We start from the raw sequence: 144,179 nt of genomic DNA, 5'->3' as shown, positions 1-144,179 counted from the left end.
AACTTCGCTGATAGAAAATGCACCAAAACCTCATTTTCTGGTATTATTTGAAATATTTCAGCTCGTCTTCATCTGCGTTCGATTCTGCGTCTCGTTTTTTTTCTTCTTTCTGTTTATCTTTTCTCCCTCCGTCTCCTCTTTTCTGCCTCTTTAAACGCTCCGTTGTCCCTTTCTCCTCCTCCCTCGTTATGTTTATCAGCTTTCTTTTCTCCCTCGTCTTCCTCTTTCTTTCTCTCACTGTCTTCCTCTCTCTTTCTGTCTGCCAGGCCATGGCCTAGTTAAAACGTCTTCTGCTTTGTGCCTGTTCTCTTTCATCAGCTGGAAGTTTTTAGACTCTCCCTTCTTTCTCTTCCTCTTTATCTCTGTGCCTCTTCACCGCTCTCTCTCTTCTCTCTCTTTGCGTTTTACCTGCTTCTTTCTTTTGTCCTCCTTTTATTTTTACCCCTTTTCTCCCTCAGTTCCCATATTTATTCATACATGCCCCCTTCCTCTCTCTCTCTCTCGCTCTCCTTCTCTCTCCATCTTGTTTTACCTCGCTCTCTCAGTTCCATTGTGTGGATGATAGCTGTCAGGAGATCTCATCACTGAGTCTGTCTTATTACATGATTACAGGGTAATTATCCTGTGAAGTTGTCTTTGCCCGAATCTATGAAAGACGCTTAATGTCTTTTTAATGGGGTTTGGAGTTTGGAGACTTTTTTTTTTTTTTGCCTTTTGTAGTTACTGTGGACTCTTCAATTTATTGCATTTACATGTGATTGGCCTGGAACAGCGTGCCCTGATTAAGTGGCACTCTGAATCATTGTAATTTTCGGGCGTGGCGTCTTGTCAGTCAGACTTGCATTATTTTTAACTTCTGGCCACGCCGTTGTCGGCAAGCGCAGTCATCCACCTGCGTCTGATTAGACCTGATGCAGCTCCAGTGATGTCCTGTCCCCTAAAGGACGGACTTTACAGGACAGGGGAAAACGTCATGTCGCTTATCAAACTAAAACCTCCTGTCTGTAAAGTCCAGAGGAGATGATTGGATCATCGCAAACAATCACTTTATCAATATCTGTCGTATATCTGCTCTCTCACATGTGAGACGTATGTCTTAGATACAGTGTTTGTAAACTTCCATAATCAAAGTTTACATTTTCTAATAATACAAAAATACAAACTTTAGTAGCTGCCATTAGCTCAGTTAGCTCAGTTAGCTGTGGAGCTAGCTCTCCAAAAATGTCAAAATGTCAAAACCAGCCACACATGACAGTTTTAATAAATAAAGCTGAATAATTTCTTTAAGTTTTATAAATGGTTTGTTGACAAAGACATCTCAAACAATTTTAACTTTAAGCATTAAGAGTGACATAATTGACCAAATGACACTTAAAGACAACAGTCACAAATATTCATATAGACTCCATACAAAGTGTTACCAAATATTTAACTTACATTTGAACAACTGATATAAAACAGATGTGTTTTCTTGACACCAGCAGCAAATAATCACTGTATTAAGGAAGCTGGGATGAGCAGATATCCTGTTTGATATATGACTAACGTGATTTTATTAGGTTTTCTAAATCATATAAAGTATCCTCCCTCAGTGTATTTTCTTTGTCACTTCTCTTTAACAACATATCGTCGTCAAAAATGCAAATATCCGTTTTTCACCTTTTCTTTAGTTACAAATTCTGCTATTTGTATTTACCTCTAAAATCCACATTCAAGTCACGTTTTAATCTTCTAATATTTGATTTTAAACCTGATGTCAGCTGTGGCGTTCACGTTACGCTTGTGTTTTCAGGCCACTGTCGAGTAAATGTGATCAAACCGCACCCCAGTCGATGACGAGTGTTACACTTTAGGAGCTTTGTTGCTTTTTTAAGTCATAAATATTTAATTTTGTAGAGAGGAACTTCAGATTTGACATTTCCAGGGGCTTTAAGTTTATTGCTTCTTGTCTTCGAAAGGAACATTTGATCCAAAGCACATAATAGTACAACACAGTGCACAAGTGACCCCAGTAAGGATAAATCTCAGTTGATGTTGCTTTGTTTTATCCTTGATCTCACATCTCTCAAATGAATAGAATGTTTCAACCAAAACTGCAATTTATCTATTTTCTCCCCTTCTGTCGTCGCCCATCATGCGTTTTTCCCGTCCTTTGTCTTATTCTGGGTGAATGCAGCAGATCACATCACACACAAACAATATCAACATGACTTCTCTCTCTCTCTGTGTTTTTCTAACATGTATTTTTCTCTGCTTTTAGTCTTCTCTCAAGTGACTAGAGAACAGCTCACTGAACACAAACAATATTAACATGTAATTTTCTCTCTCTGTGTTTGTCTCTACGCAGCTTGAGCGCCGCAGCTGTATGTGATGCCCTCCCATGACGCCCAGGTCGGTAGCTGACACTGCCAGTGAGCGGGAGACGCCACTGCACAACCGGTCCTGGGCCAGCGCCGTCAGCCGGTTCTCGCCCTCCCTCTCGCACGCTGGAGACTCCACCTCCAACCACCTGCCAGTATCCACAACCATCAGCTCCCAGTAAGGTCCCCTCAAACACCGACACGCTGACGTCCTCGGCCAGCACCAGCAGCAGCAGCAGCAGCCAAAAACCACAGTTTCTTCAACGCAACACCAGCACCACCAATATCACCACCACCAGCAGCAGCCATCATGTCCAGTCGTAGAAAGTCCTCCACCCCCTGCATGGTCCGGGTCATTAACGACCTGCCAGAAGAGCAAGATGACCCTGAGGAAGTCATGGGCATGGAAATATCGACAGACAATGATGTGACTGAAAAAGAACAGTCAGAATCATCTGAATCTGCAGAAAAGAGTCAAAACCCCCAGCAGGAGAATCCAGACCAGCAGACGTTTCCAAAACCAGTGGAAAACCAGAATCCTGAGCCATCAGAACAAGAGGAGCAGTTGGGTAAAGACGACCAACTCCCTGTCATTGAGGGTGTCGAAGCTAGAGAGGAGAAAGACAGGGAAGAGGTTGAATCAGACCCAGCGTCCCAGAAAAAGCAGGCCAGAGGCTACGAGTGCAAATACTGCCCGTTTTCAACGCAGAACCTGAATGACTTTAAAGAGCACGTGGACTCCAGCCACCCTAACGTCATTCTCAATCCGTTGTACCTCTGTGCTGTCTGCAACTTCAACACCAACAAGTTTGACTCGCTCACAGAGCACAACGAGAGCCAGCACCCGGGCGAGACGAACTTCAAGTTCAAGAGGATAAAGATGAACAATCAGACTATCTTAGAGCAGACAATCGAAGGCAAGGACAATTCAGTTGAATGCGAAGTGACAAATGAGCAAGGTGAAAGCAACAGCAGTTCTGTGTTTCCACCTTGCATATCTACCACGGTGAAATCCCCAGAAAGTATCAAGTCGCTCTATCAAGGGAGCGAGCTGAAAAGCCAGCTGGACGGGCTGATCCAGAAGGATCAAATCACAGCGGTGAACATCAACGGAACGGTCATCATCCCTGAACCCACCATCCTCCAAGGGCTCTCCCATGTAACCCCGATGCTCCAGCGCCCACCCAACTTTAACTCTGTACCAAAAATAGCTGTTCCCTTGAACACCACCAAATACAATCCATCTTTAGATGACAACTTGACGTTGATCACCTCCTTTAACAAGTTCCCTTACCCGACACATGCAGAGCTGTCTTGGCTGACAGCCGCCTCCAAGCACCCGGAGGAACAGATCAAAGTCTGGTTCACCACCCAGCGGCTGAAACAAGGCATAACCTGGTCCCCGGAGGAGGTGGAAGAGGCCAGGAAAAAGATGTTCAATGGCTCCATCCCTCCTGCTCATCATACCTTCACCGTCCTGCCTACAAGCCCTGTATCTCAGCCATCTGCCAAATCCTCCCAGCAGCCTCTTGTCCACACTACAGTCAGGCATTCAAGCCATTTACGGACAACCCCGTCCAATGGGTTAAGTGTTGTCACCACCACAAACGCTCCTGCTGGAGTTGCCATTGGCTCCAGCCTTAAACGAACACACCTGACGACAGTGTTCGGACCGGAGTCGAAGAGGCCAATCATGGCAGTTGCCCCCCATTCTGGCGACCCTAATGACAAGGTCCTCATGGCTCCTCCTCCACCCCCTCCTCCTCAAAAAGACCGTCTCCCAATGGCTCCGCCTCCAGTTCCCATGGAGATGAAGAGACCTGTAGCACTTCCTCTGGTCACCACAGAGATGAAGAGGTCATCCGCTACTGTGCCTTTAATGCCACCACCATCATCATCATCATCATCACCGTCTTCGTTGTCCAAAGGGAAGATTCTCTCGGCGTTTGGAAACACCAAAACGAAGCCGTTGGTGTCGCTGCCCTCCATCGTCTTTCCAGAGTCTTTAACGAGGCCATTGATTGTTCCGCCGCCTATCTTCGCCCCGTCATTTAAAAACCCATTACTTATTCCGTTAAATTCGCCCGTCACTTCCAAAGAAAAGCACCCAAATACTCACGCTATGCCAGCTGCTGATCTGAAGCTGCCAAACTCCCCTCCACTTATCACCCCACAGATACGGAGGCCAACCATCATCCAGTCCATTCGCGCTCCGGCCAAAGCCCCATCCCAGATTCCAGGATTCCTGTTGGATGGCAAGAAGCCAAAAGAGCAGCAAGGAGTGGAGCTGAAAGCCAGCTACCCGAGAGGAGACAAGGTACTCACTCCTCTGGCCGAGGCCAACGGGACATCTCGCACAGACAGGAAGTGGCCCCACAATCAAACTTCTATTGCTCACAACAATGGAGTCATGCATCTGGATGGCGGCGAGCTGGCAGCAGCGCAGAAACTTGACTTTCATCAAAAGTCCTCAGTGCTGACACAATTCCCCTTGCTGGAGAGGATGAAAGGAAAGACAGCTGAACAGCTGAAGATCTTGGAGGAGAACTTCTTGAGGAACAGCTTCCCCACACAAAGCGATGTGGACAATCTGGCGGTCACCACCCACCTGTCTCACCAGGAAATTGACAGCTGGTTTGTGGAGCGCCGTGCACTACGTGACAACCTGGAACAAGCCCTTCTCAACTCCATGGGCACTAAGAGGATGGGCGCCGGTGGCATCAACGCCATCACTAAGAAAGGACTACATCAGCAGCAACACCAAACTCTACAGCTGAATGGGATTCACAAGCCAAGCACCGGCATGGGCCACCTTAAGAGCCCTCTTCCACCCTCGCACACAGTGCCCATCATTGCTCCCAGCTCCATCGCCACCTCCATCCCCAACCCGAATTCTTGCTCAGTGCCTCCAGACAGCCGATCCCAGGCGCTCCTCAAGGACGATTTTGCTCAAACGCGGTGGCCTTCCCCTGAGGAGTTCAGCCAATCGGAGGGTCGGACAGGACTGGCTCGCGCCGAACTCGCCCGCTGGTTCACTGACAGCCGGCTGCAGAGCAGCGGCATGGAGCTGGCAGAACTTTTTCACAACAATGGAGTGAATGGAAGCCAGGGGCCGCCTGTGTGCTCCCCTGAAAACGCTCCCCCCAGCATCATCCGGCACTGTCAGGAAGGAGCCCTAACAAACAACAACAGCAGTAAGGTGCTGGAGGTTGAGTTGGGCTGGCTGATGGAGCAGCGCGCTAACAGCCTCAGCAGTCAACATGATGAGCTCCAAGACCGGTTTGCTGGCAGGTACTAAACCAATCAATCAATCTTTATTTGTGTAGGGTAAATTTCATGTACTGTGTTCGTTGGACTGATTTTACTGTTCAGAGTGGCCTCTCAGTGGCATTTTAAATTTGATTATCTTCTATTGTTACTCACATTTGATCCATTAAGAGGACAGAGTGGTTTGGTACAATTTGGAGATTTTTTTGTCATGGCATCCCGGAGCCACTTAACCCCCAATATAAGATGCTACACATACACAGATGCTTGTTGGTTTTCACAATATCAGATTTATTATTGTAGTATTGGACTGGATTGGCTTAGATTTGATTAAGTCAAATAAGATAGGCCTCTTCCAAATATATAATACAATAAAAAGCCAACTGGTGCTCTGCAGATGTACAGATAAATATTTAACTTAAAACAGACATTGAAACAATTAAATACCCAATGTATTTCTTTAAGAAGCCTTAAAACTAAACAAGAAAAGGTCGCAGACATTTTAATGGGACATGTCAGCCTGCTGTTGATGTGGGGATCTTCTCTTCAATATTTTCTGCCCTTCAGTGTTCACTGAGCTGCACGGCGGCAGTTTCAGCATCATTTTCTACCCAGCGACACCGTCTGTGGTGACCTGTTCGTCCAAAATAAATATCTGCTTCCCCTCCGGAGGCTGGTGCTGCTGTTTTGTAGATGCCACATTAACATTGTTTTCAGAACATTAACCTACAAATCTACGGGACTTTATTTAGTCTGCCTTCCTCTCCAGGAGCTTGGGACATGTTTGGCTAAATAACGGAGCCATTAGGTTGGAAACCAATATCTCCACAATAATTTGGCAAGAGTTTTATTCTTCCCGTGAGTCAGCTCCTGGTTTAGGAGCACCACAGAATAAACCTGCACCTCCGGCACAGTGAAATCCTTCTGGCTCGTGCTGGTTTCATAAGCTCTGTACAAAACAAAGTGCAGTCAGGGATGCAAATGTGTTGTAAGTCATTCATTTTGACTGCTTATTTCCTGTAAATGCGGTGAAAATATCCTAGAGCTGACTGTCAGGAGGGTTCACTTTATAACTTTGATACAATACCTTGAAAAATACCAATATTTGAGACCATTTTCGATACCATGGGGGAAATTGAATTCAAAATCATCCTTTTTTCTTTTTTTTTGAAACATTATTTCTCTGTCTTTAGATCAGGTCTTTAAAGATAATAATAATGTGTCAACTCCCTTTTTGGAGAGAAATAAGAGTGAGAACTTGCAGCTGGTACTGGTGTCGATACTGCAGAAAATGAGCATTGAAAAAGTTTCAAATCTTCGGTACCGACATGCATCAGTATATCAATATTTTTGACCGTTAAAGGAGACCTACTGTTCTTTTCATTTTTTCACTTTCAGTGTTTTATATTATATTTATTTATGTTCTTGTGCATGTAAAAGGTCTTGGAAGTTAAAAAGCCCAAAGTCTGCACCAACAGAATCTCCTCTCTCCCACAAAAAAACACTGCTCCTGAACTCCTCATCAGTAGTCCCGCCTTTAATTCTGTGACTTTGTGACATCACAACACGTCACCATGTCACACATTTGCATAATTTATGCTTAGCAGCTGGTTTGCCATGTAAGAATTGATTCAGCACAACTGCTCTGTTGTTGTCAGCGCTGCTGGCTCAGGTATGTGTGAGCTGACCAATCAGGGCAGGCTGGGGGTTCATGAGGCGGGGCCTTAAAGAGACAGGAGCTAACCGAGGGTGCTGCAGCACAGAAAACTGATGTTATTTGAGCACTAAAGCATATAAACCTATTTTAAATACTGCATATGACATATATATTATAATAATATAATATATGTTAATTGTAAACCTGTAAATGAGCATGATATTTGTTTTTTAAGTAAAAATGTGTTATTTTTTGCCTAAACTGAAGCCCAAACATGAAGTTTGTCCCAGTTTTGATCTCTCAAGTTTGCATAACATGAAGAGAATAATTATTAGTGGATTATTAGTTTCTTCTCATTATAATTAACAAATTCTCCCACTTATGACCCACTTTTGATAAATCCGATTGTTAGCAATCACATCAGCGTGAAAAACAAAAATCTTTAAAAAGTCCTGTTTTTTTTATCTGCAGAATTAAATCAGCTCCACGTTTGTTAACTCGACTCATTACTGGCAGCTGAAACACGTCAAACGTATGAAACAAACAAAATGTTCCATATCGTCTGTGTCTGCAGAAACAGCGTGTGTTTTCATTTGTCATCGTGTGTTACAGAAGAAAACATTTCAAAAATTAACAAAAATGAGGAGATCTCATTAATAAACTGTTTAAATAAACATTAAAAGGATTATAAAAATGGATAATTAAGAAATCTTTAATCTTCAAGAAATAGTTTCCGTTCTAAACTCTGACATGAATTAAAATGAAATACTTTAAGGGCTGTAAGAAGACTAAAATTTCAAAAACAAACTTCTCAAAACAAACTTTTCAGCATAAATATTCTCTGTGAACATCCAACACAAACATTAAAGCTGCTCTGCCGAGTTTTCATCTCAGAACAGTTTTATTTAAAATCATGTTTTTCACTGAGATATATGGTCTGCATCATTGAGGTCAAACAAACACACTGAACGCATCACCTTCTTTATTAAATATGTATGTTTCTGCCTTTGTGCTAATAAAGCAGGAGATACAAACAAATATATATTCAAAAACAAATGTTTAAGCTTTCCGTCTGTCTCCACAGACTGAGGCAGCAGAACGTGGTCGAGTTGAAGAACGGGGGACAGAACGGGGGAGTCCTGGGAGGAGCGCGGGACGTGTTCGGGAGCTGGCTGCAGGACGGACACTCGAGGAGAGGACGGGAGCTGCTCCTGGACCGAGAGAGGAAGATGGCGGAGGACACGTCTGGGAGGCTGACTGGATAAACGGTGAGAGATGATTGGTTGATGTGTTCACTGTCAGGCTGCGGGTTGGACAGCTGATCTCTGAGGCTTTGAGGTCGGTGTTTCTGGATGTTTTGTGATAAAACTGTTGATCAGTTGTTTGTGAGTCATTGTTGAATTGTTTGAAGGCTCTGTATTCACTGAGCACAAACGCTCTCTGAAAAGCGACATTCATGTCAAAAATAACATATTTTTCTTACACGTTAAAAGAAAAAATGTCTTTTAGCTGAATTACATTCACTGTCAATACAAGTTTTAATTATTTCTCAGTTATTAAATGATTAATTGCGTATTCTATAAAATGTCAGAAATGACAAATGGCTTCTTTTCAGGCAATTAAGTGAAGCATGAATTAGGTTTTCAGGGAGCCTCTCTGATTTAAGTCATGTGTCTGTAGTGAAGAAGCAACAGTGAGTATTAAAGGTTTTTCTGTTTCCATTGTGTTTATCTGTGAAGTCTAACAAACATGTTGAATTAGTGTTTTTTCCTCATGAAACTTTTGCAAAGTTGATGTTTCTTGAAAGTTTTAAACGTTGATTGTCAGCCACTCACCAGACTCACGCTGTTTCAACATCTGTAAGCATGAAACCACCAGTTGGTTTAGTTTAGATGTCTGGACATGTTCCTGCTGTAATTGTGGTGACAGAACCAGGTGTTTTAACATGATCCCAAAAGGTTGCTAAAGGTTTGAGAGACCACTGTTTGAGACGGCTTTTCAACATTTGTAAGCGTGAAACCGCTGGATACTGTTGATGAGATGTGGGGACAGTTTCTATCTGTGTTTGTGGTGACAGAACCAGGTATTTTAGGCCAAAACATGTTTTTTTCAAGTGCATTTTCAAACATAAAAATCTCTTTTCTGGAGATTTACAAACACAAAATATTCATGGTCTAAAACTTCAGGATGCCAGGAGCAAAAACGTGGCTTGTTGTCAGGTGTCCTGTTGAAAGTTTGACAGACATCTTACAAGCGTTGCTCTATAACACAACTCTTTGTCAAAATCTTCACGGGACAAAATGATAAAAATAAATATACAAAATAAAACTGAGATTCCTAGAAAAAGATGTGATATTGATGCTGCTGCATTTTTATCCTATAAAACTCTCACCGTGCTGCTGTTTATGTTCTTTATATTTGACAGAAAAACAGTCCTGAAGTATAAAATCCAGCTCTGTGAAAGCTGCAGCCTGTTCTGTCCGACTGAATCTGTGGCTGCAGGTTTGTAGAACCAGTGAAGTGATTTAACTCAGCGAGGCCCCGATGGTCCCCAGCGTCTCCCCCTCCACCCCCCGGCCCGTTAGTGTTGAAGCCAACACCTCGATCCCGGGCAACAAACAAAACTCCTCCAGCCAGTCACCGTCTGTGTGTGTAGCTGTGTGAGTTTTGGCTTCAGCTGCTCAGCAACAAACACTAACTTCAGGAAAATTTAGGGATAAAAAAAACATTATTGGAAGCCTAAAATAGCAGCAGCCCCCCTGGTGTGGTAAAGTTTGATAGATAAAAGGCTCCGCCTGGGGCAAAGTGTGACGACAGAGTCGGCTGCTTCTTCCCTCTACTGTCTGTTCTGACAGAAGATTGAAAGTTTTAATGTTTCTATGAGACGTTTGCTTTTCAAAATAGAATCTGTTCAAATGATTTCCTCAAGACAAACAGCCGTAAACAAGCCGGGGACTCAACTTCTGACATCGTCAACGTTTGAGAGATTGTCACTGGTTTTGGATGTCTTCAGAATCAACGCCTGACAGCTAAAATCAATAATCAATATGCAGCATTCAGAAAAACCAACAATAACTGTAGATTTTGTAAATAAAACTCGACCTGTTAGTGATGTCTGATGATGTTTTTGTTTGTTTTTCCTGCTAAAATCTGACATTTGGACACTTTCAGTTCAGTTCAGCTCAAAAATGCTTCATTTGTCTGTTTTTTCAAAAATAAACACATAAAATCAGCTCTTTCACATAAAATCACACCATTGTGAGACTATAAATTATCTTCACATAAAACTTAAATAGAAATAAATCATTTACAAAAGTGAATGATTATGTTAAAGACAGAAGTCGGTCAGGAAATGGCCAAAACATAACAAAACCAAAGATACATAAATATCTGATGTTCTAACAGACAAAAGATCTCTCACTCATATAAGAGTAGTACTGCAGAATTACAGTCCAGTTATTTACTGTTTTACTTCATTAGATAAAAGACAGATTTTATGAATCGGTCAGAAGATGACTCAAAAAACAAGTTTCCCTCTACAATGAAATTCTTACAATTAAAAAAATATATATATATAAGAAATGTTAACATAAAATATGACATAATGTAACATATAAATAATATAATATCATAAAATATCATATAATATGATATAATATAATATAACACAACATAACATAACAATATAATATGACATAATATAAACTAGTATAATTTAACATAATATAATATAATATAATTGTACAATATTGTGAGTTTGTGGACAAACAATAGAAGAAGAACACAACAGACTGAGTGTTGGAGGTTTTCTTCTTCAGTCTGCTGCAGCTGCTCTCATAAACTCCTCCACTCTGCACCTCTCTGCTCCAACCCACACAACAACACAACAACACATCAACACAACAACACATCAACACAACAACACAACAACACAACAACACATCAACACAACAGCACATCAACACAACAGCACATCAACACATCAACACAACAACACATCAACACAACAACACAACAACACAACAACACAACAACACATCAACACAACAACACAACAACACATCAACACATCAACACAACAACACATCAACACATCAACACATCAACACAACAACACATCAACACAACAACACATCAACACAACAACATATCAATACATCAACACAACAACACATCAACACAACAACACTGTGCTGCACTTACACACACTCACTTCTTTGCAGTAATGAGCGGACGTATCCTTTAATGTCAAACACGTTGACGCGTGAATCAAACTGTCCCCTCTTTTTTCAGCAGCCTGTGAAAACCTCCATGTTACAGTGGATCTAGCAGGCAGAGGAAGTGGATGTGACTCAGTCTGTGAGCAGGAGGATAAATTAACATGAGCTGCTATCTAAACTCTGGCAGTTTGTGACTGTGGCCACACACTCGTCTGCTCTGCCAGACGCTCAGTTCAGGTGCCAGTTATCATCGCGGGCTGAGCTCTGCTCTCCAAATCAGTTTGGCTCCCAGATTACTGAGTGTGGCAGGTGAATGCTGGAATCCACCAAACACTGTTGATGGAAAAACTGCTCCAGTTAGGAGTCGCACTCCAACTCTCTGAAAATTCAATATGTGGTGGGAACTCAAACTGGGAAACGTGGCTGAAAGAAGAGAGACTCTTCCTCATCAGAGGAAATCACAGGGTTTCTGCCACTAGGGGGCTCTCAGTCAAAAAACTAAAGACATGGGAGTCGTTGTCTTCTTTGTTAGACAACTTTCACTGCTGATGGAAATCTATCTGAGGAGACTCAGACTCCTGTTCATGTTATGTTTAGTCATGTTCGCCAGCGTCCTTCCTCACTTTTCCCTTCTGGAAGTTACAGCGACAGGCGACAATATAACGCAACATTAACTTGAAAAATGTGACAGATCTCAGTGGGTTTGAGAATTGTTGGAAACATGTCAACCTGTCCTCATACTAACACGACTGAATAGATCAGTTGCCAGCGACTCCACATACCTCCCTGTTCCCAAAACGACATGACCGTTGCAGCTACCAGGCGTAACAGTGGTACCCAACTCCTGCCATGCTGTCACAGTTTGGTTAGGTTTAGGAAAACAACGCAGTTTGGCTCACGTAAAGATGTCCACAAGTTAAAATAACTCATCGTTGTCTTTCATCGGGACATGAACAGCAGTCTCTGGTTAGAAAGTCCTGTGTTTGTCGTCCATCCCGACAAGCAGTTACTACAGGACAGCTGGGAGGAGATTGGATGGTGGCGAAGGAAAAGTGGAGGTCCGTGCGAGGCCATTTTGACTCTGAGCGGCGCCCTCTAGTGGTTCATGACAATGTGAAGAACGCATGGAAGTATGTGGGCAGTGACGGTTATATCACTTGAGACAGACGTATCTGTTTTCTTATGTAAAGGAAGCATAAATGAGCCTTTAAACTCTTTATTATCTTCACCTGACTTCCTCCTTTGCTGCCACAATAATTACTTCAGCCACTAGAGGTCACCGCCGAACAAGAAACATAAATATTGGCTGTAAGAAGCAGCGTGCAGGATGAAGGCAGGCTGAACATTTTGGATAATGTAAATACAGAACTCGACTAAATGTACAACAAAGTTTTTAGACATTTTAATGCAGAAATGTTGCATATTGTACCTTTAATGCGCAACATTAGATTTACACTGAGTGATACAAACATGCTTACATTAAACATTATGGACCAACTTTTACATTAATTTAGACAGAGAACGTGACTTATACACGACAGACTGTATTTTGCAGATTGAAGTTATAATATTGTTTTTTATGTTTTTACCGTTTCTTTAATTCAACTATTTTGAAACACTTCTCTTATCGCTCTTATTTGTCTCTTCTGATGCCTTCAGTCTGCTGCCACTCAGCTCTGCTGGACCAGACGCTCAAGTTGTGTTTGTTTTAAGCTCCTCCAGTGCCACCCGGGCGGGGTTTGTCACACCGACTGCCAGTTACTGAGTGACAATCGGTAAAAATCACCTAATGTCACGTTGTGAAGCCCCGCCCCTCTGGTACACCGAGGAGAATAAATCAAACGTCAGGTTTTGAATCAGACTTTGTTTTGTTCAGACGTGGTTGAATGTTTTTGTGTGTGTGTGTGTCTGTGCGGTACTGACCTCGTCTTTTTCCACCACCACAAAGATTAAATTAGCGTAAAAAGTAAAAAGTCCTCTGCATGTTTCTGTCTTTATTTCAGAAAAAAAACTAAATTAGTTTTTTGCTTGTGCACTTTGGATACGACGTTCAAGGCGCACCTGCCTGCAACACAAAAAGAAAAGAAAAGAATATTTGGCTCTTTATTGTATTTAAATACTCTCCTGCTGTCACATCTGCACCCTGACCCTCCAACACAGTTTTCTCCGGCTTCATTTTTTGTTGTCTTGTTTAAAAAAAACTTCATCCGAATTGCCAATTAACAAAACCAACCTGTTTGCTCTCAGTGTGCGAGTGCTGGCTGCACAGAAATGAAGATTAAAAAACGTGAACTGTTAGTTAACACAATGCATCAGAGTAATTTACATGCACTGTGTGTCCAGCTTTAAGTGTAATGTCTGGGTGGGTGGGTCAGGTCAGAGGTCAGAGGTCACAGCAGCAGAGATGATCCTACTAAAGACGGATAAAGAGCGATGCTATCGGATTATATTAAGGAGTCGTAACGATTGATGTAGCAAAAACAAATTCCTGCAGTGCAAATTGATGTGGCACGATGTCTCCAGCCTGTCTCTGTGTGTGTTAATGGTTTTTCTGTGTGTGTGTGCGTGTGTGTGTGTGTGTGTGTGTGTGTGTGTGTGTGTGTGTGCGCCATCCATTGTCCTGTCTCACTAATCACAGCAGCTCGGGGCTTCATTTAATCAGCCGAGCGCGGCGCAGCGTCCCATAATAACTTATCAACAGTCGTAGCTTATAGATGAAGGCTTAATTGCCAAAATGCTGCAGTGCTTTTCCCTCGCTGTCATCATTATAATGTAAAACACAGAGGCAGCACACACTGAAAGTTACCTGCTTCCAGGTCACTATGATCTCGGAATAAAATCACAATAATCTGTTTTAAATTTTGTATCATTAGTGTTAATAAAGAGGACGTTTTCTTTCCTAGTAAAAAATATTAGATTTGCAGCTTCGTCATCCGAGGCTGCAGTCCTCATGTTACTTCAAACATCTGTATTTTTGTGTAATGACTGTAAAGTGCATTCAAACAGCAGAAAGGTCAAAATCTTTCACCAGAGAGAGATGAGAGAGCTCAGACCTCCTCCGAGGCTGCACAAGCCTCCGCATTTGGATTTAATACACTTTTCAAAAAAGAAGATTCAACTTTACTGTCTTGCGATTCATTTTATCTCGTAACAACACTGAGCTTAATAATAACAGCTCATATACATGTGATGTGAGGGTGATATGATGCATACAAATCCTAACGTGTCCGTGGTTTGCAGAAATGTAAAAGCGCTTTATTTTGGTGACTGGGCGAGAAGCCAGAGACCACTGTTCAAGACTGCGTTTCAACAGTTTTGAGCATGAACCGGGATGTTTTTGAGATGGCAGACGCAGAGTGTGTGTTGATGATACTGACCGTAGGATTTTATTCGCAACTTTATCCGCGCTGGATCAGGAATTTTAACGAGTAATGACTCGCCATTAACCAGCAACCAAAGATGGGCACAATTAGATACTAACATACAAATAATTTTTAATGTAGAAAATCCAAAAAGACAATCGTTACAAACTGATATTTAGTGATTTATTAGCCTGTGTTGGATTTTGTCGGGCCTGATGTTGAACAGTGACAGTCAGAGTTCAGTCAGTGGTTAAAACAGTTTTCTCACATATTGTTTTTAATATATTATTAAAGGTTAACCGGTAACTGATCGTTAAGGAAACTGAGCATTAATTAAAGAAATTGCTTATTTAACCAGATTTGTTTTCGGCTTACTAGCAAGTTTATTAGATTATTTTAAATTAGATCTGTATCGTGTCGCCTGTTATGTATTTTTGTATTCGTGTGCTTTCAGACCTGCTGTTCCTGCTCTTCAGGAAGTTAAACTTTGGACCAACAGAAGTCTGAAACATCAAACATTCAACATCATTTGTTGTTGACGTTTCCTCCGCTTCTGGAAAAGTTTGAAAATCCGAGAAAATGCGGTCGCATGCTGTGATTGTAGACCTCCATCATCCTGTACTGTATATCTGCTGTTTGTGTGTGTGTGTGTGTGTGTGTGTGTGTGTGTGTGTGTGTGTGTGTGTGTGTGTGTGTGTGTGTGTGTGTGTGTGCGAGGGTAATGAAACGCACCCTCTGTCGGCCATATTGGACCGTCAGCTGTTGTGTAACAGTATCTGATTGTACAGCTGATTGAACAGCTGTTCACAGCTGAACAGAAGTGCTTCATTTTCCTCTTTAACTCGGAGCCGATGATGATTTCATCACTGCTGAGTTTCTAAATATTAACAGAGAGTTCAGAGGAAACAGGGAGCGGAGAAACCTTTTACTTCTTAAACCGATGTGCAGATAAACTCCGGAGATCATCGGTTGGATATGGTGACATCACAAAGATCTGAACAGGAAGTGACACGGGTCAGAAATTCTCCCACAGAGGAACAAAAGCAGAATTTGATAGAAAAGATCTTCCTTATTGGATTTATTCCAACCCTTCATCTTAAGGTTTCACTTTAAGGTAATAAAACTTTGAAACATCTGCAGGAAGTGTTGAACTTTACCCACAGCAGCCTGACAGTGACTGAAACTAAAAATAAGTGGTGAGTAAAAACAAGACTTCTCACTAAAATCTGATCAAATATACTCGTCGATACACTCGACAAAAATGTAAATTCAGCTCTTCTGTTTTCGCTCCAGATTTCACAAGTTGAAGTAAAAACATCTGAGAGTGGCTCCGGGCACACGAAGCGTTTATTCCCTCCTAAATGTTGAGCAGAAATTCACTTAAAGTCCACGTCAGTGAGCTCCTCTCCAAAATGTTCCATCCTGATGAGCCTTTTAATGAGACGGACCAAAAGCACATCTGTGGAATAATCAGGATGTTTATTCCCATCGTGCCACACCTGTCAGGTGGAGGGAACCACTTGGCAAACAAGATTTTACCACATTTCTGCTCAAAGAGCCAGAGAAGTCTTTTTGTGTGCAGAGAAAAAGTTTCACTTCCACTCAAACACAACCAATCGTCTGCCAGCGTCTGTATCTGATGACCCAATAATCAGCTTTCTGTCTCCAGAGCCACCTGCTGCACCTTTATGACGGACAGGAACACACTCTTCCTGTGTGTGTTCAGCAGCGGTGGATGAAAAACTCATTTTACACTCAACAAACAAAAATCTAAACGCTTTTATTTTGAAGTTGAAGTAAAATATTTAAGATTTAAGGCTTTTATTGTGAAAGAACACCTGTGCACTAATCAATGTTTAACCAGCATCTTGATAGTCACACCTGGAGAGTTCACTCACACAGATTTTAACACATTTCTTCTCAAAAGTTGTGAGAAGAAAGTCTTAAATAGTTTTACTGACGACAACGGAAAGCGTTTATATTGTATTTAAGTTGAAGTAAAATATTTAAGATTTAAGCCTTTTATTGTGAAAGAACACCTGTGCACTAATCGTGTTTTATCAGTGTCTTGATGTGCCGCACCTGTCAGGTGGAGGGACTGTTTTCACGTCACACAGATTTTTAACAGAATCTTTGCTCAAAGAAAGACGTAAAAAGTTAAAAAGTTTAAAACCTTTTAACTTCAACTTGTGAAAAATATGAGCACAAACAAAAGTGTTGTTTTTATGTTTTCGTCGAGTGTTTAAAGACGCGTCTCTCAACAGTTTGTGAAACTAAAAGTCAGAGACGCCACAACAAGACGGGAACTCTGTGTGTGTTTGTGTGTTTGTGTGTGTTTGTGTTACTGTCCATTGTCCTGTTTGTGTAATCACGGCGGCTGCCTCGTTTTAATCACTCCCACACAAAACACAACTTTAACACCGCTTCCCTCTCACATGGATCAGGAGAGAGAGAGAGAGAGCGAGCCGGCCGGCCGGTCGGGTCCGCCGCCGTTATTTCACAATGTGTCCCAGTTCCCAGCAGCACCAGGCGACCAGGCACACCGGCTCCTGGCACAACAATTGCTTTTTAATCCCTCCTTTTCTGTTTTTTTCATTTGTGTTTCCTCCTTTTTTGTTTTTTTTTCTGGGGCTGATCTGAGTTCTTGTGAAACTGACATTTCTTCCTCTCTCTCTCTTTTCTGTCTCTTTCAGGTGCGAATAGGATTTTGCCGCCATCGCCGCCGCTGCTGCTGGAAACGAGGAGGAGGAGAGAAAACGAGGTGGACGGAGAATGGAGCAACAAAAGAAGAGTTTTTTAAACGATCAGATATTGTATTTTTTTTTTTTTTTTTTTTTGCTTTTATTTTTTAACGATTTTTTAACTCTTGATTGTCGCATCACAGCTCACGCGCAACATCGTCCTCCGTCATGTCCGAGCTGTGACCCGACTCCTCCGCAGATGCGACGCTCTCAACAACAGCAACAAAAAAAAAAAAAAAGAAGATGAGCTCAGATTTTATTTTGGCGAGGCGCACACAGGCTTCCAAATTAAAATCAGAGGAGTGCGAGGAGAGATTCAGGGTCACGATCTGTGAAGATAATTGAAATCTCAAATTGCTGCTTTTCTTTTCGTTCCTCACAGTAATGTGAGTTTTAATAGTGTTACAATAAAAGACAGAGCAGATCTTCACTCCAGAGACGAGCCTCAGTGCACAAACACCATCAGAGACACAGATTAGAGGTGAGGAGCTGCTGTGAGCGGTCATGGTGGGCGATCGAGGGTTCGACAGAGGTCTCGAGCTTCCTCTTAAGGTGGAATCAGTAGGACACAGTCAAACTGATACGGATCAATAAAGTGCGACCGACTGCCGGCCAATCACAGCGACTGTTTTTAAATAATTCCACAGTTTTGGTCGAACAAACGTGACCGGTGTGCTTCGTGTTCACGCAGCAGTCACGCCAGAAAATAAGGGAGCGCTTCCCCTTTAAGAGCCGTCCCTTTAAGACTGTTTTTTGATTGGTTAACAAACTCACAAACTTTAAACAAACGTCGTGCTGATCGGCGAAGCAGCAGCTGAGATATCGTCGTGTTTTCTTCTTCCTTTTCGCGACCTGGCGAACGCCTTACCCACAATGCAACGTGACTGCCGACCAGATGTTTACATTAACAGTAACCGACGGAAACCTGATTTGTCTGGAAATTTAGCGTTTTAAAGACGAGGTCTGATTTGTAGGTTGCAGGCTAGATAACTTCCCTTTAACCTCAAACATTCCCTTTAAGTGGGAGTTTGTCTGATGATCACAAAGATCTCGTCACTGTGAGTGTCGTACGTCCTCCATCTTGGACAGCTAGGTACGGCAACACCACCTGGACAAACCACATACAGAAAAGCAAGTTCATTTCTAAGATAACAACGAACAGGAAACATTTTTACGCCTCTAAAATAACTTTAAAAATTCAGTTTAATTAGGATAAAAAAGGTTTTGTTTGTTTCATGCTTGTTTGAGCTGTAACATTTATCAACATGTCAGTATGATTATTATATATTTCTACGAAGAACGTAACGTAATACCTGAAAGATGATCAGTTAAGATCGAAGCACAAAAGTATAATAATCCAAATATTTCGACAGCTTTTACTGCAGTTCTGTCTGTAGTTTGTCCAAGGGGTGTTGCCGTACCTCGCTGTCCAAGATGCCTCACATCGTGTGTCTGTATGACTCATAACAGTGATGGATGGAAGGACGACTTTCTTGAAATCTGGTTAAAATGTGACTTCAGAGTCCAGAGCTTCCCTTTAAAACGAGGTTAGTTTGTCTGTTACAATCTGAGTAACTTCCCTTTAAGAGGAGGATTTTTATTGACAAAGAAAGGTCACAAACATCCCCTTTAAGAGGGAGTTTGATTGATGATGAAACATTGTCTCCCTCAGGAGGAAGCTTGTTTTTGTCTGGTCGACATCCTGAACCTCCATGATCTCAGTGAACTTCCCCTTTAAGAAGTAAAACAGAGCTGAAAACATCAGATGTGTGTGGAGACGAAAAACCTTCCTCACATTAATATATGAAACTCACAGACGTGTTTCCATCACGAGTTCCTCAGTTTGAGCTTTGACTCTTTTAATGACGTCGTCATCGTGTGTCTTCTCTTAACCAGCAAATATTCACATAAAAGTCGTCCGTGGAAAAATGATTTTTACACTAAAAAAGAGGTTTGATTCATATGTTTAAATCGAGATAACTTCCCTTTAAGAGGAAGTTTGATTAGCGTTAACTTTCCCCTCAGGAGGAAGCTTGTTGTGGCTCGGTCGACATCCTGAACCTCGACGATCCGTGTCTCTGAACTTTCCCTTTAAGAAGTAAAACAGAGCTGAAAACATGAGCTGCTCACAGAAACGTCACATTTCCATCATGATTTCCACAGTTTGATCTTTTAATGGCGTCAGCACGGCGTGTCCTCTCCTAACCAACGAACATTCACATAAAAGTCGTAGAAATTTGACTTCGGAGTCCAGAGCTTCCCTTCACAGACGATAGATAACTCCCCTTTAAGAGGACGTTTGATTAATGACCGGGAACATTTTCCCCTCAGAAGAAAGTTTGTCAACATGAATATCATGTTTTCCACATTTAGAAACCTTCCCTTTAAAAGATCCGACATTCCCTTTAAGAGGGAGTTTGACTGATGATCAAAAAACATCCCCCCCCCCTCGCCCCGGAGGAGGAAGCTTGTTTTGGTTCGGTCGACATCCTGATCCGATCCTCGACGATCTGTGTCTCCAAACACTCTGAACTTTCCCTTTAAGAAGGAACCAGTTTCATAATGAGCACTTTACTGTAAAAAAAAAATAAAATAAAATAAAAAAACCCTGAACTTCTCCTTTAAGTCACTCTGAAGGAAGCAGCCTCCGTCTCGTGAGAGGGGGGATTAGCAGGTTGTGAACTCGGACGGACGGATGTTTTGTGGCCGAGGTGATGTTGTGCGTGACCTGCGTTGCCGTGGAGACGGCGAACCGGAGCACTGAATGTGTGCCTGAAGCAGCAGCAGCAGCAGCAGCAGCAGCAGCCGTCTGACTGTACACAGCGACCGACCTGACGACAGATCGACCGACAGACAGGGTGGATTTAAAACAAACAAACAAACAAACAAACAACAAAAAAAACAACAAAAAAAAACAACCACAAACAAAAACGCCGAGTGCCAAAGCTGGGATCTGCTGCATTCTCACTACACTTTTAAAAAAAAAAGGGTTCTTCTTCTTCTCGTTGTAAATAGGATATATATGTTTGTTTGTTTTGTTTTTGGTTTTTTCTCCTGTATTGCTACGGATTTGTAAAATTTTGCGGAAAAAATTTTGTTACATTTTGTAAAATGGGAGCAACTCGTCCCCCCGAAACCTCCTCTGAATTATTGTTTTTGTTTTTAAAGCCCCCCTCTCTCTCTCTCTCGCTCGCTCACTCACTCGGCTCTTTAACATCTTTTTCTTTTTTCTTTCTTTTTTTTTTGTTGATGGACACTTAAAAAAAAAAAAAACGGTGCCAGCAATGAGTGTGTCTGTACGAGTGTGTCTGTACGAGTGTGTGTTTATGAGTGTGTGTTTATGAGTGTATGTGTGTGTGTGTGAGTGTGTGTGCAACGTTTTTTTTTTCTTTCTCCGTCTCTCTTTCTGTTTTTGTACTGAACCAGAGTGGAACCACTACAAAAAAAAAAAAAAGAAAAAAAAAAAAAAAAGACGGACCAGTTGGCAATACTTCAGTCACTTCTTCTTCATCTCACCGGCACTGGACTTCCGCCCGCCACTTCCCTGCTGAGAGGAGAGGTGGGAGGAGGAGGAGGAGGAGGAGGAGGAGGAGGAAGAGGGGGGACTTCGCTTCACATCAAATCAGATTCAAAAAAACAAAACACAAAAAAAGCACCTTTGGACCTTTTTTCTTTTTTTTCTTTTTTTTTTTTTTTTACTGTGCTGAAGTGAAGTCAAGTGCTATTATTATATTATTATTATATTATTATTATTATTGTAGCCACTCTGTCTGGAACCCTTTTTTGAAGAAAAAGCAAAGGACAAAAAAAAAAAAAAAAAAACTCACCGGAGGAAAAAAAAACAAAGAAAGAAACTTAAGCCAATCTGCACTTCTTGTTCCGACGAACATGCTTGTAACGACCAAGTGACTGTCGTGGATCTTTGTTTTAAAAACCGATTAAGGAACAAACAAACAAACAACAACAACGTGAAAAAAAAACGACAAAAAAAAAACAACAAACAGTTGAGAAACTGTCAAAATGGTGGCAAAGCGCAGAAGGATTCAACGGTAACGATCTCACAACACACTCGACAGTGAAAACCACAATCCAGAATCATGCTGCCTGAATCATACTTTAATCTCTCTCTCTCTTTTTCTCTCTGTTTCTCTCCCTCGCTCTGTCCTTTCTCACTTTCTTTGTCTCTCTCTCTTTCCTCCCTTTCTTGTTTCTCTTCATCGTCGATTGTTTTTCTCTCTCTTTCTCTGTCTCTCTCTCTCTCTCTCTCTGTTTGTCGTCCTGCACACCATCATACACACCTGTAATAAACAAAAACAAACAAAAAAAAAAAAGATAAATAGCCTTTTATTCAATACATAACTACATGTTGGCTTGGTAGGCTTAGTTGAAACTAGTTCCATTCCGACAAAAAAGAATAATAGTAAAAACAAAAATATGAGCTTCTTTATGTATTGCTTCTGCCGCTGTAGTGTCCTGGTCAGATTTAAAGATGATAAGACTACATATATCTGAAATACTGTATTTACAAATGCATACCAGGGCTGGCCTCAACAACAACACAGCAGAGGGGGGAGGGGAGGGTTTAAACTCCGTCCACTGGGCGACTTTCGAGTCGATCGAGACGCTTGTTTCTGCTTAAAGTCTTCATAGTTTTTTAAACTCGTAGCGTTCTGCATCACTACAGCTCTCCGCCGCCGCCGCTGCTCGTCCTTCTGCAAACAGAAAGCAGCGCCGCAAAAAGAGAAGCTCCTGGTGGACGCTCAGCCTTAGAAAGCTTCCAAGAGACTTTTATTTTTGCAAGTGTATAGTTTTAATTGAATATTTTTCTGATGAATGATTGAATGTATTTGCTTTGAGGAGTTAAGTAAATGTTGTGGGGTTTACTGTCTGAATGTTTGAAGAGGGAAGAGTCGAGCACACTAGCACCAGAAGAGCCGTTTAAAACACATCTGTGAGAGGGTTTTAATACGCTCTAAAACTTTTATCAGTCGTTGGCTGGTGAAAAGAGGAGGAATAAAGTTTGAAACAGCTGCTCGTGGTGGCAGAAATAAAAGTTTTTACTTTTTTCCTGGAAGGGGCTGATTTGAGAGGACAATCTGTGTGAAAAAAGGTGCCAGACGGCAAAAAGAAGAAGAAGAAGAAGAGGTTTGATTTCTGAGATCCAAAAACTGTGACGCAGAATCTGACAAAATGGCCGCTGGCATCAAAGTAGAATTTAGTTTTTAAATATTTGTCACATGTTGTGAACAGTCTGGGAACCAGGAACATTTCAGAAGAAGCTCATCACACCAGATTTACAAAGAATCCAACAGCAAACTGTTTTGGTCTTTCTGGTTCTCCGTTCCCTCAAAGGTTAGCATCGTATAGACGGAGGGAGATATCTGCTGATAGCACACACGCGTCCTGCAGACGTCGGCCTGACAAATAGAAGTTACGTTGGAAAAACATTGTATGGGGAGTGTTTGCTCCGACGACCAAATGCCGACATCTCGCCAACGCAAACGCTCCCCATGCTGCGTCTGTCCAGCGTAACTCGCGCCGATTTCTGCAAGACGTATGTTTCCTGTTGGGGTCGTAGCTCAAAGGTCCAATTTGTAAGAAAGTAGATTTTTGAGTCTCATTCCCAACTCGTTAAATGCTGACACTTGGCCACCAACCCAAAATACAAATTGGACCTTAAAGAGTTGTGTTTACACCCTCACTGTTTACTGCTGGAGCGCTAACTGCTCCTCAAAGGGCGGACTGATTTGTTTACAGCTGAGAAACCAAGCTAACTAGCTTGGGAAGCTAGCTGGCGAGCAAGTAAGCTCAGCCAGGCATGCTCCAGGTTAGCTAGAGTGTTACCTGAGGTGATTTAAAATGATTACATTTCTAAGTTTCAGTGCCCTCAGGTGATTTTAGATGATAAAAGTTTATTGTTAATCTGTATAATTTCCTGCCTTCATCATATAACTTTGTCACTGCTTTGCTCCGACACTTTCTGCTCTCAGTTTTTGGACGATCAAACCTTCCAGATTGATTCACACTACATCAAAACGCCTTGGTTAGGGCGACTAGTGTGCACGAGTCCTTCCTTTGTTTCATTTAAAGTTGCTCTGTTTGCTCACTTTGAAATGTATCTGCTGCGCCTGGTTTCCACAAAAAGATTTCAGCGATCACCTGACGGGATCAGTTTTCACTGCAGGATGACAGCAACCATTTTAACTCTGAGGTGATCGACCATTTCCAACTCCAACAATGATCGACAACATGTTTAATTTCAGAGAAAATCTTCCTCTGTCGTCAAGTAAACTTCAGGGGTCTTTATCCGTCCTCCATATTCAGCTGTCTTCAGTTTTTTAAATCACACTTGGACACTTTGATTTTAATGTCAAACGTGTCACAGAACAAAAATGTAGAAACACCTGCAGTCAAAGGTGAAAGCTCTGATTGTTTTTTTTATTTTAACACCTTCAGGTTTGTCACTTTAGAAGGTTTTTTTAAAGCTCCAGTCAATCACGACTTGTCATGAAACACATTTCCTTTATCAGAAACGAGTCCCAGATATTTAGAGATCACGTCATGCTGGATTCAAACATAAATCTTTCTGCAATGCAAATCCACAATGCTGGAGGTTCAACACAAGCTGCATTTTTAAATCAATGTGTAGAACTGATGCACAATCTTTTTGCAAAATTACAATCATGGAGAAACATCCCAACGAATAAGAACCAAACAGTGTTAGTGTCATAGTTCAGGTGCTTTTTATCATCCTTTTCAAAGCGTCTCAAACATCAACAGCAGGTAAAGACGCATTTACTCTGCATTTCTGTTAAATAATGTTTGTGTTGGGTTAACGAACTAAAGTTAATATGTTGTCCCGACACAAGGAACAAGATGACACCAGCGAGTATGCAACAAACTGTAATTTGCAAATTTTCCTGAACCCAACGAAAAAACAGGCTCAATAGGTATCACGCAGCCAGGAGAATGGAAATGTCTCCTTAAAAATATCCAATGGTGTGACTCGAGCTGAACGTCATCCATTAGTCAGCCTTGTTGGCTGTAATAAAGCCACCACTGTCACCCCCACCACCTGCTGCTACAGGTGGCTAATAAGCATGTAATGTGATATGTCGAATTTTGGTACAAATGTTTGCAGAAACGTTATAACTGCTAAAATTATATTCTGGCGACTCGGCCGCTTAGTTCTGGTGGTTTTATCAGACAGCTGTGTGTCTTTAAAAGGTCTCAAATCAGCATTAGGATAGAAACACAAGATAGAAATAAGTCAGGAGGCCTGTATTTGATCATGTTTTAATGAAAAGGCTGAACCCGATGAAAAGCAGGCTCGATAGGTATCACACAGAGATGGAAAACTTTGAAGTCAACACAGAGATAGCCAAGTGAAAAAGTAATATGTAATATAGTAACAGACGAATAAGAATCAAACAGTTTTAGTGTCTTCGTTCGGGTGGTTTTGGAAAGTTTTGAGATATTTGAGTATTTGACTGTCCACCACTGCCGTCCAACCGAAGACGCGTCTCTTCTTCTGCATGTTTGTGTGAATAATGTGTATTGAGTTCAGGAACTAAGATGAATATTTTGTCTGGACACAAGAAACAAGACGACACGACGTCTATTATGCAACAACCAAGCTGTTACAAGCTACACCTTTCCTGCACCTAAAGAAAAACAGGCTCAGTTGGTATCACACAATAGATAGAAAACCTTGAAGTCAACAGAGTACAAACATCTACCCATGTAATAAAACCTTTAATTAAATAATTACAGCCAGTGAGTACAGCTTGTACTAGTGGCTGGTACAAGCTGCAAATATCCTAAACCCAATGAAAAACAGGCTCATTTGGTATCACACAACAATAGAAAACCTTTAAAATTAAAAATAAAACCACTGTGTTCAATATTACAGCCAGTGAAACGCATAAAAATAAGCTGTTTTCAAAGTCACAGTCACAGTTTCTGATTTGTTTTTGTGAAAACCAGGCGCACTAAACGTCTTTTTGAGGGGAGTTGAGGCCAGCCCTGCTTCATAACTGAGGTTCTGCTTCTTCTACTACTGCTACTATCAAACAACCAGCCCTGGGCGCAGAAACCGTCCTGAACACTTTCACATCGTCTCCTGCAGAGCTCGAGGTGCGCTTGATTTTTAAATTCACATACCAGCATTTCTGACAGTCAGAACCCAAAGCGGAGCACCGGCGTGTTTTAGTTCCCGACGTGACAAAGACACTTGTGATGATCGGCCCGCGGCTCAAAGCGAGGCTGCGTCTCCTCAGTTTGAGCTCCAGGTTAAAAATTGTCTTTGTAGTTTTTTGACTTCCAATGAGAAAAATAGCCATCGATGTTTGTTTTTACGCTGATTTGAAAAGTGTTCGAGGTCTGTTTCTGTTGCCCAGGTCAGCAAAACAACCTGTTGATGTCTGCTGTATTTCAATAAAACACAGCCTTTTTTCAAAGGGTACACCTCTTCACTGTGTGTTTCTGTGTGTGTGTGTGTGTGTGTTATGTAGTCCAGAGCACTTGTGTTTTTATCACATTACCTAACAGCACCGTTTACTGTTTTAAACCAACATCAGATTCACATTACACATTGTTAGCTCGTAGTTTCAGACTGTGCGTTGATTTTATGATTTGAGAGGCTGCTTTCAGTTATTATAATCCTAAATTTTGCAAAAAATCTACTTTCTTGTGTTTTCCTGTCGAGTTTCCTCTCATGTTGGCCTCATCCTGTCGATAAAAACCTTAGTTTCTGTTTGAAACCAGTTCAACTTCAGTCTTACGTTCACAAAATCTGAGCTAGTAATGTTGATTATCAGTAAACTGTTTAACTGCTGTAGGAAGGCAGGAGGCGAGATGCAGACAGAAAACACGACTTCAGACTTTCAAATTGCATTCAGTGCATACCGTCGTGTCCAAATACTACACATCCAGAAATGTCGGGTAATAAATCGTATACGACTGATCGAACACAGGACTTTCCTGCAGACGCTCTAAACAGTAACGAGTTCAATTTTTTTTTGCTTTCTTAAGATCACAAGTTCGTCATGTCAGTATCACGGAGCAACTCGTTATTTTCCTGAGATAACGAGATAAATGAATCCGTAATCACAAGAAACGAAGCGTACCCACTGGTTTTAAGCTGAAGCCACTATGACATTATTGATGGCAAAGAATTAATATAAAGTTGACTGTGAAGCTCCACAGAGCAGTGTTTATGTACTGCTCCTCCCTCATAAATCTTATGAAGTTGCTTTCTCGTGATTAATTATCTCGTTATCTAAAACAGCATTTGTCGTCTCGTGATAATGACATAAACAACTTGTGATCTCGAACAAACAAAGAAAATTGAACTCGTCATCGCTGGAAGACGATGAGACGATGTGTTCGTCCCATGACCGTCCGGGGCTTCTGTATCCTACTGTGTGAAACTGAAACAACTTGTTTCAGGTTACGTAACGTCATCTGATCCCAAACCAAACTCTACAAAGGTCGCCTGAATATGGATCCGCTCTCCACAGGCGTATCACCTGCATGCTAAATTGGACTTTGGCGTTTGCACTGCCTCACCTGAAAGTGTAATGTCATAAAGAGACCCGCCTGAAACATCCAGGTACATTGTTGTTTCCAACCTTAAGTCGCTGCTTATCACCTCGTCTGGACGGAGATCGTTTTTGATTTAAAACCCTGGATTTTTTTCAAAATTCCCCATGTACTAGGCCTAGGCCGAATGTAAGATGCTAATATTTCCCCAAACACTGAACCTCTCCTGTATTTACGTCGTCACCAGCCCTTCTGTAATGACCGTGGACGATGACGTGTCCACACAAACTGGATGAGTTTATTACTTTACGTTATTCGTGCAAACAAAACACAAATAAACATAGAAGTGAATGTATTCCTCTCCGGGTTGGACTGAAGTTTAGAGGCGGTTGATGTGAGTTCCTGCTGCGCTCACTCATTTTTTTTCTCTCCAGAAACTCCAAACACTTTTGACCTCCAGCTTCGTCCATCCGCTATTCAGACTGATCTGTGAGGTGAGTGCAGCTGTTTTCACTGTTAAACCCACTTCAGTCACGAGGAGAGGGAGATGATGGAGATGAGAGGAATCAAAAAACGGCATCACGGTAAAAGCTCGAACGCGGCCTTGGAGCCGTCGAGGCCTGATGCAACTGTAAAAGAAGACGAGCGAGGCGTTTCCTGCATCGCTCGCTCGGCTGTTTAGCATCTCCCCGTTCATTGTGGATGTTCTCCACGTCGCTGAGCCCATCCCAGGCAAGCTGTAATATCTGGTCGGTATTCTCAAAGGATATCACGGTGCTGGTGTTAATTTAAGATAAGCTCTGCCTTTGGAATCACAATGAGAATGAAGGGGGCTGTAAAAAAAAAATTAAAAATGAATAAGAATAAAGGTGAGGAATCACATTTCGGGCTGATAGCAGCACAGAGCGGATTGAAAGCTGTCGTGCCCTCAGAGTGCTCGCTGTGTTTAAGTGTGTAGCTCTTCTAGTGATGTGTGCAGTGTGTGTGTGTGCAGTGTGTGTGTGTGCGTCTAAATATTCATAGCGTGTGTCGAGTGTTTTGGGTTGGAGCTCGTGTCTCAGCAGATAAATCGACCTGTGAAAGATGAACATTTCTACAGAAAACACTTTTTTGTGTATGATGCTGCGTTTGAGCCCCGTGGGAAATCAGGTAAATATGAATTCTGTACTTGAAACAGTGTTTTTGTCAGCTTCCCAGCAGAGAATACTGCTTAAAAAATTCAAGCCTTGATAAAATTTGTATTGGCTCATGTAAAGAAACTACTATTATATGTTTTATGCATCAGATAACATCAGAAAATGAGCATTTTTCTCATCATTTTATGCTCATGAAGCTTTAAAATACCTTTAATATCGTGCTTTTTATCCGATAATGGAACATTTACATTATCGGTTATCGGCAGAAAATGACGTAAGCTGATAAAACCGATAATAAAAAGTCAAATTGCTTTAGTTGACTTAACAAGTGCAACCTTTACACACAGTATGTGGCGGTATGCACCTTTACAGTTGGTCTACCAGCAACTATTAAACACAGAGAAGAAGAACAACAACAATGCTGTTGTCGCATTCATGACGTAGAGCTGCTGAACGCAATCTAGACAATAACCGCACGTCGTCGCTGGAAAAGCAGAATTGTAAGGACGTCACTTTGGGCTCATGGTACTCGTCTTCACTGAGCGGCAGGGATGTGGTCAGTAAAGTTAGTTTGGAGTGAAGCTGCTGTCCTCGTGATAAATCCTCAGATCCTGTCCAAACTATTTATTTCAGAAGATAAAAGTGAACTTCTGTTCCCTGCTGCAGAGTTTCCTCTGTCCTGTCAGGTTTATAACTACAGCTTTTAGTTTTGCTGCTTTACTGTTCCAGGGTATTTGTTACAGTGACGTTACTGCACATGGAAATGTTTAAAATAAGTATAAGCAGCCTCTCAAAATCATAAAATCAGAGCGTGTGCGTGTTGTGAAGCCGCCTGCGTCCTTTAAATAGCAGGAAACAGGCTGCTGCGTTAAATCCCTGTCGACCTGTGGTGAGTTAAAATGCTGACTTCTGTTTGCCTACATACTGATTTTTAGTTTTTCGTTTTAGATCAGTCGATTAGTCGCTCAACTATTTTGATGATCGATGAATCAAACATTGTCTGTTCTCCAGCTTCTTAAATGTGAGGATTTGTTGCTTTTTTGTCATTTCTGACAGTAAATGAGTCTTTGGGTTACTTTTCACGTTTTTTTTCACAATTTATAAATTAAATAACTGAACGATCATGAAAACAATCGGCAGTATTAGTTTTATAATCTGCTCAGAATATTTTTTTCATCTAATATTTATTTTATTTGCATTTGGCACTAAAACATTTTAACATCTTTTTACAAAGAACAGAATATTTTTTGCAGTTTTATGCAAAAAAAAAAAAAGGAATAATCCAGGTACTTGTGATTTTGTTCTCTCTCTACTTGTTGTTGGTCGGTATATCGAGCCGTGTCCCCGGTGTCGTGCATCACGCCGCATCATGAGCTGCATCTTTACACCTGTAACCTGCAGGCATGGTGGGCTGCCGGGGTTAAACCCCCCGTCTGTCAGGGGAATCTGGATGTGGGACTGTGAGCGAGGCCTCCCCCTCCTCCAGCTTCCCCTCTGAGGCTTTCCAGCAGCAGACTGCGTTTGTACTCTGCAGCTCCCAGGTGTGAGCGAGTGTAACTGTGTGAATGCGAATCAGATTGTTGTTGAGAAACACAGCACACACTCAGATAAGCTCCCCGGCATGAATAAAAACTGAAGAGAGGGAGCGAAAAAAAAAAAAACTACATCCAGAGTCCCGTGAGAAATATTCGCCTAGATTCCCTCAGACTCCGGGGACTCAAACGCAGCTTCTGTATCTGTTAAAATGTTCAACACACACCCAGCTGTGTGAGGATGTACAGTCAGGATCCTGTCGGTCGTATTACTAAACAGACCGACAGGCCGGGCTGCATCTGCTGCTGCTGCCGCTGCTGCTGCTGCTGCTGTATGGAGTAAACACCATTACATAACACGTCTGTGTCTTAATTGGCCGGTGAGACGCAGCCGCCATTTTCTTCGCATGTCAGCAGCAGACGGGACGGTGGCGGGAGACGGCCAGAGATTCTCAGAAAGGCTTATGCAATTCGTCATTGTGTAATTGTCTCTTCACGCCGCTGTTCGGCCTGTAATTGGATGTTGGTTTTTCTTCAGAGTTGTTGCATCACCTCGGCTTGTGTAACCAGCAGTGTGACTCCTCTGTACGTTATCCGCCTATAATCCAAAAAACCTTGATGCATATTCATTCACAAAAGCTTTCGGGAGTTATTTTACCGCCTCGATTTTGCAGGAAAAATCACTCTGCTGCATGTGAAACTAAACAAGCAGAGAGATTTCTGCAGGCAGGAGAACTCTCACCTCGATCTGAAGGGCAGAAATGAACCAACATATGAAACATGGCAGCTTGATTTGTTGTCGAAAAGCCTTCAAAGACGTTAAAAGAGTTGTTTGTACTGCTGACAGATGTGCTTCTAAACACGGAGCGAGCAGAGCCGGCGTGTGTGCATGTGAAGCAGGAAGAAGAAAACAGTAAAAGGTGGTTGTTCGTCTTTATCCTGGTATTAACAGGGACACGGCTCCCTCCTCACAGTTCGCTCTGTGCAGAATAATAATCGGATACTTTATTGATCCGTGTGGAGAAATGCTCTTTTTGGACATCTTCCACATGCGGGTCAGAGGTCGGGCTCAGCCGCCCCGGAGCTGCTGACGATTCAGTGTCTCGTGTCATTTTTTTTTTTGTCTTTTTTTCTCCACTCGCCGGGTTTTTCACACAATCGCTGCATCTCAATTCATGAGCGGATCCTTTCGACGGATGCGGCCCAGAAAGACGTGACCTTTCCAGACGACCCCGAGGTCTCAGATGAACAGATGAAGCTAAAGCTGCTCGTGAGTCCGACAGGTTTTTTGTCAGCAAATATCTTCAGGTTTTGTCATGAAGGAGAAGCTCTCAAACACCAACGTTAAATGTGAAAGTTGAACCGTCACAGGCTCAGTGTATTCTACAGGATTTCTGTACATGGACACAAACTGTTTCTTCTTTCCTGTCAGCACCGTGTGTCTCCGACTGAATGAACCTCGCTGGAGCTGCAGGGAGTAGGTCGGGGTGGACGGTGGGCGAACAGAGTCAAGTACGAGTCCAGGACCGTCACACCAGAACCCAGGGTCTGTTCCTGGTTTGTTCTCCATAGTTTCTGATTCGCCTGCAGCTTTTTGTATTTTACCGTGTCTGCCTTTTTGTTAGCTGCATTTTGGTTCATCATTAAATCATTAAATCATTGAAGCTCGCTCTCCGTGTCATCTTCCTGCCTCTGTTGTGACTGCATCGCGGTCCTCACCTTTATTTGCCAAACATCAAAATCAGTCATTTTAAAAGCGTGTTCAGACACAAAACAATGAGAATTTTTTGCCCTGAATTTGCAGACTCACCGTCCAGATAACAGTCGAGACACCATAAAATAAATATCATACCGACTCACAATAAAAGATCATAGTTAAAAAATAATATGAAAGAGACAGCTGTGCCGACGTCTCCACAACTGGGACTGAACTTCATGTCTGATAAAACCGGGATGAGTTCATTTTCAGAGACATTCAGGCGGCAGATACATTCATACGAGAGGTTTCCTCAGACGGCTCGTAGAGGACTGAGCGGTGCACAGCGCGATCAGCATGTTTGCTTGTGGATACGTCCTGCAGCGTTGCCTCTAAATGTCATCATCATCATCTGTTCTGTAATGAAATGTCCAAGATATTTAACCTTATTAGCGACCTCAAGATCAGGGAATTCTTGACATTTTGTCCTGTTTTGGTTCTACACACGTCATTTGGACCATTTGAGTTGATCCAATAATCAAGTTTCCTCCAACTGTTGCAAGAAATTTAACCAAATTTACAGAAAATCAGCAAAAGACAAATGCAAGTCGATGCTTGTTTCTGTCTGCTGCTGTTACATGAATGTGAGTTCAAACAGCTGGTGGAGCAGAAATTCTCCCATCGGTGTCAGTCAGTACTTTATGTTAAGAAATATAAACACAGCACTTCCCATTTTTCACAAGTTGGAGTTAAAGACTTAAGCCCGTATTTGTTTGTGTTACTGAGCACTTCCCCTCCTGCAAAGGTGATCGCTCCACCTGACAGGTGTGACAAATCAAGACGCTGATTAAATGATGATTAGTGCACAGATGATCTCGGATGTGCAGGTTTTTCTGATTCTTTGTGTGCATAAAAAGTCTGACAAACTTTACTTTGGGAGCAAAAGCAGAAGTGTAAAAACTCCTCCAGCGCTGCTGAACACACGGTAAGACAGCAACGTGTTTCCAACGTTTCCACATCTTGTGTTGAAGGAAAACGATCAGACTTTTTCTGAGCGTGTCATAAATCTGCAGCAGGCGATTCTGGAGAAAGAAAGCTGAATGTTTCTGGGAAGTTTTAGTGAATAGAGTAAAAAAAAACTGAGCTGTTCCACATCCAAACTCACCTCTCAGTTTAAATATCACAGCGAGCCCTCTGCAGGCTGAGAGACAATAATAACTGTAATGATAACTCATCTGAGGTTTAAAGGCATCGTGGGACTTTTTGCTCTGTGGGTTTCCAGTTTTCAGCCTCGTTCAGCCGTTTGAAGACTCGCTGAGAGCTGAAACCTTTGTGCTGCTCAGCCGCCAGTTAAAAGACTCGACACAAGGCCGGTGTGCTCTCTGCCTTTGAGCCGCTGACTGCTCAATCACAATCTGCACAAACTGATGAAACGCAGGTCGCAGAATAACACGGTTACAGTTTGATGTGAACAGAAACAAAAAAGAAAGAAAGGAGAAGTTAAGGGATGAAGGAAGATGGAAAACGGAAATAACTTTATTTCGGCTCACACCCAGCTGTTCCAGCTGTTTGTGCCGCTGCTGTTGGTGATCAGTTATTTATTAAACGGAGCAGTAAAGTTCCTCATTGTGGACGAACGTTATGAGAAATTTAATCAAAAGTCGAAGCGATGAGTGAATCATGCTTTAATGGGCGGCTGCTCGTCAACAGAGGGCCTCTTTACTCCGATCAGACCAGATATTGAGCTTCACCAGGAAACCTACGATGAGCCATCCTGCAGCCGCTCGGCTCACATTCACTCAGCTCCACACTGGGAACCTCCCATTATAACCACAGCTCCACACTGGGAGCTTCCCATTATAACCACAGCGTCTAACTGGTCAGCACTGAGCTGATCCACTGAAGCGGCCGTTAAGACTTCATTAACCCCTGAAGTGAAATCCCTGCACCGCATCTGACCCGTCATAAATATTTGAGGATAAAAACTGAAGCAGCTCATCGTTTCCGCTGAAAAATGTGCTGATTTTTTTTAAAAAGGTTGGATTGATAAAAACTGACCCAAACTATCTGAAATCTGGGTGGAAATCAATCGTTTCCGCTGCCAAAAGTTTAGTCTTGTAGTTTTGCCCAGAGAAAACACAAATAAGCTGCTGGTGGCGTCAAAGTTCAGCCAGAAATTGAAGAATCCAGTCATTATCTCCTCACCCCCGCGGTGATGAAAAGTTGGTTGAAGTTTCATAGTGGACAAAACATTACTGGAGCTTCACAGCAAAAAAAGAAATTGAAAATGTCTCCATACAGCTCATGTGGTGTGAATTCAAGTCTCCAGAAGCCGTGAGATCCCAAATTGGTTTAAAAAGACGTTATTGACATCGTTTATTGAGCTGAAATCTTCTCGAAAAAAGGGTTGTTTCAAAATGGAGGCGCGAAAGACTGACCGACACAGAGCCTCTGGAGTGGCTGAGAAACAATAAATCCATAAATTAAACTGAATTTTTATATTGAAAAAAGACAAAATGAACAGAATCTTAAAATGTTTATCACCAGTCATGGACTCAGGTACGTTTCTCTGCTCATTGAAGAGATTTTGTCAGATCACTGAACTCCAGAAGCTTCATAACTGACCAGAAAACAACAGTAAACCCAGCTGACTTTGACTTCACGTGTCTGGATGTCCGACTCTGCACTCATTAACGTCGCTGCTGCTGCTGATTCTCATCCTTGAACCAACAGCGTCTGAGCAGCTCGTCCCGGTCGGAGCTCAGCGGAGAACAGAACATAAAATCATCTGAGATCTAACTTTAGCCCCAAAGAAATGAAGGAGGAATAAAGCAGTGAAACAACAGTATTATCAGAATAAATCAGTTCTGCAGTAATTACACAGGAGCCTTCTTCTGCAGAACTAATAAAATCACATTTTCATGATGGTTCCCCGGAGAAAGATGAGAGGAGAGGAGGCTCTCACCGACCTGAAGATCTTTGACTGAGCTCAAGCGGGAGAAATGTTTACAAAAAGTGTAAATACTCAGATTTGATTATTTGTTTGGTTGTGATCAGTTTGAGCAGATCTCTTTATTTAGCTTGTAATTGCAATATCCCCAGACTCCCTTTAAAAATAATGCAATTTAGTGAGTTGTTGAGTTAAGAGGAACTTCAAAAACTCTGAGAAAATGCTGCAGCTTACTCGTGCATCTCTCTCTGCTTCATGTCAATTCGGCATTAACTCTAATACATAAAGTTTTTTCTTTCCTTGTAAAAAAAATGTCAGTTTTTCTGCCTACTTCTGTGTCTAAAGTGTCTTGCCTGCAAACATTTAGCAATTCATGAAAGAAGACAACATTTTATTGACAGTAAACATGTCAGATTTTACAAATACAATAAACAGTAGCCAGTAAAGGCTACGTCTTTGTTGCCTGTGGAGAAAGTCACCAGACTCCTTTAAAAATGTTTGCAATTTAGTGAGTTGTTGAGAGAGGAGAAACTTTATAAACTTTGTGAAACGCCGTCTCTGATAAATTCTTCATTATTTGGGCCTTCTTGTAAATTCGGCAAATGTTCAACATTGATTTCTTTCTTTCTTTCTGTAAAAAAACATTGTTTGTTTGTCCCAGTGATGTTTGTGTTTATTGGCATATAAAGCGGGGAAATGAGATCAAATCACAAGTGGTCACTCGATATTCAGTTTGCTGTATTTTAATGAGTGTTTAGACAAGTAGGAAACATCTTCTTTTACAAATACAGTACACAGTAACCAATATAGGCTACTTTTTGGAGAAAGTCCCCAGACTCCCTTAAAAAATCACTCATTTTAGTGAGTTGTTGAGTTAGGAGAAACTTTATAAACTTTGTGAAACGCTGTCTCTGACACGTTCTTCATTATTTGGGCCTTCTTGTAAATTCGGCAAATGTTCAACATTGATTTTCTTTTTCTTTGTATAAAAAAACATCGTGTCTGTTCGTCCCAGTGATGGACGTGGTTATTTGCATATAGAGTGAGTGACAAGTGGCAGGTATTAACAGCCAGGAGTCCATGTAAACACACCCAGATTTATAACTCTACTCTGCAGGATGTCTTCTCTCATTTACATCTTTAATATATTATTTTTCTAACCTTTATTCACCTCAGGTACGTTAGTGAAGAGCTCTGCCGTCTTCTTCAGGAACACTCTGCTCACTCTCAAACATTTCCACACTTTCACACCTGGAAGCCGCCCAGTACAACCAGTCTGATCTGCTGGTCTCTGAGCGGCTCCATGCTGTTATAAGTTTATTAATCATTTAAAATATGAGATAACGAGCTAACGGCGGCACACGCTTTTGGACCGTCTCTCCTGGAAGACGTTCATGGTGTTGCACTCGGCTGTTCACACGAGAAGTGGCAGAAGTAGTTGTGTGAAGACTGAAAAAAAAACGAGATTCTGGAGAGAAGGGGAATCAAACACCTCCACCTTTCTCAGCTCCACACATCTGGCCGATGGCGGTGTGAAGTGGGTGTGAAGGTTGGAGTGTCGCTTTCAGAAAGTTTAGAGAAAATGTCGGATACGGGCGACGTTGGAGAGGTGTGAGGAGAGGAGGGTTTCAGGTGCTGTTCTATCATCTGACAGGCACTTCAGCTGAAACATACCGATGCCACACCGACGGACTGTGGGTCCAGAGAAGTGGCGTTTTCTCATCATCTCTCAGGCGGATATGTAAATCACTCTCTCTTTGCCCTTCCCTTCAAAATCCCTCCTCTTCACGCCAACACTGTGACAGAAAGTTGAGCTGGAAACCAGCGACACTGAAAAAAAAACTGACAGCGTAAAACAAAAACCTGTCAGTCAAAGAAGACACATGAAGAAAATGAATCTGGAGATTGTTTCTGAGAAACACTTCAAACTACAAAACATATTCAAATAAAATGAGTTTTATTTTGCAGAGGATTTTTTTTTGTTGTTGTTGCCAAATATTTGTTTCAGTGCAAATACAACTTTTATCAAAATGACAGTTTACTTTTTAGCTCAGGTTTTGTTTTTAAAAAAAGCCAAAAATGTAAGAAATTCATGATTTTACTCGAGGTAAAACGTCCGAGAGAGGTCGACCTCTGGCTAAACTCAGGTTCTGGTTCTGGTTCTGCTTCTCTCTCTCCTCTCTGTAACGTTATGCTCATGGAGTGAAGTCCATTTCTCCTCCAGCTCCAGTCAACATTACAGAACAGAAACACCCGACAGTGGAGGTCACCTCCGGATCACTGCTGCAGTCAGGGTGATAAACAGGAGTGAAGATAAATCCACTTTTTAATCCCAGAAGTTAAAGAGTGATCTCCGAGCTCTCCTCCTGTCGGTGAACGGCTCCGGATCAGAACAGATCTGATGAGACTCCTGGTGTTTATTCCTCGCTGCATCTGCCGTGCGTGATGTGCTCTGATAGGTTGAAATCAGTCTTGTGATGTTGGGAAGGCGGCGTGCGATGACGCCAAATAAAAATAATCCATAATTCACCTCAAATGCATCAAACTAAAGTAACGAGCCTGTTTTGAAAATGTGAGGAGGAGAAAGTTCAGATGTTTGTGTTCAGATGTAGAGAGGGAAAGTCACAGAGATACTCAGGTACAGTACAGATACCTGAAACATGTACTGAAGTACAGTAACGACTGTTTAAGACACCAACACGTCACCATTTTCCCAGAATTCCTTACTCAGACTTGCACTAACTGATTCTCAGGTGTTACAGCAGCTTACAGACTGAGTGAAACAAGATAAAAGCAAAGCGAAGCTCGAATACACAATAGAATAAAACACATCTGTTAATAAAAAATAAAGACTTTGTATTCTTTTCACTTTTTTTATATACAAATATGACCAAGGTGGAAGGTTTGCGCAGGATAATTGCAGGTGGAATTGTAATACACACATAATGAAGCAGTAATATACTGAATAAATGATATAACTCCACAGAGAAAAGCAGATTTCACAGGATTGCTTGGGATAGTTTCACAGTACAAAGTGTGAGAGATGAACTGCACATATGTACTTTATGAAATGAATAAATGCACCCGTGCACATTTTTATAATAAAAACATCGATTGTTGCCACTTTAAAGGTGAAAACTGGGCCTTGACACAATAGCTGGTGCAGAGGCAGACGAGCAGAAATGTTTAAAAATCAAAAAACTATTTCAAGGAATTCAATGAAAGCTTCAAATTAAGGATTCCACAGTTCAAGAGCGACTGAGATTTGATTTTCATCTTTGTGCACCTGATGCAGGTGGAGCGCATCCGTCCCCTCACACTGCGGCTCAACCTCCACCCGCAGGTGTCCTCGCTGGTGCTCGCTCGGATTCATCTCGACCCGCGAGGTGTCAGTCACCGGCTGCTGATGAGCGAGCGTTTGTCAAAGGAGTGTTTTCACCTCAAAATCCCTGAGTTACCCCACAGCTGCACCTCCACCTCCACCTCCACCCGAGTGTTACTGCATCTGCTCAACCAAGGAAACACACAAACACAAACACAAACACACACACACACAACAGGGCCTTCTGTTAAATGGAGCAATTCACAGGAAAATCTGTGGTTCGGTGAGGGGAAACACACACACACACACTGTGCATGAACATGGAGCTAAAAGGCAGAACGATAAACACACTCTTGTACACTAGAAGCACTTAGGTGAACACACACACACACATTCACAGCTTTCTGGGGGCACGGCAGCTTTCATTCCTGACTGCGGCTCCATATATCGCACGGAAATGTAATTTCACACTGAACTTTTCAACCCGTTCTTTCAGGAGAAGCCGAAAGACGGAAGGGAGAGTACGAGAAAGGAGGAGAGAAGAAGGAAAAAAAACTCTGAACACATCAGTATTTTTGGCAGCTGGTGAGTGAGGCGATGCTCCGACGTGGAAAACCCTCCTCCTCCCCCCTTCGCCTCCCCCGACAACAGCCTGAGATGTTTTTAGACTCCACGCAGGATATCAAGGTGCCAAATTGTGAGTTTTTAGGAGACAAAGTCAATACGGCTTTTAACTAAAAACCTGTTTTTTCACGGCTGCTTTGGGAGGTTGTGTTTTTTTTTTTTTCAAGTAACACAAGAACAATTGAGGGGTTTTGTATCGAGATGCTGCTGTTGATTCATACAATCCACTGCTGAGTTATATTCATCACACACATTTTACTCCCTAAAATGTTAATGTGATGATAAGAAAACAGCTAATGAACTGATAACCTCTCATTTTTCAACATGTCCTAAAAATTAAGAAATTAAGATATAACTTTTATATGGCTGCTCACAATATTTGAGATTTCTTTGTGCATCATTGTCGAGATATTTTCCCCCAAATTAACCCCGAGCTTATTCGGCATCTTCAATCAAATATTCAGATCTCCACAAGTTCAGTCCTCTTCACTAATCATTTTCGTTGACCTATCTCAAGAGCGTACCATGCGGATGTGATTGGATTGTGACCAGATGATGAACACATTTTTCTTTCGAACTACATTATTTTTTATGTTTTTCTCTAATAAATGCTGTTTATTGTTAAGTCTTAAAAAGTTTTCTCCTTTGCTCGGGGCAGGAGCTCACCCTTTAAAAGGTAGGGGAGGTGATTTTAGAGAAAGATAGTTGATGGGTCTCTTTCCCAGGTCGTCAAACACCAACGCTTTGGGTTAGGATTTCAGACCGAAGACCCTAACCCAAAGCATCGGTATTCGATAAGACTAGACAATCAGCTGTCTTTCTCCAGAAGCGCCCGTACCTTTACCCGGAAAAGGTGCAATTTACCGTTTTCTTGGTTTCTTTTCTGCCAGAAAACGGTGGAGCGACAGGAAAATGGAGCACAAGATGGACAGTCGTGGTGAAGAGGGAGGCGAGCTGGAAGGGGAAGCTTTTGATTTTCCAGTCGATCCCGGACATCCAGAGGACGAGTGCTCCGAGTGGAGCCGGCCGAGGTGGGTCGGGCATCTGATCGGGATGTGTCTTTGGAGACTTTCTGGGCACGACCAACCATTCCTACAGACTCACTGTAGGAACGCCTCAGGATCCCAGGAGGAGCTAGAAAGTGATGGAATCTGGAATACCCTGCTTAACCTTCTGACACTGCAACCTGATCCCAATTAAGCAGAAGAAGATGGATGGATGGATGGATGGACGGATGGATGGATGGATGGATGGACCTCTAAATATAATTCCAATTATACTTGAGGTCCCACAGATGTTTTCTGATGATCCTTCACAAGTTCAACAAGACGTTCCAGAGGTTGTTGAGAAGGTTTGATGGACTGTTGCTCAGATTTTAGAGATTTTGAAGAGGCTTTAAAGGCGTTCTGATGAGTTTCCAAAAGTTCTTACGAAGGTCTGAAGGTTTCTTGAGGGTCTTTAGGATGCCATAAAGATTCTTTGGGAGGTTCAATAGGTCCTTTGGTATGTCCATGAAATTCATGAGATTCTGATACAGTTCCAAAGGTTCTTGATAAGGTTTCAGAAATGTTGAACAAGTGAAACATGTTCTTGAAGAGATCTACGTGGTTATCTGGGATTGGTTTTGTTGAGAGGGTTTGAAAGTGTTCTGATGAGTCTCCAAAAGTTCTTACAACGGTCTGAAGGGTTCTTGAAGCTCTTTAGGATCCCATAAAGATTCTTTGGGAGGTTCCAAATGTCTACAGGGATGTTCCGGAGGTTCTGGCGAGTTTTCAGAAGTACTTAAGGATGTTTCAGGAGTCTTAACAGAGGTTTAAGAACTCCTTGAGGTGTAGATCCGGTGGTTGCGGTGGTGGATTTGGGGATCTTTTGAAAATTGTATAGGATTTATTTGGAAGTTTCAGGGGTCCTTGATGAAATCTGAGAGGTTCCAAAGGTTCCAAAAGGGATCCATGAGGCTCTTGAGAGGGCTTGAAGGGTTCTTAAGGAGACTTTAGGTCCTCATGGATCAGTTCCATAGGCTTTTAAAGACGTTTAGAGGATTCAAATGAATTCTTGGCAAGATTCAATAGGTCCTTTGGTATGTCCTTGAATTTCCTGATGTTCAGAGGTTCTGATCAGGTTCCAAAGGTTCTTGATGAGGTTTTCAAAACATCTGAGAGGGTGATGGACTTGTTGAAGAGATTTCAGGGGCCCTTGAAGAGGCGGATGTGGTTATTGGGGTTGATTTTGTTGAGGGGGTTTGAAGACGTTCTGATGAGTTTCCAAAAGTTCTTACGAAGATCTAAAGGGTTCTTGAGGTTGTTTGGGATGCCATAAAGATTCTTGAGGAGGTCTTTAAGGAGGCTTAAGAACTCCTCGACTAGACCATACCTCAAGAATTTGAGACGTTTGAGAGGTGCTTCGCTGATTTCTAAGGTTCTTGATAAGGCTCTTGAGGAGGCACTTGAGGGGTTGAAGGGTTCTTGTGGAATCAGTTCCAGAAACTTTTGAATACATTAAATGGATTCGGATGACATGTTTTGGGTTCAAGAGAGAGTGAGCAGGTTCAAGCTGCCTACACTTACTGAAACTCACCAGCCTCCTGAAACATCCTTCAGTCCTTCTGAAAGAAACGTCTCAAACGTTTTTCTACGGCACCGAGACCCGCTTTATGATCCAAAACAGACGAGATTATCACTTTCATTAGTGTTACAGTTTATTTTCATGTCTTCACTTGGTTGTTGTGCTTTGTCAGTCTAAACAACCTCTAAACTGTGGGATTCATGTTTCTACAGGAGGAGAGGAAGCTGCCAAAACTTTCTTTACGCTCATTATTTTGAAACAAACTTCCTCGAGTTCACGGCTTCATCTGATTTTCTTAACTATACAAATGAGAAGTTATGTACGAACCAGAGTGGATGTTTTGATTTTCTTTCTTTAACATGCGGTGAAATATGATTTATCCATAAATAAATGAGAGAAAAAGTGGAAAACCAGACAATTCAGGACATTTTCCTGTTTTTTCTTTTAATTAACTGAATCATTTTCAGCCTTACAATTTTTTATTGTCTCCTAACGTTGCACACCATCTGGCTCCAGACAAACTTTTCTGGTTTCCAGTTGACAGTGTGGGAGAATGTGAAGTTTTTTTCTTCACTAAATGAGATAAATTTATGTTTTTGATGGCACGTTTGGGAGGTTTTCTTTCTGCTGCAGGAGAGTTTTGTTCTTCCTCCGCCGAGGGAGAAAAAAGAAGAAACAACAGCTGGAAGAGGGCAGAGAGGATGCACACACACACACACACACACGCGCACACACACACACACACGTTCACATTAACGATCTTTCTTCATACTCACAGTTTTTTCTCTTTTCACACACAAACACACACACACTCTGCACTCAGTCACACTTTGCATCTCCTTCACACACAAATTCACACATTTCTCATTGTCACATTCTTCTTATTGCCTACACACACACACACACACACACACACACACACACACACACACACACACACACACACACACACACACACACATCAACACTTCCATTTTTCTCAATCTTACAACATGAACACACTCTTACTTACACGACTTGTCTCTCTTTGCTTCACACACACACACACACTCTCTCTCACACACACACACACACACACACTCGTTCGCAGCCTCTTGGCAGATGCCGGGACGTCCCGGGGGGTGGGGGGGGAGGGAGGTGCGGTTGCGTTGGCGACACGAATGTCTTCCTCTTTCCTGCTTACCCCCGGGCGATCGAGCCGCCGACCCGAATCACTAAAATCTGATACTGGACATCCATGTGGACTGTGTGAGGAGGCTCAGTATCTCTCTCTCACACACACACACACACACACACACACACACACACACACACACACACACACACACACTGCACACTGTCTCTGAATGTTATTTCTTGTCAGCCACAAAGAGAATCAGCTTCATTTTATTTTGAAGATGATCCAGTTTTCAGATTCGTCCAGGGATTCTGAATCCTACACAACGTTTGTAACATTTTGGGCCCCGTTCACACCCGCTAATAACATCTACATGTGGATACACTGACGTCTGATCGCATGCTTTTATTGTTGTGTTGATGTTTTTTTGTCCCAGCAGTGAAAATGTAATGACGTTGTGTCAACATCGGTCACCCACCCACTGAGAAAACACATCAGAAAGACGTCCACTGGAGACAGAATGAAAGGTATTTACCGTTCACAGGTGACGTCCTAAAAGGTTTCAACATTAAAGTTTTTACAATGTCATTTTAGACTTCAGTCACAAACGTCTGAAGAACTTCTTGTGGTTCAAAATTCAAGTTTTTATGAAATTTTACAGCTACAGGGAGGATTTGATCCGCTGGTCTCAACCGCTGTGGTCTGAATGAGGCACGTACTTTACCAGGAGAGCTACTTATCAACACACCATGTTTGGCCATCCGACCTAAAACAAAGTGCGACAGATGGAGTTACCTGTGTGCTTTCTACTGTGAGTTATTGTTGTTTTATTGTTTATTTAATTTGTACTTTTTGTGGTTGTTTTGTTACTCTGGACTCTGAGAAGACGCGCAGAAGGATCTGATACAGACTAAAGAATAAAGTTATCTTACTTGGATTTATTCAAATACCTTAATAATACGTACATTTTGCTATTTCTTTAAACTGTATTGATGTGAAGTATCTGTTCTGCAGCTTTTTGGTTTCATCACATGATCTTTGCCCACATTTGCGTTCCCTGAGCACTTTAAGGAGCATTTCCTCCGTTAGAGGTTCGTTAGAGCTCAACGAGATCTACTTTAAAATGTCTATTTTAGTTAATCTGCTCAGGAGGAGATAATAAAACAATAAGTCACTGTGGGAAATCTGATAAAGGAAACAAAAAAGATGAAGCTGTGCAGAGAGAGAAATCAATCAGGTGACTTTATCTTCTCTTCTTCTGTTTTTTTAAAGCAGCAGCGGCGGAGAGAAGACGACAGTCCTCAGACGTACAGTGTGTCATTAAACACACGCAGGTTTTTTTAAACTCCTAATGTAATCCTGTCAGAACAGAGGCGAGCCGGGCCGCTGCGTCTCAGAATAACTTTAATCGTACAAACAACAGACTAAGTGACACGAGTACGTTCACACCGGAGTCAGACGCTCAGTCGTCCCCAGGAGGCTCCTCAGCTCCTCCAGCACGGTTTTATGAAGTACCTTTGACTCGCTATTTTATTGTTCCTCGTCTAAACTTAATTAAATCAAACCAGGACTAAATTAAAAGTGAAGCGTGGAGATGAGACGACAGGACCTGGAAGTGTTGAAGCGTGTGAAGTTTGATGAAACTTTCTGTCAGTTCGCTTCAGTTTCAGTCCCGCTGAGGACGCAGACGTCTGCAGCTCTCACATCAAACCTCGGCTGTTTGTTTGTTTTTACACTTAGCAAGCCGGACAAAATCCTCAATTCACTTTTAGTGCAACAAAACCACAAAGTTACCTCGTTGTCCTGTCGAGAGTTTAGAGGAGCTGAAACTTCTTTATTTCATCTTTTTTCCTTTGAGGTTTATTTTTGCAGCTCAACTTTAACATCTGGCTTCTCGTTTATCTGTTTAATTATTTTGAGGTCTTCATTTTTAAATAATAATCAGAGGGTCATTTCTAGCAGCTCTGTGACGCTTTACACAAAGACGCTCTGACCTCAGTGCTAACATGCTAATGTTAAACGCACTACGAGGAACTTTTACAGTAATGATCACCTGCAGGAAGTCTGGAAATTTCCACACTGTTATGATTCAGTTTATTACCTTGGAAATCATAACACTTTGAAGTTAACTTGTGACAGGTTCGTACAGGCATCCACACGTTACATCTGATCAGACATTATGTCCCTTTTTATTAGAGGCCACACCTCCGCTAACGCTCGGGGGAAATTTGTTTTGGATGGAGCGGCTGCTAAAACCTAAAACTACAAAATAATAAAATCAAGATCTTTTATAAAACTTTGTTCTCATAAGAAATGAAAGCGATAAAGATCTGTACATTTGTGCCTCCAGGACGGGAATATGTGGACTTCATTACCCAGAAATCCTGTCAGATGACATCTCTGAACCACACCAGCTGGCTCCAGACGACAACATGAGGATCTGGTTGTGAGGGGAAAGTTTGGCTGGTAGAGAGATTAAACACACACACCCAGAGGTAACGCCCAACAAAGAAAGTCTGGTGCAGCTTCGGGACCTTCAGGTGCTGACAGGTGACCTAATTAATAATTTAACGACTCTCTGGTGGTAAAATGTGCTCAGAGTAAACAACAGGTAGAACCGGATCTTTGGCAGAACATTCGCGTTTGTTCACCAAACAAAACAGACTGTTGCCAACGCCGCTGCCACGTGACCGCTCTCTCCTCTGACTCCTGTTATTAATAACTATAAATCAGATGATGGAGCAGATCTGGTCCTGGATTCATGTGAAGTAGTTTCTTATCTGTAAATGACAGGAGTTTGGTTGAGTTTACTGCACAGAGGAAAACTCAGCTAACGTCCAGTCAGTCACGGAAAACAACGAGTAGAATATAAACTCATGTGGCCTGTTCGTCTACCTAACATCTGGACGTCCTTGTGGTATTTCATATCCTCCTTCTGTCTCATTCTCTGCTCATTTTTCTTCTTATTTTCACTGAAACCGCAGAGTTGAAGCCAAAGAAACAATTTTGTTCTGTTTTGGTGAATGCCAGACGCATTAGATCCGTCCAGGGTCCAATAAAAGACTCAAATCAACCAAAAGAACACGTAAATGGATTGAATTTCTTTTGAAAAATGACCTCAGAGAGTCCAGACGTGCTTCAAAACATTTAAAAATACTTTGCTTTGGTTAATAATTTAGGTCTGATGAAGTTTGTTTACCTCAGTACAGAAGTTCAGAACATTTTCATGTCTCTCCAGCTGAAAGATGGAAAAATAAAATCTGAATTTATAAATTCTCTAAAAAAGTTTAGTTTTGAAAAGTTGAACTCAAGTTGTCTCTGAACAGTTCGTCCTCAGCGTCTGTGACCTGCAGGCTTCAAGTCTCCTGTTTCTGGACTCTGATTGGCTCCAAACTACTTGTGATGTCACAAACTGCTGCTCACATGTAACTCAAGTTATCAAATTAATGTAATGGAGTAAAAAAAAGTACAATATTTGCCTACAAAATGTTGAGGAAGGGAAGGAAAAAAAAAAAGCTCAAGTAAAGTACAAGTAACTCAAAATTGTACTTAGTTACACTCCATCACTCCTTTTACTTGTTTCCATTTTCTGCTACTTTATACTTTATACTCTACTGTATTAATTAAACACCTTTAGTTACTAGTTACTCTGCAGAGTCTGATTTATAACATCTGCAACATTAAAGTGATGCAAGCAATTCTGCACTGAAGTAACACTTTAAACGCAGGACTTTTATTTGTAACATAGTATTAAAACGATGTGGTGCTAAAAGATCCAGGTATGTCCTCGACCATATGGAGCGGTGTAGCAATGACGTATTTTTGAAGCTAACCCAGAAGTTAGCTTCGTCCTGGTTCCCTCCACAACAAAGCCTGCAGGAGTTTTGAATCTGATTTTCGAATTATCGCAGAAAATGGCGTAAAAATTTAGATTCTCCCAGGTTTTGTTCATCAAGATAATCTTTACATTTAATGATGTATTTTATGTCGTAGAACAAAACGTGTAAATACGTTTAAGGAAGTGAAAAACATTGACTCTGAAACGAGGGAACCGGAAGTGCAGCACTCGACTGTCCCTCTATGAGAGATCGATGTGTTGTTTGAATCTGATGTCTTCAAATCAACTTTCCAAGAGGCCAGCGGCTCAGAAAACACTGACACAGTTGTTGTAATCAGAGGAATCAAGAAACAAAAGGGAGAAAGAGAAAAGAGACGGAGGATGTGGTGGTTTTAGTTTCCCTCAAGAAAGAGAGAAAATCAGATGGAGCAGGATTTATTCCACGAGGACGATTCACAGGTTTTGTTTTTTATCCCTCAAGTAGAAGATGTAGCGGAGTCGTGTCTGAGCGGAGTGACAACTGGGTCAGCGTGGATCGTCTGGTCGGCCTCCGTATCTTCGCTCTGCATCTGAAATCACACTCGACCTCCATCGACCTTCATCGACCCAGATACGACGCCACAGGAGGAGCAGAAATGTCAGAGGCAGCGCGAGGACGCCTTGTCCTCATTTGACGAGCGGGATCGACAAACGAGCCGTTGTCCCGCTGCTTTCATGACTCCAGTGTTTACAGGCCTGCAGGCAGGTTGTCAGACACAAACCAGCTCTGAGACGTATTAACATCCACAGCCGGAGCTTATCAGATGCTGAGTGTGAAGCCACGCGCGCCCTGCGCTGATAAAAACACCACTTCTTTACTTGTCATTGTTACATGAATTTACCGGGAGAGAAAAGGCTCTGACAGCTCGTTGTGTCGCAGGGTAATTGTTTGTTGTGGCAGGATTATGACTGAACTGTTTCTCATGATTATCAGATCATGAGAAAGTTATTTTTGGACGTCAGGAGAAAAGCCTGTTGTTCAGAGGTCACTGAGTTTCTTGTGATCACAAGTAAACAAATTTAAAGAGTAAAAAATGAAACAGTTGTGAGCTGAGTGTCGGCTGGCTGCAGATCAGCTCCTGAGACACACTTCAGGGATGTTTTTACAGTTTTTATTCCTGTTTCTTATTTTTAAATAGGTAGTTCACTGATTTAGCAAGCGCAGATTAAAGAAGAAAAACTAAAGTTTATTCACTCATCCTCTCGATTTTGAAGAAGGAGAGGAGAAGAGAAGAAGAAGAAGGAGAAGAAAGGGAGAAGGAGGAGGAGAAGAAGAAGAAGAAGAAGAAAAGGAGGAAGAGAAGAAGAAGAAGGAGAAGAAAGGGAGAAGAAGAAGAAGAAACCAAAGAAGAAGAAGAAGAGGGAGAGGGAGAAGGAGGAGAAAAAGAAGAAACAAAAGAAGAAGAAGAGAAGAAGAAGAAGGAGAAGAAAGGGAGAAGGAGGAAAAGAAGAAGAAGAAGAAAGGGAGAAGGAGGAGGAGAAGAAGAAGAAGAAGAAGAAGAAGAAGAAAAGGAGGAAGAGAAGAAGAAGAAGGAGAAGAAAGGGAGAAGAAGAAGAAGAAGAAACCAAAGAAGAAGAAGAAGAAGAAGAGGGAGAAGGAGGAGAAAAAGAAGAAACAAAAGAAGAAGGAGAAGAGAAGAAGAAGAACAAAATGAGGAAGAGAAGGAGAAGGAGAGGAGAGGAAAAGAAACCAAAGAAGGAGAGGAAGAAGAAGAGGAAGAAGAAGAAGTAACCGAAGAAGAAGGAGAGGAGAGGAAGAGAAGAAGAAGAAGAAACCAAAGAAGGAGGAGAGGAGAGGAGAGGAGGAGAAGAAGAAGAAGAAACCAAAGAAGGAGAAGAAGAAGAAGAAGAAGAAGAAGTAACCGAAGAAGAAGGAGAGGAGAGGAGGAGAAGAAGAAGAAGAAGAAGAAGAAGAAACCAAAGAAGGAGAAGAAGAAGAAGAAGAAGAAGAAGTAACCGAAGAAGAAGGAGAGGAGAGGAAGAGAAGAAGAAGAAGAAACCAAAGAAGGAGAAGAAGAAGAAGAAGAAGAAGAAGTAACCGAAGAAGAAGGAGAGGAGAGGAGGAGAAGAAGAAGAAGAAGAAACCAAAGAAGGAGAAGAAGAAGTGTCCACTGTCAGTGTCTTCCAGGATAGATTCCCATTCCCAAATTCTCTGGTGAGATGTCCGAGGTGACTGGTTTTGATTCTTCTTCTGCGTCCTCATTTATTTGCTCCAAACCAGTCGATGGAAGTGATCTTTAAATTCGCCTGACAATAAGATGCAAACACGACTGTAGTGGCTTTAAAACGTTGTTCAGATAACTGACTGCACATGAGGATTTGTTAATATCTGCTCTGAGCTGCTCTGACTTAAATCTATGTCGAACTGATTCACTGCACCGTCACAGTCCAGCAGTAAAATTCTGTAAGGACATAACTTTCAGCATCAACAGCGCTGAGTTGTAATTGTCACCTTGTGTAAACGGAGCAACATCCACAAACCTTCACCTGAGTGTATTCAGCTGAACAAAGTGTCTGACTGAGGACGTCGTCTCCTTTGTTGCAGCAGCGTTTTGTCTCATTTGAATGTTTCAGATAAAACTCCTGCTTGATTCAGCTTAAACGCTCTGCCAGGAGGCAGAACTCATTTCCCTTTTTTAATTGCATCACAAATTGTTTCAGGAATTCATTTTTCGGTGAAGTGGGTGTATTTTAAAATCGAGTGTGAGCCGCTGATCACAAGACGTCTACACTTCATTTAAAAGAAGCTGAAAACAGTAAATGAACTCCTCAGTGAGTTTAAAGAGGAAACACGCCGGCAGTCTGCATTTATATTTGTGTGCAGCGCCGCGGAACAAACAAATGTGTGTTTTTGATGTTTGTATGTACAGTGAGACGGGAACAAAGATGCTCTTCAGACCCGAGAGGCCTCTGGGAAGAGTCGTGACGACAGCACGGAGGTCACGCTAAGCACACATAAAACCCCCCAACACAATTACAGATTGTATGTATGAACGCCGTACAGTAGGACACGACTGTAGATCTTTGTTAGCTGACATAATCTCCAGAACCACAGACCGTGACCCAACATGTCCTCTGGGTCAGTGAAGCAGGGACTGACCGCAGCTCTGAACACTGAACGTCTTGAGGTTCAGCGCACGTTGAGTCATCTGCCCGCGCTGAAGACAAAGAGCCAGAAAAGGAAAGAAGTCACAGAAATCATCCGACGCTGTCTGCTGCATTTCTTTTTAAATGTACAGCCCGTCGGTCCCAGCAAAATGCCTGCATCCCACTAACCTTATACCTGAGGCCTGTACACAATCTGATTGGTCCATTGTTCTGTCAATCAACACATCAACAACCCCGGCGAACAAAACGAACGCTCACACTCAGCTGCAGCTCCTCCTCGTGTGTCGTTGTAGTGATCCAAACACTCGAGCGGCAGAGTAAAGCCTGATTTACAGTCGAGCATTCAACACTTTTAATGTTTGTGTCGTGAGTCAATGATCTCCAGAGTCTAAATAAGAAGTCGATTAATTAATTGATGGTGTCACTTCAACCCAATCTCCAGAACAAATGTTACGTTTCTGTAAAACCACAGATAAGTTCAAATGTTCTATTTCTCTCTCGTCACAACGCTGTGCTTATGCTCTGGTTAGGTTTAGGAAAACATCGACATCTTGTTAAAACCATCCAACGGTTTCACGCTTACAAATGTCTGAATGCCGTCTAGAACAGTGGTCTCTCGCTTGGCAGCCACCACCTCAGACCAGTGATTTAAACATGATATGTGACCTCCTCCTCCTCCTCCTCCTCCTTCTCCTTCTCCTTCTCCTCCTCCTCCTCCTCCTCCTCCTCCTCCTCCTCCTCCTCCTCCTCCTCCTTCTTCTTCTTCTTCTTCTTCTTCTTCTTCTTCTTCTTCTTCTTCTTCTTCTTCTTCTTCTTCTTCTTCTTCTTCTTCTTCTTCTTCTTCTTCTCCTCCTCCTCCTCCTCCTCCTCCTCCTCCTCCTCCTCCTCCTCCTTCTTCTTCTTCTTCTTCTTCTTCTTCTTCTTCTTCTTCTTCTTCTTCTTCTTCTTCTTCTTCTTCTTCTTCTGCAGCTGCATCCATTTCCTCTTTTCTGCAGCAGCCACCCTTTATATACCCAGTCCCACTGACCAATTACAGAGGACTGAACCATGAGCAGGGGAGTTCACACACAGACACACACACACACACAGACACACACACACTGTTTGACCAAATTACTATTTACACATTGCACATTTTACTTAATTCAATCAATCATTATTAGAAAGAAATAACATCTAATATCTGGTACATAAATGTTGATCTAGAAATCAGATGTGACAGAAACGTTCCCCCCTCTGCTGCTCACACATGGTACAAACAGGAAGTACAAAGTGCTCTGACTTCCAGAGCAGAAGCTTTTGTTTGTTTGAAGAGGACACAGGTGAGTGCATCAAGTTATACAGCGTTAGTATGTTTGTGTGTTTGAGGAGTTGTTTCATACTTCGTGTAGGTGTGCAGGGAAACATATTTGATGGTTGAGTCACCTCCTCCAGGTGAACAGTTCCTGACGCCTTGGGTTTGGTCCAAATCAAAGTGTCAGTGTGTAACGAGCTGGTGTGTGACTCAACCATCGAATATTTTTATCCTGAAGTGTTTTTAAAGTTACGTAGTGCTGATTTATGGACGGCAGCAGTCGATTGTTGAGACTGATGATTTGTTGAGACTGAAACACCGAAAGAAACACAGTGGTGATGGCTCAGAGAAAATTGTGACTGGGAGGCAAACAGAAGGCAAATTTGTCTGAGCGTTGTCGACAGATCGATTCTGAAGAGGTTTTTATTTGGCACCGTGATGATGTGACACCACTTCCTGCCTTCAGACCTGACAGACAGCTGACATAATTCACACAACCACCACAGGGTTATACCAGGTCAAGGTGAAGACACGCCCGTGCAGCTGGAATAAATGTTGGCGATATACATTTCTTGCGAACTACAGAACGTTTCTATAGGTTCGTTTTTTTGTTTCTCGGTCTGCTCAGGTTTAGGAAAACATTGTGACATCTTGTTTAAGAATATCCTGTTTGTTGCCACTAAAAGCTGGAAAATGTCCCGATGTCTCATCAAGTATATCCGATTTGTTGTCACTAATAGGCTGTAAATTTCCCCAACGTCTCATTAGAAGTACCTGGTTTATGGGTGTAAATGTCCCAACGTGCCATCAATGATATCCAGTTGTGTCGTAGCTCACCTGGCTGGAAAATGTCTCTTCATGTCATCAAAGATGTGTGGTGTTGTTGCAACTAACATGACTGAACACATTTAGGGACGTCTCATCTAAAATATCCAGTTTTGCTGCTACTCACGGTTGGAAAATGTCTGATCATCTCATCAAAAATATCCTGTTTGTTGACACTAACATGGGTCTCAATTAAAGTATGTGGTTTTGTTGCTACTAACAGCTGGAAATTTTCTGGACATCTCAACAAAGATACGCAGTTTATTGCGAATAACCCGACCGGGAAAACATCCCAAGGTCTCGTCTAAAATATGATATGCTTGTTGCACCTAACACGGTTGGAAAACGTCCTGACTTCTTGTTGAAATACACGCTTTTGTTGCTAGTTAATTGGCTGTTAATGTCCCGACATCTCATCAAAAATATCTGGTTTTGAACAGAAACGTGATTATAAGACATGTTTCTGTAATTGGTTTAGTTTAGTGACGTCTGCGACGCAGCAGAGTTCGATGATAGTTTCACTTTGCCTCGGCGTCGGAGGTGTGAGCGCTCTGTGCTTCTCAGTAGCGTCGCTGCAGTTTGACAGTTTGCTCTGAGCTGTGAGTTGTTACGGTCGAGCTTTCAGCTGTAATCACACTGCAGACACTGATCCAATACATGTATTTCTTCCTTCTCTTTGACCTCTTGTTGGTTTAATATCGATGGACACATTTCTCCTTTTCCGACGCTGCCTTCAGGTCATGTTTGGAAATGTCAGCAACCGTGAGAGAGCCGAGCTAAAGGTGTAAACAGGAGGTGGAACATCGATTTCTTATTCACCTTTTTAACTCTCACTTCTAAAATAGAAATTGTGAGTGAACTTCAGTCACACACTCTCAGTCAAACACAAGTGTGATGCAGTAACTCGGACCAGTAATGTTATATTTTCTCCTAATGACAACATGGCTTCACACACAGCAGGCAGCTCCACTCGTTCAAAGCTTCGAAGAACGACTCGCTGGTGAAATTAGACGTCCTGAGGGAGAAAAGCATCAGCCGTGTGTTTGTTGATGAAGTAGTTTTGGTGACACATTAGTCCTGTTCTTGTATTTTTGGACGCTGGCCTAAATTTCCTCTGTTGTGTTGCTGCTTTCCAGGTGTGTTACTTCACTTTCCATTATTATTAGAATCAGAGAGGCGATGTTTGCTGACGAAAATCAATTTCAAAATGTTCTCACCTCTCGACTTTGTTCTTGGAGATTTATATTTTATATAAAAATGTATCCCTTTAATCTTAAACTGAACATGTGAATTTGAATTTATTTTAAAATGTTTCCAATCACAAGTGGAGGAGGAAGTATTCAGATCCTTCTACTTCAGTAAAATCAGTCACATAATACTGTGAAAGATACTTTATTTAAGGAGCGATTCATAATATATGGCCAGAATTTTTGTTTAAAACATTCACAAAATGAATTTAAGATTATCAACATAGTGTGAAGAAACAACAGTGTTATATATCCAGTGACGGAATGTAACTAAATACATTTACTCAAGTAGAATTTCGAGGTTCTGAGGTACTTTACTTGAGTATTTCCATTTTCTGCTACTTTGTACTTCCACTACGATACAGTTTGGAGGCAATTATTGTACTTTTTACTCCCCTACATTTATTTGATAAATTTAGTTACTAGTTACTTTGCAGATTACATGCTGCAACAGAGCCACAGTAGCTTATTTTTATAATTATTTTATCAGCAATCAGATTACAAAAAAAAACAGATTCTGATAATAATAAAAATAAAAATATATATATAAAATACAAGATCTCATTGATATTATATTGTATAATCACTAAGGGGGATAATCAGACTACCCATATGAGATGTCTCCTGAAGTTAGCATGCTAACCAGCTAGCCCCTCCAAATAAATCCCCAGTTCACAGAGTAACATGTGAAAATATTCTGGCTCTACACGCCGTTTTCACCTGCTGTTGATGTCCGACTCTCCTCTGCAGCTACATGCTCTCCTGTCCCTGATCAGAGCCGCTGTAAATCGCCTCCATCCTGTATCCCCTGTATTCAAACCGTCCGTCTCGTTCCAGTTGGCTGTCCAGCTGTCTTCACTCTCAGGCTGCTAAACCCCGGTTGAGCCGAGTTGTGATCCGAGGTCCTGGTCCAGACAAACTCTACGGCCTCTGGCTCCACTGTTAACTGCTAACGGTAGTTAGCTGCAAAGAGGGGTACGTCGTAAAGAGCAGCAGTTGTTGGTTATTCTGGCAATATTATGGACCTACCTTCTAATTCTGGCCATATTTTACAAATTGCGTCTCATCGGTGCCTGATTTATTAAACACAGTTTTACAGATCCTCGTGTTTTTGTCAGTTTCTGGTGTTGGAGCAGGAATCAGACCTGCAGCTCCACGTCTCCAGACATTCAGTATGTGACTTCCCGTCACAAAACAAGATGTTCTGTTTAAGCTTTTCAGTTTTTATTCCGGCTGTTTGTTGTGAAACTTCCTCAGAGTTTTGAGGCTGTAAATGGGACTCAAACCCGCAGCCTTCATGTCATCAGCTGATTCTTCACACTCCTGCAGCTGCTTCACCGGCAGCTTTTTCTCTCTTTACACTGCTGCAGGCTTTCAAACAGCCTTTTAGAAGTAGAGACGTGACTTGATCCCATCACCTCTAAACCTATCTGCTTTGCTGATTGAGCCATTGAGTCTTCACACGCAAGATCTTTTTCAAGTTTTTCTCTTCAGATGCCGTCTCTTGATTGTCAAAAGCAGAAGTCGAATCCAAACCCAAGCGCAGCTCGGAGCAGCTGTGTACTGCAGCGAGTTAATGCTCGGCACAACACTCAACACTCTTTAAGCTTTTCAATGTCTCCACTACATGTAAGCTTTGAAAACACATTTTGCAAATTAGGAATTGGAAAGGAAACTTGAACCTGTGACCCCGAGCTCAGCCACTGAGATATTTTTCCTCTTTTGGATGCCAGACATTTACCGTCAGCACATAAAGGACCTGATTCAAGCTCTTCACAGATTAGTGAACAGATTTTTCTTTTACGCTGGTGAATTGGAGGATGCTTCAGCTCGTCTCAGATGATTTTCAACAGTGGTACATTTACTCAAGTACTGTACTTAAGTACAATTATGAGCAACTTGTGCTTTACTAGAGTATTTCCATTTTAGGCAGCTTTATACTTCTACTCATCTACGTCTCAGAGGGAAATATTGCACTTTTTTTTAATCTTACTATAAAGCAAGGAATCTCTGTCTGACTGTATGTTGTTCACATATCTTGAGAAACCTTCATTCGATCTACTTCACAGGTTTGGGAAGGAAGTGCCATGTTGAATTTGGTGCAATTTGGACTTGTGACATGTTCAACAATGACTCACGTGATCTCATGGGGAAGCAGGCGCAACCAAAATGGAGATTAGCGTGGTGCAACAGGCTGTAGTGATGTTTTTATTACACAAAGAAAGAAAGAACTTAATGTCGAATGTTTGCCGAATAAAGAAGACGCACCAATAACTCCTAACTCAACAACTCACTAAATTGAGCGTTTTTATAAGGGAATCTGGTGACTTTCTCCACGGGGACAAAGAAGTAGCCTCTATTTCGTTACTGTTTAGTGTATTTGTAAAATTTGACATGTTTAGCGTCAATAAAATGTTTCTTCTTTCATAAATTGAGTGTAAATGGTGAAATCAGTGTAAAACAGTGTGTTCAAACAGCTGCTAAATGTCGGTAGGTAAGACGCACTTTAGACACAGAAGCAGATGCTGCGACAAACTAAAAACACACTTTTTACAAAATAAAAAACAACTTCAAGTTTTGCCTTTAATGCCGCATTTACAAGAAGGCTCCAATGATTTAGAATTCACCATAACCCTTTTGCAAAGTTTGTTAAATTTTGGCTCACTCAAAAACTCACAAAAATTGGGCGAGTTGTTAAGGAAGTCTGGTGATGTTGTGGTTACTAGTTTAACAGTGAAATCAGTTAAAACAGACGGTGTGTTCAACAAACATCTGCTGCGTAGCGAGTCAAAACATGTACTTTTACATAATTATGATTTTAAATGCAGGACTTCTACGTGTAGCGTATTTTACATTGTGGTTTTAGTACAAGTAGTTTTTGTCTTCAGTTGTGAAACGAAGCCTTCTCACCTGCAGCAGCTCAGAAACACAACGTCTGGGGTTTTTTGACAAGGTGGTGATAACACAGCAGCAAACATGCAAAGGCAAACATAATTTAGGAAATTAAAGATGAAATCTCAAATGCAAAGGCAAAAAGTAAAACGTAGTTTATATCTTATAAATTAGGGAATACATTAAAATATAGAGTATGTGCCAAGCACCATCCGATAAGGAAGTAAAGTTCAAATCAGATATATTAAACAGGTTCTGCAGTTTGACAATGTCTGACTTCCTTCGGTGTTGTTTTGTCGACAGTCTGTAAGTTAAGATTATTCCCCACATCTGAATACAAAACGGCAAAATCACAGTGACTTGAAATATGCAGCTTTGTGTATCAGGACTGAATGATTTATGAGATTGGCCAAGGTCATTTTTTTAATATACTTTTCTAAACAATTCAGATGTAAAACCTAGTTTTTATAAAGCCTTTTGTCTTTGTTCAGTTCTTGTATGTACAGAATCAACCCAACTAAACTGAAGTGAAGTCAAAGAGTCAATCAGATGAAAGGCTGAATTACTTTAAACATGAAGATTTCTGCACACAATGAATGAAAAGCCCTTGAAATATCTTTGGTTGTAAATTAAACAACAGTTTATATAAGTGCAGCAGAAATGGAAAAACTTTAAGTTAGTAAATGGAGAGGGATAAATACATTTTTGATCCTTGAACTGTGTCGTGAATCACACGTTTGTCAGTTTAAAAGATAACTTTCAATAAAGTCTCGGTTTGTTGTAATTAAAGAAAAATCTCATGTAGTTTTGTGTTAAAGCGCTCAGTGAACTACATCGTCTCACAACACCAACATGGAGCCGACTGGGCTCAGAAAAGGTCGTAAAAAAGATGAAAATCACAATAATTCTGCTCATATTGACGACTGCAGTTCTGTGAAAGGAGAGCTGGTTCTGGTTCTGGTTCTGGTTCAGTTCTGTGAGCTGCTGATATACAGGAGCAGCTCTACGATGTTTCAGTCAGGAGACGACGTCACTAACGACGCTGTTGGCTGTGTCGTCTTCATAATGACGTCACAGTCTGATGTTTCATTAGTTTGATGACAAACATCATCTGTGTGATTCATGACGCAATCAAACAGGATCAATCAACACCAGGTAACCGGAAGGGGCGGGACTTGGACTCTCTTTCTACCTGTCTGGACCATAAGCGGAAATAGGGGGGGGGGGGCAGAAGAAAAATAGAGCTCTGTCCCCCTTAATAACCTCTATCAGTGAAAATATATAATTCCAAATTGTATAATAATATGCATTGAAATCGTTTGTGCTAATAAAATACGCAAAACAATGTGTTTTTAAATGTTTAAAGTTTGGCCACCCCCTTCATTTGCCTCACAGTGGTTTGGTCCGCAGCGCCTCAGACGTTAGCGGTCAGGCCTGGAGCGGCGGGAGTGCAGCAGCTAGCTTACCGGTAAGTAGCCACTTTTCAAAAGGCAACTTAAAACAAAAAATGCCGTTTCTCTCTTGTCGGAGAAAGGTAACGTTTAAGCACAAAAGCCACCCGGGTAATTGTAGTAAGACGCAGCGTTTTGTCTCAAAATGGCTGCCTGGTTTGGTCGCCACAGACGCCGCTCTGCCCCGCGGGCTCGTTAGAAGCGCCCGGATGTGAGGCCACAAACACGGCTGCATTTGGCCCGACTTCCCGTCATTAAAATCCGGTTTTTGTCGCCACACACACGGCTAGAAAGTGTCCTCAAAAACACCCAGTGGCATCAGGTTTACAAATGTTACCATCCCCTCCACCCCACTGGTATTTAAAGTCAGCTAATAAACATAATGTGATCGTGATGTGACGCGTTAGCTAACTGCTAACATGTTAGCCTGGTGACTGAGCTGAAAGAGGAGTCTGACATTTTTATTTACTTCTCCCTTAAAGTAATAATCTGGAAGATTTTCATGTAAATGTACAGTATGTCTGTTAAGTCACTATCTATCTCTGAATGAGTAACACGATGATGATGTGGGCGACCACAGTTTGCTTGAATGAAGGTTTTGATTTCTGACTTTTTATGGCCAGAAAAGTGCAGCTTCCTTCTGCACAACAGTTTAACCTGCACAGCTTTTGTTTTTCTGATGAGTCTCCTGGAAAACTTAAACCAAATGTACACACCATCCATCTTCAGCAGCAGAGCGTCTGTTCCTCAGCAGCCACATTGATTCAGTGATGTTGAAGTGACATTTCTGAGCATGAATCCAGCAGCTCGTTTAGATGGTAACAGATGCTTTTTGTCTGCGCTTTAATGTAACAATCATTTGTTGTTTCTAACTCTGTCATCACTCATTTTAAATGTCAGTACAGTCGATCTCACAGCTGCTGTCATTAACCTGTATTTATCTTCATTCTGTCTGACGACGTCGAGATCGTCAAGTGATGATTGTATCTGCCGCAGCAGCAGCTTGGTGATGACTGCAGGTCAACAGGAGCTGTGATCAAATAGCATTGTTCTGTCATCTGACTGAAAAATGTTAAAGAAATATGGAAATGAGAACAACTATATGTTGAATTCAGCTGCATCAAAACAGTATTTATAATCGCAGAGAGCAGGAGCAGACTGAACAGAGATTTCCCTCCGTCTGTCGACATGAAGTAGTTTTCTGTGTTAAATGCATAATGTCAAATATTTTTTAAAAGGTAAGGTAGGTGTTCACGTCTGGACGGAAAGAAACCAAGATGTTTTGAAAAGATGATGCAGATTAACACGTTCACTTTCTGAAATGAAAAATCAGCAGATAAAAAAGAACGCAAATCAAATAAAGCAACAAAAATATTATAAAACAAGCAATAGTTTGAGTAAAATGGTGAAAACACAAAACTTATCGAGAACTCAGAAATGCCTTCCTATAAACAAAGGTTTTAAGAGAAGATTAAAAGTTGCCTGCCAGATCTCTCACTGCAAAGGCCCGGGCACCTTTACTTACAAGTCGGGTTTTTGTTACAGCCAACAGAGCTGCATTCACCGATCGAAGAGAGCGTCCAGGCCTGTAGGGGTTCAGTAAATCTTTAATCTGACTTGGGGCACGACCATTTAAAGCTTTAAAAGTGATGAGTAAAACTGTAGAATCAACACAAAATAAAACGGGAAGCCAGTGAAGTTGGCGAGGAGTAATGTGCTCAAATGTTTTGGTGCCTTGTGAAAGAATTGCAAGCGTCCGTGCTTTTCAATCTCCATCAGATAAAAATCACCGAAATAATGCAGGAGAAATCAACACAGCAGATTTTAGATGTCCGGTCACGTCTGTTCATGAAAACGGCATCAATGCCAGCTGATTGAGTTCTGAAGGGAAAGTGAGCACTCGAAAATAAGAGGTTAAAATCGTGTGTGCAGACACTGAGTGCTGTGTTTGTCCTGCACCTGTACCCACCTGTAATGGTAGGTAAGGAGTGTTTTCTAGTCAAGGTCAGTGTTTCGTACAAAAAATAAAAACAATCACGTTTTTAAAACGAGTATCTGCAGAGTTCTTTGTCAGGGTTTGTCCATCTTTTCTCGAGTATCTGCAGCCTTTTCACGTAGTTGTTAAACTCCACCAGCAGCTCACCTGATTCAGATGTAATACAGTATTGATCAGGTATTGTCTGAACATGCCAACACGGATCAAAAGCTGTGATGAAAACTCTGGCTCACTCTGCTACGTATCGATCGCCGAGGCGGCTGTTAGTGAAGATGTTTTTATGATTCATCAGTTTGAGCTGGTTTCAGTCTGAATCCTTCGCAGATTGTGTGTGTTTCCAGTGGTTTTGATGAGCTGTCACCTCCTTCAAATAGATAAAGGCTGTGAGTGAGAATATATGTTGCTTTGAAATCGCATTCAAAGGTTCATAAAGAAAATCAGAAAGTGTAGATTTAACGCACAAAACTGACAGTTTGACCCCAATTTAATCAGTTTACTATCGCAGGAGCTCAGAGTAAAGAGTGTTTAATCAATTTCCTCTAACGTGTGTGTGTGTTTTCTATTAGCTGTAGTGGTGTACTTACCACATTAAATAACCCACCACAGTAATAACGTTTTGTCCCCAGTCAGGGATCAAACTGGCGAGGAGCACTGCTGATGGTGCAACCAGCCGTTCATCCCGCTGAGTGTTGAAAAGCTGCTGCTCTTCTTCTTCTGTGGTAAGACAGTAATAAAGTAGAGTGTCTGACATGGGTGTGGTTTTGATTCCTTGATGTGTCCCAAGTATCTGTTTTTCTCTCTGAAGCTTTCTCCGTTTATTGTTTTAAACACCCGTATCACCACGCAGGGCGCAGAGAGACGAGCATCCAAACCACAGTTTCATTTTCTCTTCTTCTCTGCTGCTTTCATCAGCTTCTTCTTCTTCTTCTTCTTCTTCTTCACTACATCACAAACAAACAAACGTTCTTCTGCAGAATTTATTTTAAAAGTGCTTTAATCTAGATTTAGAGATACATTTGCAACAAAACATATTCTGCAATGATTTTAAATTCATTTATTATAAAAACGCTTTGTACAAAACTCCACTGAGTTATGGTCGTTTAAAAGGAGCAGTTTTTAAGATCCGGGTAGAATTTTAGTTTAAAACATAAAAAGAAAATGAACAAAAATTAAGAACAGAAACGACCGTGCTGACGTTTCGACTGTGTTGAACAGAAACGTTAAATAGCAGCGTTTTATTACGGTGACTGGGCTCTTCATTCTCGACTTGAAAAAAACTCAGCATCCATTTACCAGCTTTTTTTTCAAGAGTGTTCAGTCACATTTCGATGTTTTCACCCACAGATGGACTTATTGTGGAGAATGAGACGATGTCAGCTTCTCTGTGACAGCTGAGCAAAGTTGAGCCGTCGAAGAGGTGAAGAAGCTACACGAGGGCATCGAGGTAAGAGGAAGTAAATGAGTTCCCAGTTTTGAAAAAGAGGAAAAACTTTGCTTTGTGCTCAGCATGTACAGGTCATCAGAGGTGATGAACAAATATAAACCAGAAATGTTTGTTGTGATGAGCTCACGCTTCAAAAATCATAAAAAAAATATGATCTTAAATAAGGATCTTTTGTCAACACTGATGAGAGCAATATACAGTGTATTCATGATGTAGTTCATAAACATGATGAGACAATAACAACATTTGGATGAAATAAGAGAAAGATAAGATAAAATACATTTATATAACAGACAACATCGTTCAAGCAACTAAATACAGGCAGTCACATGATCACAACACAGAAAATGAATGTGAAAACTGTGCGACAGTGCTAAAAGGAGAACATCTAGAGAATTACCACCTGAATCAGCAGCTTTCTGGAGCTTTATAGTGAGTTTCAGCTCTTTTGTTTATCCACCCGGACACAACTTCACTGTTCTGGTTCCCTTTCTCTGCTCTCGTGCTTAGCTTAAAATACCTGTTGTAGTCGCCACAATCAGGGATGGAAATGGTCCAACTTCCTGTGAAAAATAGCATTTTTTTTTTCTTCCACAAAACCTGCTGGAAATGTCTCCAAGTCTCCTAAAAATATCCATTGATGTGACTCGAACTGCGGTCGGCAGTTTGGCGGCCTTGTCGGCTGTAATGTTGTTTTTGTGGTGACGGAGCAAATATTGGGGCGTAGTGTTTCTTTTTCAGACTTTGTATACCCCTTAAGGGGAGAAACTGTAGGACTGTTTCAAATGAAAAAATAGATTGTCAATGTGAAATAATGCCCAAACAAATAGAAGAATAAACAATTTTCACGTCCCATCAACATTATCATTGGGTATTGGGATTTATGACTTCAGTATTTCTAAAGTCTTGTTGCTTCAGCCCTGCTAATTAATTCAGCTACTGTTTGCTAAATTATTCCAGTCTGAGGCGGCCAAATAAAGCCAATCCCAAACAATCGTAATGAGTGATTAAAACACGAGCGTATTCTTGTCACGCCAAGATGAAAACCTGCTTTTCTAACCTCCATCAAATCGACGACAAGAGGTGAAAAACAAGCCGGGATGAATGATCCTGACCTCGAAACCTGCTCTGTCAAAGTCATTTAAAACTACATCGCACAGCTTTTATCGCAGGTATCCAGGAATAGACGGACTCGTGTTTGTCACTGCTGTTCTTGAGACAAATGTGAATTGATTTGAAAGTACAGTAACATGAACTGAGAAACACGGTGTGACCTCTTGCTGCAGCTCCCTCAGCTCCTCCCCAGGTGAGATATCCTGAGCGCTTCGAGGACACGCTGTAATTTCCTTTGACAACATCTTAAATGGCTGCTGCTGATTTTTTTTTTTTTTTTTTCCGGCTGGTGTGGAGCGTAGAGGGGGGTGGTAGTGAAGGAGGAGGAGGAGGAGGAGGAGGAGGGGTTGATGTAACCGGGCTGAAATCACAGTCTTAACATCCCAATCTGTCAGAGTATCTGAAGATGAGACATCTGACAGGCTGCGGCGCTGCAGAAGGTGTCAGAAACACCAAAAAAGAAAACAGACACTCTCTCATACGCACACATACACACATATTTACTCTGCCGTGTGCTGAACTTGCTGATTTTCGAGGTTTTACAGGATTATCTGTCCCATACTGCAGCAGTCACTTCTCTCTATATTTGGGGATTTAGTTAAATGTCTTCTGCTCTGATCAAATACTCTTTGAAAATACACTTCTCTCTCTATGGTTCGTTTTATGTTGCCTTAAAAGACGACTTCAGTCTGTCTGTGTGTGAGATCAATGGCACAACTTATGTCCTGTAAAATCATCATAATACACTTTGTGTCAGATTCTTTGCTTTTTGGGGGGTTTTTTTGGGCTGAAAGTGAATTAAATCACACCGACATGCCAGAAAAATAGAAAAACCTGAAACAATGTCACAGAATGAAACAGCTTAACCTGAAATATTCAGTTATTGTTGAGACGACCAATTAATCGTGCTGCTGCTAATGATTATTTTCATTATCTATTCATTTTTCTCATTATATTCTCGATTAATTGTGTTTAATCTCTACCATGTGATAAAATAGTGAAAAATGCCTCTCACAGGTCCCTGAAGCCCAAAAGATTTATTGCACCCAAAAACGAAGATAAAGTCATCATCTCCTCCCTCCATGTTGATATAAAGTCAGGTGAAGTCTCGTAGTCCACAAACATTTCTGGAGCTTCACAGTAAAACAGAGTTGCAGCATTCTGCTGAACACCTGAAGCAGCTGGAGACTTGATTTAAAACGGAGAAACAACCAAAGAAAAACATAAAATGTCTCTATACAGCTCGTCTGCTGTAATCCAAGTCTCCAGAAGCCCCGAGATCACAAACTGATAAGACATTATTTACACCCTTTTTTTTCCACTGCTGCAGTCAGGTTGATAAACAGGAGTGAAGATAAATCTACTTTTTAATCCCAAAAGTTTCTGTTATTTAATCCCATCAGTAAACGGCTCCGGATCGGAGCAGAATCTGATGTGACTCCGGGTGTTTGTTCCTCCAGGAAGTCTGGATCTGTCCTCAGCTCCGCGAGCCCTCCCCACACAACACTCAGCAGAAATGACATATTGTGTGTAGCAGCTTATCCGCTGTTCAATGATTAGTGCAGCTTTAAACTCACTATCTCTGCTTTAAAGAGGCATTATGTAGTTTTGGAGAAGAAACTCAAACTCTGAATTTTAAGTGAATAAACAAGCTGTTCTCAGAGGAAAATAAGGTCCAAGAACACTGTTTAAAGCTAGAAAGATGGCAGGGTCCGCCACACATAAACAAAGTAAAACAGTATAAACTGTGTTGTCCTTTAAGGTCAGTTTGTTTATTCAGTTTATTCAGTCATGACAACAAAGAGAGTTTGTTTAGTTTCTTTAGGCAGAAAAAAATCTGCCATTGAGGATCTTTCTCTGCTCATTAACATTTCTTCTACAAAACTACAGAGTGCTCCTTTAAGCAGCCAGCGTCGGTACCGTCGACGATTATAAATCAAAAATCCCCAGCCTGGTATTGGTTTCTGGGGGTCTGAAAATTGCAGCGGTGAAGGCAAAGAAGCGACGTGAAGCAGCTCAGAGGTCGGCAACGCCTCTTTGTTTTTATGAAAGTCAGTTAGAGAGAGAGAACTATATAATCAAAAGGATCAGACATCTTAAGGACGACTTGACTTAATTACCTGAAAATACTAAATCTCAGTAGGAATACTTTCCACTCACCTTGAGTCAAGTTTTAGTCAATGAAAAGTCATGTGACGACCTCACAGCTTGGATTACCAACCTGACAAAAAAATGGTCCTACAGAGGCCAAAAAATCCTGAACCTCCCAAACTAAAAACACTAAAAATTAACACTTTGTTCTCGACTCTTCTTTTCTTCCCTCCAGGTGCAAAATGTTTTCTCTCTCTGACATTGACATGCTATACGTTGATAATTTTCGATCTTTGCACCGAAGCTCATTTAATCCAAAATAAGATCCAACTAGTTTGAAAGAGACACTTCAGCTCCGAACAAGGTGTCGAAAACAACACGAACAAAAGGTGCAGGTGCATCCACACAGCCTTCAAAACCAAAAGATAACGTCTGCGCTTCAACACAACAGTCCTGCAATAAAAAGTAAACGTACAGCTTCAAGGTCGAGTTCAGTTGTCTGTATTTGTTTTATCTAATACGGTTTGTGTCAATGGGTTTTTTTTTTTTCTGTCGTGATTAAAAAAAAAAAATAAGGACATTTTTTATTTTTTTCATTGTATTGTGAAGTTTTAAATGGAGAAAACCCCACAAATAGTTTTCCTGATAAAAAGTACAGCCTTGACATGAAAGAACTGAATCAACCAAAACTGAAACAATCATTCATTTCTTGAACAATCACAAGAAAAATAACCCGTAACTTGTTAGATCATTAATCATGTAAATAAGTTTTAAAGGAAAAACACTGAATAAACGTATTCTCAGATTACAGCTTTTAAATTAAGAATATTTTCTGCTTTCTGTGTCTTATGTGATAATAAACTTAATATTTTGGGCTTTTAAAGAAAAACTATTATGAATACGTTTCTACATAATGCAGTTTATCCTGCTGATTGAGGATCCAGTCAGGATCCTCAATCAGCCAAACAAAAGAAACAGAATCAGCAACTATTAATCATTTAAATCATTTCAATTATCATTTATTTGTGGGCCTTTTGTGATTATACCCCTTAATTTCTTGGGCTTCAGGGATCAGTGAGAGACATTATCCACTATCTTCTCACATTTAAGAGACCAAACAATCAATTAATTAATTAATTGTGAATTTGTGTCATAATGTCAAACAAGCAGTGATGGAACAAACCTCAGAACAAGTTACTGAAGTACCGTTCTGAAGAACAATTTTCAGGTTCTTTACTTATTTAGTATTTACTTTTTCTGTTACATTATTCTTCCTCTCCACTACATTTATTTGATACATTTAGTTAATTTGCAGATTCAGATTATTCAGAGTTTATATGTTATTAATTGTGACGTGTTCCCAATCAGATGTTGTTGTGGGCGGGACTTCGTGTGAGATGAAGTAGCATAATTTAAAAAACGTTTATTTAATATGACAGAAAAATATATATCGATAATCTGGGTCGTCTACCCCTGTTGACGACCCAAAGATGTTGAGTTTACTGTCACAGAGGAAAGAAACCAAAAATATTCACATTTAAGAAGCTGCATTTAGATAATTTTGACTTTTTTTAAATAAAAAAAATTACTCAAATTGGTTAATTGATTATCAAAATAATTGGCGATTACTGTAATAATTGACTGTAGTTCTATCTCTGCCGCAGTCACATCAGATAGATTTTCATGAGCAATGATGTTTACCTGTGTGAAGGTGTGTCTTAAACCAATGACGCGCTTGTCTCGATCCTCGCAGTACTATTGAAGACTCACTGCTTACAAAGTGGCTCCGCTAATTCAGTTACAAACATTCATTTACTATAACTTCTTCACGTTATTAAAATAAACAGCAGATGTGTGAAAGAACAGACAGGACGAGAGAAACTAAAGAGATTCAGTTAGAAGCTACAAAAGCACTGAGAGCTGAACACACTGACTTTTAAAAACCTCCTTCTCTCATGTTTCCTGCACAGACATGAGTTCAGTATCGATTTTAGGGGGAAACAGGTGATTGTTATGGGTTGGCTGCAGCCCTGAGACGTCACTTGGCGACGGCTTGACCCTACTCCAGGGCAGGTCCTTTGTGGGCGCAGCTCAGCGCAGTAAGACTGGTGAATGAAAAGCACATCAACACGGCTCGGTTAGACTCGGCGCAGCCAAAAATGCAGGTAGAAAATCGGCATATGTCTTTTTGTTTTCATTGTTTTGATTGAGAGACCCCTAGTGGTAGAAACGACATACTGTGTGTTTAAGCTGAGAATCAAATGGCAGAAACATATACATAATTTCATCATCAAACAGCATCACTGTGACAGAAGCATAATTAGATTTCAGGGCCTTGAAGCTCAGATGTGTCGTGCTGCTTGTTGCTCACTTTGATCTCTAAACACTTAAAAAAAGGTCCAAGAGTGTCGACACATCAATGTATGTGGAGTCTTTTATACACGACTGTAAAATCTGACGTATTGCCCCTTTAAGCAGCAGACGTGTGTGTTTGTCTTGTCGCGTTGAACCGCACCCATCTGCTGCGCCGCCGAGGTTAAAAACAAAAGGCAGATGAACATTATATAACATGACTGCGCCGTCGCACAGATCTGCCTCTCCCGACGCACAATCACTCTTCAAACTCGCACACATTACACAGGGGAGTTTGCATCCCGACCCGGCGACGCGCGGGGAATGTAAAGGAAAACACGTTAGTCTAGTTAGATGTGACAGACTCAAACGGCTGCGGGCGTCTTTGATGAGGGGGGAGTCAGGCGGTTAGTGTACGCCGCTTCACGGTGTTAATATAGGTTAATACGACGGCGGCACATAAAGGTATACAGCCGAGAATAAACATGACAGCAAGAAAGGAGGGAAACGCTGACGCACTTGTCCAAACGTGGCCCGACAAGAGGAGCGGAGCTGACAGGAGCACCATCACACACTTACACACACACAGACATATATATATAAATATATACGCACGCACACACACACACACACACACACACACACACTGAGAGCAGCGCTGAGAGAGTCTGTGTTGGTGTAACTGTCTGTTCCTGCGACAACGCTTTCATTTCAGCTCTGACCCAAATAGACCCACAAGGCTGGCACTCAGTGTGTGTGTGTGTGTGTGTGTGTGTGTGTGTGTGTGTGTGAGAGAGAGAGAGAGAGAGAGGGAGAGAGAGAGAGAGAGTGTGTGTGTGTGTGTGTGTGTGTGTGTGTGTGTGTAAGTGTGTATAAGTGTGTATCACAGCTTGAGGAAAAGTATTATTTTGGAGTTTTGAGGTTAGGAACAAGATTTGTTTTAGATCAAGGTGAGGCGTTACAGAACAAAACACACAATGTAAATGCAGGGTCACAATGTGTGTGTATATATGTGTGTGTGTGTGTGTGTGTGTGTTTGTGTGCAACACTTAAAGGCGCACTGCACCCCAATTTCCCCCGCCGTGTATCTTTTTTTTGTGAACGTCGAACAATTCTACTATCATAATTGTTTCAAAAGTTTCGACCTCATTGGATTTCGGTTCACTGTTGATTTGAAAGGTTTCTGTATTCAGGTGAGAAAGGCCACACTGTACACACACATATACACACACACACACACACACACACACACACACACACACACACACACACACACACACTATACACTCCCAGCCACACACAGCAGATGGTAAGTGCAATTCTGCGCCGAGTCCCGCTCCTGAAAAATAGCACAGAGGTTTGAATACAGTCTTTGTGCGCCCAAGACCTCAATAGCCTCGATACAATTGTGTAACGGACCTCCTTTCACAGAGATGGAGAGGCCGAATGAGAGAAGGAGGGAGGAGGAGGAGAGGGAGAGAGAGATGTGGCACACGGGAGAGAGCTGAAGAATAAGGGAGAGAGATCGAGTCGGGAGGGACAAAGTAGAAAGAAAATGAGAAAAGAGAAGAAAAGGAGGAAAGAGAGGAGGGTTGAGAGGGAGACAAAGACGAGAGACAGAAGAGAGGAGGATTTAGAGGAAACGAGTGCCATTCAGGACAAATGGAAGAAGAAAACGAGCTACGGCCAGAAGTATGTGGACACCCAGATATTAAACACGTGTGTGATTGTGACATTACCCCTCTGGTTTCAGTCTGTCTGACAACTTGGACAAAATAAAAACTCTTAACACCATCATCAACAACGCTGCTAGAATATGATGATGATTGATTTTGAGTGCCCAAAACCTCATTGGTTTACATGACACCAAAAATACAAAATTACAGATTATTTTCTAGCTCAGTCTTAAACGAAATGCTTGACAGAGAAAATCCGCAACAAAAAAGGTTCCCTTCCCGAAGCACAGCTCAAGTTTTTCATAATCATCCAACCAAAAGAGATCAGCATTAATGGAGGACATTTGAGTAAAAGGAAGGTCCCGTACATCGTCACGGACAGGACACGAACAAGAGATGAACCTCATTCTCAATTTCATTTTTAGGAGGGAAAACTGTCCTCTGAAGTGGCACTAAACCTGCCAGTCTCCAAAGCTAGAATAAAATGTTGGCAGTAAACGTTTGTCAAACCACTGATACATTCACATTTCTACGTGTCAAACATGCCATATTGACATTTCTACAATATGTGTAAAATCACATAAACATTACGTGTTTATGACCTCGCTTTCATATCTGGAAGTGGAGGGAATGGTGGTGGAGGTTATCTAGAAGAGCAATGTTCATGAATGTGTATCAACATTTGTAAGCGTGAAACCAGTTTTCACAACATGAAGACATGTAGACATGTTTGAACTTATCCCTGGTTTGCAGAAATGTACATAGCCAAGATTTATTCTGGTGATTGGGTTTGGCTTTTGTCTTCAGTGAGTAGACACCAGCTTCGATGGCAGTGATGGAAACATCAACAAGCTCATTTTCGCCCATTTTCTGGTTCGATGCTATGGATGATGGCGTTTAAATACTTTTCCATCTGTTCGGTTGCTGTAGAGTTTGAAAGAGAGACTGAAGTAAAAGACATTTTAAAAATTAACCACCGAAGCCTTGTCGCTGGGCTCTGGCTGCTTCCTACTGTTCCCTGTTTGCTGGCGTTTTCCTGATTTCGAACATGACACACCAGAAGAAAAACAGAAAGGCAAACTCGTCCTCTGGCCCAATGGGAAAGGAGTCAGTCGCCTGTTTTTTAGCAGGTTTACTGCCATTTAAAAAACGTGCATATATCTGCTCATTTTGGGCTGACTTTGCTGTCATTTATCATGTTGTAACAGGAAGTTGGAAGAACGTTGTTTGAAACAGCTGTTCTCGACCTTTATGGCTTACAAACCCCTTTAAAAATAAAGTCATGTCGACTTTTGACTCCTCCTCTACGGCCTTACTGTGAACATAATTGAAGTTCTGAGCACTTACACCAAAGAAGGATTTTTATTCTTGGATGGTTTCATGAAGGTGACGATGAGGTCGTGAAATTACAGTTTTGTCGCTTTTATCTTTTATGAATTGAAGGGGAAGCACAGCTTGAAAAACAGCCCGAGACCAATATAAATGTGTCCACATACTTTTGGCCATGTTGTGCAAGAGGAGGCAAAGAAAACAGAGTGGGATCACGAGCTGTAAAAAAAGCAGATTTATTGTCTCATCTGAAAAGGTGTTGCTTTGTAGCATGTGTAACATTTGAACATTCGAATCATTAACACGTTCGACTGCAAACAGTCACACTCAGGTTTTTCCCTGAATAATACAGCGATGGAAAACACCCCGAGTGCGTGAAAGTGAGTAAAAGTTAAGCAGTTTAGATAAAAAAGTGACTTCCAGCTTTCATTTGAGGGTTTCCTATATTCGCTTTTGTTTTTAGATTCATCCAAAAACTGATTCAGAAAAGTGCAAATCTTTTAGCTTCAGCTCTCCGTTCGCAGCACACGCAGCAGAATCTGAAGTTTTAATGTCGAGCTCTTTCATGAAGTTTTGATCATTGTAACCTGCTCGATCGCTTTATGGCGTTTTATGGAAGACGAGTCTGTTCTGCGCGAGCACAGAGAGCTAAAGATTTCAGATATTTCTGTGGTGGAAGCAGAGAACATCTGACAACTGTCGGATCGAAGCGAGCAAACGCCTCCAATTTACTCAATTACCTCATTGATGTATTGATTTTTTAAACAAACATGTGAGCAGTTTTCAGGGGAACTGGAAGCAGAGGAAAACTAATTTTGTCACCTTCTGTCTTGGTTAAAGTCTGTGCCAGAAAAACAGCGATCAGCGAGCTGAACTGAAATGAAAGGTTTGAGAATGAGGGCAGACTGAGAGAGAGAGAGAGATCAGGTTATAAGGAGGGCGTGAAAGAGACGAAGAGGATGGAGGGAGAACAAAACAGAGCGCGGGGAGAGACGATGAAGCGAGACGGGAAACAAAAAGAATACTAATAGATGAGAGATTTGACTGAACACACACTTTCTCAGTGTGTTTGAGGTCTTCACATGTCGTCCTATATTGAGGTCGTATATGTGTGTATACAGAGTGTGTGACAGGTTATCATCATCATCATCATCATCATCATCATCATCATCATCATCATCATCATCAGCGTCCTCAGCTGCAGGAGTTAGACAGTGACAGTGATCCAGTGGAGGGAGAACAAAGACGACAGCTTCTCCACTTTTATGAATTTAGATGTCAGACAGGAAGCAGGAAGTGGAGATCAAGATAAAGTCGACAGGGGACGCTTTGTCAAGGCTTCTTCCACGTAAAGGGATCGTCCGATTACTGTTATCAGTGCCAGCATGTTTTTTCTGACATAACAGAACAATAAAACTGCTGAGTTGATGCTGAAAAAACACTGAAAACCTGAATATTTTTTTCCCGCAGTGAAAAATCTGAATTGATATCGATTAAGAATTGAACAGATTAGAAGAAAAAATAACAATAAATTCCCTTTTCCTGATCACATCTCCTCCAACAGCCTCTGAACAGACACAAACATTTACTTTATCTTTGTCAACAGTTAATCTATCAGTTTTTGAGGATATTTTGTACAGTTCTGATCTGATTGGTTACACGTCTTAAGTTGTCACTGAATACAACAGTGAATAATCTGAATCTGCAAAGTAACTAAAGTTATCAAATAAATGTAGCGGAGTAGAAGTAAAGTAATAACTTGTACTGTGAGTAAATTACTAAGTTAACTTCCGTCACTGTTTATTTTAATATTTTGCTGCAAAGAATTAATTTTTTCTGCAAATGTATATCAGTTAAAATGTCGGTTATCAGTCTACTTGATTACTAATAATCAGTTTTATTATTTTACTTTGGTTAAACTAGGGGAACTTTGGGGGCGGGGCTTTGCAGCGCTGAACATTTCTGATTGGTCGAGAAAAAACAGTTTGTTCTTGTTCGTGTCTTCAGAGTTAGTCGATTGCGATGATATAATTAGCTGTGCTTTTTAAGATAATTGATGCATGTAATCTGATACATTTCCCCCTAGTGATGTCACCTAGTGGCTGCATTGCATTGTGGGTAATGTAGATGCTGAAAACGGAGTAGATCGCGTGGAATAAATGATTGATTTTTAACAATTGTTTTTAAACTGTTCATAATGAGTCCAGGAGTGCGATGCTGGACCAGTGGACTGCTTTTCAAAACCTAGTGCCTACATTACCCACAATGCAACTGAGTGACATCACGGGATCAGTTTATCAGATTACGTGCAGCTTCCTCTGAAGCCACAAGAAGATTTTACACTACTTTTTTTCACACATGCAGTGAAACTCCCCAAGACCTGTAAACACACTTTAATAATAAAACTTGCAGAGCAGTAATTTGTTCACACGGTCTACAAGTCGGTGATGAACGTGTCAGCTGCAGGTCTGACTGGTTCCCAGTCGGTCACTGAGATAAAAGCATTTCTATTTAAAGCTGCGGTGTAGCAGCAGCATATGTGGGGTCACCTGAGGACAGCCAGCCGGCCCCTCGCTCGTGTTCACAGTCGGGTTTTTTTTTCCCTCTGTGGAGGATGAGAGTATGTTTGTGCGCTCATGTGTGGCTCACTGCCTGCATTCATGCATACGTGTTTGCGTGGGTGGAGAATGTGTGTTTACTGATGTAGTGACCTGAAAGACTGAGGTGGTGAGCGGATGGTTTCTAGAGCCTGTGAATAAACAGGACTGACGGTATATAAAAGTCTCTCCTGAACAGGTGACTCACGGCTCGAGCGTTTTATTTATTTATTTTATCTGTTGCATTTTTTTTAGGAGGGTCTTATAGCCTCGGCTGGGAGCACACGTGCCGGCCCGGAGTTTGTTTGCCAGCTCAAACGTGAGAGCGTTGGACTGCATGAGACGGTGTGTACATTCAGCTGACTGCCTGGTATCCTGGGAAGACCCGTCACACGGGCCAGGTTTCCACTACATCACACACACACACACACACACACACACACACACACACACACACACACACACACACACACACACACACTTTCACCTGATCAGCTCTGCAGTCTGTCAGGGGTTACACGCAGACTCTCCCTCCTCGTCATATATGAGGAGTCCTCAGTTTGACCTGCAGCTGCTCTCGGTGGTTCTGTTCACACTGCAGGTAGAAGTTTTCACAAATCTTCTAACTTCCTGTCCGGCGGCTCTGAGGGTTTTGTTCAGACTGAAGAAGCTGCATAAAGATGTCTTGTTTCTGTTGTTCTAAACTTGAGGATACATTTTCAATTTGGGCACAAATGATCAGCGGTGGAGGAAGCATGATCAGCATTCAGATCATTTACTTGAGTTAAAGTCAGGTGAAGTTTCGTAGTCCACAAACATTTCTGGAGGAGCATTCTTCTGAACAACTGAAGTAGCTGGGGACTTGTTTTAAAACGGAAAAAACAACCAAAAAAATACAAGACCTGACCTATTACACCTCGTCTGGTGAAATCCAAGTCTCCAGAAGCCCCGACATCCTTAACGACTTTATTTAAAACCCTTTTAAAGCTGTAATCTCAAGACTTTTGGAGGCCCGTCATTTGTTTTTCATTCAAAAACTTTAATTTGTAAAACAACTAAAGCGGTCAGATTAATGTAGTGTTCCCTCTGAGATGTCGTGGAGTACAAGAAAGCAGAAAGTGGCACAAAAAGAAAAAGTTTTTGAAAATTGTACTTAACAGTGTTGGGAGTTACGTGTTACAGTAATCTATTACTTTAAGCAGTAAAAGAGTTATATAACAGATTTTCGATAATAATATTAAAGTTACTAAATCCAGTAACACGTTACCACCTGAAATTAGGACCCGTCAGGTCGTCGGCAACCTGTTTAAGCTGCTTCAGAGTGGAGTGATATAAATGTTTTAGCTTCTGTCAGTATGAACTGAACTCGGTCAGATCAGTTAGATTCTCCACAATTCAGTCGTTCAGTTCATTTAGCAGAAACCACAAGAACTGAAGAATAATGGATTTGCTGGTGTGATAAGAAAAAGAGACAGGAAAAGAAAAGGAAAAGTCATAATTTGGGTCCATTCGTCTGTGAGGGTCCTATTTTCTCTTCTTCCTGCCCGCTGTTGTTGGGTATGTTTGTTTTTCTTTATGATGCTGCCTACAACATGAAAGTGTCTCCGCCTTCTTCTGTTTAGTTTCCACCTCGGGGCAGCCTGTGGAGTGCAGCAAGCGCTCGCGGTTTCTGCAGCGAGAGGCGTCTTTTTCAGTTTGTTTCCTCAACGTAGCCGAACTCAAAACAAAACAAAAATGATGATAATCAATAAGTTTTGAATGATTGTAAGATGTTTTCTACCAGGTTAGTCTGAGGCTGTAGAAGAGAAACAATATGACCCGTCGTTTATTTTATTTATTGCAGTTATGTTGGTGAAAGTAACGCAGAAGTAGTGTAACACATTACTCTGCACAGACTGATATTGTAAATAAACCTACTACTTTCAAACGATAGTAACTAGTATCATGTAATACATTACATTTCTGAAGTAATTTGCCCAGCTCTGGTACTTCACTACAGTACTTACGCACTTGGCTACATCCCATCAATGCTGCCGTGACACAAACAATCGTCCTTCAGCTTAAACGTTTTATACGTGCAGGGATTTGATCAGGACGTCGGTGTGTGTGAACGCAGCCTGTCAGGGGTCCTGTGAGGACGCGGCGGTCCAGCCAACCGATCTGTCAGAGCTGAGGCATCCGAGACAGGCGGCCATTAGTTCATTTAGGAGCGGGTGGGGCTGAGGAGGAGGAGGAGGGGTGGAGGTTTAGACAGGCAGGCCGGATTGACACAGCAAATGTTCTCATGTTAAAGGGATTATCACAGAACAGAGGAGGGGAAGCACCACGGACTGACATTTCATCTACTGACAGAGCAGCCTGCAGGGACTATATTTCACAGCGGCGGGACACGAACTATTCCCTCTGATTTTAGGAATGAAGAGAGGAACATTTATCTCCTCCTAAAAAAAAAGATGTTCAGTTAAAAAAAAGAAAAGAAAAAAAAAAGAAGTCAGAAGGCCGCACATAAATCGAGCATGTAAACTTTAAAATCCAGGGAGGAGAAAACACAAAAAGCTGCAGGGACGTGGCTGTGAGCCGACAGCGGTGAATTATTTATTCTCATGTTGGAGGGATTATCAGCAAACGGAGGAGGAGGAGGAGAGCTGGAGCAGTCTGACAGTTAATAGAAGGCTGGAGAGTCGTATTGTGGGGCGACGGAGGACAGAAATGTTGTCTCATTTGCTCAGTTTTTAAAAATTTTTCTGATTGAATAGATATAATGAGAGCTGTGATGACTGTTAGCAGGTTGCCAGCCAGTATGTTAGCGTGAATAATGACATATTGAGAGATATCCACCACCTGAAGAAAAAAAAAAAGACTGAAGGCATAAAATTAAAACTAAACCGACCTTGGTTGACAAAACGATCAGGAAGTGAAAACAACGCAGTCGTGTGGTTTGGAAAAGGCTCATAAATAGTTAAATTTGACATAATAAAGAAGAGGCTCCTCATGCATCACTGTTCACATTAGTCCCTCAGTCGCAGACATGCAATACGACTTGATGTATCATGTATACAGACGGCAGCGGAGGGAGATTTCATTACACTGTGAGGTCGACAGGTCACGGCTGAAGTGGAGTTGCACAGACAGCGAAAGCAACATGTCAGCCATAGGCCAGTTTAAAAATCATATAAAAATTTAATGTAGTCCTGCTTTCTGTTTTAGTTTTTTCTCATTTTGTACCGTCAAGTTTTTGAAGAACCCAGTTTGAAGATGTTTTCTACTCAATATTCCTGCAAAAACCGTTATTTTTTGGAAGCTGCAGGGTTGTGACGCTGCTGGTCAACATATTTTAACACCAAAACTTGCCGTTAATAATCGTTCGCCACAGATGATGAATCCTTGTCTGTTATACTGTAGATCGCTGAATAGCTGCTAAGGTCTCCGTATTGTTCAGCGATTCTCTGACAGGTATGTTCATTTTTAACAGGGAGAAAGTCAATATTTTACCCAACCCTTACCTGTGATCAGAGAATAAATATAGAAATATTATAGGAATACCACAGGCAGCAGTGTGTCTCTATCATCCTGTCGTTCTTCTGTGACTACATGTTGCCACTTGTCACTATCAGGTCTGGAATTTGAGCCTGATTTATGCTTTTACGTTGAATCTAGTCGCAAAAAAACCTCCAAAAACTTGATGCATAGCCGGTGCACCTCCGCAGAAATGACACGGACAGCAACAAATGTGATTGATCCACTTGGTAGCATTTAATTTTCAAGCTTCTTCTGCACTGTTAAGCGGCAGTGGAAGTGTCTCCTCTACTTTCCCCAGTAAACACACCGCGCTCTTCGGCTGTTTCAGTTCCCTCCTGACCAGCTGGCCTTTGCTCTTCCACCGCTCTTTGAGAGATTGGACAGGCTGGATGTCTGAAGAGTGGGCTGCCCCTCCACGAGCAGCCTGGTGGCAAACACCGCCTTGCTTGAGTCGTTCAAGCTTCGCCTGTCCACTCTGCCTAGACCAGAGACACAGCTGCGAGCCGAAGGGGTCGGTGTGTTTAAAGGGGAAAGTACAGCTGACAATCGGCGAGCAACACAGACACGCCAGCGCACATGTATTTAATTTCCAAAGGTGGGATGGCCAAATGGGAGAATGAATTTCAGAATATCTTTGTATTTGGTTTGTCCCCCTTAAGCTTTAATGACAGCAGGCACTGGAGCTGGTATGGACTCCACAAGTTGGTGCAAAACCTGCTGACTGACAGTGAGCCACAAAGCGTCTTATGATGTCACCGATTCTTTGACTTTATCAGTCTTCAAGTGCCCCCATAAATGTTCAGTGGGGTTGAGGTCAGGACTCATATTGTTCTGTCAAAGGTTCGGGGTGTGTTTGTTAATCAGCGGATTTTGTACAAACTTGTGGAGTCCATACTAGCTCGAGTTCATGCCGTCATTAAACAAAATGAGGACAAACCAAATACTACAGACTTTTCATTCAACCGTTAAGCTGATATCATCATTTGTAATGAAAAAAATGTTTTAGATTCAAGACAAATACAAAATAGAAGTATTTCGGCTCGTGACCTCAGACTTCTTGACATGTTAATGTAGTTGTATTAGCCTGCAGGAGTTGAGCTTACAAACTGGCAGCTAAATGTGTATCCAGACCTGAATAACCCAGTTTTATAAAATCTTGTGTTTCACGAGAACTTTATTGAGACCTTTGAGCTTTAAGTTGACTTTCTAATTTCTTTAGCAACCTTCTAATACTCCTGTGGGAATGCCGTGTGTCTGTATGGTAATATTTTTTTTAGTTTCCTGGCAGTCTTGTTATCATACTCACCTGTAAGGACCTTTCGTGTGTCAGCTTGCAGCAACCTTTTAGCCTACTCGCCTGAATTGTGATGTTCCTGTATAATATTCATATAATATGCCAGTTTTGCCGTGACAGCCTCATACGTCCATCCCCGTCTTTCCTCCTCATAATGGAAATTAATGGATGAACGCATGACTTCACTGCCACAACGGCTGCATATGAAAAGCTATGCGTTGATGCTGCAGCCGGGTTCGCGTGCAGCCAGTCATCCAGTCATCCAGTCATCCAGGCGTTTGGATATGTAGGCCGACGCAGCGAGCAGGCAGGGACCGCAGGCACAAGCTGCAGACGCATGGGAGGAGAGGGGGGAGGAAGGGGGGAGGAAGGGAGTGTGTGTGTGTGTGTGTGTGTGTGAGTGTGTGTGAGGGGGGTATAGGAAAGAGAGTGAGGGGAGGGTATAGGAGAAGAAGAGGAGGGTGGAGAGGGAGCGAGAGATGAGGTGAAGAGAGGAGAGTTGTCCTCAGAATGACCCACAGCAGCACCAGACAGCCTCGGCCTCCCCCCTCCTCCCTCCCTCCCTCTCTCTCTCTCTCTCTCTATCAGTCTATATCTCTCCAGCCTCGCTCGCTCTTTGCTGCGTAATCGGCTGAAAAAAGGAAAGGAAAAAAAAAAACAGAAAAGCATGGCCTGCACTCTTAAAAACCCTCTCGTGGAAAGGTTCAGTGAGGAACCCCGGAGCTCAAATCAAACCAACTCTGACCACGTTGAAGCAAAATGAACGGATGTTGTTTCAGTTGATCTGTCAGACCTGAACCGGATCTTCAGCTGAGGTGTTTTTATACCTTATTACAAACTTACTGCTAAAAATTGTGCTTCTGTTCACCCGATTTTCTTGAAATTCATTACAAATGTTAATGTGCGGTTCTGTGTAGAACGGCTCACCTGACAGTGTTTTGTTGAAGCGTTGGTCTTGACTACGGAAGCCCTGAGGGGTCTAAGTTGTTTTCTCTCCTGTGTTTATGATTTGAGAACTGGTGGAAAAAAGTAAAAAAAAAAAATAATAATAATTTTAATTTCCTTTTTTTTCCCCCAGATGAATCAGTTTATCGTCATGTATGAAACTGGGTGAAAACAATTTTCCCAATGAATTTTTTTTTTTTTTCAGGAGAAATTTTTTTGTGTCACGTGTGAAACCGAGTGAGACACTTTTTTTCTGGAGATTTTTTTTTTCTTCCGTGAAACCAAGTGAAATGTTTTTGGGTTTTTTTCGGGACATTTTTTCTTTTTTCGTGTGTGAAGCCGAGTGAAAACATTTGATTTGATGTATAAAACCAAGTGATTTTTTTTTTTTCCCGGAGAATTTTTCTTTTTCGTCGTGACTGGAACTGAGTGATAAAAAATGTATCTGGAGATTTTTCCTTTTTTCATGTGAGAGGAAGCCAGTTTGAAATATTGCTCTGAAATGGGCCACCTGTTTATTGCATTATTGAGTCACAAAGTAATATCTTTGTGTTTGTTTTCACTCATGTGTTCACTGTTATGTTGAGGAGTTTCTACAGTGCACACTATGCATCAACAGTATAAAAAGTGATTCAGGAGTAACAGCTAAAGACTCTTATTCTCAGAAAACCAGACAGATAAAAACAATATTTTTTAACTAATCAAGATGTTAGGATTACTTTCATCACATTTTCATATTTTTTTTATATATATATTTAGATCTTTTCTCTGTGACTGATGATCCATCTGTCCACTCCAGTAGACGTTATGAACAAGAAGTTATATTCTGCCTGCTGCGACCTAAATTTAGATATAATCTGAAAACTATTTAATGTTGCTGTTTAATCAAAGTATTCAAGTATTCAATTTAAGTAAAACATGCAAGAATGAGGGAATCTAAAAAGGCAGAATTAAACCCTTTGGTGCACAACGTTCATTGGAGTGAACAGACGGATTCACAGAAAAAAAAATGTACAAGAACAATGTTTCTAGCACCTTATTTAGTTAAAAAAATGTTGTTTTTTCCTTTCTGGTTTTGTGAAAAAGGATGATTTAACCAACCAGGAACTAGCCAAGAGACCACTGTTTCAAGACTGTGCTTCAACATTTGTAAGCGTGAATCCACTGAACATTTTTGACGAGACGCTTAGATGTTTTCCAACTGTTTTTGTGGTGACAGACCCAGATATTTTAAGTCAAACCATGATCTGTTCCTAACCTTAACCAAGTGTTTTCTGTGCTTATAAAGCTGCCGAGCCAGAGACCACTGTTTGAGACAGCGTTGAAACCACTGGATATTTTTGATGAGACGTTGGGATATTTTCCCTTGTTGAGATTTCAACATTTATTTGCATGAAATCACTAAACATTTTTAAAACAGCCATGTTTGTGGCAATAAAATCAGATATTTTAAGCCAAAACACGATGTTTTCTGAACCCTAACAAGTGTTTTTTGTGCCTAAACCTAACCAGAGCGTAAGGACAGCGTTGTGACGAGAGAGAAATTGAAATTGATCCTTAAAAAAAGAAACTGGTGGCTTTGTAGAAATGTTGTTTGCTTTTTATTCTGGTAATTGCGTTGGATTTACCAGTTGCTTCACAGTGACATGGTGCATCTCCTCTTCCCTCCGCCATTTTGGATTTATGACGCTAAATCTCAAAGTGACGAAGAGATAAAAGAAGAATTATAAAAATATAATAATCGCCTGTAATTTCGGGGTCCGCCACGAGATTATTGGGACGTGGTACTCCTGCACAAATGGTTAAAAATGGCTTCCAGATATCAAAGTGTTAAAGTGATGTACTTTTCTACTCATATTTACTTATTATCACATATACGAGACGCACAGTCGAACCCAAAAAGATTCAGCACAGAACCACTTTGTTTTAAGAGTGTGCTGTCAAGATGGAGTGTGTGTGTGTGTGTGTGTGTGTGTGTGTGTGTGTGTGTGTGTTATTGAGTGTGTGTGAAGCATTAAACACGAGATTTAGTCCTCATCGACCTGCCATATAGACTCCAACACACACGTGTACACCACTCTGTGTGTGTGTGTGTGTGTGTGTGTGTGTGTGTGTGTGTGTGTGTGTGTGTGTGTGTGTGTGTGTGTGTGTGTGTTGGTAGAAGTAGGTCAGTAGTGAAAGGGTTCTCGACTGTCCTCACACGGCCTCTGTTCGGCCCCTCACACCACTCGTGTCGACTCTAATTTTCTCTTCCTCATCCTCCTCCCCCCTCCTCCCTCATCCCTTTCTCTGTGCTCTGATTAGGAGGGGAGCAGGTCCCACCCCTGGTTCAGACGGGTCTTGTGCAGGTTAACTCTTCCCTCGCCGCCTCCTTTCTTTCGTTTTCTTTATTTTCGCCCTAAAAAACAGTCGACTTTGATCCCCAGCGAGCCCGGCGGTCTGCTCGTGTTCCCACAGAGGCCTCTGCCAGACCATTTGCGGCGTGTAACTGGTGTTTTCGAGGGAGACCCGACGCCACAAAATGGGGCAGAGCTCGATGTTGTGCAGGACATGAATCAACCTTCCCCCCCCCCCCCCTCGCTGACAGAGGCACAAAAAAAGGAGAGAAATTAGGAAAAAAACTGAGCCGGTTTCCAGCCAGTGAACTTCCAGGAAGGCTGGATAATGCCCAGATCTGTGAACAAATGGTGTATTACCTAACCCCAGCCAGCTTTACATGATTTACAGTAGAGGCAGAGCAGAGGCGGTGTTTGAGCTCACACTGCCATCTGCTGGACGCAGACGCAACGACAACACAAAACCCCTTATTTCACCACACAGGCTGACGTGCCAAAACGCCCCAACATGGCTCCCAAAAATGTCTCCTGCTACCTCTCGGACAAATTCCCCCCAAATCCGGACAGATTGAATCAAAAAATTACCAAAGATCTCCCCAGAATGTGAAGCTCGGTGTGTCGGGTCGAGCGGTGAAAAGGTGGAGTGGAGAGCGCAGAGGCAGTAGTTTGAATCTGGAGGAGAACAGTATGTTCCCTGGACTGGTTAGACTGGTTTCTATGGTGCTGCTGGTTTCTATGGTATTTCACCAGGCGCACTTGGCGACGGCGCTGAATACCTTGAATGATTCAGGCGGGTCACCAAGGACGCAAAATACAGGCTGAGTGTGGGAATGAGGCTGCTGTTTACAGGGAAGTAAACAGCTCGAGTGAAACGAGAGACGCTCAGAGATTCACAGGAGGCGAATATTTTTAAAAAACATACACAGATTGAAACTGAAATATAAAATGTTCAAACTGTTCCTTCGTGGAGGTTATTTAGCAGATGTGACGCAGCAGGACGGTCACAGTGCAGAGGTCAAAGGTCAGGATTCAATTAATACGAACAGAGCAGGAGCTCCTTCAACAAACGTGTGAATTTAAAGCAAAATATGAGCAGCAGAGGAAGTAATCTGATACTTTACTCGAGTATAAGATGAAAGTATTCAAACGTGAGTCTGCTGTTCATCTTGAAATAAAGTAGAGACAAAAACACGGATGTAAGAGTGTAAAATTATAACCGTACGGTAAGCATCTAAAAAAACCACAGTATTTGGTATTACATTAGTATTATTGTTGTTGTTGTTATTGTTATTATTGTTATTGTCAGTTAAAATGACCTTTAATAGGATGAGAACAGAAGACACTGTATTATAATTACATAAAATAATGTCCTGACAGACATTGAATTAGATATAAACTTGAAAAGGTATCTGTTAATAACAATAATACAGTAGAGAGAAACACTGTCGATAAGTAAATTTACACGATCAACAGTTTACAACCTTCTTTAAACCAAACACCAGAAATCCAGGCAGAAGGCTGCAGGGTCTCTGAGCTACGAGACACTAACACGCCTGTTCTCCCCACTCCAGCCTCCCTCTGTCTGTTCACGTCTTTTACGTCTTTGTTTCGTCTCGCTGCGTCTGCCGTGCGTGATGTGCTCTGATAGGTCGACATCAGTCTCGTGATGTTGGGATGGCGGCGTGCGATGACGCCAAATAACAATAATCCATAATTCACCTCAAATGCATCAAACTAAAGTAACGAGGCTGTTTGAAGTTGTGAGGAGGAGAAAGTTCAGATGTTTGTGTTCAGATGTAGAGAGGGAAAGTCTCAGAGATACTCAGGTACAGGACAGATACCTGAAAAGTACAGTAACGCACTACGACAAGAATTGATATTCAAATGGATGTTTGAGGGCGTTTCTACATCCGTTTCTGGATGATTGTGGGTGTAAATGGAGCTTGTACATGTGCGCCAGTTTCCACAACGATTGAGATTAAAATATAAATATAAAAACACGATCAGACGGACACACAGGTTTCTGATTCTGACAAAAAGTTCGATGCTCCTGGTGTAAAAACATTTGATATTATCGAAAGTACAGAAAATATAAAGAAAAACTGATCGATCACATAGTTCTGTTTCTTTTATAAACTGGTATTGTATCGACGTTTTTAATTCTGCTATCGTGACAACCTTACTGCTGAGAGAAAATACAAGTAAACTCCACCTTGAAAATATTAAATATATCTGTGTAAAAACTTGGGTAAAAAACATTTTCAGGAGGATTTTTTGTGTGAAGTCGACCAAAAAAAAATAGTGGAAAATGTTTTATTCAGTGGCAAAAAAATATCATATCAAATATCTTTTTTTATTTCATGTATAAATTGAGTGAAAAGAAGTTTTTTTCTCCTGAACTTTTTTTTCTCGCTCGGTTTCACACATGAAACAAAAGATTCTCTCGGGAGAAAAAACAATCAGTTTGCTTCACACGTGAAATTACTGTTCCCTGTTTCTCTCCCGTGTGTTCGACTTGAAGTGGTGAAAAAGGGTTTTCTCATCTGTGTAAACACACAACAACTAAATCAGTTTGGTTTTTTTTTTCATGTGTGAAAGCGAGTTTTTCCACTCGCTCTCACAATGTGTCCAGGAAAAATCTTTTTAAATTATTATTCATCAAAAACTTAAAAAAAGAAAAAATTCTGGAGAATATTTTCTTTCATGTATTAAATCCAGTGGGGAGAAAAAAATGTCAGGACAAAAAAAATAATATTAAAAAATGGTTCAATTGTTTGTTGTGTCAAACCAATTTTTTTTTTTTTTTATTATTATTAATCCAAAAAAAAATCAAGAGAATTTTATTTTTTCATATAAATAAGTTCATATAATAAAAGTCTTGGGATTTTTTCATGTTTACCCAGATCAAAAAGTAAAATGTCATTTCTTTTTCACCAGTTTCTCAAGTCGTAAACAGGAACAGGAAAAGATTGATGAGTGAAACTATGAGGAAAAGATTCCAGGAGGAATTTTCTGGGTTCACACATGAATGTTTTCCTGTTTCCTGTTTGTGACTTGAGAAACTGGTTCATGTGCGAAACGGTGAAAGAAAATCAGATTTCAGAAGAAATTTCGCTTGATGGAAAAAAATTCTCCTGGAGAGAAAAACAATCTCTTGGCTTCACATGTGAATCATTTCCCCTGTTGCTCTCCGGCGTTTTATGATTTGTGATGGTGAAAAAAAGAAATACCAGGAAAATCTTTCTAAGCTCTTTTTTTTTTACATTCAGGACAAAAAAATTTTTTGTCAAACCAAGAAAAATACAAAATATTTCCTGGGAGAAAAAATATTTGTCATGTGCAAGAATGGAGCGAGAAAACATTTGGGGTGATATTTTTTTTTCCGTGTATGAAACAGAGAAAAAAAGACTCAAGGAGGGAAAAATTGATTTTTCTTCAATTTGTGTCACATTAATTTCTTTTCCGTGTTCCTCTCCTGTGTTTATGACGGGAGCCCTGAGGGGGTAGTGAACTTTTTTTTTGGTGATCCATTTCTAAAAAAGTTCCTAAATTTTTTGTGTGAAAAAAAAAATTGTGAAACAGTGAAAAGAAAATTCATGAGGAAAACATCGAAATTTCTTTATTTTTCACTCGGATCCACACAAAAACTTTTTCCCCTTCTTAAAATGTTTTTTTCTTCACTCGGTTGAACACGTGAAAAAGAAAAAATAAATCATTTGGTCTACACACAGAATTTTTTCCCGTGTGGATCTGATGGATCACCAGAGAGAAAAAATGTTCTCACTTGCCCCTCAGGGCTTCCGTAGTTTATGACTTGAGAAATGGTGAAAAAGAAATCCGTTGTTATTTTTTGATCCAGGTATGAAAAACATGTATGTATATTTTCCATTTGTCAAACACTGAAAAAAAATTTTTATTTTCAGGCAAATTTTTCTGTCATTTGTGAAATTGGGTTTCAGGTGCGACACAGAAGGAAAAGATTTTTTTATCTTTTTTGCTGTTTCACACATGAAAAACAAGAATTTACTGCCGGGACAACAAAGTTCCCTCATTTCTGTAGTTTTTCTTTTTTTCACGAATGAAAGAATAAGTGTGAAAACAAAACGTTTTCCAGGAAAAAAATAAATCAGGAGAGTTTCATTTTTTCATGAATGAAATCAAATGGAAAAAAAATGTTTTCAATGCGTCAAATTTTTTAGTTTGAAACCAAATTAAATTTTCTCCTGAACTTTTTTAAAATTCAGTTTCACACATGAAAAAAAAAATCTCTGGATGTTTTTTCATGGAAAAAAACATCACGAAAAATTTGAAGATAATTTTTCCCCGCGTGTAAAACAGAAAAAACCGGTTAATCAGTTATTATTAAGTCGCAAAGAAACTTTGTTGTTGTTGTTGTTGGGTCAAATACAATCAAACCTTTAATCAGAAAGTACTGGACGATGATTTTATTGTGAAATGCATAGTTATGAAATAGATTTTTCCTGAGAACTATCGAACTATTAGTCTTTAATCGTTTCATCCGTTTGAAAACATCTCCACTGTAAACTTTCATTTTCTTATGAACTCTTAAATCAAATTTTGATTGAATGTTTTTCATCTTAACAGCTAAAATTTCATTCAGTCTAAACTCTTCATACGAAAGTTCATCAAACTATTTTATCTTTTTTGTCTTCAGCATCACAAACAAGATCGTCTGATTTTGATAATTCATCTGATTCTGATATTTTTGCAGTTTGATGATGAAAACTTGTGAAAGTGTGTCAAATAAAACAAAGTCAAAGCGGCAACTTCATTGTGTTTCTGCTTTCAGATCAGCTCCTCATGTGACTCCTGGTGACGGCGCTGAACGCTGGATGGACCGGATGTCGAGGTACTTTACTAGAGTATCAAATATGTTTGTGTACTTCATGTATTAAATTAAGTTTTTTACTCCTGAACTTTTTTCCTCACTCGGTTTCACACATGAAAAAAAAAGATTCTCCTGGAGAAAACACTCAGTTGGCTTCACACGTGAAATCGTTGTTTCCTGTTTCTCTCCTGCGTTTATGACTTGAGATTGTGAAATAAATACCAGGACAATCCTTTCTAAGTTCCTCAGTTTTTTTTTTCCATCTGTGGAAACGCGTCAAAAATAAAATAAGGAGACTTTGTTTCATTTGTGAAAGAACATTTTTAGGTACATTTTTTTTTCCAAGTCTGAAAATGAATGAAAGCAAAATGTTTTCCAGGAAAAGAAAAATTGTGGAGAATTTAATTTTTTCATGGTTGAATCTGATTTCTTTTTTTCTTTTTCAAGAGAATCTGTCACATGAATTTCTTTTCCATGTTCCTCTTCTGTGTTTATTAAGGAAGCCCTGAGGGGCAAGTCAGGATTTTATTTTCTGGTGATCCATTTCTAAAAAGTTCTTAATTTTTTTTTTCATGTGAAACAGAGAAAAAAAAAGAAAATTCCTTTTTTTTTCCCTCATAAAAAATGTTTTCCCGTGGATTTTTTTTTTTTTTTTCCACTCTGATCCACAACAAAATTTTGTCCCCTTGTGAAATTGTGTTTCTTCGCTTGATTCCACACATGAAAAAAAAATCACTTGGCACTATCAGTCATTAACCGTTTCATTCCTGTTTGAAAACATCTCCGCTCTTTTCTTGTGAACTCTTAAATCAAATTTTGATTAAATGTTTTTCTGCGCTTGAAACTCTTCATACGAAAGTTCATCAGAAACTATTTTGTCTTCAGCATCAGAAACAGGATTTTTGACTCTCTCTGTAACAGATCGTCTGATTTTGATAATTCATCTGATTAGATTCTGATATTTTTACAGTTTGATGATGAAAACTTTCTGATTTCAGATCAGCTCTTCATGTGACTCCTCGTGACGGAGCTGACCTGGATGGGCCGGATGTCGAGGTACTTTACTCGAGTATTACCATTTTCTGTTACTTTATCATTAGTTACTTTGCAGATTACCTTCTGCATCAGAGCCAAAGTAACGACTGATCATTGAGAAGATAAATGAGAATAAGCGTCGCTGCAGCCCGATGGATGATGCAACAGAGAAACAAGCGCTGGAAATAGAAAATATTTGGCTTTCCCCACATTTTACATGTACAAATGATCAAAGTTCCATATTTCCTCTAAAATGTAGTTAAGATTAGAGTTTAAACAGCTGTTTGATAGTTGATAAATACAAAATTAATCAGCATGTTTGATCATTGTTATATTATTTTAAGCAAAGACACTAAACACTCTCTATTCCACCTTAATAAATGTGTTTATATCATTATAAACTGAATATTTTGGGGTTTAAGAGTGTTGGTCTGACAAAATAAGAAATCAGAGACAATTTTCAGAGTGGATACTTTTTAAAATGTTGATTATAAAAATAAATGTGACTCATGTCTTTTATTAATTAACGTGTCAATAAAAAGTCAGAATCATTTCCCAGAGCCTGAGGAAACATCGGACCAACAGTCGACAATACAAAGATATTTAATTTACTTCGATTGATGGATAATAAACTGTAAATCTTCAGAACAGAACAAAGATAAAAAAAAAACAACAAACAGCCTCTGAATCAAATCTGTTTTTCACTTTTTATTTTTTGCTTGCAGACAAAAAAAGATATCCATGAAAGTCCAGATATAATAAATAAATTAACTACTAAAAACTGTTGGCTATTAAAGCGATGTAAAGAATGGCAGAAAGGCGTCAGATTACAGAGCTCGTATAAGGATCCCACGTCGCTGATGAATTAAAAAAAAAACCCAAATCAAAGAGACGCTGACTCGACAGCTGAGCAGCGCTCGACCCGCTGATTGTTCTTTAATGTTTGCATATTCTAACAGACTCCTACATGTTTCAGTAAACAGGAAGAGAGAGCAGAGAAAAGCAAAAGAAAAGCTTATTTCTTCTTCTTCTTTTTTTTGTTTTCACCCCACATACGAAAAGTTAAAAAGTTCCCGTGGAACTGAGCCAAGTGCTTGTGGTTTCCTGTCCCTAAAATATCGTCTGTAATTCTTGTGGAAAACCTGAAAGATTGTTTACTAGTTCACCCGTATTTGAGCAGATAAACGCACTAATAACTATGTCTTCTTCTTCTTCTTTTCTTTTTAAAGTGATTCAATGACTTTGGTGGCGAGGACAAAAACAAACAAAAAAAACCAAAACGCCATCTGAAAGACATAATTATTATTGTGTACTCGTATTTTCATGCATACAGTATTGAATTCTCTAGAAAAAGAAAAACTGTCGTAAAGTGTAAATGTCACAATCTTACCGAGTTTGTAGCTTAACTGACTGAGGTAAAGTTGCCTGTTTCCTGAAGAAGAGCACACATGCCTTTTGTTTTTTTTTTTGTTTTTTTCTTTCTCTTGGACGAGGACACGAACAGTATTTGGGTTCATCTCGCTTTCAAGTCGATCAACTTGGATAATCGTTGTTTAAAAAGACCCGTAGCCCGAAGAGGAGCGATTCAGGAACCGGTCTAAAATGGCTGACGGACGACTGAAAGGTTCAGCGTGTAACCGTCAAAACTGAAAACGTTAAAACTTCATGTCGAGCTGAACGTCGAAGGAAAAATCCACATTTCTTCTGTTGTTATTCACGATCTGTGTTTTCTTTGTCTTGTCGAACGTGATTTCTCAAACCACCTCTTCTTCTCCCACCAGATTTCCTACGTTTCCCAGAATACCTTTCAACAAGCCTCAACAGACCCTTGAGCTGTAAGTCAGTAACTTGTTTTACGTTACATTTGACTTTGTTGTTAATCAGTGAACCGTTGACTTCCTCAGTCGGATCACGATGAACGTAAAAAGTGTGATCGCTCAGAGTTCCTCCTCCGCAGCAGCAGGACTTTAATTAAACGCGTCCCCGCGTTGGAAACTTCAACATTAACGAGTTAATTTTTACACTGTAAAAAAATGCCAGGCTCAATATGATATGACCTTTTAACCAAATTAATTATTAATTATTAATTTCCCCGTGAAGTTCACTGTTTAAATGCAATGATGTCATTTTAGGCAAAAAATAATTTTATTGTCAAACCGTAAAACGTCCCGTTACAAATCTTTATCACAAGTTTCATTCTCCAACATCGTTACTGTTCAGGAGCCCTGAGGGGAAGTGAAGAATCCATTCTTTCAGTCTGATCTAAATAGTTTTCTCTTCCGTGTTTCTGACCCGAGAACTGGTGGGAAAAGTCTCGTCAGGATAATCTGTGAGTTCCTCAGTGGTTGCGTGGCTGCCCGGCCGTCTCCAGGTGCTAATCAGGGGAATGATTGAAGCCGAGTGTGTTTCAAGAGCGAGAGCAGACTGAAACTTGTTTGTGTAGCGACACCGGCTTCCCTGTTCTTTTAAGGGGAAGTTAGTTTTCTTTGATTAAAAACGTGAATACTTTCAGTTGTATGTAGAACCTGAGGCAGTGATGCACTTCAGCCTCTTGTGGTCAAAATGAGTATTACAAAAACAAACACTGAGTGAAAAACAAAGTTTTGGCCCAAATTTCAGATTTTTTTCCCTCCTGACAAATATTTTTTCTGGTTTCACACAGAAAAAAAACACACATCTTCAGAAAACATTTTTCTGTGTGAAAGGAGACTTTTTATTTATTGTAAAAGCTCCTGTGGTTAAAATGAGTCTTTTCCTCCTGACAAAAATAATTATTTTTTCTGAACTGTGGAAAAAAAATAATTTTGGTAGGAGAAAATATTTTTATTGTGAAGCTCGTGTGGTCGAAATAATGTTTCTGCTGCTAAAACGATTCATGATTTTTTTCAGGCAGTTTCACACTTGAATTTTTTTATTTTTTTCCCCCACTAACATTTCTTCACTTGTCCCTCAGGGCTTCCGTAGTTTTGACATCTGCCCCAAAAATGGAGAATCAGTCAGGCTTTAATTTCTGTCAGCCGTAACATCGTTATTGACTTAAAGTTTAGTGTGGAGGATTTAGTGACATCTAGACATCGCGTCTCACCCTCCCCTCTGGTGGCGGCTAAAAACATGACCGGTTTTTCACCCCAGTGTTTGGTTTGTCCGTTCTGGGCTACTGTAGATGTAAAAGACTCATTTCAAGCTAATGGATCCTCCTAAATCCTTCACACTGCACCTTCAGAAAGTCTAACATCAGTTTGGCTCTAGTCAACGTTTTCAGCATCACTTTTACAGGTGCATTGTGGGATAATTTCCGCTCTGTGTGGGGTTATAAATCTGCATCAGATTGTTGACTGACGACTTTTCAGGTGGATTTTCCCTTCGAGGTAAATTCACAAACTGAATTGGCGTCGTTGAAACTGAATGGACCCAAACACCTGAAACACATAAAGTTATCACCATATTCAAAAGAACTCATAGTAGCATAATAATAGTAAAATGGATTCCGTCCCCGTTATATTAAAACGTCGTCCAGACTTTAACAAATCACTTGAGAGAAAAGAAAAGATACAAAAACGTTAAAACATCAACGTGGAATTGATTCCAGCACTGATTTCTTGATTTAAAAACAAAAACTTAGAAAACAGAATGGCACTAATTTGAGTTGTCTACTCACAAAAAAACCTTTTTCTTTCAGAACAAAACAAAGTGTCACTGATGGTTTTCGGGGACGTTCCCTTGAGAAAAAGTCTGATGGTCCTTTATTCTGAAAAACGTATCGTAAGGAGAATCCATGCGAGGCCTCACCTCTTAGAAATGTTTTTTTTTTTTCTTTATACAAAGTTTACCGCAAAACATTAATTTTCTTTTTTTGTAAGAAAAATGACAAAAAAAGGCCAAAATAAAAGCCCTGTCATTCTCACCAAAATAAAAGCCTTGTTATGTGTACAGGAGCAGAGCTGGAACTTACTCTGGAGGAGGCGTTGGTCCCCACAGTTCATCAGCACACACAAACTACATCCTGACGCTCTGCTCGCTCAGCTCAGTGCTTCTCAGCTGCATCACGACCCAAAGTTCATCTCGAAGGCACAAACCCGGCGTCCATCTGAGCTGTGACCCGTCTGAGCTTCCTGCGGCCATCTTTGGGTCCCGACCCGCCAGCTGAGAAACACTGACGCGTGTTGTCCTCCGTGTCGTCTCCGGGGTGGGGGGGTGGGGAGCAACGTTACTGCTGCGGAGTAAACGAACGTGAAATCAGGACAGGATGTTCCAGTAAAATGTCAGAAGATGTGTCTGTATTATTTAAATCCCTGACGATGACCTGATGTTTACTGTCGAACGCTCCGGTGAAACTACTGTAACTGAACATCAAGTCAAAACATGCCTGTACTTTATCTACAGATGTCAGCTGATTAAAGGAATTTCACTTATTGTGTCCACTCTTCACTTCTTTGGGGATCTTTTTCATAATCAATTAACTTCTAAGTGCTTCCCGGAGCACAACATGACGCCTGTAAACATGTTGCTGTGTTCAGCCAACAGTCCAAATCACAAATCAATTTAAAATGATTGAAAACAGAGAAGTGCAGCTCGTTCTCACATTTGAACAGCTGTTTAATAAAATGATTTAAACAGACAACAGCTGCTTGATTAATTGTCTAATTTTGCAAGAAACATTGGCTCAGAGGGAACTTTAACAACAGCAGGGTGTCTGAAACTAAGCGTCTGTTAAACATCAATTATCCTACTTGTGTTTGGATTTAAGGCAAATAAAGAAAAATGCTTTTTAAGTACGGAAGCCCTGAGGGAACAAGTGAAGAAATGTTTCTTTCTGCTGATCCATCTTCAGTCTGATCTAAATAGTTTCCTCTTCTGTGTTTTTGACTCGAGAACTGGTGGAAAAAAGGTTTTACCCAGAAAATCTCTGAGTTTTTCAGGAGTGAAACCAAATGAAAAACATTTCTTCTTTTTTTATTGAAAATTCAGTTTTCTTATGAGAATAGTGAAAAATTGGACTTTTCACTTCTCAGCCTTAATTTTAATTTCTCCTGCCAAAACGTTTCCACTTTTCTCACAAGCAAGAAAAAAACGTCCTGAAGAAAACTTTTTTCACTCGTGTTTTTACAGGTGGAAAACCTTTTTCTCCACTTGTCAAGTCATAACATGAAAAACAAGTTTTATCTCCTGAAATGTTTTTTTTTTCTTGGCCTCACACACGAAAAATAAATGAGGAAGTTATGAAGATTATCTTGGCAAAACTTTTTCCACAGTACAGAAGCCCTCAGGGGTGAAGACATTTTTGTTTTGGTCAGTTTTTTAAGTTTGATCTAAATAGTTTTGTCTCCTGTGTTTGTGACTTGAGAACTGGTGGAAAATAATCTTTATAATTTCCTTAAACTTTTTTTGTTTAAAATAAATATAAAAATTCTGAGATTTCTTCTGAATAATTAAGATTTTTTGTGAGAAAAGTAAAAAATCTGACTTCACAGAAAAATAATCTCAATTTTTGAAAAATAAAATTTCAGGAGAAAAACTTTTACTTTTTTGGTCTTCCAGCCTTCAAGTTTTTCTTTCCTCCCCACAAAACGTAGAATTTTTTGTGTGAAGGAGAAAATGTTTTCTGTTTCATGCACGAAAAAAAAATTCCTGAAAAAAACTTTTTTCACGTTCCCACAGATGGAAAAGGGTTTTTTGTGTGAAAAGTCAGATTTTTCACATTTCTAACAAAAAATCTGAATTTTTCAGAATTAAATAAAAATCTCAGAATATATATTTTTTTTTTTAAACAAAAAAATAAGGAAAGACTGTCCTGACAAAACTTTATTTTGGACCAGTTCTCGAGTAATAAACACAGGAGAGAATACTGTTTAGATCAGACTTACAAAATCAACCACCGGTTTCATGTGTGAAACTGAGCTGGAAAAAATAAAAGTCTCCTGATTTGTTTTTCGTCACATTTTCATGGTTGGAAAAAGAAATTAGGAAAGATTTTCCTGTCAAAACCTTTTTTTAACGGGAGTCTTGTACCACAAGAGTGAAAGAAAAACTTTTCAGGAGAACTTGTGTTTTTCATGTGTGAAACAGTAAAATAAAGTTTTGGCAGGAGATTTTTTTTTTTTCCAAAAAATTCAGTTGGTTTTTTTTGTGAGAAAAGTGAAAAATCTGACTCTTCAGACGTAAGGAAAATCTCAGATTTTTTAGGAAAGATTATTCTGTCAAAACCTTTTTCTTACAGGAGTAAAAAAAATGTGCCACAAGAGTGAAAGAAAAACTTTCAGATTTTTTTTTCCATCTGTGAAACCAAATGGAAGAAAGAAATTTCAGAAGAACTTTTTTTTTTCATGTGTGAAACAGAGTTAAATAAAAAGTGTTGGCAGGAAGGTTTTTTTTTCTTTCAGAATTTAAATTTTTTAGTTATAGATTTTTTTTGAGTAAAGTGAAAAATCAGATTTTTTTTTTCTCCTTCCCACAAAAAATTTTGAATTTTTTGTATGAAAAGTCAGAAAATGAAGATTTTTTTTGTGGGAGGGAGAAAAAAAATTTGGACCAAATTTTTTTTTTAAACTCTTTCATACACAAAAAAAAAGTCCTAAAAAAACTTTTCACAGAAAAAATATTCTGGATCTTATCCAGGAAGGTTATCCTGCAAAACCTGCAGGTCTTTACAGAAACTTTTACAGATTCCATTATTCTGATTTTGTGTGAACAATTTAGATTTTTTGTGAGAAAAGTGAAAAATCTGACTTTTAATACATCAAAAATCTCATATCCTCAGTAACCAGGTGAAAAGGAAATTTTCAAGGAAAACATTTCAGGAGAAAACCTTTTTTTGTAGATTTTTTTTGTATGAAAAGTCAGAAAATGTAGAATTTTTTGTGGGAGGGAGAAAAAAATGTAGACAAAAAAAAAGACAAAAACAATGTTTCATCCACAAAAAAAAGTCCTGAAAAATAACTGGGAACAAGAGGAACTTTTTCACCAAAATAAGGGAATCTGGAATTCAAAATTAAAAAAACAATTCGAGTATTATTTTTTTTAAATAAAAAATTTGAGATTTTCTTTTCATGTGTGCAACCAGGTGAAAAAGACATTTTTAGGGAGAAAGTTGAGGAGAAAACCTTTTTTTTTTTTCTTTTCCACTTTTCTCACATGCAGGAAAAAAAATCTTTCCTAACAAAGTTTTGTCACGTTTTAATTTCTCCATGCACAAAAACCTAAGAAATATCTTTTTATCCCACTCAGTTTCACATATGAAATTTAAAAAAAATTAAAGGATAAAAAACTTTCCTGGCAAACCCTTTCCCACCGGTTCTGAAGTCAGAAACACGAGAAAAACAATTTCACAAATGAAAAAAAAAAAAGTTCTCTTTTTTTTCTAACTTGGCCTCACATGAAAAAAATAAGAATGCTCTTGTGACTTTTTTTTTCTCAAAGATGAAAAAAAAAAACTTAAGGAAGATATCCTGGATTTAGTTTTGTTCACCAGTTCTCAAGTCATAATCACAGGACGGGAAACAATTCACTTACCAAAGATCAGCAGAATAAAAACACTTCTTCACTCGCCCCTCGGGGCTTCTGTAGGTTTGGGATGAGTAACTTTGCTTGTTTCTACCTGTGTGAGACTCAGAACTGAAGCTGTTTTAATCGTCTGGGCTGGATTCAAACGTTAAGTACTCACCTGTCTGCTCATGTCTGCTCCTCTGCCTGAGGCTGTGATTGGCTGACACCTTCAGATTCCTCCTGGATCGTGTCATCGTCCTCCACCTCTTCTTCCTCCTCCTCCTCCTCCTCAGCTTCCTCCTCCTCCTCTTCTTCCTCGTTGCAGTCGTCATCAGTGGCCTCCTCTCCTTGTTCCTTCACCTCCATCTCTCCCTCGCTGTCTGGGTTATCTGCTGCTCCCGCCTCCTCCTCGTCGTCCTCCTCGTCCTCTTCCTCCCCGTCTTCTCCCTCAGCCTCCTCCTCGCTGAAGGGCTCTTTGCCCTCCTCCACCCTCCTGGCTGTCTCGGAGAACCAGTCCCTCACCTGCTCGTAGCTCATGCTGGACTTTGTCACCAGATCGTCCAGATCTTTCTCACTCAGGGCTCGGTGTTTGAGGTAGTAGTCCTTCAGAAACGTCTTACCGGACTTCACCTGCAGGGGGACCAATGAGAGACGAGCCTCAGTGTTAAAGTAACTAAATACTTGACATAAAAAAGTACCAAAGTTTGTTTCATTTGAGGAAAACTGACATTTTCTAAAATCTGCTTGTTTGAACTTCATGTGAAGACTGATACTGATAACTTCATCTCTGTGTAGGCTCAGCTGAGTGTATACTGCACACACAGACCTTGATGGCGGTGGCGCCCTCCTGTGGGGATCGTTTGCAGGGATACGGCCGGCGCGTCCTCCTGGACCAACCACGGAAACGCTTCCTGGACTTCTTCTGGCTCTTTGCTCCACCGTTCAGCGCCTCGTCCACCTTAAACCCACAACATTTGTTAGTTTACACAGAAAAGTACAAATACTACGAACACCTCATTCGTAAAACACTCGTACCTTTCCGCTCTGGTAGAGGTAGTACCACTTCAGGTTGCTGTTCTTGCAGGCGTAGCGAGTGTCTCCAAACCAGTTGACGATGTACGTCCTCGGCAGGCCGCTCTCCTCCGCCATCTGGTCGTACTCTTCGGACGTCGGCCACTGCGTGCGGACGAAGGCCTTCTTCAGGATGTGAAGCTGCTCCGGCGTCTTCTTCATCGTCTTCCTGCTGATGGGTGGAGTGTTCTGCCGCTCCTGAGCGGAGGACGAAGGCACGGACGCTGGTTTTACCTTCTCGCCGTCCCCCTCGACTTCTTCGTCCTTTGAAGGCATTTTCCGCCTCTCGGTGAACCAGGCGTCCACCTCCCGTCGCGTCAGCTTAGTCTCCGCACGCAGCCGGCTCAGCTCCTCGTCCGAGGGCGTGTCTGACTTCTGGAAACTGGCCTCGAGGACAAGCAGCTGCTCTGCAGTCTTTTCCTTGAACTTCTGTGGCGTGAAGTCGGGGAAGGCGTGGCGAAATTTCATGCGCCGGTCGCTGGAGGACCCTGACGAGCCCGGGGCGTTGGCAGAAGTCGGGGAGGAGTCGCTTGCATCGTCACTGGAGTCGATGATGATGGTGGCAGTGGTGTTGTCGCTGTTGTTGCTGTCGTTAAGGCTGCCGCTGCTGTTTCTTCCTCCTCTGCCTCCTCCAGGCGTTGCCGCTCTGCTGGACGAGGTTTCACTCAGCAGGACGCCGTGGTGATCCTTCGAGTTTCTCTGGTTGTAGCGCGTGTCGCTGAACCACTTCTTTATTGCTCGCTTGGAGAGTTTGGTGACCTGCATGAGTCGTGATATCTCCGCCTCTGTGGCGAACTGCCTCCTGCCGTAGCTCGCCTTCAGCTCCGCCAGCTGCTCCTTCGACTTCTTCGGTTTGGAAGCCGACGCATCCAAACTGAGCGCCGCGCCGGCCGACATCTCAGTCTTTGATTCTGACGTCGACGGCTCGGCGGCTTTGGGTTGGTTTCCGGGGACCCCTGCGACCGTCAGGGTGATTGGAGAGGCGACTGGCATGGTGCTGCCGTTACCGGCCACCTGAGTGAGGACGAGCCCCGGCTGGCCGACGATCTGGCACGTCTGGAATATGGACTGCAGGCCGTTGGTGGCGGCGGCGATGTTGGCGGGGATGACGGTGATGGTCTGAGGGACGGTCTGCACTGTGCCGTTAAACTTCTTCCTCCTTGCCTCCTCCACCTGAGGAGAGGAGGAACAGTCAACTGTTAAAGAACAGTTCACCCAAAATTAACATTTATTTTAAGTTTCTTTTCAGTTGTCTTGTTTTAAATCATCTCCAGCTGCTTCAGTTGTTTAGCAGAACGCTGCAACTCTGTTTTACTGTGAAGCTCCAGAAATGTTTTGTGGACTTTATATCAGCATGGAGGGAGGAGATGATGACTGAATCTTCATTTTTAATGAGAGAACTGTTTCTTTAAGCTTTAAGTTTACACTTCATTTCATCTTAACAGGAGAAATAAACAAACTAAGCTGATCTGGAGAGAATTACTGCCTTTGCATCTGGAACAAAGTAAAGAACTTCTGTTGTGACACAATAAAATGAGACCAGGATCAACTGACAGCGTAATAAAGTGACTCCACATATTATTTACAAAGTCAAAATTAGTTTCAGTTAACTCATTCAGAAGCCTGTTGTGGGACTCACTATTTCTTCTTATCGTTTCCCACTTTGTTGTTGTGTTTGACTTGATGTCGTAGTAAATGGTGTCACCTCTCAGTGATCTCGAGTATAAATAAAGGCTTATGATGATGATGATGATGATGATTAACGGGGAAGCAGCAGGGTTGTTAAACGTGTAAATGAAAGACAAAATTTTAGAACAAAAAAATGGAGCACTTTGCTAAAACATGATGTCGACCAGAACTGAAAACTTGACTTAAGTTTCTGTTGCTCCGAGTGAAAGAAAAAAGTAGCGCCAACAAAATACTACATCATCATCAGTTTCAATAAACTGGGAAGAGACGAGCTTAAAGCAATGAAAGCAAAGCACCACTTAAAAAGGTCACGCGATCAATAAAGAGCTCGTCACATTACAGCGAGTCTATAAAAGTTCATTTTATGAACTGATTTGAAAAACGACTCAAAGTCTGCCAACGTCTGGCGGACCGTCCAAAGAGCTGTTTGAGATTTTTGACCCTCTAAAATAAAATGTTGTAATCTGACTCGTCTTTCACTGGATGATCCATCGAATGTTTTTATATCTGATCTCATGTTTAATGATTTATTTTCTCCTCTACCTCAATAACGATGTCCGACACACAAACTAACACTTTAACTTCAGACTGCTCGTTCAAATAAAGTCACCTGCTGGCCTCGTGTGTCTTGGTCTGATCTTTTGCTGTATTTCAGGGAATGAATGTGACGCTCTCACATTCACAGTAATTAAAAAAGCATCAGTGTTGAGCCACGTGAAGGACAGAAGTGTGAAACGAGCCTAAAACAGACTGAGGATGCGACGAGGTGTGAAAGCGTCTCGTGAAGCACCGACCTCCTCCGGCGTCCAGCTGACTCCGTGTTTCAGCCTCTGAGCAGAAAACCAGACTTTGATCTGCTCCTCGCTGAACTTCGTCTGTGAAGACAAGCCCATGATCTCCGACACTGACGGGTACGGGAACCTACGACAGAACCAACAGCAGAAGTGAAAATAAAGACTGAATTATGCTGCAGTCTGTTTATTCAGGTGAACAAGAGAAACCTGCTGAGACACAAAGATGAGAAACAAGTTTTTTCCCCGTTTAAAGAAATTTTCCCCGAGAGAAAACTTCCAGGGAATTTCTCCTTTTTTTGTGAAAAAATATATTTACCAAAGGAAATTTTTCCAATTTCTTAATTTTGTTTTTTTCGATTTGAGAAATCGATTTAAATTTTTTTCAGTAGAATCTTTTTTCTACCGAAGTGAAAAAAAAATTTGTGGGAAATTTTTTCAAATAGGTTTTCTATTTTGATTTGTGAAATTAGGTGGGAAAAATTTTCTGGAGGAATTTTACTTAAAATAGGAGAAATGTCCTTTTTTTAGGGTAGAAAAACATTTTCCAGGGAAAAACATGAAAGTTTTTAGTTCTATGTAGAACATAAGGAAGTACTTCAGCCTCTTGTGGTCAAAATTAGTATTATAAAAACAAACAATTAGAAAATCCAGACTTGTAAAAACATTTTTTTCCTCCTGGCAATTTTTTTTTTTAAATCGCTGTTTCACAGAGTAAAAAAAAATATTCCCTGAAAATGTCGAGGGATTTTTTTTTTTTAATTCTTCAGGTGTTTTTATTTCATGTGTGAAACTGAGTGAAAAAATCCAGGACTGAAAATTTTTTTCCAGGACAATTTATTTCCCCCCATTTGTAAAACCGAATGAAAAACGTCACTTCTTCAGGTGTTTGTATTTCGTCAAGTGAAATCAAGTGAAAGTTTTTTTCCATTGGTAACAAAACAAAATCAAGCAACAAAAATGTTTTTTGTATGTAACACAAAAGAGTATAAAATCAATTACTTTTTTTTTCTTCTTTTTTTCATCCAACAGGAAATTACTGTGTGAGAATATTTTTTTTCTCTCCTGCCCAAACTTGATTTTTTTATGACTCGGTTTCACACATGAAAAAAAATAATTAAAAATGTTTTTTTCATATAATGTCAAAAAACATGGAAGAATAAATTCTCCTGAAAATTTTATTTTTCACCTGGAAAAAAAATGTTCTGGCCAAACCGTTCTCTTAATCACTCGGTGAAAAAAGAAATTCAGTGTCAAACGTGAAAAAAATTTTCCAAATGGAAAAAAATATATATTTTTTTATCATTATCTCCTGGCAAGTTGCTTTTTCACCTGGATTTTTTTTTCCAGTGAAAAATCTTTATTCAGGTGAATTGTTCTTTGTCAAACCAAGGAAATATGTATTTTTTCCCCGTTTGTGAAATGAGGTGGAAATTTCATGTCAGTTTTTTCAGGTCAAAAATTTCAGGGGAATTTTTTTCCTCACAAGATTTTTTCAGGAAAAAAAATGTTCAACGTGTGAAACTGAGCGGGAAAGATGTTTCCCTATTTGTAACGTGTTCATGTCCAAGTGAATTTTTTTTTCAGGTGTGAAAAAGTGAAAAACATTTTTTCCAGGAGAAAATTTTCAGAAAAATATATATTTTTTTCCATTTGTAACATCAAGTAAAAGAAAAGTCCTCACTCGACCCAGCGGGCTCCTGAACACCACAACAGACTTCTACTGAGGATAACAGAAGCCCCGCCCCTGCAGGTGCAGTTACCTGTTGTAGGCGCTGACCAGCAGGACGTTGCTGTCCATGGTCGTGTTGTAGGTGGGGATGCTGCTGATGGGGATGAGGAGCTGAGTCTGCGTCTGCGTGCTGTTCTGCTGGTTCTGCAGCGCCGACAGAACCTGAGCCAGCGTCCCAGGAGGCAGCACGCCGCCGCCCGAGCCGCCTTTAATCTGGAGCACGTTGGGGCTGTTGACCACGATGCTCTGCGGGACGGCCTGGACCTGCACCGCCGTGGAGACGGGGATGAGGCGAGGGGTGATGGCGGCGGGGGTCATCGGGGCCGGAGACAGCGTGGGCGGCTCCATGTTCTCCACGTCCTCGTCGTCGCTTTCCACTTTGATGACGTCGTCGGGCGCCATCTTGTGCGAGGTGCTGAACTTCTTGGGTTCTGGTCGGCTCTTGATCCTCATGATGGGCGTCTTGCTGAGGGCGATGCCTCTGCGGGACGTGTCCTCCGCCTCGTCGTCCTCCACTTTGACGAAGCTGCCGTCGAAGGTGAGGTCGTTGACCGTCTGCTGGAAGATGGTCTCGTTGTTTCGCTTCACCATCGTCCGTGTGAAGTTGTCCTCGCCCGGGTGGAGGCGGGCGTTGTGGGCCAGCAGCGTGTCATAACTGGGTGGAGAGAAATGTGGGTCAATACTTCTATCATCAGAAAGAAAAACTGAAACAGTCGACACACAGGGACAGTTCGTGATAAATAAAGAGTGGTGAGGAAAAAGTATCTTCAGGACTTTAACCACGTAACTCATCGCTCAGAGTGTCGTGAGCTTTCAGCTTCGATGATCTGAATCAAAGCAGGATCAGCTGTTTTCACAGGACTTTCTTCTCTCCATCCTGCCTACTTGGGCGTGTCGGAAGAAAATAATACAAAAACCAACTTCATTGACAACACAGCTAGCTTAGCATTAGCCTGCAGCATCACTTCCAGACTCTCATCCTGTGTGCACGAAGTCGGAGATGTTGATTTACTTTCTTTTATTGATTTGTTCGATAAGTTTACTCTTTAACTTTGTAACAATCTGAATTTCTATTATTCGTTCATTGTTGAGTCACTGAAGGCTGGCATCTTTTGTTGAACTCTGGAAACTTTAAACCAGGATAAAGTCAAGTCATTTTAAAGAGGAGTTTTGAAATGGGGCTCTGAGGGGCAAGTGAAGAATTATACACATTAAAAAAAAACATTTTTCAGGAAAATTTTGCCTTTGTTCATGTATAAAAATGTAAATGAAATGTAAAAAAAATTCCAGGAGTTTCTTCATTGAAACTGAGTGATTGTTTTTTTTTTTCTGGGAGAAAATAAAATTCCATGTGTGAAATCCATTAAAAGTTTTAGGCTCCTGCCCAAACCTTTTGTCACTCAGTTTCACACCAGCTTTTTTTTTTAAACCTGAATTTGAAGAAGAAAAAAAAAATCTTTTTTCCCCACTCAATTTGACACAAGTGAAAAAAATATCGCTATATCTCAAATCAATATTTAAACTCGATTTCACACATCAAAGAATAAATACAAAATAAAAACCCCCTGAAAAGTTTTTTCTCACTTTTTCCACGTGAATTTTTGGGTAAGAGTTGTTGGGTTTTGGACTGTTGGTTGAATGAAAGAAGCAGTTTGAAGACGTCACTTTGGCCTCTGGAAAGTGTGAAAAGATTTTTTTTTTTTTTTTTTTTTAAATCAAGACAAAAGTAAAGCGTTTGTCCTGAGCTGCACGCTCACACACAGTACCTGTAGTGTTAAGACACGAGTACTGTACCTCTTGGTGTGGTAGTCACACTCCATGCAGACGTAGGACGTGTTGATCACGACGTCGGGATGCTCCGTGTCCACATGCATGGTGAACAGGTTGAGCTCTGCGGTCTGGAAGCTGCAGTATTTGCACTCATAGCCTCCCTCGGCCATGTTGGAGTCCAGGTAGTGGTCCGACACCGGTCTGACGTCTGCGTCCTCGCCCCACTCCTCCTGCGGACCCGAAACCTCAGAGGAGACGGTTGCCACGCCGTTACTGTCCTCCGCTTCGGCTGCGTCCGCGACGTCCTCCATCTCCTGATCCGAGTCGACGGGTTCTCGAGGAGGAACCATGCAGGGGGTGGTGGATTTTCTCCTGCTCGCCATCCTGAGGTCCGGTGAGCGCTGTGTCAAGCCGAGTGTTCAAGCTGTCTCAGTTCAGGTCGTCCTGCAGTGGCTCCATAAAGAAGGATGTCCTCAGTCGAAATGTTTCCTCTGTTGTCCTCAATACCTGGAGACACGGAAGTAACGAAGGATTAGCACATGTGAGCGCAACATTCAGAAGTGAGATGTCTCAATCAGATGTTTTGTTGTAGTTCTGTTGGTGTGTGAATCCAATCCCATCACGTGAGATGTTAAAGCCGAGGTAAAGCCCGGTTTCTGAGGCAGCGTCGACATCAACATCAGTAGAAACATTACTGATTTATCAGCTGAACGCTGGTTTTGGTAAATAGGATGACATTCACAGATGATTGGGGCCGATTTTCTGCAGTTTTTTTCCCCGATTATTGTGTCTGTGTTTTTTGTCTGATAACTGATAAAATAAATTAATTTAAAAAATGTGCTTTGTTCTTTCTGTAGTCTCACTCAATGTCCCGCCCACAACCCAATCTGATTGGTTCTGAATCTGAATCTACAAAGTAACTAAAGTTAGCAAATAAATGTAGAAGGAAGGAAGTACGAAGTAGCAGAAAACAAATACCTCAAAATGGTTTTCTGAGCTCTGTGGTGAACAATCGATATTTCTAGATTAACTTAAACATATCTTTGGTATATCTAGAGCTGAGTATCGAACTACGATGCTTTTATGGCACTGACCCGATTGCCTGGAGAATTTAAAAAATATCTTGTCATTCGTCGGTCAGGAAAGGTGTCATTATCGAAAAGCAGAACGTCTTTAACACAGCTCAGTTATTATTGTCTTCTTACAGTGAAGATTTCTTGGATTCACTGAAGGCACCAAAGGGGGAATAAATAACAAGTTTCAAGTGATCAGTTTTGATTAATTTTGATAAGGATCCTTTAAGTTCACTTTTTAAAGATTTGTGATAAAGTTTTGTACCGAGTGAGTCAATTTAGAGTTTAAAAATGAAGTTATCTGAGCTCTGTGGTGGACAAACTATGTTTCTAGATGCCTCGAACATACTGATATTTGTAGATGGTGTATTTTACTTGTTTCCAACATGCATGTTGTGTAAGTCGCACATCATTTTCTCCTTTCCTGCTTCACATTGCTGATGTACACACTGTTGTTGGCTTCATTATTTAATCGACACCATGAATCTGTTTTATACGACGTGTTTGCGACTGTGCCAGTTTAACCACCCTGCTGCTGCTGCTGCTGGACCATATTATTATTATATCACCATCTATATTTAACACTCCTGTGGGTTATTTTCTTATCTGACTGGATCTTATCAATATTAATCAATCTAAAAACACATGTGGTCTTCTCACAGTGACTGTCTTTGATTGAGGGAGCAGCATGTGATTGTGCTAAATGGGACAAATCAGGGGACTGAGCCTCTGAAGATGAGCTGATAAGAAGAAGTTGAGTGCAGCTGGATGAAGTCCTGATGCAGCCTGGCTGATCCTCTGCAGCCTGTCCACACACACACACACTGGACACACACACTGCTGTGAACCAGCACAGTCAAGCCTCCACTCGTATCGTCCTGCACCTCCTCAGCTAGCTCACTGTGGGAGATAAACAGAGAAAGAGGAGCGGTAGCCGCCACACAGCCTCCTGCTAGCTAACGTTAGCTAGCTGCTGGTTAACGGGTCGGTTCTCCACAAGCGGCAGCGGGCGGGAGGCTCGCACACGCCCGCTAGCAGCGCGCTGTCAGCTCGGTGCGCTTTTACCTGGTCGATCGGCCGCCGTCCGCCCGCATCTCGCGGTAAACAGTGAGCTGGCTAGCGGCTGTAGCTGTGTAGCATCTCCGGCTCGGTCTGTTGATGCGCAGTCTTCCGCCTTTTGCCCGAATGCACCGAGGAGCCCATCTGCTTTCAGCCGGACACGGAGCCGCCCCGACGGCCGGGAGCGAGCTAACTGACCTACCGCCCGTTAGCGCCGCTGCTCGCTGGCCCCGCCACGGCTCGCATCGTCTCCTGCCGCTGCTTTCTTAGTAAAAACGACAGTTTAATAAAAAAGGCACCGATAGTTCAGCGAATCTGACGATGGCCATTTTTTTTGTAGCGCCGCTACAAGCGAGCAACGGCCGACAAGTGTTTCCGGAATGAGCCTTTCAGAATAAAAGCTTGGACTAAGGTATTCAGCCAATAAGAGATTTATACACAAAAAACAACAACAACAACAACAACTACTACTACTACTAACACCAACAACTACAGCGATAATACAAATACTACTACTTCTATTAGCCCTGCTCTTTCATTCATATCTGTGCGTATATTATATTTAATTTAATTAATACAACACAGATAACACCGACATTAACTGCTCGTGTCTTTTATGTGAATTTTAATTTTATTTTCATGTTGTTTGAGGTGTGTGTTTGTTCCTTTTAGTACTGATGTCTTGGTGAGTTATCATCATACCCATATTTATTATTTATTGTTTGTAAATAACAGTACCAAATTGTTTATACTTACACTGTTCATATTATCATATTTGTCTTATTGTAAATACTATGTATATACGAGTTAATTCTATTTCTTATCTCTTATTATATTGTTTATTTTTTACTTTTTATTATTGTTTAAGTGTGATACTGTCCTTTGGCTGCTGTGACTAAGGAATTTCCCCATTTGCGGGACAAATAAAGGATTTCTGACTCTGATTCTGATTCTGATCTGGAGATTCTGAATCTCAATGGGAATATTCCTGGTAAAAAAAAAATAATAATAACAAAAAAACTAAAATAAATAAATATCCGTGAATAAATACTTTTTGTCTCATGGTACAATACATTTAATTATGTACTGCTGTGCTGTTTGTGTTCTTCAATTAAGCTAAAGATTTGTGTGTGTGTGTTGTTTTTTTTTTGTTTGGATATGCGACAATTCCCAGTCATTTATTTTGAAGGTATCTCTGAAAAGCGGAAACGAGCGTCGCTGCAGTGAGGTGAGCGTGACGGATTCGTTTGAGGCGTGCGTCATTACGTCACAGGCAGACGCCAGCAGCGTGCTCCTGCTCTGCGCTGACTGAAGTGAAGTAGGCCACTTCAGCGTGTACTTATACAAGGAGTACAGTAACAGCGTGTACCGAGGACACTGCGGAGTTTACTGAGGTCAACTACAGTTCAGACATAATAATATAACTTAAAACATTCTCAGGTGCAAGTCAAAGTTATTTTAAGTGCATTGTTATTTTCAGAAAATCATCAGAAGTACTCATTATTCAGCAGAATGGCCCCTGCTACTGTGATATTATTATTTTTACACTCGTTTGCTTGGAGTAGCTCAAGTAACTAACATGTTTCTGTGTAATGTTGTGCAGTAAAATGGAATTTGAATAACACTGTCAATGCAAGGAGACTCAAACTCATGAAACTGTTTAAAAATGTTATAATTTCCACATCTTATGATGTGGAAATGCCGCAAACTGCATTAATTCTGAAAGAAATGTGCACTTATTGTATCCACACTGACCTTAAAGTCATGTGATTTGAAGAGCCTGACCGTTGGACCGACCCAGGGAGGAAGAGTCAGAATCAGATCTGTGCTGATCCAGCTTGTTTAAGCTGCTCCTGGCTAATGTCTGCTCACAGGACAAGGAAATGGACAAAATGGCACTCAGGCTGAACAAACAACGTGAAATCAGAGACTGTTATGTCCACAGAGACCCGTCTCCCCCACATCTTTACAGAGACCCGCCTCCACCACGTCTTTACACAGACCCGTCTCCACCACGTCTTTACAGAGACCCGTCTCCACCACGTCTTTACAGAGACCTGTCTCCACTATGTCTTTACACAGACTTGTCTCCCCCACGTCTTTACAGAGACCTGTCTCCACCACATCTTTACAGAGACCCGTCTCCACCACGTCTTTAAAGAGACCTGTCTCCACCACGTCTGTACAGAGACCCGTCTCCACCACGTCTTTACAGAGACCTGTCTCCACCACGTCTGTACAGAGACCCGTCTCCACCACGCCTTTACAGAGACCCGTCTCCACCACGTCATTACAGAGACCTGTCTCCACTATGTCTTTACACAGACCTGTCTCCACCACGTCATTACAGAGACCTGTCTCCACTATGTCTTTACAGAGACCTGTCTCCACCACGTCATTACAGAGACCTGTCTCCACCACGTCTGTACAGAGACCCGTCTCCACCACGCCTTTACAGAGACCCGTCTCCACCACGTCATTACAGAGACCTGTCTCCACCACGTCTTTACAGAGACCTGTCTCCACCACGTCATTACAGAGACCTGTCTCCACTATGTCTTTACACAGACTTGTCTCCATCAGGTCTTACAGAGACCTGTCTCCACCACGTCTGTACAGAGACCCGTCTCCACCATGTCTGTACAGAGACCTGTCTCCACCACGTCATTACAGAGACCTGTCTCCACTATGTCTTTACACAGACTTGTCTCCATCAGGTCTTACAGAGACCTGTCTCCACCACGTCTGTACAGAGACCCGTCTCCACCACGTCTTTACAGAGACCTGTCTCCACCACGTCTTTACAGAGACCTGTCTCCACCACGTCATTACAGAGACCTGTCTCCACTATGTCTTTACACAGACTTGTCTCCATCAGGTCTTACAGAGACCTGTCTCCACCACGTCTGTACAGAGACCCGTCTCCACCACGTCTTTACAGAGACCTGTCTCCACCACGTCTTTACAGAGACCTGTCTCCACCACGTCATTACAGAGACCTGTCTCCACTATGTCTTTACACAGACTTGTCTCCATCAGGTCTTACAGAGACCTGTCTCCACCACGTCTGTACAGAGACCCGTCTCCACCATGTCTGTACAGAGACCTGTCTCCACCACTTCTTTGGAGACCCTTCTCCACCACATCTGTACAGAGACCCTTCTCCCCCACGTCTTTACAGAGACCCTTCTCCCCCACGCCTTTACAGAGACCCGTCTCCACCACGCCTTTACACAGACCTGTCCCCAGACCAGGATATCTACTGAAGTTAGCATGCTAACCAGCGAGCGGCAGGCTTGAAAACCTGTATCTCCCAGTGCAGAGGTGCAAAGCTCCTGTGCTAGCGGTGTACACCAACGCGCTCCTGGTAAGTCAGTAAGTTAGTAAAACTTTATTGATATAGCACTTTTCTTAACACAAGTTACCTTATATTGCTTTATATCAACAATAATATAGATTAAAGACAAATTACAAAGGACATACAAATACAACACACTGCTGCACTGCTTACTGAGCTAACAAGCTAACAGTCGCTACAGTCATGGATGTATAAAAATAATTCAGTTAGCAGTTACTCTGGTGATATACTGGACCCTGTTTGTTGGGAGTTTGAATTTAAGGTGACTAATTCTTACGTATTGGATCGTGGCTGTTGGTTTTATGAGGGCAAAAAGAGTTACAGTCACTAACTGGAAGATTATTGACAATTAACATGAGAAATCATCATCACTATTAAGTTTGGGAACAAATGTCTAATTCCATTTTTAGCACACAAACCACACAAACAGTGAGAATAATTCTGCCTCAAAAGCACTTTTATTCAAGTTTACATCCTGATAAATTAAAGTTAAATAACACTGCATGGTCACAAGGATAAATCTTTGATAGTCTCATCACATTCTTATAAATAAGAATACATATTAAGGTATTGAGATAAAATGTCAAAACAAGTAAGTAAACAACTTCCTGACTGCACTGAGGTTTTATTAAATAGACCCGGTAGGAAGATCAAGAGAAGCTGTCGACTTCTTTCTTCATTTCCTGGGAAAAAAAGAGGAAACATCTGTCAACATGTGTGATCACGCTCTCTGACACCAGCAGGTGAGCTCCGACACATCACCGCTCACTGCTGTCAATTAAAAAAGAAGAGTTGTGTCTCCTGACCAGACGAGAGTGTCGATAACGATGACAGAGGAGGGTCACACTCAAAGACAGGAAGTCACTTCACAACAACAAACTGTCTTCAGCCTTCGTCAGCGTCACGATCCTGCAGCAGAGACGTCTCTTACAGCTGGAATCAAAAACTCGAGGAGGTTACCTGCTGCTAATTATACTCTGTCCTGTAACTATCTTTGGCTGTGACGACTAGCTGTCATTAGCAAGTAGCTCAGTTAGCCCTGGAGCTAAGTGGCCTGACCGCACCACAACCTCAGATCACGGGGCGATGGGGCTCAGCTGAACTGGGCTCAGCAGCCTCTGAGATCGACGGAGGTCAGTGTGAAGATGGTGTGAAGACGGACGAAGGATACAGTATGGAGGCGATTTACAGCAGATCTGACCAGGACTATGACTCCGGGACAAGAAGTCACGGACAAGAAACGGCGTGTAGACAAACCAACACTGTTCTGGTGACTTTGATTTAGTTAATGTGTGTTTGGAAAAGTGGAATAAAACAAAATGATGTCAGACTTGATGTCTTTATGACCCTCTGCTCTGTTCGGGACGGTCTCAGTGAGACGGTCGTACCTGAATGAGCTTCGTCTTGTTGAAGTCGTTTCTGTGTCTGTAGATGCACTGAGCCAGCTGAGCGTAGAGCTTCTCCAGCGGCTCCACCTCAGCACCGTCAGTTTTAACCACGGCTCTGCTCAGGAGATCCTGATGAACACAAAAATCATCAGGCTAACGGCAACAACAACAACAATCACAGCGACTCAGCGATTCAGAATACGACTGAAAGAGGCGACGACACGATTTTTCAAGATTCAAGATTTTGGGCTATTTTGCTTCCAACACATCTTCTTTCAGACATGTGGAAAGAAAATGCCCCAAAATTCACATTTAGGTGTTTCAGTTCAGATTTCTTTATGCAAATTAGCACATACTTATTTAGATCACCTTATTTGCATATTTAAACATAAAATATGAGAAATGAAACATTCAGATTCTGCATATAAGCACATTTGTTACTATACACAGAAGCTAACGCCTCCACACACGAGCTGCTGGACTCACCCTCAGCTGCCGGTGATCGACTGTCAGCAGTGTCGTTTCCTCGTCGAGGATCTCCACAGATCTGCCTCCGTTGAACAGCTGGATCTGCTCCGAGGTCGCCTTGTTGGCTCCCGTCTTGGTCCGGTTACTCTTTCCTGAGGAGGACGAGGCAGAAACGGTTCATTCTGTCAGTTTCTAACTTATTAAAGTAACATTCATGCCATCAACAGGGACAGACTGGTCAAAGCTTCCCTGGGTTGCAGACACTGGGGGGAGGATGTTGTGTGGTAACATTCAGCCATGTTTACAACGACTCAGTCAGCAGTTTGAACTTACGTTTCTCTTTTGCTCAACAGGAAGTCACAACAGACAGGAAGTTGATGTAACTCTGGCAAATCTGGTGTATGTCGGGGGGCATGAATGTTTCTGGCTTCAAAAGAAAATTTGTGACAATGGACGAACTAAAACCAAACATCGCCCGACCTCCGGCACGTCTCCCACCACAGGAAGCCTTCAGCGGTCCGGTGTTGCATTCTGGTTATTGTAGGTTTTCTACCTTTTGAACAAAAGTGAGTACCACAGCCCTTTTTCTCATTTTCTTTCTGGTCATGTAGCACTAATTAAAAAAAAAAAACTGCATCTTTCTACTACAAACCAACCCGTTTCATTTAAAAAAAAAAAAAAAACATCTTTCAGTGATGAAGTACGTCTTTAAAAAGGTCTTAAAACATTCATCTGATGTCACTGTTTGTTTCCAGAAGAGACATATTAGTCTCGTAGGAGGGTGATGATATATTGACAGATTTTTCTTACTGTAATCCTCAAAGTGTTTAGTAAACAAATTGTCATGTTCCCGGCTGGAAATAACGTCCCTTGGGTCTGTTTGGCAGCCATCTTTTCTCATCCTATTTCCGACGTAGATTGCAAATCCAAGACATCATGCAGAGGGTTATTGTCTTCATGTTAACAAGTTTGAAATAATAAAAATGTGTGTAACTTCAACTCAAAATCTTCCAAATATATCAAACTGTATGATCTGCTCACCACCTGTAGAGCTTGTTCTGTCACGCAAGATTAAACAACAACAAACAAACAGTTTTCCTTGTTATTTTGAATTATTTTACTTATATTCAGCCATTTTTCTCTAATAACTGTTGAGCAGAGTTCACATGGGTTATATAGTTTAGCTTACAATATATGAAGACATATTTTGGGCATATTTTAAGTGTAAGTTATACAGACGTCTTTATTATTTATACATTTATTTGTTTATTTATTTATTAAGTTTTAATAAACCAAACTCGCTGAAATCATCACACAAACCCTTTCAAACTATTTTTTCATTCCAAAGTTAAGAAAATTTAGGTGATTTTTCTCTCTATGACGTCTAGAAACCAGAAAATCCAGGATGCTCAGAGAGACGGCCACCAAACAGACCCTTGAGACAATATTTAGAGTTGGGAACATAAGAAACGTGTTTACTCGACACCTTAAGGATTAAAATCAGTGATGTATATGGACTCATCTTCCTACCTGACTATAAAGTGTATTTGGAAGAGAAATCAGCACATGTGAATTAAACCACTTGAAGCATTTCACCTGAACATTTCTGTGATTTCAGGGCAGCTGTTGTGTTCTCAGCTCAGCTTGTGTCAGTTTTGGCTCGACGCCCAGAGATCTGCAGAGCCTCCAGTCTGAAGCTGAGGCCTGTTGAAGCTTGTTCAGCAGCAGCAGCAGCAGCAGCAGTCGTACTTTCACTCCTCGTTTTAAACACTGTTCTGAAGCTGCAGCGGCGCAGATTAGTCGCAGTCCAGTGAAGCAGAGTTAGTAGAGCAGAGCACTCACACAGCACTTCTGTTCCGACACATACAGACCTATTTTTCTCAAACAGACCCCGTTCAGCACCCCGTTCAGGAGCGGGGGAGTCTTTGAGGTTTGATTCCTGAGGTTCAGCCTCACTTTGGGGACCCCATTCGCTCGCCGAAGGTCTATTGGCTCTGGATGGTGGTACCCGTTCACAAGGCCTCCATTTTGGATGCCTGTGACGCCGTTTAAGTGGTGATGATACCCGTTGGCGGTGGCTGTCGGGTGGTTCTGCTCCCAGTCGCTGCTCTCTGACGTGCTGGATGAGCTCGGATCAGTGGAGCCGTTCACCGCTCTCATCTCGACAAGTCCGTTCTCCTCCGGGCCGGATTCAGAGTTCCCCCTGCTGGACAGGGAGGAAGAGGAAGACGAGGGGGGTGATGGCGCCTTCTTCTTCTTGGGTTTCTTGATGACACCGGTGCTCCACTTGGATTTTCTCTGCCGTCTGTAATGTTTTTTCTTGCGAGCTGAAACAAGAGAAGAAAAGGTGGTTAGAAAGAGCAGAAAGTGAAGATGATGAGTGCAATCAAACCTCTTCGTCTCTATACTTGATCTCCTCCTCTTCTTCTTCTTCTCTTGACTTTTCCACTTCATCTGACCTCTTGTTACTTCCTCTCCTCAGCTGCCCTTTCACCCTGATGCTCTGATGGTTAAATAAAGACTCTGTAGCTTCCTGTATCACACACTCACTCTCAGTTTGGTGCGATTTTAAAATGAACTTCTTGTTGCAGCTCAGCGGACAAATGTAAGAATCTGTTTGTTTTTTTAATACGTAATAGTTTTGTTAAGATGGCCTGAAAAAGTCTAAACTTTAATTGTGTTAATGTGATTTTTACACATTTAAAAACAGCTGTAAGTTGCAGAGTTGACGGCGTCAGAGGCTGTTCACACCGTCTCAAATGACCACTTGTAATCAGATCTCACATCTGCTCTATCTGCAAATAAACATGTCCATCACTGGGACACACAGACCCAGAAAGAACCTCATGTAGAACATTTTCTACAAAACCAACACTTTTTACAAGGAATAAACAATTTTATGTTTTGCATTTAATGCAGAATTTACAAGACGACCCAAACAATTAAGAATTAGTCAGAGACAGTGTTTCACAAAGTTTATAAAGACTCTCCAACTCAACAACTCACTAAACTGAGACATTTGTTAAGGGAGTCTGGTGATGTTGTGGTGACTGGTTCAATGGTTGGATCAGTTGAAACAGACAATGTGTTCACAAACATCTGCTGCTGACATCAGCAGTTGTTCAGGGCCTGAAAGCTGTTTTTTTAATGAGGCTGTTTTTCTCTTTGGCTGCAAATAGTTAATTACTTATATAAACTAATACTTTGGCACCGAGTCTAAAAAATGTAAATAATAAAATAATTAATAATAATTCATTTTCCCTTCATGTAAACATTTCCTCCTCCGTGGTGAACTGACCTCGAGGACTGTTTCTGTTGAGAGCCGAGCTGCAGACGCCGTCGGCCTCGTCTGAGTTCTTGTCCGTCGCCCAGGACGAAGCTGAAAGTAAAATAAATATCTTTATAGTTTAAACATTTATATTTTATATTTTATGATCTGTGCTGCTGCTGTCAGGACGTCTCACCTCTCCTCACACGAGACTCCTTGATCTCCTCACAGACTCTCTCGAAGTCTTCGTCCAGCTCGTCTCTGATGATGGCGCGCACCGTGTCCTTCAGAGCGCACGCACGGTGACGAATGTGACGCTCTGACACACACACACACACACACACACATCATTTGATTTCAGTTCTGCAAAAACAGTTCATTTACTCAAGTATGACATCATGACTTCAGTGCTGTGATTCCTTGTTCCAGTTCCTTGTACTGTAATATTTTTTTGTTTATGTTTAAATAAATAATTCTGAGGTACTTGTACTTTACCTGAGTATTTCCATTTCCTTTATACCTCTACTCAACTACATTTTGGAGTCAAATCTTGTACTTGTCAAGTACTCCATTACATTTATTTGATAACTTTAGTTACTAGTTACATTACAGATTACATGCTGCATCGGAGCCAAAGTAGCACATTTTTGGATTCATTTATTTTATCTGCAATCAGACTTAAAAAAATGTATAAAAATAATTTAGATAATCAGAAAAATGATTAATATCGACCTGATAATTGTACTTTTGATATTTAAGTACATTTAATATCAAATACTTTTATTTCATTTTTATTTTTTTTCATTTTTACGGTGATATTTTAACACGCTATCTTTACTTTTACTCAAGTATGACTAATTATTAATTACAGTTTAATCTATCAAGTTTGATTAACTGATGAATTGTTCGGTCGACAAAACATCACAAAGTCTCTGATCTCAGGACGACGTCAGACCAACAGTCCAAAACTCATATATATTTTATCTGCAGGTTCATTTTATGCCATTTAAAACAGAGAAAAACATAAAATTCTCAAAACTCAGGAGCTGGAAAAGAGAGTTTTTGGCCTTTATTACCATAAAATACAGCTTCAGTTCAGCTGTAAGGACAGAAACATGACATACACAAGTACACGAACATGACGCAGATGTTTTAGGCTGCACAGGATCGATGTCACGCCTTGTTTCAGTGTCAGTGTCACCTGATAATCCTCCCACACAACACAGACACGAGCTGAAGCATCAAGAGAGAGTCGACTCGCTCTGTTCGGGTTCACTTCTTAGACACTTCCAGCTGAGCGCCTGATGGGGAGGTCGTGGTTTTGACAGTGAGCAGGTGAATCCAGGTGAAAGATCTGTTCTGTTTTTATCTCACCTGTTAAACTCACTTCCCTCATCAATCACAGACTGAGAGGCTCAAAGAAAAAAAAACCCCATGAGGATTTTTTTTCAACAAATCGAACCTGCTGGCTTCACAGCGAAGCAGACACACGATGTTTTCAATGAAACTGTCAGACTGTCAGACTGTCAGCGTCTGACTGAAGTCCACCTGACAGCTGAAGTCAGTGCAGCATCAGAGCTTTCACCTGGACTCACCTGCTCAGTCTGAGTCACGGAAAACAATTGTCATCACAAGAAACGTCTGTTAGTGGTCGTCTCACCCATGGGGTCACTGTCCAGGCTGTACTTGAGGGCGTTCTGCCAGATGAGGTCTGCGTCCGACATGAACTCTCCGACCGTCACGTACTTGTGCTCGTCGATGTTGGTCAGCAGCGTGGAGAGGTCCATCGGCCTCTTGACCACCAGCAGGTAGTCCGGGACCTGGAGGAGACCAGGGTTTACAGTTTTGCCCATAAATCTGACATTTTTGATTTTTTTTTAAGTAACTTATAAAAATAGTTTTTAACAAACACCAGCTGGGTAAAAACATGAGAAACCCTCTGACCTCCTCGATGTCGACCAGGTTGGTGAAGGCCTTGAAGCGGCGATCCAGACTCAGGCGCTCGGTGACGTTACGCAGGAAGAGGCGGAGCTCTCGCAGCACGTCCTCCTCCTGCTCCTCCAGACGGAGGCGCTCCTGCTCTGACAGGTGGCGGGGGGGAGGCAGGGGAGCCGGGGGGAGGGTCTCCATGGCGTCAGTCACTGAGAGGGGGAGGGAGTCAAACATAACACGTTATGGTTTGATCTGTGACACAAACAGGTAGCTGTGTCTGAACGAGAACAAGATGGTGTCACATACAGGTGGGCTTCTTGGAGGGCGGAGCCTCGGCGGCCTGGTTCAGAATGAGGTCCTGGAAGAAGTCGGTTCTCTCCTGCCGGGTCGGAACACTGATGGTGTACACCTCCCCGTACTCCTCCCGAAACAGAGACTGGATCTGAGAAACAGAAGTCAGACCACTTTCATCAAGTCGACTGATGAGGAAACAGATCATCAGTAATCAATAAGACTGATTACCGATATTTGGAAAGATGAAAATCTTGGTTTTACAAATAGTAACCAGTGAGGGAATGTAACTGTATAATTTACTCAAGTACTGTGTTTAAGTACAATTTTGAGGTATTTCCTACTGACAATAAATGCTAAAAAGATCTGATGGACTAATTGTGAGACCTCAGTCCAGCTGCTCACCTCTGGGTCCAGATGCTGACGGGGGAGGCTGCAGGTGGCGAGGAGGAGGATGGGGGAGAAGGAGGGGATGCTGCCCAGCAGACTGAAGAAGGAGGCCCTCAGCGACGGGCCTGCAGTCTCCCACCACTGCTGGATGTGGGGGATGTAGAGGATGCTGGGAGACGTCCGCTTGGCCTCACAAAACACCTGAGGAGGGCGAAACAATTTTACCTAAAGACCAAAATGTTTACTCCTCTGAGGTAGACTTTATGTTTTAGGTTTCAGCTTTTCTGTGATTCAAACTAATTACAAAACTCAACCAGAGATTTATGAAAAAAAAGAAAATCTACAGTTGCGTGTTGTCACCACCAGATGTCACTAAAGGACCACATTTACGGAGACATGAGAGAAGGAACCACCTTAAACCTCATTTCATTATTTATTATTCAAACATTTGCCAGTTCCTTCAAATATACTTTTCTACATTGTGAAGTTATTTTTTGGAGCATCTTCAAATCCTTCCTGTAAATATCCCTAAAATTTGTCACGTGACTTATATAAAAATTCAACCCCTGTACAGTCATGAGCAGGGAAACTATCTGTAGAGACCAACACAGTTTATTGTACCAGGCTGTACACATGTTAATCTATAGACTTAAATAAAAGGTTATTTAAGTCTATAGATTATAATCATTCATATATATTTTTACATTTAAAAAACTTAATGATCCAAAAAAAAAATTCTGAATGTTGAAAAGTTAACACAATATTTCTAAACAAGTTATTTGAACTGCCTGAAAGGCATTTTGATAGTTTCCCTGCTGCCTACATTATTATTTTTGCTTATTGTGACGTCAGTTCTTAGATTATCTTAAAAGGCTTCATGTCCCTAAAATCTGTACAGTCTGAGCTGTGATGCTGTGGCAGTCAATAAACCACGATGACTAATAAAATCACTGAAACCGTGTCATTGAAATCCACCTGTATCTCTCCTCACCACGGGCTGCCACCACGTTTTGCACTGTGCGTAACAAAACACAATGAAGTCATCACAAGCGGAAAATGTGATGATGTGAAAGAAGCCTTGGCTCTCTTTGCTTTAGCTATTATAGTTTTTATTTTAGATCAGTTTTCACAGAATGCAAACAGTGATCTCCTCTGTGGCTGCCCACAGGAGATCACTTTTCATCGGGTTAATATCTAAAATATTCGTCTACATCGGTGTGATGTTTTCTGAGGAGTCACCTGGGCGCAGGCTTCCTCCGGGGAGGTGCTGCTGACTCCAAACAGCACGGCAGAGTCCAGGCTGTGGACGGTGAAACGCTCCAGAGCGTGAAGAACCGCCGGCGCCAGGTGAGACGTCTGACCGGCGCCAGGACGACCTACCAGGAGCATCCGGGGACGGTGGGACATCGGCTGTTTGACTGCACTCCTGCAGGAGAGCAGCAAGACGGGAAAAAAATCAGTTTCCAAAAGGACTTTATTTTACTATATTTCAGCTGTAATGAGTCGTCATCAGCGTGAAGCCCAAGCAGGAAATAAACACTTCTACCATCAATTATTGTGATTAATAAAAGTCATTTTGTGTTGCAGAGATCGAGGCTGTTGAGTCATAGAGGAGATTAACATGCATATAAACTTAGTGCTTTATTTACTAAATGTGCAGTTGATTAGACACAGTACTTTAGCAGTGTGGGATGATGGGAGTTGTTTTCTCCATCGTTAAACAACCATTAGTTGTGCAAATCTTTCTGATGTGACTCAGGCACAAATGCTTGAGGATGAGGTCATGTCTTAAAAGTTTTATTCACGTTACGTTTCAGACTTCTCTCCTCGCTCTCCGACTCTCTCCAGTTGTACTGACAGGTGACCAAATGAAAAAGCATCGTCACAGAAATCACATATTTCTCTGGTTTGAACATTGTTGGAAACATCTGGGATAATGTAAGAACACAACTCAGTAGTTTTTTAGACTTTTAAATGCAGAAATGTTACGTGTTATACCTTTAAATATACAGTAAAAGACAAAAAAATTACATCTGCATCAGTTGAAAAGATGCTAGATGTACATTTTTGTGGTTCGTGTCTGATTCTAGTTGAAAAAATCTAATTTGATCAGAAACATTTGAATTTTGTTGATAAAAGTTGTTTAAACCCGACCTGACTGTGGATCAGACTCACCTGGCAAAGTGCAGGAAGTTTCTGCTCCTGGAGGTGGAGGGTGCGGAGACGCTGGATGAGCTGGAGACCTCATCACCTCCACTCATCAGGCCGTCGTCAAGGACACCAGAGGTCAGATCTGACGTGCAGAGAACAACAGATCTAAGAGATGTGCAGAACGCTTCACACGCGTGCTCCTCTGACGGTTGGGAAGCGGTTCTGCTGCTGTGTTCTGCCGTCGACTCAGACTCACCTGGCTCCCTCTTCCTCTTCATCCCCTGCTCGGCATGAGGGAACAGCCTCTGCAGAGCCTCCAGGATGTCTCGCAGAGTGGCGCCCAGCAGCGGGTGAACCACGGCTGACAGGGGTTTGGTGGGTGAGGCGGCGAGGCGGTGAGCGGCCGGTGACATCTTCCTCATGGCCGCCACGAAGTCGCAGCTGCTGACGGCGATGGAGGAGACGTCCAGCAGGAGCTTCTGGGAGGTGCCGTAGATCTGAGGGTAGTGGCGGCGCAGAGCGCACAGCGCCGCCTCGGTGCACACCGCCCTGATGTCAGCGCCGCAGTAACCTGAGAGTCAGAGAGGGAGATCCAGGAAGTGACCCAATATCCAAATTCCAAATCTTTATTCTTCTCCAATAGCCGTTTCACAAAGTTTGTTACGTTTCTCCTCATTAAACAACACTTAAAATCAGACAATTTGTTAAGGGAGTCTGGTGATGTTGTGGTTACTAGTCCAATGGTTGGATCAGTTGAAACAGTTGAAACAGTTAGACACTGGATCACTTGATGATGAAGCACCTGCGCCGTCTCTCTTACCGACACATTTCTCAGCCAGTTCCTCCAGGAAGTCTTCGGACGGAGGAGGTTTCCACTGCCGGGTGTGGATCTTCAGAATCTCTTTACGAGACTGAAACACAAACCGAATCAAACATTCAGCTGAGTCGACCGAGAGTCAACAAAAGGACAAATAAAGAAAATAAAGATCAATAACAGAATCAGAAACAGGAGCTCCAAGAATGTGGGAGATGAAGCGTATGTATGTAAGTATGCACACTGGATTTGAGAAAGATCTATAATCACCTCTCTGTCCGGCAGTCCGAAGAGGAACTCCCTGTCAAAGCGTCCGGGCCGTCGCAGCGCCGGGTCGATGGAGTCCAGCCGGTTTGTCGCTCCGATCACCACGACCTCACCTCGGCTGTCCAACCCGTCCATCAGAGCCAGGAGCGTTGACACGATGGAGCTGCAGGACGGATGTGATGACACAATATGTTTTTGAAAAGTATTCATGCATGCACGTCTGCTGCCGTTTAGTTTTCTTTTCTTTTCACCTGTGTATTTGGTCCTGCCTGCTGGATCGGACCGGAGCCAGACCGTCGATCTCGTCAAAGAAGATGACGGAGGGACGCACCTGGTACGCCTGAGGACAACACACACCAACACACACGAGGTCACTAAAATCTCAGATGAAGGAAATAAAATTAAACTGAATGTTTTAATTCAGAATGAAGAAAAAGTCTGAGGCACTCGAGATGGTAAAGAGTTAAAAAGCCTTTAATTAATCTTTCACGTGATCAGTGTAGCAGGTAAGTACTGACTGGTCTAGACAACCACAGACTATGCAGATTGTCATGTATTTCTTAATCATTGATTTACACAGAAAACAGTAACACTGTGACAGTAAAGCATTTATAGATTTTTGTTTCCTTATTTCCAGATTAAAAACAGGAAACGATTTAGCTTTTAAACTGATAACGAGGCCGTTGTCTGCAGGCAGCCAGCAGGGGGCAGCACAGAGACCTCAGGTGTGTTTTGGCGTTAGCGTGGTCTTACCTGCTCGAACAGAAGCCGCAGCTGGCGCTCCGACTCGCCCACCCACTTGCTGAGGCAGTCGGCTCCCTTCCTCATGAAAAACGCCAACTTCCTGTTGCCGTTGCTGCACTCGTTGGCCAACGCCCGGGCGACCAGCGTCTTCCCCGTCCCAGGAGGACCGTAGAACAGACAACCTCTGGAGATGGACAGGCACAAGATGTCAAAATATATATCTAAAAAAATGTAGTAAAATGTAGTCTGAACTGGTGCTGCACAAAACATCCTTAATGATTACATAATGAGAAAAATAAATAAACCAACATTCATCAGAAATGTCTTAATACATCAATAAACTGGTGATGTTTTATTGTTTCCTCCTGATATTTATCCAGGAGTGTGTATAATAAAGGACGTATAATAAATAGACATATATATTTATAATATATAAACCTGGGAGGCTGGATCTTGAAGTTGTCAAAGACCTCGGGGTAGAGAAGCGGGAACACGACCATCTCCTTCAGAGCTGAGATGTGACCCGACAGACCTCCGATGCTGTCAAAGCCCACCTGAGGAGGGAAGGAAAGGAAGGATGATGGAGAGAGGAGCTGAGAGCAGAAATCACTTCAACTCTTCAACTCGTAGACGTCCGAACTCACCGATTGATCGATGGCCATCGGATCAATGTCTGCCAGTCCTGCTCCTGCGTTCATCTTCTCTCTGCGAGACCCCAAAAGATCACTGAGTGGACGACAGCTGACAGGACCGACACAAACACAGTCAGGAAAGAAATGATGATTGAAAACATTAACAGCGACACATTTAATCAACAGACAGAGTTTAATGAACGTTGATAAATGTGTGCATGTGACAAAGGAGGAGTTAAAGGAAAAGTACAACATTTTGGAAAATAGACTTTTTAGATCGACACCGTCATTTTATTTTCCTTTATCTAAGCAGGTCTCTTCTTCAACAGAGACCAAGAGAGCAGCATATCTCCATATTACCATCAGCAGCCGGCTAACAACAACAACTCACTGATTTACGGGAGGTTAAAGCTGTTCAGACAATTCAGAACCAAACATTTCTGCCCTCCTATGAGAAAAGTTGAAGTTCCTACTTGGAGGTGAGCAGTTGTCAAACGTCAGCACCCACAGGGAGAGCGAAGGACGTATTTGTAGACTGTATTTATTAGGCTGGTGACTGGAATATTTAGATTCAAACGTTGTAAAAAAAAGGCATCTACTAACTTGTGTCTATATGTGAGGAGGAGGCTGCACTGCTGAGGTCTGACATGTGTTTGTTTACCTCTGGCGTCGCTCGCCGCTCTGAAAGCGGAAGTTGGAAATCTCAACCAGGAAATTCCAACCTCCGACTTTAAATAGGACGCAGCATAAGTGCCAAACTACTTCCCAACTGGGTGTAACTTCCTGGAGTCTCAGCTGGCTGGTCCCGGCAGAGAAACAGTTTGGGACTTGACCCCCTATTAAACTACAAATTGCTGTTTTTACACTTTAGATTTTGTACGGATCAAACAAAATAAATGGACAGAGCCAGGCTAGATGCCTCCCTCTGTTTCCAGTCTTTATGCTGAGCTAAGCTAAGCAGCTGCTGTCTGTATCCTCATGTTGACTGTACAGACATCAGAGTGGCATCAATCCTCTCAACAAATGCTGAAAAAATCTAATAGGTGTATTTCCTGGAGTCTCCAGCACATCCCTTGCAACTCACTCATCTGTGTGTTAAAGAAACTTTTAACTTCGACTGGATGGACGACTTATCTCCTCAAATGAGTTTTACATTGTTTCATAGAAAAGGAGAAATTCCCTCCCTGAAGCAAACACCAGAAACAGCTCAGTGAGTGAATGAATGATGTGTTTGTGTTGCCTCAGTGAAGAGCTTCATCACTTACTGACCTCTGAGAGACGTTTTCAACGTTTTGCACTTCATCATCGGAGTCGTTGTCTTCATCAGACGGACTCGTCCACGACCTCTTCGTGGATCTGAGGATAAAATGTAAGGAAATAAGGAAACAGAGGTGAAGGACGACTTAGTTTTGGTGGAATTCAAATGTAAACTCGACGGTCACTTTTATACAACACTCACATTTAACTTCAGAAACAAATGATAAACAACCTGAACATATTTTAGGTTGTAAGGTGAAAATCATGGCATTTCGATGAGACTACAAACAAATAACAAACAAAGAGACCAAATATGAAGAAGCACATTATCCTTTCAAAGCTTCCTGAAGCTGAACTGTTTATGTTGCAGTTACAGCACTTTTTAAAAGAAAACAAAAAAGTGGGTTGAAGGTTCGTTCAGCCAACAGTCCGACCTGAAAGCTCCTCTGAGAGGCGTGTTTGGTCCCGAGGCGCTGATCCTCAACGTTCCTCTCAGGAACTCTACACAACAACGAAGAAAACAACATCAGAGCTTCACATTTTTGAGCTGTCTTTAATCAAAGCTGAAGGAATTCTCAACATTATGACCACTGTAACGAAACACGCGTTTCCTGTTCACACTCTAAGCGAGGCTACTTCTTGAGTTTTGGTGAGGACGGTTGAGCAAAGATGATGGAAGTGAATTTATTGTTAAACCGCTGCTGAGACAGAGGCAAAATGTGAGTGTGTTGACATGTTTTGGGGACCTCAGAGACCTGCAGTATATAACTTGTTAAAAGGGATCTTTTGTGTTTTAAAAGCAGCAACTAGTCACAGAGTGAGAAAAAATAAATCACATAGAGAAACCAAAACTTCTGAATCAAGAGTCCCGGCCCTGTTTTATAGAGAGAATTTAAAGATGAAAATTCAGTCATCATCTCCTCATCTTCATGTTGATGGAAAGTCAGGTGAAGTTTCCGAGTCCACAAAACATTTCTGGAGCTTCACGACAAAACAGTGTGTGTGTGTTTTTTCCCCCCCTAGCAACTACAATAATATAAGTCTCCAGAAGCTTGCGTACGCACTTCAGATGGGGTGAGCACGAGCGTTTCAGTTTGGGATCTTTCTTTTTGGTTGTTTTTCTCCGTTTTAAAACAAAACAAGTCTTCAGCTCCTTCAGTTGTTTATGAGAATGCTGTAACGCTGTTTTGCTGTGATTTTCATTTTTGGGTGAACAGATCCTTTAAATCATGACACAAGCGTGTTAGATGAACTGGATGTAAACAATGTAAAGACAGTTAAATTGTATATAAGCTGATGTGTGATGCAGAAGTGATTGGTTCTATTGATTTTAGCTCAGCGGTCCGTTTCTGACCGTTGCTCGGTCCCTGGTACAACGACGAGGCTCGGCTCAGTTTGGCGTCAAAGTTCTGGTTAACGCTGCAGTTGCTGTCGTCATCTGCTGCCGCTTCCTGGCCGCTGTCCTCGTCATCGACTCCACCTGTTATATAACAGATTATTAGCAAATGGAGGTGTTTTCAGAAAACCACAAGATTCACATTCTCCTGAATGTTCATACAAACCGTTTTCATCGTCGCTGTCGCTCGGCTCTCTCTGTGGCGGCACCAGTGTTCTCCTCCTCTGGGCTTTAGAGTAGATCTTCTACAGTTTCATCAAACATAAGATATTCAAAGTTAAACAAAAAACAATCAAGGTAGGAGAAAAGAGGTGGGAGGTGATTTATTCATTTAGTGCTGCCTTGAAAATATAACTCCTGATGTTTTGCCTTTAATTACAGACGTCAGACTCACAACATCGCTGTGATAATTGTTCGTTAGTTAAATCAGAGAGATGAAGACGCCTCAGTTTGAGAGCAAAGCTCATAAACTGTGTCAACTCTCAAACGTCATGTGACAAAAACACACAAAGACAAAAACAGGGTCGCTGCCGTCCAATATGTTGGCAGCTGATAGAGCTGCGGCCCACTCCCCAGCAGCAGCAGCAGAGGGAGGGAGGCAGGGTGCAGCTGGGTGCACCACCCTCACGACGGCCTGATAAGAGAGGCAGCACCCAGTGAGACAGACGGACTGTGTGAGCGTGTTTCAGCTGTGGTCATGAAGCTGCTTCTAGATTCACTTCAGTACGCTGACAGTGACTGTGTGCTCTGGTCCAAGTGTTACACCCTCTCTGTTGTGTCAGTATCATGTGTTTCCTGCCACTCACATTTTAGTCTGGCCTTGTCAACAAAAACAAAACATACGTTTCCTCATGTTTTTATGATCAATGGTCTATTTTTAGCTCGTCGTCGTCTCGTCTTAGTCAAACAAAAAAGGGTAACAAAGATCTCGATCTGGCAAGTGTGAAATAAAGAGGTGATACATTTTAACACTACTTTTCTTTCTTTAACTGTTGTTTGCAGGGTGCAGGAAGTAAAAGTTAAAGAGAACTTTGAGGACGCTGATGGACGCAGTTTGTGCCAGATGAGGTGTTGACTCTAATGTTTCAGCGAGTACAGTACTCACTCCTTCTCTGTTGTTACCAAGCCGCCTCCTCTTCTTCATGCTGTCCATGTTCTTCAGGACCGACCTGGCCGCGCTGCAGAGAGAAAAGTGTTAAATATTCATTACTCAGATTAGTTCGCCTTCAGCGAAGCCTGTCATAACTTTACAGACACGTTCATGTTTTGTGTTCTTCCATTTCAAACTCCAGCTGCTCTCCCTTGACAACTTTTATAACTATATGCAGATGACATGCACCTGTGCAGTTCAAAGTAGTACATCTAACTCATATTTCATAAACAGAAGTCAGAATGAACCCTGAGGACGATCCTGTCTGTGACAAATGTAAACGTGTCCCTGCCTCAGCACGCCAGCTATTTTAGGCACAACTAAAGCCAAATAACACGAAACTCAACGCAGAAAGCATCGAAACTAACTAGATGACGGAGCAGCTGACAGTTGTAGTTAGTCCTCAGATGAGTTTAACAAGCTTTTTGGGTGTTGTTATTTATTATCTGCTCAAGCTTTTCCAGCTTTGTTTGATATGATATCGACTGATCTTCCAATTATTTTCTTGAATAATCATTTGGTCTCAGAAAAATCTGAAAATAGTCAAAGAACAGCCTCCATATTTTCATAAAGTCCACAGTCATGTCAATAAATAGCTTTTTTTCCACAATCAATAGGCCAACTAATCAATTAATCAACATTACATCACTGTAGTTTTTGTGCTGTGATGCCTGCAGCTGTTATCTTACTTGGCGCTGATGCCGTCGAACATGTTGGAGGCCTGGTACCTGCTGGTCGGTTTGGTGGGCCGGGTGCTTCTCCTCAGCCCTCCAGCCCAGCCCCTCCTGCCACCTGTCGTTACACATGTGGACAAACATCTGGTTCTGAAAGCTACTGAAGTCACCAAACACAGTGAACCAAAACACAGACTTTCTTTTTATTTGATCTTTTTTTGTGTGCCAATAAATCAGCGATTCCCCAGAACTGCTCCCTTTTAAATAAAGCCGATAAAAAATGTTTTTTTTTTTAAAAATTCACAAAATATTCTCACCTGGGATGTTTAGGTGATACAATCATGTACATTAAATATGACTCATTAAATAAACAAAATAAATCATTGCAGCCCATTGCAGATTTTTGGCTAGTTGCAGAAAAAGTGATATGGATCAGTTTTTGGTTTGACCTAAAAATAATATGACAGCACACACATCCACACGTCTCCTCCTGCTGAAATTACTGATAATTTATGACTTTTGTGAGGAACTTAAAGGAACGGTTTCACCAAAAATATAAATGCAAAGCAAAGCAGCGTTGCAGCGAGGAGAGAATGACTGAATTTTTATTTTGGGTGAGCTGTTCCTTTAAGAAATCTCAGCACTGTATTTTCCAAACCTCCCTGATTTTCCAGGCTACAGTGGTAATGTGGTAATGTGACTGTTCTTACCTGCAGGGTTTTGAAGCCTTGCAGATTTCCTATAGACACACAACAAGTTTCAGTATGAGAACAATTGATTTGTGTCACATAAAGGTGATTAACAACTAATTAACGCTGAACTAACTGATCATCACAGAAGCGAAGGTGGTTATCAAACATGTTTTGGTGTTTCTGGTCCGACCTGATGACGGCTCTCGCAGCTCTCGCTGGTTTCACATCTTCATCCTCGTGTGTTTCTGAGTCGATGTGAGTCTGTTCATCATCTTCATCGTTTAATCCCTGAAAAAATACGTCAAACGTGTCAGAAGTCAGTCGGCTGCAGGCAACAAGAAATCAGAGTCGTACACTGTCGGATTACGACATTAATACAGACACACACTGCACACATTTATTTTATTTTCCAAAAGATAAGAGGCTCCTGATCAGAGGGGAAATTCAAGTGTGGCAGCAGAAAAGGCAGAAAAACGTACAAATAAAGAGAAACGAGTCAAAGTAATTCCAAGTATGTACAATGAAAATAGACGTGAATAACGATACAAGAGCTATTAAGAGTAAATTTACACGGTAGGAGTGACATAGTGTAGTTTATATAAACCGTGCAACAAGGTTGCTATAGTTACCTTAACCTAAACTAAGAAAAACATAAAAGTTAACTGAAATAAAATTAAAACACAGAAATGTTTTTTTTTTTGTTGTTTTAGTCTTTGTCAACATAACTTTAAGCAAAACTTCCTAAATAGTCTGAACTTCTTAAACCTCGCCCCCGACAAATACCCCATGTTATAATTTTTTATAAAATAACTGATACTGATACTGAAATTAATAGAAACTAAATAAAACTAAACATATTTTAATCAATAACAACTAAAATGAAATGAGCAAACACAATCTGGAAACTTGAACTAAACTGAACTGAAAACAAACATTAACAACAAAACCAAAGAACATCTAAGTTAACTGAAATAAAAATGAAAACTACACTTGAGAAAAACACAAAAATTACCTGAAACAACATTTTTAATACAAAAATAACTGATACTAACACTGAATTTAATAAAAAAAACTGAACTGAAAACAAACATTACAAACAAAAATATTATATAACATAAAGTACAGTTATATAACATAGAATATTAAAAAAGAACAGACTAAAAACATGAGTGAAAAACTCTTCAAATGTATTATATCATTTTTATTTCAATTCCTAGTTATTTATCAGCTGATTCATACTGTATGTACAGTGAATTTATCAGCCTGAGCTTTATTTCTTTATATTTTGTAACAGCAAAATATTAAAGTGTGAACAAATTAAACCTCATTTTCTCTTGTTGTTTACTTTCATATCTGGATTATAGTTTTCACCTCCTGTGTTCACCTTTGTGTGACGAGCTGTGTGAACACTAGTTGTTGTGACATTATCAGCAGTTGTGTTGTTTGTCAGTATTCAGCTGCTCTCATTAACAACACTGCTGCTTTACAACACTGGTTAATTATACATATCAAGACAAGTCTGTGTGTTCTTGGAGCACTTTAAAACAACAAATGTTGACTGAAAAATTCATTCAAAATAAGATTTAAATGTGTTAAAGGTAAATAAGTTCATCAGACAGATATAAAGTGTTGTAATCATGCAGTTATATTAATATTTCACATGTCAGGTTAGTGTGAACATTATTTGAATGGTTATTGTTTATTATTATTATTACACACACCTCTAAATACACTGGTTCTGATATGATTTGGTGATTTTAGCTCTCCTGGTAACTTTATTTCTGTTTTTCTCTCCACAGTGATGATAAAACCTAAACGTGACTCACTTTTAAGCAGTTAAATGAATGAACCTGTTGCTGCGAGGACATATGAGAGTGTTAAACGAACCGACAGTGGAAACAGAAAAGACTTCCAGCTCAAACACACTCGACTCACAGTGGACAGCCCAGGTTTCTCCGGCCGGATGACCGCGCTCCTGCTCCGGGTCTCTGGTGGAGCCCGCGCCGGGGACCGGGAGCTCCTGTCCGGCCTCTGCTGCTGCGGCGGCCCGCTGCCTCTACCGCGGAGCGTCACCATGGCAACGCTCTCACTCAAGCTAGCAGGCGAACTGTTAGCTGTTAGCCGTTAGCTTACCGGAGAGTCGTTAGCACCCGGGAAAACGGCAGAAAACACGGAGACAGACGCTTTTAAACGCGTCCCGGTGGTTCTGCTCAGTGGACCGGCCTGCTGACACACACACACACACACACACACACACACACACACACACACACACACACACACACACACACACACACACACACACACACACAGTATCTGATGGAGACGCTCCGCCGTTAAAACCGTTGAGAGGATTCGAAAACGTAGCGTTCTGACGCCGCCTAGTGACGTCATGCCGTAATACGCGAGTGAAAACGGAAAAGTCCAAAAAATAAAATAAAAAAGCAGCGGGTGCATATAAATTAATAAAGGGTCAGAAAATACAGATATAATACATTTATAAATACTTCTAATATTTAAAACATAAATGTATAATTTATTTTAAAAAATACAACATTTAAAGTTACACATATTCTTACAATAAGTACAATTCAGAGGTACTTTCCTCCAGTGTTTTCATTTTCTGCTACTTTATACTTCCACTTCACGACATTTTACAGGCAAATACTGTACTTTTACTCCACTACTTTTATTAAATTATTTTAATTACTAGTTACTTGCAGGCTACATCAGAGCCAAGGAAGCTAATTTCTTAATCAATTTATTTTATCAACGATTTAATTTGAAAAAAAAAAAAAAGAAAAATCCGGTCTAATCATCATCATGTGTATTATCAGTCAATACCTAGTAGACAGTGTGTACAATCATGGAAATATATGTAAACCGCTGAGAGGATTCAAGAACGTAGCGTTCTGACGCCGCCTAGTGACGTCATGCCGTAATATGCGAGTGAAAGCGAAAAAGTCCAAAACGAAAATAAAAAAATGTAACATTTATTTAAAAAACAACATTTTAAGTAACATATAAATTCAAGTACAATCCAACTTTTTTTTTTTCCTCAGACAAATAAGAGAATAATCCTCAATACAATCATGTGAGGAGGTAACATGTAGGGGGTAGCGATGGAAGAGACGGTCTGTCCTTGTCTCTGATTTCCCCTTTAGATTTCAAAGTGAATTCAGCTGGTGTCTTGTTAAATTTCACAGTGTCGTTCTTCCCTGATGAAAATTCTCCGCAGACTCTTCAGTCTTGCTCGTCCGCATTCTCCCTTCGGACACGGTCAGCCTCAGGGTTGGGGTCTAGTCCAGTTTTGGCTGCAGAGATGAACACAAGTGTTTTTCTTGACATACTTAAAACATAAGAGGCATAAACTGCAGGTAAAAAAATTGAAGAACAGAAAGTCTTTCATACCAAATGCAATAACTGCTGAATTCAAAAGACATCATTCACACTGGAACCATGTTCATTATTGTTGTCTGTGCATGAGCTGCTTTTTATTGTTGTACTGTGACTTACTATAATTTGTTTTAACCAAAGATCAGCTCAGCCAAACTATAAAAAAAACCTTTAACAGAAACTACAGCAGAGAAATTAAACACTTACCAGTGAGTGGAACTGTAACTGGATCATCTGTAAAGAAAGACAAAGTTTAAACTCACAAAAACTATTTTGGTCCATTCAGATAACTTTGTTATAGTCTATGTGAAGGTCACTGTCCAGAGGTTACAGCCTGAGCAGGATGAAGTAAAAGAAAGAGGCTGTTGTTGTTGTTGTTGTTCACTATTTTTCTTACTGTTAATAAATCACTTGAATCAAAACCAACACAGATCCAGTTTTCTTGTTTCTGATGTCACAGCTGTCCCAACTCTCAATTATTTATTTCATTTTTCTTACGATGCACAAACTAAAACATTCAGCTCTCCACAGATCAACACTGACATTATTAAATCAGTTGAGGAAAATACTTACTGGAGGTGTGAGTGGAATTTCTCCTGGGAGTGTCTGTGAAGAAAAGGTAAATCTCAATGACACAGCGTGACCCTGTGCACTCTGATGTTTGCATTACCAGTCACACTTCAGGCAGGACTGTACAGTTGATAATTCATTAACTCTAGATTACTACAAAAAGCCAAATCACAGTTTTCTTTCAACTGTTTTTATCTTATTTTTACCAAATGAAAACACAGAACATGAATAACTCAAATAGAAACTGATCTCACAAAGCACTAATTAAAAACTGCAGAAATTAACACTGACGCTGAAACTATTCTGCTGGATGTCTGACTTAAAGGAGCTTGGGGCAGGATCTGTGAAAAAATAAACATGCATTTTAAGTTTTTTAATGCTAATGGGTGATGAAGCGTTCAAAACCAAAAAGAATGAGCCCACCCACGTATCTCTCCACTGCCTTGAACAGGCTGTGCGCTGCATAATGTACTGCAAATCGGGCCCGAATTTCCCGCGCAGTCCTGCGGACGTGACGTCCGATGACGCTGAATACGTGTCCTTGGATACGGGAAGAAGACAAGCGCCGTGGACCCAAACTAGTGTTTGTAATGGATTCTGCTACAGCCAGCAAACGACCCACCATCACACAAAGTCCACTGAAAAGTCACACTAAGAAGAAACAAAGGTTTTATCAGCGGCATGTTGTGAGTCGAAACTAAATTATGACCAAAGCCGGGCTGGCACCTGAATATACATCGGATACGTGTTGGACTCATTGAGGGAGCTTCAACTTTATTTGGGACTGAAAACAGATGCTGACATGGCTCATTTCCTAGTAACCAGGTAAGAAAACAGTACAGGTCATGTTTAGAGCTTGATTTGAAAATCATATGAGAGCACCGAGGACTCGGAGTGACCTAACGTGCAAAGTAGCGTTAGCTCCAACATGTAACTTAGTCACCGCTGTGTAACACTGAATAGTTACAGACTGCGCATTTTCCACGGTCCTTTAGTCTGAAACTGAATAGTTAGAAATATGTCCCTTTATATATGGGACCGAAAGCCCAACCTGTTATCCGGGAGGTGACGTTAGCAGCTGGATGTAGCCACAGGCTAACGGTTTGTTTGTGTCTGTGTAGCAACATTAGCCGCTAACACACAGCAATCCCGTATCAGAGACGATATTTCTGTCCCCCACTAGGCCGTCTTTGCTTTCGCCTGTGCCTTTCAGACTGGATCAACCGTAACGGTAAATCGCCGCGCTTGTGTGTCGCTACACACAGCGAGCCGGCTGCTTCGTGTGTGTAGGGGAGAAGGCATCAGCTGCACTGCTGTGAAGAGTTCATGCGCGCTCCCGCACCGGCTCGGCTGATTGCTGCAGTTACCCTAACGGCCGCAAACACAAGCCTCATTCACACTTAAATATACTGTGCTGTTATTCCACCTCGCCGTCTGTATGAAAGTTACAGAAGTGAATGGGGGGACAGTTTGGTAATGTCCCACACTTCAACCCACAAAGCAACGTTACAGGACCAAACAACAGTAATGTGGTAGCACGTCGTCTCTTTGGCAACTTATATGAGGAAAAAATGCTGAATATGTGGAAAAGTGGCCGTCATCCTGTCTGTCCTCCTGTCTGTCCTCCTGTCTGTCCTACTGTCTCTTCTTCACATTTTTCGCCCTGAAAAAAGCGTCTGTCCTGCTGGAAAACATCATCCCACGTCTCCTTTTGTTGTGTCATCATGTGACTCACTCAGTTAATCAGTGGCAGCTGATTGGACCTGCTGCTGCTGATATGACGTCATTAAAACAGGTGAAAGTCAAAAATCAACTGACTAACCTGCTGCTACCTGAACGTTCTGGTAACGGCTCTGCTGAGAGCAGAGATTGTAATTCTTTGACAGATTCGTTCGAGTCTCATTTTAGTAATTCAGTGTATTCTGACAATCCAGGTGTGAGAACTCAAACACAACCTCAGGACAGTAAAGTAGGACAGGATCAGCTGGACAGGATCAGCTGGACAGGATCAGCTGGACAGGGAGACGGACTGACAGTCGACTTTAAAAGAAATAAAGTAGTTACCTTGGGATCCCCTACGTCCAACTCCTGTAAAAGAAACACAATGTTAACACGTGTGATTGATGATGGATGAAGTTATTTAGAGTTTTGATCTCAGGGATCTTTGACTTCAGTGAATTAAGGAACAGAAACACGTTCGTCACTTAATAATTAACAGGCCTGTTCTTCAGTGTGACCTCTGAACACCTCATCAAGACCATCAGAAAATAATAACAGACCTTTGCACCTGATAAAACAACGACGACACTGAATCATCAAGTATTTTGTAACTGGTGTAAATGCACTACACTGAACACTTTGGTATAGAATCACTCATCTGGGATTTGTATTATTACATATTAATGATTTTGACGTCGACATGTTGGAAAAATGTTGCTATGAAGCTGAATTCTCAATAATAACTGATTTTTAAAAGGGAAGAGAACTTTCACCTTCCACTCCACTGCTCTTTTTGTTGTCCAGAGAAGACAATGCAAATATATTTCACTTACTAATGATGCCTTTCTTGTGTAAGATCACCAGCACCACAGCGATTAACAGGACCAGGGCCAGGACTCCTACTATTGCCGCACCAATGATGGGTCCTGAGTCAGAAACTGAGTTGTCTAAAACACAGAAAAAGATCTTTGTGTTAGTTTAATATTCATTAGTTCAAAATTCGAGTTGATGTCTGGAATGAAAATGTAGATGCTGAGTAGCAAATCTGAAATTTGATCACATAAAATAACATGAATTGAGTCATTTGTTCTGAACTTGACAAACAACGATCAGACAAAGAGGATGTTAAAGTATCTGAGAGGAGACTGTGACATGTCTGAGAAATTATTCTTCACCTTCTTCAAGTTCAAACAATCTTCTTACTTGTGAATATTGTTTCTTGTGACTTATTACACTCTCTGTGACAAGAACACACAATTCATCCAGCCCCCTCTTCCATGAAGGCAAATGTTTTAGACACAATAATCCTCTGGAGAAGAAGGAATTTATAAATTATAGATATGCAGCTTTCAGAGGGCTCTTAATAAATGAATAATAAAGGATTTCCTCGTGGTTTCAGTCTGTTAGTTATGTCTTACTGTTGATTGTAACCCATATTTTTGACCAGTCAACTTTATTGTAGTAATGTTTTCTACTCGTCTGGGCTCGAAGTAAAAGGTTGCAGAAACACAAAGAGATATTAAAACAGAGCACAGCGATGTAATCAGTTTATAGTAACGTCACATTGGGCAGATTAGAAATCAGCTAAATAAAGTGTCTTAATGACAGAAAGTGATAGTGATTGTGTGTGTGGACTGTCCCCCTATCAACACCTATTTCACCAGTTTTTTCTATATGATGATGCTGATTGTAGATGAAGAAAAACATAAAATGATTTTCTGTCTAAGCAGCTGTAGGATTTAGTTAGTCAAATTAGATGAGCTACTGTCACCCAGAAAGTGCCCAGATGTGCTCCTCTTATCTCTGAAAGTGTAAATAAACCTAAATTATCATTCAAGGTAACCTGAGTTGAAACTTCCATGTGGTGAAGAAACTTTACGAGTAATTTCATTTGACAAACTAAAAACAAAACAAGAAATGAGTAAAAACAAGACAAAGATTCTTACCCCACTCCTTCTTCTCATTCATGCCGGATGCTTCGTGAATGACTTCACAGGTGTATCTGGCCTTGTCCTTCCTTAAAATCTCCACACTGTCTCGTCTCTGGAATGTTTCGTCTTCATTCGGTCGAACGCCCGAGGTCAACAGTCCGTCCTCTCTATACAGTTTGTGGCCGTCCCTTTTGATCCACAGGATGATGTCTTGGGGGGAGAAACCTGTCGCCAGGCACGTCAAAAGGATGTTTGTCTCGACTTTGGTGTCCCGTGCAAACACGTACACCTCAGGTTCAGCTGGAGAGACAAACCAGAACTTGAGATTCAGATTTGATCAAATACGATCAATCCTGATCAGAATTGATGGAAATTTTGCCACAACTGGAGCTGAAAATGACATTTTTACAGGCTGACAGAAATGATTTGTTTCAGTCGTCTGTCAAACACAAATTAAACAGATGTTATGTAAATCCCAACTGTTTTATGTCCAGTTAGTTTCATGATTCATATTTTAACAAGTAGCACAGCAGTAATTAGATTACTTGTGCAACTAGGCCTGTCACGATAACAAATTTTGCTGGACGATAAATTGTCCTAGAAATTATTGCGATAAACAATAATATTGTCGCTTTGAGACCATTTTTCAACTAATATAATGATAATGGCATAATAATGCAAGTACACCCTTTCAAAGATCAATAAACCTTTATTTCTAAAGAATATTTAACATTGGAATGTGAAGAAGACATTTTAAATATCCAAAATAAATAAAGATGGAGGCTGTGGCCAAAGCAATTGAGCCATGGCCAGCTAAGGTTCCTTATTACAGCAACAATGTTAGCACCATTGTCTGTAGTGATGCGGAGGCGTGACGGTCCACGTGATGATGATGACGTATGTGTTTTTTTTCAAGGTGTTTCCCCGGTGTCCCCCTGTTAATCTAAACATGTACCCGCTGACTGTTTATAATCATATGGATGCTGTTATAATGTGTTGTGATTGAGATCCTGACCCACCAAACATCCTGGAAAGTGACAAAGGTACGTTTTTCTATAATTTACATAATTACATAATCGCCATCAGTAAACTGGACGCTGTCTGACTATTTCACTCGCGGGGTTCACTAAGTTCACTGAGTCTTGTCTGGAGGGCTGACCGTCACCATGACAACAGTAACTGACCGTCGCGCGACAATCACATGGTGAGTTAAAGTTTTTTGCCGGGGACAGACGCTGTTTTTCGGGCAGAAATGTGACGAAGAGTCGGTCAGACCGACAGGCTGACAGACGCTTCTCCACGAATAACTGCGGTATTTTTTTCCTCATATAAGTTGCCAAAGACACGACCAGTTACTACGTTCCTGTTGTTTGGTCCTGTAACGTTGCTTTGTGGGACATTTATTTTTATTTTGTTGAGTGAAGCATCTGTAGAGTTATCAGACACCAACACCATCAGATCGACACGCCCTCGCTCCGCGCCGCCAGCTCAGTTCGCCTCTGATGCCTCCGGAGGTGCAGCGAAATTTCATCCCTCACCGCATCTGAAACTTTCACACAAAGGCGGATGCGGAGAATTGGCGCAGTATCCCCGCATGCAAACGGCTGCGTGAATGGGGCTAGTGACTGACAAGAGGGTTCTAGTGAGAGACACGAGGAAAACAAACAAGCATGCAAATGGAATTATCGAGGTCGGCAAAATTATCGAGCTCATTTTAATTTATCGTATGATTAATTGATTTATTGATTATCGTGACAGGCCTACGTGCAACTATTAATATCTCTATAATTAATGACATTAAAAACTCAGAAAAGGCCTTCAGTAATACATACAGGCTTCTTGGAGCTGTTTCTTCCCGTATTCCCAGAACCTGGTCAACCAGCCCATACACTCCTTCTCCAGGTAGCCTTTGGTTTTATCTTTCAGGAGACGGTCATCATCCCATTTCTTCTTGGTCTCTTCTGCTGCTTTCATTGGGGCGACCCAGACTGAGTGGATGTCGTTGAAGGACAGGAAGTCGTTTCCGTCGTAGTTGTACCTGTCCATGCCACGGTAGAACTTCATCTTGCCGTCCGGCTGCATTTCGCCCTCACAGCCAACCATCCACTGAAGAACATGGACACCTGTAACCAGAGAAGAAAGGCCAGGGCAGTGAAACAGAGGAGAAACAACAAGGCAGTGAGCTGAGATAAATCTGAATTATACAATAACACACTGATTCTTGAGGATTTGGATTTTGAATATTGAAAAGAAAAAAGTATTAAGAAATATAAAGTTACGTGTTAATAGAACAAGTTCTCAGCAAACGTAATATTTCGGTACAACCTCCCGAGTTTGTATATTTTTCATTAAATACGCTTTTTTCCTGTCATTACTTTGTGTTTGTCAACACCGTCAGACACCATAAAAAGCTGATTATTCCTTTTTATTCAGGCTAACTTATATTCAGAGCTTATAAAGTATTATGTATACTTATTATACCATAAGTACACATATATTCTATTAAATGTTGAATATTACTTTGGTTAATCCTTTCAGACTATCAACTGTTTCTTCATCTACATTACACGACTTTGATTACATTTTTGAACGAGGCTGCGGAGGAGCAAGAGCTTGACCCATGAGTACCGAGTAGTCGTGGGTTGAGACACATTCTGACTAACCACAAAATAAGAATAAATATTGTTAAAAAATGTTGCTGTTTTTAGTTTTAAAGATGCTTTACATCCTACTCATTCATCTGTAGTATGTGTTATCATGTTATCATTAATTTTCAACAGAATTAGTACTTTTCTTTCCAGGGACAGGTTTTTGCCAAAGTCTCAAGAATCAGTGAACAGCAGGCTGGAAGCAGCATCCCTCTGTGGTTCAAAGTTCCAGCCTGTGTCGTCTCTGACCACAGACAGGTGAAGTGCTGTCAGAGCAAAGCTAAATGACCATCTGACACTTTGTTCGTCAGGTGAGGAAATAGATTATTTGCACTTTGTATAATCTGACAGGAAATCATTTCTATGTCTGAAGTGCTTGAAAACCCAACCATCACTAATGTGTATGTCATGCAAGAGGCCACTTAAAACAAATGGATTGTCAAAGTTGTCGTATTGACAGCTGATTAACCACGTAAACTCACGCACTGAGTAACATATAAGAAAACAGTCCAACTTAAAACTTCACTGTCCTTTACAAGTATTCAACTTCTTGATCGGTGACTTTCAAGAAATTCAATGAATTGTCCCCATAGCTTAAAAAAGTTCTGTATTTTCCCTTTGGTGGCATAAGTCAGTTTTCCATGGCCAGAACATTGGATAAGCTTCTAAACCAGTGTTCAACTGAGGGAGGCTCAGTGCTCTTCCAGGAAGTTGCTATACAGTGTTTAGCCTGAAGTGAGCACAAAATGACAATCTTTTTATCCGTACCTGATACTCCCAACTCAGTTGGAACTAGTCCTAGGATAAATACCCTCGGGCAGACAGGCAGCTTGACAGATATAATATCAGATATATTTTGAATGACTTTTTCCCAGAATGTTTTAATTTTGGGGCAACTCCAGAGGCAGTGTAATAATGTACCTTCTTCTTCGCTGCATTTAATACAGAAATCAGAATTATTGTTATCAAAGCGATGTAGCAGGGCAGGAGTTATGTATGTACGCATAATCCATTTAAATTGTAACAGTTTCAATCTTGTGTTAATAGCCTGACTTTGTGCATCCTGACAAGATTCACACCTCTACTCTGCCAACACTGCAACTTCTGAATAATTACTGATTAACTGAAAAGCGTCCTGGTCCTTCACGTTTCATGGATCTTACCTGTGTCGTTCTGTCTCATACGTTCCTTCAGGATGTTGATGTTGCGTTCGAACCATTGCTGCTTGCTCTGGCGGGACTGTGTGCCTTTCTCCCAGTACTCTTGATTCAGTCGCTCTTTCATCCAGGGCTGTTTGGGAACTCTCTCCTGAGTTTCGCTGTCAAAGTAGTCAATCATCCTGTTGTCCAGCATACCCATGGCTGTGAACTTGTGGATGCCCGGGAGTCCAACATCTTTGGAGAGGGCCGTGTAGATGTAACGGAGTGAATGCCTCTCTGAAAGTCACACAGACAGATATTTCTTACTGAGATCTGAGAACTGAGATCGTGGGCGCCCCAACGGCGTCCTTTCTCTGTCGGAAAACTCCCTGTGACACTAACTGTCATCAACAAATTCTGTTATGTTGGACTCTTCTGTTCAAACATCATTACTCTCCTCACAATTGTCTCCTTTGGAACAACGTTCACATTGCATATGGAAACAAAACTCTATACTTACATAATTGGTTTGTTCAATACATAAATACTGTGAGCCACCTGTTGAATGTTGGTGAATCGTGTGGTTATGAGGTTTTTTAAGAGAAACATAGTGTTAACATTTCTCAACAACAGTTTGATATGGTTATCAAATCAATACCCCAAAGTATAGTATCTTCAGCACAAAGCATACATCTTGATTGACTTTAAGTGAATGCCCTGTTACTATTAATGGAGTTTCTGTACAGAAAGTGCACTTGTACTTTTATTAGAAATCATCTTGATCATATCACAACTCCCATATGTGAATATAGGAGACTTTATTGAGATAGAGAACAATGGAGCACCGTCTTTCTCTTGCCTCATAAATATATAATTCAAAATTGTACACAGGTATTATCCTGTAAAAGACAATATTTGTCAGGTGCTTTTTGTGATTGTGAGAAACGACTGAACATGTTTTTACAGATTGTCTCCATGCTGCTGCCTTCAGGTTTGATTCACAGAAATACTTTTTTCAGAAATGCTTGAAAAAGATGTCACTCTGACAAAGATTGATATTGTACTCATCTTTAACAAGTCCAAGTGCCCAGATGAAATGTACATAATTCATTTAATTATTATTTGAGCAAAATATTACATTCACAAAATGAAGTGGCCTGAAAGATTGCTCTCCTGCCATATTTTTAGAGATACTGATTAAAAATCATATTTGACTTTTATTAAAACCTGAAAAAAAAACAGAAATTGGAAAAAACTATTGAGACATTTTAACTTTATTCATTTTATTTAGCAGACCTGTAAATTGTGTTTTTTGTCTGCTGAGGCAGAAACTTGTCAACGACCATCTTTGAACAACTGCGGTCAAGCCAGCCCACAACTAGAAACACTTGGTCAAGCCAGCCCACACGTTGTTTTGCGGTGCGCGCATATACTGCACATTACGCTAATAGCGAGAAAAGACTCGTTTTCAAAGGCTTCCACAACGACCCCAGGACGTAACAAATACTCACGTCAATCTGATGTAGCCTTTCAAAATAAAAGCCCGTTACACGTTCATATTTCCATTACATTGGGGTTAAAGTTTAAAAAAACAAAACTACCTGTTATTACTGGACCGTTCCACTTCAGACTGATAGTACTCGACCTCAGGATGACACCCAGGAAATATAAGGTCAATCTGATGTGGCATTTCAGAATAAAAGCCCTCTGAACTTTCATATTTGATTGTATTATATGTACATTAGGATTCATATTTCTTAAAAACTACCTGTTATTACTGGACCGTTCCACTTCAGACTGATAGTACTCGACCTCAGGATGACACTTAGGAAAAATCAGGCCAATCTGATGTGGCATTTCAGAATAAAAGCCCTCTGAAGTTTTAAATTTGACTGTACTCTATGTACATTAGGATTCATATTTCTTAAAAACTACCTGTTATTACTGGACCGTTCCACTTCAGACTGATAGTACTCGACCTTAGGATGACACCCGGGAAAAATCAGGTCAATCTGATGTGGCATTTCAGAATAAAAGCCCTCTGAAGTTTTAAATTTGACTGTACTTCCACATTTCACTGTATTCTATGTACATTAGGATTCATATTTCTTAAAAACTACCTGTTATTACTGGACCGTTCCACTTCAGACTGATAGTACTCGACCTCAGGATGACACCCAGGAAAAATCAGGTCAATCTGATGTGGCATTTCAAAATTAAAGCCCTCTTGAATGTCAGATATTGTCAATATTTACATGTATATTCAGATGGATATTAAAAGGAAACTCCCTGTTTCCACAGACTAATTTTAATTTAGACTGGTAGTGGTCCACCCCAGAGACTCACTCAGGTAATATCAGGAAGTTCTGATGTGGAATTTCAAAATACCCCAAATACCCCAATTGGCACTCAACTGGCAAACCAAAAAGTAAACACAGATGTCCACTTTCTAGGCTCTTGGTCTTTGTACTAAAGCAGGTGACAGTATAAATGTCTTCTGTATCTGTATGTCTGCCAAGTTGTCAATCAGTTGTCATGAGAAAGGGATGAAGGTGTGCTGATGAACATGCGCATTAAGGGTGATTTTTAAAAAATCATAACTCTTATGGCCGGGTGGATCAGTTGGTAGTGTGTGTTGTGAGTCCTCAACAGCAACCATATGTTTGAATCCCACATGCACACTTTTGCTGCGCACACACACACACACGCACACACACGCACGCACGCACACACACACACACACACACACACAAACATTTTATTTTCCAAAAGAACTTTCCATTATTTGTGTGCATCCACCCAATTTAGTTACCATTCACTACTTCAGTTCAGGAACAAAACTGTGCCTTGTCAGTGTGGTGTTGGTCAATCTGTATAACTTGATCAGTATCCATTGTGTAAAAAAACAACAACAGTATTACATGAAAAAGATAACATTACTAAAACTTAACATCCTGTAAATATGAGAAATTTCACTTTATGGACCAATCAAAGAGTCAGGTTCACAGAGAGACACATGACACAATGTAAAATTTAACAATACAAACTTTTTATTGAAGAACTGATCAGTCATGTACATGATATCAGTCAATTCAAATAAGAGAGACTAGCACTGGGAAAACACTGCAAAACAATACGCACACAAGGCAGAAGATAAAATTCTGGCCAACTAGGGGCAGGTGAGGGAGCACATGTGGCTGAAAGACAAGGAAGAAACACAGTGCGACTGAAATGACAGGACATGTTAGTCCACTTAGACTTAGTTGGGTTTGTGAAATTGGCCTATTGAAAGACGTGTTTATGTCAATCTGAATTTGTCATTTTATATGCGTGTGTGTGTGTGCGCAGCAAAAGTGTGCATGTGGGATTCAAACATATGGTTGCTGTTGAGGACTCACAACACACACTACCAACTGATCCACCCGGCCATAAGAGTTATGATTTTTTAAAAATCACCCTTAATGCGCATGTTCATCAGCACACCTTCATCCCTTTCTCATGACAACTGATTGACAACTTGGCAGACATACAGATACAGAAGACATTTATACTGTCACCTGCTTTAGTACAAAGACCAAGAGCCTAGAAAGTGGACATCTGTGTTTACTTTTTGGTTTGCCAGTTGAGTGCCAATTGGGGTATTTGGGGTATTTTGAAATTCCACATCAGAACTTCCTGATATTACCTGAGTGAGTCTCTGGGGTGGACCACTACCAGTCTAAATTAAAATTAGTCTGTGGAAACAGGGAGTTTCCTTTTAATATCCATCTGAATATACATGTAAATATTGACAATATCTGACATTCAAGAGGGCTTTAATTTTGAAATGCCACATCAGATTGACCTGATTTTTCCTGGGTGTCATCCTGAGGTCGAGTACTATCAGTCTGAAGTGGAACGGTCCAGTAATAACAGGTAGTTTTGAAGAAATATGAATCCTAATGTACATAGAGTACAGTCAAATGTAAAACTTCAAAGGGCTTTTATTCTGAAATGCCACATCAGATTGGCCTGATTTTTCCTGGGTGTCATCCTGAGGTCGAGTACTATCAGTCTGAAGTGGAACAGTCCAGTAATAACAGGTAGTTTTTAAGAAATATGAATCCTAATGTACATAGAGTACAGTCAAATGTAAAACTTCAAAGGGCTTTTATTCTGAAATGCCACATCAGATTGGCCTGATTTTTCCTGGGTGTCATCCTGAGGTCAAGTACTATCAGTCTGAAGTGAAATTAGTCTGTGGAAACAGGGAGTTTCCTTTTAATGTCAATCTGAATTTGGGGAAAATATTTCAAATATTTCAAATTTCAGAGGGCTTTAATTTTGAAAGTCCAGTAGTTTCTTTTCAATGTCAAGCTGAATTCACATGGAAATACTGAAAATATTTGACCATTAAATTGGCTTTTATTTTGAAATTCCTTATCAGAAGCTACTGACATTGTGTTCATTTTTTACTTGGACTAATTATTCACACTGATTAATTGCCATGGCCTCCATCTGCTAAGGCTTCAATGTGATCAGAATGAGGCTGGTAAAATGATTTACGTGAATAGTCAATGAATGAATTCCTTAAATGCACAATCAATCAATCAATCAATCAATCGTTCAATGAATTCAACAATTAATGAACAGAATGACTGATTGAATGAATGTGAAATTGCGTTCATAGGCCTGTGCTTTTATTTTGAATTCTGTTCTTGGACTGCATTACCGTAATATGTAGTATAAACAGGTACCACAAAATTACTGGGGGCTAGTTTGACCGGGGTTTTCGGAGTGGAGGCGGACTTGACTGCAGTTTTGAACAGAGGAAGTGTCCCAACACATGACTTATCACCCAACTACAATCCTGTACTGAGTTCCCTCCCCAGACAGATTAACAACCATTCACACCTGGGCTCACCTGGCACTATCAAGTTTATGTGAACCAAGCAGAGAGAAGTCCTGGGTCGTCATGTGAATTCAAGTTTACCTCCTCGGAACTTCATTTCTTACTTTCGCTTTCGCTCTGACGCACATTAACGTGTCTACACTGTAACTTACCGCTGTTTTTGGCCACTGCTGTCCCCAAAAGGACGAAAATGGCGATTAAATTCATTTTCCCATCGAGCAAGACTCCTTTCTCGGCTCTAATGTCGAGTTTTGTCGGACTTGTCGGACGGGGATCTGACTCCGTGTCCGTCCGCCGCACACAGCTGCTGTTTCCTGGTTCTGACTGCTCTGCGTGGTGCGTTCAGGGGCTGCTCGTAAATTACTGAAGCTACGTCGCAAATAAAATAATTTAACAGTGGGTGACTGTAAAAAGTTCTATTCACTGATGAGTCCGGGTTTGATATTTATGGCAGTGACAGACGCGTTACTAAAATAAGTCGATGGATGCTTTCAACTCTAATGCCAGTCGACAGTTGAGCACTGGTACAAATCATCGCTCTAAAAGTTAACAGTGACACGTGTCAGTGAACGCACCATGACTGCAGCTCCTCTGTTTGTGGTTTGTTGTTGTGATGAAGTTCATCATCAAGTCCCAACTGTGAGACCAACTACATCCACCTCAACATGTGTCCATCACTGAGACAGTGAGTTAATACAGGCCAGGCTGACTGCAACTTACCACATGTATTGAACAACTTTACTTCACTGCACTGACAGGACATCTAAATAATTATATTCCAGTTATTGTCTTATAAGAAAATAAAATAATAAGTTTACTAAAAATAAGAAACAACATGAGAAAACTAGTTGTATTGAAATTTTACATATAGCATTTCATTTTTAACACCTGAAGTGGAAAGATGTCTAAAAAATAATATATTAAATAACTTTACGTCACTACCATGATACACTTGAATGAATATATATATAATATATAAACTAATGAATAAATAAAGTATGTAATATTCATTGGATTGAGATAATACATTCAATCTGATCTGATTCCATGTGTATGTTTTTTTAGATATTTCTTTTCAACATCACAATTTCTGACATTAATATCACCAGGAAACAACATAAAGCTGAAGGAATTAAGCATTAAGATAAACACATTTGAGGGGTCATTGCAAAAATGTGTTTTAATTAGGAGATATATCGATTTTTTACCTGGATATGAGAACCGGCCGCAAAAAATGATCTTCAAGCCATTAAATCAAAAATTAATTGGACTATTTCCCTCTGCCTGGTGACCCCACAGAGGTTCAGTGGTTTGATGATTTTAGCTCTCCTGGTAACTTTATTTCTGTTTTTCTCTCCACAGTGATGATAAAACCTAAACGTGACTCACTTTTAAGCAGTTAAATGAATGAACCTGTTGCTGCGAGGACACATGAGAGTGTTAAACGAACCGACAGTGGAAACAGAAAAGACTTCCAGCTCAAACACACTCGACTCACAGTGGACAGCCCAGGTTTCTCCGGCCGGATGACCGCGCTCCTGCTCCGGGTCTCTGGTGGAGCCCGCGCCGGGGACCGGGAGCTCCTGTCCGGCCTCTGCTGCTGCGGCGGCCCGCTGCCTCTACCGCGGAGCGTCACCATGGCAACGCTCTCACTCAAGCTAGCAGGCGAACTGTTAGCTGTTAGCCGTTAGCTTACCGGAGAGTCGTTAGCACCCGGGAAAACGGCAGAAAACACGGAGACAGACGCTTTTAAACGCGTCCCGGTGGTTCTGCTCAGTGGACCGGCCTGCTGACACACACACACACACACACACACACACACACACACACACACACACACACACACACACACACACACACACAGTATCTGATGGAGACGCTCCGCCGTTAAAACCGTTGAGAGGATTCGAAAACGTAGCGTTCTGACGCCGCCTAGTGACGTCATGCCGTAATACGCGAGTGAAAACGGAAAAGTCCAAAAAATAAAATAAAAAAGCAGCGGGTGCATATAAATTAATAAAGGGTCAGAAAATACAGATATAATACATTTATAAATACTTCTAATATTTAAAACATAAATGTATAATTTATTTTAAAAAATACAACATTTAAAGTTACATATATTCTTACAATAAGTACAATTCAGAGGTACTTTCCTCCAGTGTTTTCATTTTCTGCTACTTTATACTTCCACTTCACGACATTTTACAGGCAAATACTGTACTTTTATTCCACTACTTTTATTAAATAATTTTAATTACTAGTTACTTGCAGGCTACATCAGAGCCAAGGAAGCTAATTTCTTAATCAATTTATTTTATCAACTATTTAATTAAAAAAAAAATAAAAGGAAAATCCGGTCTAATCATCATCATGTGTATTATCAGTCAATACCTAGTAGACAGTGAAATATATGTATCATTTAATACTTTATTTTTATATTATTTATTATACTTAAATTATTCTTTATGCTTAAACTTAAGTACATTTATAGAATCGTATAGATAGAAATAATCGTGGCTACAAAGTGAAGCAGAAATGCAGTTTGAAACAGAAGTCATATAAGAAAATTATAAAACCAGAAAAAAATCAGTTTTAAAAATGGCAGCTCAAAAGTGCCAGCGTGAGGCCGAACTTTCTCTTTTCTAACATGGTTTAGTCACAAACTAAAAAGCTTCAGTCACTTCTTGGTGCATTTTACAGGTTGTATTGGCCCTTTAAAGGACCAGTTGGGTTAAACTCAGCTGCCAGTTAGATTTCTTTCTCTCAAAGCTGGTGAATCACTTCTCAAACACTTCAATCCAACAACGATTTCAGAATATTTTGCTTTATTTATTTAACAAATGCTTCTTTGATTTCACATGATTGACACTCAAAAAAAAGACGAACAGTCAAAAGACCAACAGGAGAAAATAGAAAGAAGAAACAGGAACAAAAATATCAACATTACTTTGTTACCTTTCGTTAATTGGCACATGGATTCACAGGAATATTAATTACCTGGACTAATTCTAACTTTTTAGACAGAAGCTTCAAATATCTGATGGAGACGCTCCGCCGTCAAACCGCTGAGAGGATTCAAGAACGTAGCGTTCTGACGCCGCCTAGTGACGTCATGCCGTAATACGCGAGTGAAAGCGAAAAAGTCCAAAACGAAAATAAAAAAATTGAACATTTATTTAAAAAACAACATTTTAAGTTACATATAAATTCAAGTACAATCCAACTTTTTTTTTTCTCAGACAAATAAGAGAATAATCCTCAATACAATCATGTGAGGAGGTAACATGTAGGGGGTAGCGATGGAAGAGACGGTCTGTCCTTGTCTCTGATTTCCCCTTTAGATTTCAAAGTGAATTCAGCTGGTGTCTTGTTAAATTTCAGTGTCGTTCTTCCCTGATGAAAATTCTCCGCAGACTCTTCAGTCTTGCTCGTCCGCATTCTCCCTTCGGACACTGTAAGCCTCAGGGTTGGGGTCTAGTCCAGTATTGGCTGCAGAGATGAACACAAGTGTTTTTCTTGACATACAGTACATACTTAAAACATAAGAGGCATAAACTGCAGGTAAAAAAAATTGAAGAACAGAAAGTCTTTCATACCAAATGCAATAACTGCTGAATTCAAAAGACATCATTCACACTGGAACCATGTTCATTATTGTTGTTATTATTGTACTGTGACTTACTATAATTTGTTTTAACCAAAGATCAGCTCAGCCAAAAAAAAAAAAAAACCTTTAACAGAAACTACAGCAGAGAAATTAAACACTTACCATTGAGCGGAATTTGAACTTCAGTTGGTTCATCTGTAAAGAAAGACAAAGTTTAAACTCACAAAAACTATTTTGGTCCATTCAGATAACTTTGTTATAGTCTATGTGAAGTTCACTGTCCAGAGGTTACAGCCTGAGCAGGATGAAGTAAAACAAAGAGGCTGTTGTTGTTGTTGTTCACTATTTTTCTTACTGTTAATAAATCACTTGAATCAAAACCAACACAGATCCAGTTTTCTTGTTTCTGATGTCACAGCTGTCCCAACTCTCAATTATTTATTTCATTTTTCTTACGATGCACAAACTAAAACATTCAGCTCTCCACAGATCAACACTGACATTATTAAATCAGTTGAGGAAAATACTGACTGGAGCTGTGAGTGGAATTGCTCCTGGGAGTCTCTGTGAAGAAAAGGTAAATCTCAATGACACAGCGTGACCCTGTGCACTCTGATGTTTGCATTACCAGTCACACTTCAGGCAGGACTGTACAGTTGATAATTCATTAACTCTAGATTACTACAAAAAGCCAAATCACAGTTTTCTTTCAACTGTTTTTATCTTATTTTTACCAAATGAAAACACAGAACATGAATAACTCAAATAGAAACTGATCTCACAAAGCACTAATTAAAAACTGCAGAAATTAACACTGACACTGAAACTATTCTGCTGGATGTCTGACTTAAAGGAGCTTGGGGCAGGATCTGTGAAAAAATAAACATGCATTTTAAGTTTTTTAATGCTAATGGGTGATGAAGCGTTCAAAACCAAAAAGAATGAGCCCACCCACGTATCTCTCCGCTGCCTTGAACAGGCTGTGCGCTGCATAATGTCCTGCAAATCGTGGCCCGAATTTCCTGCGCAGTCCTGCGGACGTGACGTCTAATGACGCTGAATGCGCGTCCTTGGATACGGGAAGAAGACAAGCGCGGTGGACCCAAACTAGTGTTTGTAATGGATTCTGCTACGGCCAGCAAACGACCCACCATCACACAAAGTCCACTAAAAAGTCATACTAAGAAGAAAATGAAGGTTTTATCAGCGGCATGTTGTGAGTCGAAACGAAATTATGACCAAAGCCGGGCTGGCACCTGAATATACATCGGATACGTGTTGGACTCATTGAGGGAGCTTCAACTTTATTCGGGACTGAAAACAGATGCTGACATGGCTCATTTCCTAGTAACCAGGTAAGAAAACATCACAGGT

At 41.1% G+C, this 144,179-nt stretch overlaps 4 protein-coding genes and 1 long non-coding RNA gene across 9 annotated transcripts in view; 2 read left to right on the top strand and 3 right to left on the bottom strand.

Moving 5' to 3' along the window:
- The window catches only part of LOC140993515 (zinc fingers and homeoboxes protein 2-like), a 122,207-nt gene extending 96,136 nt beyond the window's left edge, over positions 1–26,071 (top strand). The window contains exons 3-5 of the mRNA XM_073462974.1: positions 2,348–5,651; positions 8,369–8,552; positions 17,560–26,071. Coding sequence (XP_073319075.1) covers positions 2,671–5,651; positions 8,369–8,549 — 3,162 coding nt within the window. The 5' untranslated portion in view covers positions 2,348–2,670 and the 3' untranslated portion in view covers positions 8,550–8,552; positions 17,560–26,071. The remainder of the gene's footprint in view (positions 1–2,347; positions 5,652–8,368; positions 8,553–17,559) is intronic.
- A 30,573-nt stretch (positions 26,072–56,644) lies between these two features.
- LOC140993625 (uncharacterized) lies at positions 56,645–89,774 on the top strand. Of its 3 annotated transcripts, none has more exons than XR_012178674.1 (8): positions 56,645–56,803; positions 59,413–59,501; positions 60,127–60,226; positions 71,640–71,729; positions 84,289–84,348; positions 85,326–85,383; positions 87,144–87,197; positions 89,296–89,774. It is a non-coding gene; the product is annotated as an uncharacterized lncRNA (long non-coding RNA). The 3 variants fall into 3 exon arrangements; XR_012178673.1 differs by having other exon boundaries at positions 56,646–56,803; positions 59,409–59,501; XR_012178675.1 differs by lacking the exon at positions 71,640–71,729 and having other exon boundaries at positions 56,646–56,803; positions 59,409–59,501.
- LOC140993624 (zinc fingers and homeoboxes protein 1-like) lies at positions 86,051–102,393 on the bottom strand. 2 transcript variants are annotated; one of them, XM_073463118.1, is made up of 8 exons: positions 102,036–102,393; positions 99,922–100,404; positions 98,159–98,782; positions 96,399–96,525; positions 93,880–95,088; positions 93,671–93,802; positions 93,023–93,474; positions 86,051–89,575 (listed from the first exon to the last, which is right to left on the bottom strand). In XM_073463118.1, exons 2-7 carry the CDS (start codon positions 100,278–100,280, stop codon positions 93,031–93,033), a joined length of 2,895 nt encoding a protein of 964 aa, XP_073319219.1. In that variant the 5' UTR covers positions 100,281–100,404; positions 102,036–102,393; the 3' UTR covers positions 86,051–89,575; positions 93,023–93,030. The 2 variants fall into 2 exon arrangements, with proteins under 2 accessions (XP_073319219.1, XP_073319220.1); XM_073463119.1 differs by having other exon boundaries at positions 86,051–89,572.
- A 3,428-nt stretch (positions 102,394–105,821) lies between these two features.
- On the bottom strand, positions 105,822–125,199 carry LOC140993969 (ATPase family AAA domain-containing protein 2-like). The gene is made up of 28 exons (XM_073463526.1): positions 124,837–125,199; positions 123,092–123,189; positions 122,920–122,948; positions 122,225–122,327; positions 121,491–121,563; positions 120,552–120,630; positions 120,344–120,469; positions 119,424–119,490; positions 119,002–119,088; positions 117,745–117,841; positions 117,539–117,654; positions 117,110–117,284; positions 116,608–116,696; positions 116,360–116,519; positions 116,096–116,186; positions 115,532–115,846; positions 115,300–115,417; positions 114,364–114,550; positions 113,140–113,325; positions 112,750–112,885; positions 112,456–112,652; positions 112,172–112,331; positions 110,708–110,830; positions 110,542–110,622; positions 109,115–109,570; positions 107,262–107,395; positions 106,776–106,904; positions 105,822–106,070 (listed from the first exon to the last, which is right to left on the bottom strand). Exons 1-28 carry the CDS (start codon positions 124,975–124,977, stop codon positions 106,038–106,040), a joined length of 3,786 nt encoding a protein of 1,261 aa, XP_073319627.1. The 5' UTR covers positions 124,978–125,199; the 3' UTR covers positions 105,822–106,037.
- A 679-nt stretch (positions 125,200–125,878) lies between these two features.
- On the bottom strand, positions 125,879–141,121 carry LOC140993397 (HLA class I histocompatibility antigen, B alpha chain-like). 2 transcript variants are annotated; one of them, XM_073462817.1, is made up of 9 exons: positions 140,694–141,121; positions 134,329–134,601; positions 132,350–132,640; positions 130,533–130,817; positions 129,420–129,533; positions 128,932–128,955; positions 126,871–126,903; positions 126,505–126,531; positions 125,879–126,215 (listed from the first exon to the last, which is right to left on the bottom strand). In XM_073462817.1, the coding sequence occupies exons 2-9, from the start codon at positions 134,522–134,524 to the stop codon at positions 126,145–126,147; spliced, it is 1,041 nt and encodes a 346-aa protein (XP_073318918.1). In that variant the 5' UTR covers positions 134,525–134,601; positions 140,694–141,121; the 3' UTR covers positions 125,879–126,144. The 2 variants fall into 2 exon arrangements, with proteins under 2 accessions (XP_073318918.1, XP_073318917.1); XM_073462816.1 differs by lacking the exon at positions 140,694–141,121 and adding an exon at positions 139,348–139,523.
- Positions 141,122–144,179: the final 3,058 nt, after the last annotated feature.

The sequence above is a fragment of the Pagrus major genome, chromosome 3 (genome assembly GCF_040436345.1).
Source record: "Pagrus major chromosome 3, Pma_NU_1.0".
Taxonomy (NCBI): Eukaryota; Metazoa; Chordata; class Actinopteri; order Spariformes; family Sparidae; genus Pagrus; species Pagrus major.
This window is presented reverse-complemented; position numbering and strand designations above follow the sequence as displayed.

Coding starts and splice junctions, on each gene's coding strand:
- LOC140993969 (XM_073463526.1), bottom strand. CDS start 124,977: ATGGTGACGCTCCGCGGTAGAGGCAGCGGGCCGCCGCAGCAGCAGAGG. Junction 112,886..113,139: donor GTCAGCATCTGGACCCAGAG/GTGAGCAGCTGG, acceptor TCTGTTTCTCAG/ATCCAGTCTCTGTTTCGGGA. Junction 106,071..106,775: donor ACAAGACGAAGCTCATTCAG/GTACGACCGTCT, acceptor TTTTTTTCCCAG/GAAATGAAGAAAGAAGTCGA.
- LOC140993624 (XM_073463118.1), bottom strand. CDS start 100,280: ATGGCGAGCAGGAGAAAATCCACCACCCCCTGCATGGTTCCTCCTCGA. Junction 96,526..98,158: donor CTGGTCAGCGCCTACAACAG/GTAACTGCACCT, acceptor GTTCTGTCGTAG/GTTCCCGTACCCGTCAGTGT. Junction 93,475..93,670: donor AGGGCGCCACCGCCATCAAG/GTCTGTGTGTGC, acceptor GTCCCCCTGCAG/GTGAAGTCCGGTAAGACGTT.
- LOC140993397 (XM_073462816.1), bottom strand. CDS start 139,402: ATGAATTTAATCGCCATTTTCGTCCTTTTGGGGACAGCAGTGGCCAAA. Junction 132,641..134,328: donor TATGAGACAGAACGACACAG/GTAAGATCCATG, acceptor CTCTGGTTACAG/GTGTCCATGTTCTTCAGTGG. Junction 130,818..132,349: donor GAAACAGCTCCAAGAAGCCT/GTATGTATTACT, acceptor TTGTCTCTCCAG/CTGAACCTGAGGTGTACGTG.